This window comes from Callospermophilus lateralis, chromosome 1 (genome assembly GCF_048772815.1).
Source record: "Callospermophilus lateralis isolate mCalLat2 chromosome 1, mCalLat2.hap1, whole genome shotgun sequence".
NCBI lineage: Eukaryota > Metazoa > Chordata > Mammalia > Rodentia > Sciuridae > Callospermophilus > Callospermophilus lateralis.
This window is the reverse complement of record NC_135305.1, coordinates 214,078,526-214,213,967: the sequence shown is the minus strand read 5'-3', so window position 1 is coordinate 214,213,967 and position 135,442 is coordinate 214,078,526. Positions and strand designations below refer to the sequence as shown.

At 58.9% G+C, this 135,442-nt stretch overlaps 8 protein-coding genes across 12 annotated transcripts; 6 read left to right on the top strand and 2 right to left on the bottom strand.

Annotated features, from left to right (window-relative positions):
* The first annotated feature begins 9,881 nt into the window (after positions 1-9,881).
* Yju2b (YJU2 splicing factor homolog B) lies at positions 9,882-23,465 on the top strand. 2 transcript variants are annotated; one of them, XM_076847873.2, is made up of 11 exons: positions 9,882-9,966; positions 12,738-12,854; positions 14,079-14,132; positions 15,333-15,415; positions 16,213-16,268; positions 17,875-17,935; positions 18,842-18,984; positions 19,070-19,242; positions 21,458-21,596; positions 21,769-21,898; positions 22,876-23,465. In XM_076847873.2, exons 2-11 carry the CDS (start codon positions 12,852-12,854, stop codon positions 22,904-22,906), a joined length of 873 nt encoding a protein of 290 aa, XP_076703988.1. In that variant the 5' UTR covers positions 9,882-9,966; positions 12,738-12,851; the 3' UTR covers positions 22,907-23,465. The 2 variants fall into 2 exon arrangements, with proteins under 2 accessions (XP_076703988.1, XP_076703987.1); XM_076847872.2 differs by lacking the exon at positions 22,876-23,465 and having other exon boundaries at positions 21,769-22,445.
* Positions 23,466-23,692: 227 nt separating this feature from the next.
* Mri1 (methylthioribose-1-phosphate isomerase 1) lies at positions 23,693-29,843 on the top strand. Its single transcript, XM_076847882.2, has 6 exons — positions 23,693-24,013; positions 24,099-24,337; positions 25,097-25,272; positions 26,275-26,451; positions 26,535-26,759; positions 28,571-29,843. The coding sequence occupies exons 1-6, from the start codon at positions 23,882-23,884 to the stop codon at positions 28,696-28,698; spliced, it is 1,077 nt and encodes a 358-aa protein (XP_076703997.2). The 5' UTR covers positions 23,693-23,881; the 3' UTR covers positions 28,699-29,843.
* Positions 29,844-30,507: 664 nt separating this feature from the next.
* C1H19orf53 (chromosome 1 C19orf53 homolog) lies at positions 30,508-33,267 on the top strand. The gene is made up of 3 exons (XM_076848044.2): positions 30,508-30,635; positions 30,713-30,768; positions 32,919-33,267. Exons 1-3 carry the CDS (start codon positions 30,539-30,541, stop codon positions 33,057-33,059), a joined length of 294 nt encoding a protein of 97 aa, XP_076704159.2. The 5' UTR covers positions 30,508-30,538; the 3' UTR covers positions 33,060-33,267.
* A 6,893-nt stretch (positions 33,268-40,160) lies between these two features.
* Positions 40,161-60,191, top strand: Zswim4 (zinc finger SWIM-type containing 4). Its single transcript, XM_076847405.2, has 14 exons — positions 40,161-40,313; positions 42,856-43,057; positions 44,815-45,171; positions 46,766-46,914; positions 46,998-47,148; positions 48,464-48,631; positions 49,247-49,603; positions 50,395-50,532; positions 50,804-51,058; positions 51,521-51,656; positions 54,874-55,028; positions 56,202-56,365; positions 57,912-57,993; positions 58,361-60,191. Exons 1-14 carry the CDS (start codon positions 40,161-40,163, stop codon positions 59,218-59,220), a joined length of 3,327 nt encoding a protein of 1,108 aa, XP_076703520.2. The 3' UTR covers positions 59,221-60,191.
* Positions 60,192-87,355: 27,164 nt separating this feature from the next.
* Positions 87,356-90,122, top strand: Nanos3 (nanos C2HC-type zinc finger 3). Its single transcript, XM_076847949.2, has 2 exons — positions 87,356-87,824; positions 89,792-90,122. The coding sequence occupies exons 1-2, from the start codon at positions 87,356-87,358 to the stop codon at positions 89,857-89,859; spliced, it is 537 nt and encodes a 178-aa protein (XP_076704064.1). The 3' UTR covers positions 89,860-90,122.
* Positions 90,123-92,095: 1,973 nt separating this feature from the next.
* Positions 92,096-107,814, bottom strand: Brme1 (break repair meiotic recombinase recruitment factor 1). The gene is made up of 8 exons (XM_076857653.2): positions 107,784-107,814; positions 102,980-103,154; positions 100,510-100,591; positions 100,203-100,307; positions 96,532-97,797; positions 94,330-94,424; positions 92,537-92,629; positions 92,096-92,240 (listed from the first exon to the last, which is right to left on the bottom strand). The coding sequence occupies exons 1-8, from the start codon at positions 107,812-107,814 to the stop codon at positions 92,096-92,098; spliced, it is 1,992 nt and encodes a 663-aa protein (XP_076713768.2).
* Positions 107,815-108,804: 990 nt separating this feature from the next.
* Cc2d1a (coiled-coil and C2 domain containing 1A) lies at positions 108,805-124,109 on the top strand. Of its 4 annotated transcripts, none has more exons than XM_076847545.2 (29): positions 108,805-109,093; positions 110,369-110,504; positions 112,700-112,815; positions 112,892-112,957; positions 113,193-113,327; positions 113,404-113,638; positions 115,379-115,503; positions 115,767-115,839; positions 115,969-116,040; positions 116,132-116,262; positions 116,331-116,403; positions 116,993-117,126; positions 117,420-117,531; positions 117,603-117,775; positions 119,164-119,286; positions 119,375-119,433; positions 119,513-119,629; positions 121,266-121,339; positions 121,412-121,470; positions 121,560-121,611; positions 121,694-121,793; positions 121,875-121,965; positions 122,175-122,312; positions 122,395-122,456; positions 122,953-123,016; positions 123,101-123,227; positions 123,398-123,474; positions 123,570-123,617; positions 123,685-124,109. In XM_076847545.2, exons 1-29 carry the CDS (start codon positions 109,034-109,036, stop codon positions 123,703-123,705), a joined length of 2,853 nt encoding a protein of 950 aa, XP_076703660.2. In that variant the 5' UTR covers positions 108,805-109,033; the 3' UTR covers positions 123,706-124,109. The 4 variants fall into 4 exon arrangements, with proteins under 4 accessions (XP_076703660.2, XP_076703641.2, XP_076703651.2 ...); XM_076847526.2 differs by having other exon boundaries at positions 122,392-122,456; XM_076847536.2 differs by having other exon boundaries at positions 117,417-117,531.
* Positions 124,110-124,637: 528 nt separating this feature from the next.
* On the bottom strand, positions 124,638-134,234 carry Podnl1 (podocan like 1). Its single transcript, XM_076857645.2, has 10 exons — positions 134,166-134,234; positions 128,986-129,207; positions 128,290-128,383; positions 127,972-128,036; positions 127,748-127,857; positions 126,904-127,060; positions 126,572-126,687; positions 125,509-126,166; positions 124,891-125,039; positions 124,638-124,803 (listed from the first exon to the last, which is right to left on the bottom strand). Exons 1-10 carry the CDS (start codon positions 134,232-134,234, stop codon positions 124,638-124,640), a joined length of 1,806 nt encoding a protein of 601 aa, XP_076713760.2.
* Positions 134,235-135,442: the final 1,208 nt, after the last annotated feature.

Sequence of the window (135,442 nt, the reverse complement as noted above, 5' to 3'; positions counted from 1 at the left end):
CCTCCACATGTCTGTTCGGTCAGCCTCCCAGCCTGTCCCCTAAACACATCTTTCTGAGTCTGTTTTCCAGGCTGATACCATAGACAAACTCGTTATTATTCCTGATTTTAACAAGTAAATTATGGTGGTGTTGAACACAGCAGGCAGGGGCTGGTTTGTGGGAAATTATGGTGTTTAAGCCCAAGACACCCTGGTGTTTGTGTGAGGAAAAATAAAATTAAAAACTGGTCTTTTAAAATGCTCTGTGACGTTGTGCTTAAGTTATGGGAACATTGCACATGTTCACATCAGTTATTTTGACCTGGCTAATATTCATAACAAACAAACAAACACTGACCATCTCTGAATTCCGTTGGCACTCTCCTGCCTTTCCAGGTCCTCTGCAGTTGCCAGGTAACAGGTCTGAATATTTTGTGTGCAGGAACTTGACTGGGATCCTGCTCGTAGGAAAGGGTCTCCCCAGGACAACCCACGCTGAGCCCGCTGCAGTGTAAGCTCCAGAGAGGGACGCCTTCTCTGGTCACCACAGCATCTTTTCAGTGCTTAGTGACCAATTGATGAATGAACAAGGGGTGTCTGGGATATTTGAGTACATAATAAACCCAATCTAAATGTCTGCCTGACATTCAGGGCTGTATTCCAACTTCCTGGGAGGTATTTGTGTATTAGACATCTCCCCCGCCCCTTTTTTCTCCCCCTGGCTGGGCACCTTATGTCCTTTGCCCTCCAGTCGGGCGCTCAGTGTGAGCAGCACCTGCCGCAGAGCAGGAGCAGCCTTCATGGCCCTTCCTGGTGGCAGGTGGAGAAGAGATGTGCTGCGTGTTGGGGACTGTGTTTCTTTCCCAGGGGTCTCATGTCAGTCGGTGCCTGTGGCCCTTGGGCAGGAGCATGTACTGTAATGTCTTGACCCAACAAAAATGGCCTTGGGTGTTTGTTTTGCATTTGCTTCTATCTTGGTGCTGGGGATGGAACCCAGGCCTCAGGGATGCTGAGCTCACATGCTACCAGCTGAGCTCAGCCCAGGACCTTTGTTTTGGACTAAGCTCCTGCATCAGGCCCCAGCTGGTCAGAAGAGAATCCAAAATGGGGCCACCACCCCCTGGCAGAGTAGAGCTCAGAGGGGTTCATCTGTAGCTCACTTGCCTTGCCCAGCACCCATGAGGCCTTAGAAAAGTAGGGAGTCACTCATACTAAAGTCAAACCAAAATCGTCATGACTTTCTGGTCAATCAGGATCAGAGAAACTATAGCCAAATTTGAGCCAGTTTTAATTGGCCTGATTATGGAATTCACTCTGCCTTAATCCTTACCCACCCCCCAAAAAAGACTAACCTGATGTTGACCAGGTTTTTGCGGAATTAGGGATGGGATCCTGCTTCACACATGGAAGACGAGCAATCTCCACTGACCACATCTCCAGCCCTTTTACATTTTTATTTTGAGACAGAGTCTCCCTAAGTTGCCCAGACCATTATCAAATTTGCAATCCTCCTGCCTCAGCCTCCAGAGCCATTGGAATCGTAGGCGCACGCCGTCAGGCCCAGCTACCTGTTACTTTTGTCCTGATGTCCTCAGGTAGCGGTGATGGGCAGTGTGGTGCATGGCAAGGTCAGGGCGTGCTTTAAGTTACTGGAAGCTTGGCAGACGGGTAAATAACTTGTACAGATAAACCTGTAGGAAACAGGTCCACAGACCTTGAGAGTGAGCCAGTAGAAACGGAGGGCTACGGGACAGAAGGACTGACGGGACTAACCTGACAGGGCCCACAGAGGTCGCCAGGAGTTCAGAGGGAGGTTTCCTGAGCAGCACAGGCTCGCTAAGGCCAATTCTGACTGGCCCTGACCCCAGGACCCACCTTAGCAGGACTGACTTGTAAGTGAAGCCCCCTGAATAGCATGGCCACCATGACAGTTCCAGAAAGGACCAATTAGGGACAAAAACGCCACCACCTGAGATGAAGGAGGAGTTGACACTTGATTGACAAAGTGCAGAAGGTGGTCCCCAGGTCTCAAGGCAATAAATTTGGGAGCAACATGGTGTCCTCTGTCGTCTGCTCAGGAACAGAGGCGGCCCACTCTCTCCCTTGAGTGTGTTTACTGCCACTTTCTCTTCACTTAGGATAAAAGCCCCCCAGGTGCCTTTTAGTGTCTGACCTTGGATTTTTCTTTCCTGGGACACAGAACCTAGGTTTGGAGTCTCAAAAGCCCGCTGTCCGTGACATGGCCCCGCCTCCCAGGGAAACTGTGTTTACCATTTGTTTTCTTCAGCTCTTTTCTGCCTAAAACCCATCTCCGCTGCTTGACACATGGAAATGAATTCTATTTTATGGAATGAAATGTTGCCTAATTCTAGAATTGAAAATAAAGCCAGTTAAGATTGATAAACTAAATTGTCCTGATTTTGTTCTGGGACGGGCTTGTGTTCTAGGTGGGGGAGAAGTCTGTGGTCCCCAAACCTCCTGACTCCTGCCTGGTGCCCATCACCTTGTATCCTGGGGTTTGTAGTTTGTTTGAAACAAGCTCTCGCTAATTTGCCCAGGCTGCCCTCGAACTCATGGCTCCAGCAATCCGGCTTCCAGCCCCCAAGCAGCCGGCCCGGGCCTGCACTCCTGCTCTGCATGCTCTCCTAGCCTGGAAGGGGTCTCAGGTCAGCTGGCCCCCGAGAGCTGGAGCAGGGAGAAATCCGCCACCAGGATGTGCCCTGTGACTCTGAGTTTGAGGCTCATGATGTCCTTGCTGAGTGATGACGCAGTATCCTAAATTCTGACCATAAGTTTGCGGTAAAGCACTTCCTAACACAACCCCAGTGAGCAGACAGAGGCCCAGGTCTCCCAGCACCTGCGGGCAGCAGCCTTCATCAGGAGCCGACTTGTAGATGCTCCCAAGAGAAGGGTTTTTTCTTATCAGTCCCTTAGTCTGGCGCTCAGCAAACATGTTGTCGGCTACTGTCATTCAACAAGCAGGGCTGAGGAGTTGAGCCCTTCTGGCCCCAGAGCCTAAAATGTGTACTGTTTTTACCAACTCGGTGCGACCTTGTGATCTCAGAAGAACCAGATAAAGGTCCCCCTGCAACAGGAACAGGACTCCACGGGGACCAGGAGTGTGTCACTCAAACGAAGGGAACTAGTTTCATTCAGATGTTGGTGTTGGGGGTGGAGGAATGCTAATTGACTTGGGGTGCATCTCAGAAGGTGCTCTGCTTGTGCTGCTGAGTAGTCTACCCTGGGGGGCTGGGTGGTGAGCCCTTCGTCCTGCGCCAGGCAACATCTGGCATCTCCCACATTGATCCTGCCTAAGTGGCTCTGCAGCTGTCAGGGGGACACACAGGTGTGAGGTGGGGAAGAACTATCCTGCTGGGAACAGGCCCTGGGGATCTGTTTTTTATCTGTGTCTTTGTCGTTGGAGAGTCCTGGAGACGTCTCCCATTAAGAGTCTCCTTAATGATGCACCTGGCTCATCGTGCATGGGGGGGGGGCGGCTGTCTCACTATCCGTCCTTTTAGGGAATCCTCTCCCCCCCTGGCAGTGCCTACAGGAACCCACATCTGGTCTCCCTGCCCGTGACTGGTTGAGAGGCTGTTCCTGGCACCCTAGGCAGAGGCCTGGTCAGTACTGGTGGAAAGCAGGGAGGGAAACTTCAGCTGACCGGCCTGCTGGTCAGGCAGGCAGAGTGAGGTCCGCTCATCCCCAGGGCGCAGACCCAGCTGTAGGTCTAAACCGGAAGAGCGGGCAGGGCGGGAGGTCTGGGTAATTGAGCAGTCTGTCCTACTGGGGTCTGGGTGACCCTTCCTTCAGTTCTGGCTGCCGTGTTAGCTCAGGGAAGAAGAAGCGGAATGGCCGTGTCTCTGAAGTGACAGGCCCCCACTGAGGTCCTGTTCAGAGGCAGAGGCCACATCTGGCAGCTGACCCAGAGGCGCCTCACCTGTGGGAAGGCCTCCAGGCAGGTCCTTTGTCCCAGAGGTGGCAAAACGGGAAGGGGGTTGGTGTGAACCCAGATGGAAGTGACAGAAGGCGACAGATACCTTGGTACTTTTTCAAAGTGTGTTTTACACAGATTCTAAGCAGTGGTCCTTGGTGATCTTGGTGCTGTTTTCAATAAGGCACCAAAATCACCCATTTTACTCCATGCTCCACCAGAGACTGTAAAGCCCTAAGCTACCTCACCAAAATCTGGTTTTCTCCTATCTAGCCCGTCCCACGTCACGTGGTGGGCGTCAGTGTCTCTGTCTGTCTGTCTGTCTGTCTGTCTGTCTGTCTCTGTCTCTCTCTCTCTCTCTAATAAATCCTACCGCGTTTGGATTCTATTCTTCAACATTTGAGAGACAAGAGCCCAGCGGCCGAGTGCGGAATCCAGTTCCACCTCAGAGCTCCTGTTGGATCTCAGGAGTAGTCTTGTCCCCCGGCAGAGCCGCCTTGGCCTGTCGCTTAGGGTGTCCCCTCAGACCTGGGATCCTGCAAAGGGGCCGACTCAGTCCCAGGAGACAACTGCACCCTTTGATCCTGGAAGGTGTGGGACGGCGACTAGAGTCACCCAGGTGTCCCTGCAGGGTCCTGAGACGGGAGGCTGCCACCTGGGCTCAGTCTCGAGGGGAGACAAAATAAGTTAGGTGAATTCAGGGCTGAGGAACTTGGGGTCACTAGTTTTAGATGAACACTTCGTAAGTGCTCCACGTGCCTGCGTACAGACCCAGGCGGGACCCAAGTCAGCACTGAAATAGTAAAGGAAACAGACAGCGATGGAGCAGACACGCCAAGCTGTGCCCTGCTCTGGCGGTGGTCAGGCCAGACCTGGGTGTAAAATGAAGTGATAAGAACATCATCAGGAGAAGGCCATGCTGGGAGAGGGCTGTTCCCGGCCTGGCCAGCCCTTCCGCAGGAAATCTAATTAGCCCCTGGCCCCTACGTTGGGGATTGTGAATAACCGTCCAGAGACCCCGGCTCCCTTTGAAGTGTCTACACCCCCGGCTTCAGACAGGGTGGGGAGTCCTGAGGCCTGGGGTCGGTGGGTGGGGGGGGGGGAGACAGACTTTCCCTTGTCCTTCCTGCTTCTGTAAACAGCTTCCCACTAGAAACCCCCACGGCCTCTGTCATGGAGACTGGAAACAGCCTGTGAACAGGGGAGGAGGCTCCGCTTCGGGTCGTGTCTCCTCGGGACTTGGGGACTCGCCCTCCCCAGGTACCCTTTGTGCTCTCCTCTGCTTCCCGACACTCTTGGTCCCCAGAGGGCATCTGCCGCCGAGAGTCACTGCTTTCCACACTTCAGCCTTTCTAAGCCCCTGTGAAGACCCTTGTGCCTGTCACCCCGTTTCCTTGGGCTGGTAGGAAGGCATCAGAGGGTGGCACAGGCCTGCAGTCCCAGCAACTGGGGAGGCAGGGCAGAAGCCTCAGCAAAGCCGCAAGACCGTGTCTGAAAGTAAAAATCAAATGTAAAACGGCTGGGACGTGGCTCAGTGGTTAAGCACCCTGGTTCCAACCCTGGTACCAAAACAAAACACAAGAAAGGCCCCGAGGGTCACGAGATGTGCTCACGTTTGTGGGCGCTCAGTGGTGAACGCAGGGCCACCGCAGCAGAGCCACCAGAGGACAGGAGGGGCTGCCGCTCAGGTCCTGTCTTGGCGCTGGGAGCCCCCTTGGCCCCTCTTCCCAGCCCTGAGCAATGACGTCCTGGGTTATCACTTCAAAGGCTTTTTTTAGACAGTCGCCCCAAATGCCCTGAGTGTCTGTCTCCGTTCTTTGCTTTCTGAAATTTCAAGAACAGTGGGTTCCAAGAGATGGCCAAGTCCTCAACATCACACAGCAGGTCAACTGAAATCGACAGATAACGGCCAAGAGGAGCACCCAGCGCTCCCAGGGACCCAGCGCTCCGGGCCCCACAAGGCACCGCCATGGTGTGAATGCAATTCTGTTGGGGGACAGATAGATGAGGACGCTGGGACACGAGGTTAAGGGAGTAATTCTATAAAGTGGCTGCTGTGCTGATCCCACACACAATTTCTGTTCCAGAAGCAATCTATCTGCAGCCCTGCCTGGCTTCCGTGGACAGGCCACCTGGGCCTGCAGGGGAAATGCAGCCAAGGTAATGCGGAGGGGAGGGCCCAGGAGGCTATTGTGACGGGATCCTGAAATCCTCCCCACAAAACCTGGGAGGATGTGTGGTTAAGAATCCAGTTAGAGGGGCTGGGGATGTGGCTCAAGCGGTAGCGCGCTCGCCTGCCATGTGTGCGGCCCTGGTTCGATCCTCAGCACCACATACAAACAAAGATGTTGTGTCCGCCGAATACTAAAAAAAAATATAAATAAATATTTAAAAAATTCTCTCTCTCTCTTTCTCTTTAAAAAAAAAAAAAAAAAGAATCCAGTTAGAGGGCTGGGCTGGGGCTCAGGGGTACAGCGCTCACCTAGGACATGGGAGGCCCTGGGTTTGAGCCTCAGCACCACATAAATAAATAAATAAATAAAGGTATTGGGTCCAACTACAACTAAAAAAAAGAAAGAAATATTAAAAAAAAAAAAAAAAAGAATCCAATTAGAGGGCTGGGGCTGTAGCTCAGTGGCAGAGCACTTGCCCAGCATGTGTGAGGCACGGGGTTCAATCCTTAGCGTTGCATAAAACGAACAAATAAAGGCATTCTGTCCACCTACAACTACACAGAGAAAGAGAGAGAGAAAGAATCCAATTATAACGGGTCAGTATGGGCCAAGGTAACCTAGAATCGCCATGAGAGTAGGGACTTGAAAATCTAAGGTTGTCCTCTGTCAGCCAAAAGTCAAGAAGTGGATTGTTGAGAGCCACAGCCGAGTCCGGATGGCGCCTGGCATTTTGCCAGAAGGAGTGGTTGAGAGGTGACGCCAGCGAGCCATTAAGATGATGATAATTAAGTTAAGCTGTGTATAACTGCTGTGACTGGATGATGCTGGATTGAAACAGGCTGTGTATTCAGTTGTATATAGACCCCTGCTGTCCCGCAATAGGGCGCCCGCTACTTTTGAGTTCTCGCGGAGTTCCCCGTTGAGTTCCCATTGAGTTCTCCCGGAGCCGGTTGAGGGCAGAGAGAGTTCCCAGGGAGTGCGCGTGGAGTGCCGGTGGAGTTGGGGCAGTAAAGTAGTTCCTGTTTGAACCTACAAGTGCCTCCTGACGGCTTGGTTATTTTGTGCCCAGCCAGACTGCGGCAGTGGACGTGGGCAGGACTCTCTGGGACCCCCAATAAAACTGGGATGCAGGAGAGACAGACTCCCCCTCTCCTCTCTGAGAGGACACACCCCCTCCCTTCAGAGGGTCTCCTTTCCTTCCCCCTCCCCTCCAGAGGGTACTGGGGATTGAATTCGGGCCCCCGACCACAGAGCCCCATCCCCAGCCCTACTTTGCCTTTTATTTAGAGGCAGGGTCTCACTGAGTTGCTTAGGGCCTCGCTGTTGCTGAGGCTGGCTTTGAACTCGATCCTCCTGCCTCAGCCTCCCCAGCTGCTGGGATGACAGGCAGGTGCCACCACACCTGGCCCCCTTTCGTTTTTCTCTGTCCCTTCAATAAACTCCTTCCTGTTACTCTGAGTGACATGTCTGAAATCTGGCTTAGTCACAAGAATCAGGGTTGGAAGGGGGTCTTCACACTGCCTCAGTTTCTCAGAAGGCCCCAGCTCTGTAACAATTGTCCCCAACAAATTCATGGTGATGCCTGGTGCCCAGGGTGGCAGTGTTAAAATGCCCTGAGAACCTCCAGAGGCCTGTGGTTGGGGGGACCTTCAGGAGGCGGTGGACCCTTCTCCAAGGGCTGGGTGAGGTCTCCAGGTGGCGACCGAGGTCACTGGAAACAGCATGTCATTCCCTCGTGTCCCCCTTCCCCTCTTCCCAAGATGCTCTCAGTGATGGACTGTGGTCTCTCTTTTAGAAGAGACCTGACTAAGCCGAGTGCTATGGCTCATTCTGCAATCCCAGCAACTCAGGAGGCTGAGACAGGAGACCCCCAAGTTCAAGGCCAGCCTTTGCAATTTAGTGAGGCCAGTCTCAAAAAGACGGGCTGAGCTGGTGGTGCACGCCTGTCATCCCATCAGCTCAGGAGGATCCGGAGTTCAAAGCCAGGCTCAGCACTGGGATCTTTAGGAAGGCCTCGTCATGGGTCAGGATGACCTACTGGTTCCCTCACCTGCCTGTATAAGAGAGGAATTTTGAGGTTCCACATGACCCTGAAAACCAAGGCTTCGCACACCCTCCCCCCAAAACACTGCCCACAATGTCAAGTGAAATTTTGAACCTTTGTAGTCACTACCTCTTGGTTCAGGTAAAGGACAAGGGCTCAGTCAAAGTCCAGATGTGTCAAGTGAGATTCCTGGGGTCGGATGCAGTTCTACCTCAGGCTGGAGGACCCGTGAGCTCGCCACCATTCTGCCTGCCCTTCTTCAGCCTCACTCATCACCCAGCTCAGAGGTCACTTCCTGTAGGTGGACCTCACTCCTGCCTACACCCAAACCACCTCTGACTCATGTTAAGATTCCTCTGAGTTCCCGTGTCCCTTATGTTTAATTCCTACAGATTCAAAGTATAGCTCAGAGGACAAGAGCACAAGGTTCAGCACATATAACTCACCTCCATTCCTCGATAGCTGTGTAAACTTGAGCCAGTTGATTAACCTCTCTGAACCTATCTCCTAATCTATAAAATGGGAACAATAAAGAAGTTCCTCCTCCTAGGAGCATTGTTTGAGGTCAGTACCCAATGAGTGGTTGATGCCTATTGAGCAGCCCACGCCCAGTATGAAGCGCCATGATTACATGAGAATTTACCTGTGAGGGCTTTAGAACAGATAAAACCTGGCAGGAAAATAATATCATGGGTGATTAGCATTGTCATCACTTCTCACACTGCCTCTGATAAATTGTCAGTTATCTGCCTGATTGTGGAGAAAAAGGGTATGTCCTTTCCTCTCTCAATCCCTGAGGCTTGGCATACAGCAGATGCCTGCTAACATCCTTACACAAAATTATCAAGCACATGCTCGTGGGCCCTACACGCTACAAAAGTTCTCAAAAGCCTCTCTCCCCTTTGCAGAAAGCACTGCTCAGCTGGTCTGGAAGCTCTCAGGCAAGCTTCTGCCCACCTCCATAAAGGGGCAGATATTCAATACTTGAGGTTCTGTGGCCCACACACTCTCTGTTGCAACCATTTCATTCTGTCCTGGTAGCAGCCATAGGTAATAGGTCAGTGAGTAGGTGTGGTTGTACTCCATTAAAACTATTTACGGACGGTGGAATTTGAAATTACTGTTTTCACAAGAAATGAAACTTTTTTCCCCCCTCCTAATCACTTGAAAATGGAAAAACAAAAGCCGGGCGTGGTGGTGCTGTCCTGTAATCCCAGCGGCTCCAGAAGCTGAGGCAGGAGGACAGCAAGTTCAAATCCAGCCTCAGCAATTTAGCGAGGCCCTAAGCAGCTCAGCGAGACCCTGTCTCTCAATAAAACATACAAAAAGGCTGGGGATGTGGCTCAGTGGTTGAGAGCCCCTGGTTCAATTGCCGGTACCAAAAAAGAAAAAAAGAAAAGGAAAAACAATTCTTAGTTTACTAGCTGTTCAAACACAGGGACTGGGCAGGGGGTGTGGCCCAGCGGCGGCGGCTGGCTGGTTTGACTCGGGGACCTTGCTCTAGCGAGCCCACCGGGCTTCTCCAGCTTCAGCGAGCCAGACGGAGCTCCTGGTGGGCGGTGTCGGGAGGAGGGCCTCGGATTGGGCCTCGCGGAGTGGGCGGGGACGGGGGTGGGGCACCGTGACGTATGTGCGGTTGGGCGGGGCAGTCATGAATTGATCCACTCCCGGGGCTGAGAGGGCGAGTCCTATTCGGCAGCCAGCCAATCAGCGTGACGTGCCGCCTCGCCCCGCCTCACGCCGGCGTCCCCGTCACGCGGGAAGGGCGATCCGCTCCCTGGCGGGCCGGGCGCACTTCCGGGCACAGTCGCGGCGTGACGTCAGCAGGAGGGCAGGTAAACGCTGGTGTGCTGGTGAGTGGGTGGGCTGGCTGCGTGGAGCCGGAGGTCTAGCCACCGCCCACCTGCGGACGGTGCTTCGGGAAAAGTGGGGCTCTGAGGTGCCAGCCGCGTCGCCTGACCCGAGTTCACAGGGCTCCAGCGGCGCCCCCTACCCTGCCCTGGCCCCTACGGTGCCTCAAGGGCCGCTCCGTTTTCTCCCCTGGAAAATGAGACCAGCCAGCCCCTACCTTGCCAAGCCGTGGTGAAGTGGCGACGGTGGGTAGGAGAACTAAAACTGCCACCGTTGACCTCGACCTCGGGCGCTGCCCCGACGCTGCAGCCCACCTGGTCTTTAGGCAGCCTTAGCAGGTGGTTGCTTCCCCCGTTTTACAGGGGAGGAAAGTGAGGCTCACAGAGAATCCGCGGTTTACGTCAAGCATCTAGGACTCCGCAGATGCCAGATCCAAATTCACACTGTGACTCTGGGCAAATGGGGTCAGTACTCTTGACACTGAAGATCGGATTTCCATCCACCGTCCTGTGGCCTTGTCGGTGCCACTCACTCGGGGGGTAAAAACACTTGAAGACACACATCCAGCTCCTGTGAGCTGCGTGTTTAACACTGTGCAAGCACTTCCCGTGCATCACTTCATCCACAGCAACCCCCACAGTCATCCACTGTCCTCATCATCCACTCTTCAAAAGCCCAGGGAAACTCAGACACTGACCAAGGTCACCCAGCTGGTAAGGAGTGGAGCTGGGATTTAAACCCAGGGAGCTGTGACCCCACCCCCCCCCAAAATCCTGCATGGGCACTTAAGTTTATTTCATTGGTAAAAAGGACTTTTTAGGGTTGAACAGACCTTGGAAAAATCCCATTCAAAGGGACACACACGAAAATAGTTTCAAGGAAATGGCAGAACAGTTTACATCATGGGCATTGCATTGGGCAAACCCCTACCCCTACTCCCTTAGAATCTTTGCTGTCAGCTTCCGAGGCTGGGCAGCTTACTAGATCCCACCCTTCTCCATGTCCTCATTGGTCATCCAGAGATAATAGTAGCATAATGCAGACTAAACTTAGCTGTATCAGCTCCTCCTCCTCCTCCTCTTCCTTTTCCTCTTCCTCCTCTTCTTCCTCCTCCTCCTCAGACTCCACCCTGCCTGCCCCTCAGTGAACATCAAAGAACATGCGCCGTGTGGTGGTGCACACCTTTAATCTGAAGGCTGAGGCAGGATTCCAAGTTGGAGGCCAGCCTGGTCAACTGAGGGAGATCCTGTCTCAAAATTTAAAAAGGAATGGGGATGTAGCTCAGTGGTAAAACTCCTCTGGGTTCAAACTCCATTATCACCAAAATTAATTTTAAAAAAATCTTTAGAGAGCATATACATAAGTAGGCTAAATAGGTAGTTAGAGATCAGTCTTCGTGATTCTTGGGCAAGAGCTGATAAACTCGGCCCATTTGATTTTGTACAATATTCAAGTAAAGAATGGTTTTAAATTTTTAAATCATTGTGGGTTCAGATCCAAAGAATAATATTTTGTGACAGGTAGTAGCAATTTCAAATTCGAATTTTGAGTCCATAGATAAAAGTTTTTATTAGACTGTAGCCACGCCCATCATTTGCATATCTTTAGTTTGGCTCTGAGGAGAGCTTTGAGTTGTTGAGCACAGACATTCTGGGCCAAAAATCCAGAAACATTAACTATCTGGCCTTTATTTATTTATTTATTGGTAACAGGCATTGAACCCAGGGGTGCTTAACCACCGAGCCATATCCCCACCTTTTTTACTTTCATTTGACACAGGGTCTCACTAAGCTACTTAGGGCCTCGCTAAGTTACTGAAGCCTGCTTCGAATTTGCAATCCTCCTGCCTCAGCCTCTCGAGCTGCTGCCGGGATTAGAGGCTTGGGCCACCTCGCCCAGCTGTGAACTCTTAAATGTAAACTAGAACTTCCTTTTATTTGACCTAAAAGTCTTTCCCGTAAACCCTGGGGGGAGCCTGCCGCCTCCAGCCTGCACATTTAGTACCTGGGTCACCCCAGTGGACACTTCTGAAACCTCCATCAGTTGTTTCATTCAGTCTCCAGTCAGCATCCACTAGGGCCAGGCCCTGGGTGGGGCACGCATAGCACAGGCCACCTGACCAAGATGACAGCCTGTAAGGTGCATTGACAGTACGTGGCCTGTGGAAAAGCATTCAGGGCAGAGGAAAGAGAACAAAACCCACGTCTTCAGTGCTGAGGTGCAGCTCGGGTGGAGCGCTGGCCCAGCATGCACGAGGCCCAGGTCCCATCCCCAGAACTGCAGAACACAAAAAGGAGGGGCAGAGGAAGAGCGTGGCCAGTTGCATTGGGCCTCTGAAGACGGCCAGGAAGCCAGCGCTGGGACACAGGAGCCAGAGGGAGACAGACAGCTCCAAGAGGCAGGCAGGGCCCACAAATTGATTCTAAAGGAATGGGAATTGCTGGAGGGGCTTCCTTTGGAGAGTGTCACATCCACGCCTATTCCAGGAAGTCCCCGGGACCACCGTGGGGAGAGCCTTGTGAGGGTAATTGAGGGCAGAAATAGGACTCCCTGTGTTTTGGGAAAGAGTTGACGGGAGCTGGACCTTGTCAGGGTCCAGCGGGGATGAGAAGGGTGAGGTGTGAGGTGCAGGTGGCCACGTAGCGGGGACTCTCTCAGATCCCACAGGCACTGCCTTCAGAGGCTGCCTGCACGTGGCAGGAAGCTCCTGAGAGCCAGCACCACCGCCAGCCCACACCTCTTGGCCTTTTTTCAGGGAAGCCTGAGGTCCCTTTGCCAGGCCCTGCAGGAGGGCAGGACTGGTCCACGCAGTGACAGAGGAACTCCAGGTTGACCGCCTCGAGGGCAAGGACCCTAGGCAGCTCCCAAGATGGTGAGTAGATAGCCTGATGCTCCCTGTGGTTTGCTCTGGGTCTTTTGGGGTCCCCAGAGTGGCCCTGTCCTCATCCTCCACAAGCTCTAAGGTAGTAATTTTTTTCCATATTTTTAATCGGTGCATTTTAATTGTGCATACAGGTGGGATTGTTCGTAATTGGTGATTTCAAACTCCAGATTGTGGTCTTTTGGTGTGGTAGGCTTGAGCCTTCGTTATGCACTAAAATGGTCACCCAGGGACTTTCTTTGGGTGGTGCTGGGGATGGAACTCGGCTTCACATGTGCCAAGCAAGCACTCTGCCACTGAGCTACGTCCCTAACCTGGGCTACGTTTTTGAAATCTGTCATCTGTTGATGGACACTTGGGTCATTTCCGTCTGTCGGTTGTTGAGAGGTGTGTTCCTGGAATGTGTGTGTCCTGGGCTTTGTGTCTCCTTTCCTGGGAGCTGCTGAACGGCCCAGTGTCCAAGCACCATGCCCAAGTGGGTCCTGGTGTCCGTACTTTTGAAGCACCTCAGGTGGCCGTACAGTCAAATCGCACAGCCAGGTTTGAGAAGCCGCGCTCTGAGGGGTCTTTAGGTCCATTGGGCGGGTGATGCCAGCGTTTACAAGGACATGTGCCCATTCGTGATCCCTGATGAGACCTGGGCTAGCTGCATTACGTGTGTGTCTGCACAGTGGTGACGTTAAAAGCCGAAGCGCTCGGCTTACTGTGGTGAAGACACCAGAGGTCAACACGTGCCGAGTCTGCACACCTGCCCATGTTCCAGCCTAGCAGGGAGCGCACCCTCGGATCCTGGGGTGACTGGGGCCCTCAGCATCAGGAGATGGGCTCACAGGGAATATCGTGGCCTGTGGCAAGATTCACTTGCAAAATCTCCAGTGTGGTTTTTACTCTGAGCTTTTGCACTGTTGTAAAGTCAAAAATCACTAGTCCAGGGCCTGGGGCTGCAGCTCCATGGTCAAGCACTTGCTGTTGTGAGTGGGACCACTGTAAGCCAGTGGCCCTCTGCGTTTCTTACTGTTAGCCATGGTCCCCAAACAGTGAAGTGTGAGGCTCCGCACCTCTGGGACTCCCAGTGTGACAACAGAGGGCCTGTCACCAGGTAGCCACTGCTTGGTCAGACATTGGACCCAGTCCTGTAGGAGGTCCGGTCCCTGGAGGCGGCACGGGCAGGTCTCCTGCAGGCCCTCTCCAAATCACGGCTCTTCTGCTTTCCAGGGTGAAAGGAAAGGTGTCAACAAGTACTACCCTCCGGACTTCAACCCCGAGAAGGTAAGTGCGGGCTCCCTGCCTGCTCCACGTCCCTCAGCAGAGACTCACGCTGTGCCCGTGAACATGGGGCCAGGATGGGAGCCCCAAGGTCTGCTCTAGAGTCTTCTTCATCCCTGGTAACATGTGGCTGTCCTCAGTGACCTTGCCGTCTGTGCCCGAGTGGGGCTGAGCACACGGACTCTGGGTCAGGTCCAGTGCCCTCCCGGCCCTAGCTCCTGCACCTGGAACCTTTTCCTCCTTCTGACACGAATCTCCTGTATTGCTTGAGGCTCCTTGCAGAGGTCTTCCCTGATCACTGGCTCATTCTCCACCACGTCACCTGCTGCTTCTCTTTAATCTCCACCGCCATTTTAACTCCTGGCATATGATTCATTTGTTTGCATGTTATTCATCTCCCCAACTAGAACATCCTCTCCCCAGGACAGGGGTGTTCACCTGACTTGATGGCCACCTCCCCATGCAGAAGGCACTTAAGTTAGGCCCAAGGACCCCAGCACGCGCTCCCGGGCCCAGCACTCCTCCTTTCTGGAGTGGTGACTCTGAAGGAAAGTACAACCTGACCTCACGGAATCCTTGGGTGATTAATGAGGTCACTCACATAGAGTGCCTAGTGAGCATTTGGCACTGCGGTCCTTTCTCCCGACCCTCCCACCAGACCTGCAGGTGATAGTGAGCAGTAGCCCCGCTGATACACGGGGAAACTGAGGCCCAGAAGGGCAAACTGAGGTTCCTTGCCCACGTCACTCCCTCAGCTCAGAAACGGAGCAGGACTGTCGACCCTCCCAGCGGCCCTCCACCTGCAGGTTCCCTGTCCCTGGATTCAGCCAACCGCAGATTGAGAACCTCCAGGGGATTCCAGCGGCTTCTGTGCTGAGCATGCCCTGTGTTCGTTTCTAGTGCTGATTTAAGCGCAAGATATCAGCTACCCCAATTTATACCAGACTCAAACACACACAGATTGGGGTGTCCCTGGGGCCCGGGAGCCCACCCTGGGGATACGGAGGGACAGCTGAACTCCTGATTCCAGGTCCCCTGCTTCCCTGAGACCTCTGTGCCTCCCGTGTCATCTCTGACAACCCCACCCCACACACGGGGTAGGACAACAGGCCTCTGCCCCGCTGGCCTCTTGGCCCAGAGCTGTGGGCCGCAGAAGACCTGAGCTGCCCGCCCTGCAGTGCTGACCCTCGCTCTTGCCCACAGCATGGCTCCCTCAATCGATACCACAACAGCCACCCGCTTCGGGAGCGGGCCCGGAAGCTGTCGCAAGGCATCCTCGTCATCCGGTAAGACCCTGGCACCACCCTGGCCTCAGGCTCAGCACCTCTCATGGGCCCGGTGCTCTGGGGCCCTGATTCTGTGAGGCAGAAAGCCCCGTCCCGATCCGCTCTTGCCGCACGTCGGAATCAACACCGTCAGTGCCGGCCCGTCCGCAGGCCTCTGCTGGGCATGGAGGGCAGGCCCGGGCCCCCCTGTGTCTTGGGGAGTTCCTGGGCAGGACTGGCAGGTCCTGTACGGCTGGACTCTGCCTCCAGCACATGAGCCCGGCCTCCTCTGTCCTCCTGGTGCAGTGCGTGGACTTCAGAAGAGGAAGCAGACGCCCGCCAGGCCTCCAGAGGCCAAGGCCCACACTTGCCACGCTGTCCCTCCCTTGTGTCCCACTGACTGCCCAAAGCAGGCCTTCACTCCAGGGCTGCGGCCACAGACTCCCCTCTGGACAGGAGTCTAGAGCCACGGTGCAGAGACCTGCAGGACAGGGAGGCAGAGTGAAGCCAGGCCAGGTGCGGTGGCCACCCTGGTGGTCCCAGCTGCTCAGGAGGCTGGGGGAGGAGGATCACTTGAGCCCCAGGAGTTAAGGGCCAGCCTGAGCAGCAGAACAAGACCCTGCCCCACAAGCCAAAACCAGATCCCCCTGTGTGTGGCTGCATGGCCGCTGAGACTCCGCATCTTGTGCAGCCAGGGGAACGGGAAATTGGGCTCCATCTGTATACAACAAAATGCGTTCTGCTGGCGTGAATAACTAACGAGGATAAAAAATAACATCCAGGAGCAAAAAGCAAAAAGAAATTATTTGTTTCTGTAGATTCGAGATGCCGTATAACATCTGGTGCGACGGCTGCAAGAACCACATCGGCATGGGTAAGCAGCGGCCCTCCCCCCTGCCCTCCCCCCTCCCTCCCTGCCCTGTCTCCCTGCCTTTCCCCCACTCAGCCCTGCAGACAGGGAGCCACTTGCAAGCTGAGCACTGGGAGGCTCATCTCCCCTGGGAACTCCTAATCAGGAACCGGGGAACAGACACCAGGTTGCAAAGCCATTAAGTCTCTGGGCCCTTGGCTGAAATCCCGTCTCTGCCACTTCTTACCTGGCTGACCCTCAGCAGGAGACTAGCCTCTGTGCCTCAGTTTAGCTGTCTGTCAACAAGGGCCCACCTGGTGTGCTTCACACGGTGCTTGACACAGCACGTGGTCCGTGCGGAGGCCTGGTGCGGGCCAGCTTCCAGCACTCTCACTGCTGCCATTCTCCCTGGACCCTGGGGGTGCACAGGAGCAGGCGGGAGGGCTCAGCCCCTGTGAGGCCTTGGGCAGGGCCCTGGCTCTCCCCGCTCAGCAGGGAGCACAGATCAGATCTGACTCCACATGTCGGGGCTCTTTGAGTTCAATTGATTTGTTTGAGTGGCTCACAGAACACAGGAAATGTGACTCAAACGTGGAGCCTGGCAGGGTGGCCCACACCTGTAATCTCAGCTGCTCGGGAGGCTGAGGCAGGAGCATCACGAGTTGGAGGTCAGCCCGTGCAACTTAGTGAGACCCTGTCTCAGAATAAAAATGAAAGACTGGGGATGTAGCTCAGTGGGAAAGCACCCTCGGGTTCAGTCCCCAGCACAAAAACAATAATATACTCACGTGTTTATTAGTTCTGGGGGCGCTCAGGGGAGGACACACTCCCATGCTCACCTCGCACGTGTGAGGCCCTGGGTTTGACCCTAGCCGCCAGGGAAACAGAGCCGCGTGGGATGAGTGGGAAGGGGCATGAGCTTCCAGGGTGCCACCTCCAGGAAGCTCAGGCTTCCAAACCCTGACCCTTTGGTTCCTACAGAAACTCACTGCACGGCATGTTTGCTGACAGGCCTGCCATCCCGCTTCCTCCTGGCCTGTCTGTCCTCCTCCGGGTATAGGGCAGGACCCTTGGGGGTGGGGAGGGTCTCGTGACCTCCCGTTGGACAGGGCTAGGTAAGAGTTTCTTCAGGGCCAGCTCCAGGGCAGAAAGGTTGGGGAGGGGTAGAGGTTGAGTGACCCACGGCAGAGGGAGAGATTTTCATTTCTATGGGCCATGGGAGGAATTAGGAGCTGGGACCACAGAAGAAAACCAAGATGCCTGTGTCCTAATGTGTCCTAATGCTGTAGTGGGAAGCCCACATGCATCCTTCAGGGCATGGCCCAGGGGTGAGCGCCTGCGGCTCCGCCAGCCCTCTGCACGGCACCTGGCCGGAGTAGCTCCCCATGCAGGAGCCAGCAGCTGTGGTCAAGAGGGCCTGTGGCCAGTGGTGGAGCCCCACTCAAACCCGGGCCCTCTGGCTCCGGCCCACCTCTGTGGCTTGAGCACCTCTGGGTGCAGCCAGGACCCCCCCCCCCCTTTCCCACGTGGGTGTCTGTGCCCTCCCGAGGCCCCTCCAGTGCTGGGCCTGCCTGTCCCCATCCTGAGGAGACACGGGTCCCAGCCTGAGCCTCGTTCTCTGCCCTCCCAGGTGTGCGGTACAATGCAGAGAAAAAGAAAGTGGGCAACTACTACACGACCCCCATCTACAGGTAGGAGCGCCTAGCACCGAGAACAGTGTGGGTCAGGTTAGGGGACCACAAAGGGGGAGCTTTGCCCCCTCCTTGGGCCCTCTCTGTAGAGCTCCCAAAGGCCCCCCCCGGGTCCTCCAGGGCTCCCGCCCCCCCAGGTGTGCCTCGGTCACCACCCTCACAGAAGCCTTTGCTAAGTGGCACTCAGCTGCTGACAGTGTGCGGTTGTTGGACCCCTCTGTGACTTGTCCCCCTCTGGAGCATCAGCAGTGGCATATGCCTGTAATGCCAGCCACTCGGGCTGAAGGCAGGAGGATCACAAGTTCAAGGCCAGCTTCACTGGCACTGAGCAGCGTAGCGAGACCCCGTCTCAAAACCAACAGGCCTGGGTGGCTCAGGTGCAGTGCTTGTCCGCATGAGCAGGGAGGGCCTGCCTCTACCCCAGCACTGCCAGAAAAAGAGCAGGTTGGCTTGCTCTACTGCCCAGCAGCGTCCCCAGCAGCTGGCACCAAGCCTGGCACAGAGCAGCCTGTCTCAGGTTGTTGAATGAGCGAGCTCGTGCACGAGGGAGTGAAGGCAGAGAGACATCGATGAAGGAGTGAAGGAGCCGGCCCCTGCCCGGCCTGTGCTTTCCTCCTGTTGGCCTTCTGCGGTGCTGGGGATGGAACCCGGGCCCTGACGCTCACCAGGCCTGTGCTCTACCCCTGAGCTGCTCCTGGGACCCAAGGTGGCCTCTTTGTCAGAAGAGCACTAGGGGCAGGGCCACACCTAACCCTCGGCCCTCCTCCTAGACACAGCCCGAGTGCGTGGTCGGTGCCCAGTGAGTCCTTACTGACTATCGCAGGTAGATGGAAGGAAGCAAATGGGGGCCCTGGGCGTCCCTGGGTGTGCCCACAGCATCCGACTCCTGCCCGTGCCCTCACCCAGGTTCCGGATGAAATGCCACCTGTGCGTCAACTACATCGAGATGCAGACAGACCCCGCCAACTGTGACTATGTGATCGTGAGCGGCGCCCAGCGCAAGGAGGAACGCTGGGACATGGCAGACAACGAGCAGGTGCTGACCACAGGTGAGCGCCACCTGCCCGGCGCGTGCCCGGCTGCCTGGCCCTGGCCTTGAGCGGGGCCCAAGCCGCACTGTGGTGGTCCCTGCAGAGCACGAGAAGAAGCAGAGGCTGGAGGCGGACGCCATGTTCCGCCTGGAGCATGGGGAGGCGGACCGCAGCGCGCTCAAGAAGGCCCTACCCACGCTGAGCCACATCCAGGAGGCCCAGAGCGCGTGGAAGGATGACTTCGCCCTCAACAGCATGCTGCGCCGGAGGTTCCGGGTGAGCGGGCCCTGGTCAGGAGCACAGGGCAGGGGCTCCAGGGGGCCGACAGGGCAGGCGTGGAGCCCAAGAGCGTGGGTTGTGAGCCGGGATCAGCCAGCACCCCACCACACCCCAGGTCATTTCACCCCCAGAACCTCAATGTCCTCCTCTGACCTGTGGGTCACTCCCGTCCTGCTGGAACAGAAACACAGGCGGCGACATGGCCACAGCAGGCCTTGACTGCTCACAGTCCTGAGGCTGGCAAGCCCAGGACCAAGGCCCCGGGGTATGAGTGTCCAGGGAGGGCCATTCCTCATAGACAGCGCCTTCAGGCTGTGTCCTCCCATGACAGGGGACAAACAGGTTCCTCAGGCCCAATTTCCTGGGCATTGATCCAGTCACCTCCCCAATAACTAATCAGTTCCCCGGCAACCCCACTTGATGCTGTGACGTGACTGAGAATCTGGGAGGCGCCCGCCCTCGGATCCACGCCTCCCCCTGGGGGCCTCCCCCTCTGCCCCTCATTGGTGCCCCTGGGCCACGCAGCCTCCTCACCCCTCTTGGTCATTCCGAGCACTCCTCTGCCGTAGGCTCTGCATGAGCTGCTCCTTCTTCTCCCAGAAGAACCCACAGCGCTCCTGCGCACAGAGGTCTTCCCAGAGGTGACTTCCCAGGGAGACGTCCCCTGGCCCTCCTCGCATTCCCCACGGACCTCCCTGCCTCTGCCTCCCCGAGACCCCATGTCCTTATCTCTCCTACTGCTTTGCCCAGCTGACCCACTGCAATGTCAGCAAGGGCTCCTGTTTTTTGTTTCTTGGTTCCAGGGATTGAACTCGGGGGCACTCGACCACTGAGCCACCTCCCCAGCCCTATTTTGTATTTTATTTAGAGATGGGGTCTCACTGAGTTGCTTAGGGCCTTGCTTTGGCTGAGGCTGGCTTTGAACTTGTGATCCTTCTGCTTCAGGCTCCTGAACCAGCACAGCTGGGATTATAGGTGTGTGCCAGGCCACCACACCTGGCTCAGCGAGGGTTCTTGTCTACCCGTTGTTGGGTTCCCAGAACCTAACGAGGCCCTGCCAAGGTGGCATCCTGTGCACACAGTTGCACCTCGCCCCACGACAGGAACGCATTCTGAGCAGTGCTAATGGATTCTCTGTTGTGCGCACATCAGGCCTTTAGTAACACAGAGTTGATGGCTAGATGAGCCACACACAGGGCCTCTTGCCGCAGGAGGTGTGGCCAACCCAGTCCATGATGCACCAGGTGCCGAGGCTGCAGCGGGCACGGAGGCTGCATCAGAGTGAACTCATGATAGTAAATAGAACCAATTCACTCCAAGTGCAGCGCAGTGTGCACACCTGTAATCCCGTAATCCCAGCCACTCCGCAGCCCGAGGCAGGAGGATCCCAAGTCCAAGGCCAGCATGGACAACTTAGTGAGTCCTGTCTCAAAATAAAAAGGGCTGGGCCAGGCACAGTGGCACATGCCTGTAATCTGAGCGGCTTAAGAAGCTGAGGCAGGATCGTGAGTTAATATCCATCCTCAGCCACTTAGTGAGGCCTAAGCAACTCAGCGAGACCCTGTCTCCAAATAAAATACATTTTTTTAAAAGGGCTGGGGATGTGGCTCAGTGGTAGAGAACCCCCGGGTCCAATCCCAGTACTAAAACAACACCACCAATAAAAATTGTACTCTCTAAAATAACAAACTGCTGCTCGGGAGGCTGAGGCAGGAGGATCACTTGAGCCAGGGATGCAAGACCAGCTTGGGCAACCCCATCACAAAAGAGAAAGAGAAAGCACAGTGTAGTAAATACGCAAGTCAGTGACGGTCACTAGTCACCAGCACTGTGTGCTGCAGGTAGCCACACCCTGTGCTTCCCTCCAGCTGGATGATGTTTATTTACACCAGCGTCACCACCAGCACAGGAGGGGCATGGCCAGAGGAAGCCACAGTGGCTGCGCCACCAGGCAGCAGGTGTTTCCAGCCCCATCCATCTTACAGGGCCACAGCCGTCCCTGGGCAGCATGGCCATCTTGTCTAGATGGACAGTAGAGGGGCCCTGGTTTGTGTGTCGGTGACAGTGGCATCTCCCACATGGAGAGTGGCTCCTGTATCCAGGGTGCTTCGAGGCTCTTCCCTCGCACGGAGGGGGAGCCTGAGACCCAGTAGCTGGAGTGGGTCAGGGAGAGGCAGGGCGGTGACCTTGACCCCCTGCTGCTCCCTCACAGGAAAAGAAAAAAGCCATCCAGGAGGAGGAGGAGAGGGACCAGGCCCTGCAGGCCAAGGCCAGCCTGGCCATCCCCCTGGTGCCCGAGACCGAGGACGACCGCAGGCTGGCCTCCCTGCTCAGGTTCCACACCCTGGACTGTGAGTTGGGGGCTCCCGGGGGTGAGGCAGGCAGAGATGGGGGTGCCTGGCTGTGAGGGGTGTGGCGGGCAGAGAGGAGCTATTTAATTTCTGGTGCCAGGCCTCGCTCACACCTGCTCCTCCGCGCCCTACCCTGAGCCACACCTGTCCCTTCTTCCATCCCTCCCCCCAGCCTACGAGGACAAGCAGAAACTCAAGCGCACGGAGATCATCAGCCGCTCCTGGTTCCCCTCCGCCCCGGGCCCCGGCAGCGCCAGCAGCAAGGCCAGCAGCGTCCTGAAGAAGCTGGCCCAGGGCCGCAGGTACGCACCCAGCAGCTGCCCCATCACCGTGGAGGACCTGGGCATCGTGCGGCGGCCTCGAGACGTCCCCGGGAGCCCCCTGCCCACGGCCGAAAAGGCCAAGTCCAGGGAGCCGCAGGCACCTCAGGGCACCACCCAGGACAGACCCGCGTCCTCCCAGGACGGCTCTGAGGAGACAGAGAACCCCAAGACCTGCGGACAGTGGGGGCAGGAGGGGAACGGTCAGGACAAGTCCCGGCCCCCATCAGGCTCCTCCCAGGAGGCGCCGGACCCTCCAGGCACACAGCAGCCCGGCAGCCTGAGCTCCTCTCTGGTGGCCGACTACTCTGACTCCGAGAGTGAGTGACACGGACTGGACTCCTCCGGGGTCATTAGAGCACCCGAGGCCCCGCCCACGCTCCGGAGGCCCCCTCGCCACCCCTCCCCCCTTGCCACCCCTCCCCCCTTGCCCTCCTCAGCGATAGATTGCTATTTATTTGGTCCTGGTGAGGGCCTCGTGCCTTGTGGGACCCGCATCCCCACATTAAAGCCCTGTTCTCTGCCCGGCTTTGGGTCGCTGGACAGGCCCAGGGGCTGTCCGTCCTGCTCTGTCCACCTGGCTCCCCCGCGTGGTGAGGGTTTCCAGGTGATGGCACAGATGGGCTGGGGTCAGGCACCTTCCTGGAAAAGGCAGCACCAGCTGAGGGTGGAGGGTGGAGAGGGGTCCAAGCAGAGGAACGGCAAGATGGCCAGAGATGGGGCCCTGGGCACCCGGGATCCAGAGCAGGTGCGGGAGGGGCTGTTGGTCACCATCCCGCGGCGCAGGGGCACACGGAAGGGTCTTGAGGAAGGCCCCAGGGGTTGCTCTGAAGGAAAGGGGGCAGAAAGTGACCCAGAAAATGACATCTACAAAGGGCGTGTGGCCCGCCACCTCCCCTCAACCTGCAGAAAGACCATTTTATAAACACTGATTGAGCACCTAATGTTTACATCCACAGTCTTGCCACTGGAGACAGCGGTGAAATTTAAGGCCACACTGAAATCCAAGCCAAATTGGCATTTCCCCCACCCGCTTCAGGGAAGTGGCACCCTTGGCCACGCCCACTTCCCACTGTGTTGCCCAACGCTGGTGCCTGTCTCCGATGCCAGTCCAACAGTGGGGACTCGTTTGGAGAAAAAGGAGAAACAGGTTTTATATTTTGCTAGCAAAGAAGAAACACGGGCATCTCCAGTCCCAAAGGCTGTGATTCTGCCCACCAGCAGGGACAGGGGGCCTTTAATGAAGTGTGTCAAGGGTGACATTCTCTGTCTGGAGTGGTCATTCACCTGTTAATTTGGGAGAGTATTTCTGAGCTCTCCCAGGCCATCCCCGAGGTCTGGAGGACTTCGGTCCTGCGGGGCGTGAGCTCAGGGACAGAGACCTGTGGCCGGGATGGGAAGAAGGGTAGCCCTGCTTCCCCTGAGATAAGGGTGGAGAAACGTGTCCAGCTAAAATCTCAGTAGCCATGGGAGAGCAGCAAGAGCTATGCTTCAAGCATCAAGTGGACGCTGTTCCACTGGGATGGACAGGGCTTAGGGCAGCGTTGAAGAGCTTGCCCGTTCCTTGGAGTCCCCAGGTAGTGGCCTGGCCCTACACCCGGCCGCTTAGGATTCTGGGGTGATGATGCGACCCCCCACTCCAGCTCCTGTCAGCTGGACGCCACATGCTGGCCCTGTCGGGGGTGGGCTTGCCTGCGGAACCCAAGGGACTTCAGCGTGCGGACCTCCCGTCTGTGAAACCCAGAAGCTGCGCAGTGCGGTCAGAGGCCAGGGGCCAGGCGCTCCGCAGAGGCTGCGTTTTGCGGTTCCAAGGGGTCGGGTAACTGGCGAGGGGCCTGGGGTGGCTTCTGCCTCCACGGGTCGGGAGTCCCTCGGGTAGGGCTGGAACGCGCATGTGCAATCTTCCGGGAGGTCCCGCCCCGCCTGCGCGGTGGCTGCAGCAGCAGTGACGGTGGCGGCGCAGCCATGCCGCTGGAGGCCATCCGCTACTCGCGGGGCTCGCTGCAGATCCTCGACCAGCTGCTGCTGCCCCAGCAGAGCCGCTATGAGGCGGTGGGCTCGGTGACGCAGGCCTGGGAGGCCATCCGCGCCATGAAGGTGGGGCCGCGCAGGGACGGCGGGCCGGGGGCGGGGGAGCGCGCGCCCCTGCAGCCCCTGCAGCCCCTGCCGCCCTGTGTCACAGGTGCGGGGCGCCCCGGCCATCGCCCTGGTGGGCTGCCTCAGCCTCGCCGTGGAGCTCCAGGCTGGCGCCGGGGGGCCGGGTCTTGCCCCTCTGGTAGACTTCGTGCGCGACAGGCTGAGCTTCCTCGTGACCGCCCGGCCCACCGCTGTCAACATGGCCCGCGCTGCTCGCGACCTGGCGGACGCCGCAGCTCAGGAGGCAGAGCAAGAGGGCGCCACCGAGGAGGCGGTCCGGGAGAGGTAGGGAGCCCTGGGCTGGTCACCGCGGCAACAGACACTGTTGGCTTTGTGTATGTATTTTACAGATGGAAAAATAGAGGCACAGCATTCTTACGTCCCTTGTCCCGGGTCCCACAGGTGACACCACGGATCTGGGCCCCAGAGCTCTTGACCTCAACTATGCAAACCCCACCCCTCCCATGTCCAGCTCACCTGTGCCCATGTGCTCCCCTGGTTCCCTTGATTTTTTGCTCTTGAGGAACTTTGTTTCCGGTCTTCATCCCTTACCTGCCCTCTTCCTTTCTTCCTCTTCCTGGTGGCTCCAGCCACACCTCAGTGTTCATTGACTATGCCAGGCTCACTCCTGCCTCAGGGCCTTGGCACATGCACTTGCTACAGGCCACGTGATCCCGGAGCTTGGGGTTTCAGGTCTCTGCCTTCCCCAACCCCTCTTCATAATACAGCTGGCCCCCTGCTTTCTGTTGGGGATTCTGCTGCCTCCTCCTTCATTTTATCTGCTCATCACCTGCCCCCCCCAGCCCCAGTGTCAGCTCCACAGGGACAGATTTTCATCTTGTTTACTCCTTTGCCCCTTCCCTAGCATTGGCACACCAGAAATAGCGAGCACACATTGTGAGCATAATGGGTTTGTGCTGATGGCAGAATGTCCAGCTTCACAAGAGCAAGAGGCCTGAGCAGTAGGGCCCACACAGCAGCCCTGGGCAGAGGCGGGACCAGCCTGGACCTGGCAGCTGGCGCTAACCCTCCTTGTCGGCCCAGAGTCATCCGCTGCGCCGAGGACATGCTGGAGAAAGACCTCAGAGACAACCGGAGCATCGGGGACCTGGGAGCCCACCACATCCTGGAGCGGGCAGCCCCTGAGGGGGGCAAGGTGACGGTGCTGACCCACTGCAACACTGGTGCACTGGCCACTGCTGGCTACGGCACGGCCTTAGGTGAGTGGTGTCTTCAGGGACAGGAGAGAGTCTTTTTTTTTTTTGGATGGAAAAGAAACTCAACCACTTTATCCACCAAAAACAGTGAATGTAGGTGGTTGGCATCAGGTATAGCTAGATCCAGGGCTCAACCAATGATATAAGGATCCACCTGTCCTGTCCTTAGCTTTGCTCTCATTTATCTTCATGCTCTGGGGGTTGGCACGGGGGACTCCCAGGGCTCAGATCACAAGAAAAAGAGCCAAGAGTATCAAGATTTTCCTTGTATCTCAAGATTCCTGATAGATCACCTGCTCTTCCAGGCCCGATCACTTAATGGGCCTGGACTGAGGCTTATGCCTGGAGAGTGGGTAGATGTGGACTCCAAAAGGACAGGAGAAGGAACAGCCTCCCCGCAGGTGAGATCAGGGTGGCTGTGACTAGGAGGGGTGAGCAGTGACAAGGCAGCAGGTCCCCTTGACGCTCAGGATCCAGGAAGCTTCCTTGCTGTCTGGGCCCCTCCCTTAGTCCTGGAACTCGGGTCTCATAAAGGACTCCTGCCTTTGACTCATCCACTCAACCAGCTGTTTTTGTTTCCGGTGGCACTGGACCTCAGACATGCCAGATACATGCCCTCCCGCGGTGCCACATCCCCAGCCCTTGTTATTTTGAGGCAGGGTCTGCTAAGTGTCCAGGCTTGTCCTGAACTTGCAGTCTTCTTCCTCAGCCTCCCAAGCAGCTGGCATTGTGGGCGTGCACCACCATGGCACTCCAGTGCCATGCTGCAACCAGCATGCATTAAGCACCTGCTGTGTGCTGGGCACTGGAGTCCGCAGGGAATAAAGCAATCAAGGTCTCTGCCCTAGTGAGGCCCCAGGGAAGTGGGAGGGACCAACAGCGGGAAGGACAATAGGTGTTAGCAGGGACAGGACTGCACTTGGTGAGGTTTTGGGGATCCCCTCCTAGCCTAGGCACCTGCATCCCTCACCACTGGGCAACCCTGTCCTTCTGCTGCCCCCTCAGGTGTGATTCGCTCCCTGCACAACCTGGGCCGCCTGGAGCGCACCTTCTGCACAGAGACGCGGCCCTACAACCAGGGAGCCCGGTTGACGGCCTTTGAGCTGGTTTATGAGCACATCCCCGCCACCCTCATCACCGACAGCATGGCGGCCGCCGCCATGGCGCACCGGGGGGTGTCAGGTCAGCGGGCTGCGTGCGGGCAGGTGGTCAGGGCTCAGGGCAGCCAGGACCAGGTCATGTGACCCCCAGCCTCTCACTCCCAGCTGTTGTCGTGGGAGCCGACCGTGTGGTCGCCAACGGTGACACAGCCAACAAAGTGGGCACCTACCAGCTGGCCATTGCCGCCAAGCACCATGGCATCCCCTTCTACGTGGCCGCCCCCAGCTCCTCTTGCGACCTCCGCCTGCAGACGGGCCAGGAGATCCTTATCGAGGAGCGGCCAGGCCAGGAGCTGACCGACATCAACGGGGTCAGGATCGCAGCACCCGGTAAGCGGGGGGCTCAGACAGGAGACGCTGGCACCTGAGCACTTTTGGGGGGGTGGCATGTAGGGCATGGGCAGCCTGCTGGGGCGGCGGGGCACAGGCAGCTCCGTCAAGCCATTCCTTACAGCAGGGCACTCTAAGTCCAGGTGAGAATTTGCAGTGAGTAACATGGTGTCCTGTGTCCTCTGCATGACCTCCTCATCTGAGTGAGAAACAAGAATAGCCCGGCCAGCTGTCTCGGAGGACACTGAGCCAGGCTGAGGTGTGGCTGTGGTAGGGCCCTAGCCCAGCATGTGGGAGGCCCTGGGTTCCATCCCAGGGCTGCAAAGGAAAAAAAAAAAAGCTATCATTAAAACCTCTTCACAGAATCCAGGCTCGGTGGAGCACGCCTGTCACCCCAGTGGCTCAGGAGGCTGAGGCAGGAGGATCTCGAGTTCAAAGCCAGATTCAGCAATGAGGAGGCCCTAAGCAACTCAGTGAGACCCTGTCTCTAAATAACATACAAAATAGGGCTGGGGTGTGGCTCAGTGGTGGAGTGCCCCAGAGTTCAGTCCCCAGTAGAGAAGAGAAGAGAAAAGAACCTCTTCGTAAACTCAGGGACCTTCAGTCAATGAATCCACATGACCTTTAGAAGCATGCCTCAAGAAATATCAGCAGTTACAGTGATGATTACAAATAGAAAATGATTTTTTCTTTTTCTCTTTGGTGCTGGGATGGGACCCAGGGCCTTGTGCATGCCAGGCAGGTGCTCTACCTACACCCAAGCCCCAGGGTTTTTGTTGTTGTTATTTGTTTATTTGTTTTTCCATTGGCCTGGGAGTAGCTGAGTGGTACAGCACTTAGGTTTCAGCCCAAGTGCTAGAGAAAAGGAAAGAAAGAAAAAGACCTGAAGGAGGACAAACCAGGCAAGGCACCGAAGAAGGCAGGAAACAGTTTTATTTGGCTGCAGCCAGGTTCAGAGGGCACAGCTTTTGCTGTAATCAATCAATCCCCTGAACCCCGAGTTCAGGGAGTTTCAGAGTTTTATACCCAGCACGTAAGGGGAGGGGCTCAGAAGTTCACAGTCTGCAGAAGTTCACATAAAAGCAGCTTTTTCTGTCACTGTTCTGGTCAAATTAACCCTTCAAGGACAACACCTGAGAAGGGGAGAGCTTCTTCTCCCCTTTCTTCCCTCCCCCTGCCAGCTGTCACCATGGAGCCCATTTGTAACTTATCTTAAAAATGTAGACATCTCTGTGAAGCCCAGCTCAAGGCCAGAGGCCTTGTTTGCAGAGTTCTACAAAGTACTATGCTGGATGCATTTGTGAAAAACTAGTAAGGGGGTGTCCAGCACCTGGAGTGCTGGTATCTTCTCAGCCAGCGGCCAAGTAAAACAGGGCGAAACGAAAATAGGAAGTTTATCTCCATTGGACTCTTTCGCAGAGACTCTTTTGCTGACAGTCCTAAAATCAGCCATGGTGAAGAGCGCTTTTCTGTGGAGAAAAGGGGTGCCAGAACAGGGCCAGGTCCTGAGGTTCTTTCCCACCCTGGCTTGAGGAGCTGCGCTGCACCCTGCAGGGTCTGAGGTTCCTGATGAAGCCCCGCCACGGGCAGAGGTGGCGGAGGCGTGTGAGGCCGTGAAGCTGCCTCCCCGGGCTGGACGGTCTGAGAATGGAGGGGTCTGACCTTGTCACGGGTGCCCTGCCCCAGCCTTCCTGCGCTTCAGGAGCGAGGACTCAGATTCTCAAGAATCACCGTGATGGGCACAGGTGACAAGAGCCTGGGGACGTCCACAGCGCCACATCCTTCCTCCACACCTCCCTCTCTCCCTGCAGGAATTGAGGTTTGGAACCCTGCCTTTGACGTTACCCCCCATGACCTCATCACTGGCGGCATCGTCACCGAGCTGGGTGTCTTAACCCCGGCCGAGCTCCGGACCGCCCTGAGCACCACCGGCTCCTAGCGGAGGGACCCCAGACGGACCGGATGTAACCACCTCAGCCTTCTACCTTGCCCATGTCTCTCAGGTTTTATAATAAATTGACCGAGTGGCCTACCCTAAAACTGACCTTCCCCCAGTTCTCTCTAGAGCAGGGAGAAAGGACAGGGCCTTGCATGGCTCTTCAGAACCCAGCAGCAGGCTGGGGTGGTGGCTCAGTGGTAGAGCACCTGCCCAGCATGTGCGAGGCACTGGGTTCCATTCTCAGCACCGCATAAAAATAAATAAAATAACGGTCCATTGACAACTATAAAAGATATTTAAAAAAAGAACCCAGCAGCTGCAACTAAGCTGCCCAATTTCAAATCCCACCTCTTTCTCTTTCTCCATTGTGTTATCTTGGGCAAGTCGCTTTACCTCTCTGTGCCTTTCCTCAATTATGAGATGGGGCTGATACTAGTACCTCCCTTAAGTAAGTAGGGTAACACCTCAAGTGCAAATTTTAAAACGACTCCCCAAAACCTTACTAATCAAGAGAAATAATATTTTAATACAATTTTTTTTATTTTTCTTTTTTTTGGGGGGGGGATAGGTACCAGGGATTGAACTCTGAGCCACATCCCCAGCCCTTTTTTTTTTTTTTTTAGAGACAGGGTCGCACTGAGTTGCTTAGTACCTCACTCAAGTGGCTGAGGCTGGCTATGAACTGGTGATCCTCGTAGTCCTCCAAGCCACTGGGACTACAGGTGTGTACCACCACGCCCTGCCTAATGCAGTATTTTTTTTCTTTTAAAAGAATTAGGCAGCTGGGCACGGGGCCACACACCATAAGCCCAGCATCTTGGGAGGCTGAGGCAGGAGGATCCAGAGTTGAAAGCCAGCCTCAGCAATTTAGTGAGGCACTAAGCAACTCAGCGAGGAGACCCTGTATCTAAATAAAATATGAAAAAGGGCTAGAGGTGTTGCTCAGTGGTTGAGTGCCCTGGGTTCAATGCCCAGTAACAACAACAACAAAAAAAAGAATGTAAAAATAATTCCATGGTTCCAAGATTTTAAATAAAGAATTAAACCTTATATTTGCCATTTGAGTTTACTCTCCTCATGCCTGATACTAGCTATGGTTCCAATAAAACTTGATTTACAAAATCAGGCAGCCATTCTACTCGGTATAGTTGAATGTGGTGAATTTTATTTGTTTTTGTTTTGCGGGGGAACAGGGTGCTGGGATTGAACCCTCACACACAGCAGGCAAGTGTTCTAGCATAACCACATCCCCAGCCCCGACCTTACTGGGGATTGAGCAGGATCCAACCAGCCTTTTTTTTTTTCCCCCCTTTCAGTCAAGCTCTCCCTAAATTGCCCAGATGGACCTTCTCGAATTTTCGATCTTCTTACCTCAGGCTTCCAAGTGGGTGGGATGACTGGCGGGTACCACGCGCCTGGTTTAAGATGGTTTAAAACATTGAAAGTATTCGTGGGGGGCTGGGGTGTGACTCAGAGCTTGTGCTTAGCCTGCAAGAATCCCTGGGTTCTACCCCCAGCACTGCAAAGAAAAAATACATATATATATCGTGATCACTGAAGTTTTTGTCACCCCCTACATTTCCCAGGCCTGGCCTCACCCTAATCCGGGCTTCTATGTATAAAGAGCATAAGATGATGCGCCTTTTAGGAAGCACACACGCGCCCGTAACGTTGACCTTACACACTGGGACCTGTTCGCGAGTGGTATGATTGACAGCTCCGGGGGAGCCACGCTATATCCCGTGAGCCCTTGCGCCCTCTGGCCCCGCTGTATCCCAGGTGCCGAGCTCCTTCCGGGTACGACCGGCCGAGGCCTCGCCCCTTCCGGCGGTGCCCGATCATGGCGCAGGGGCAGCGCAAGTTTCAGGCGCAGAAGCCGGCGAAGAGTAAAACTGCAGCGGCGGCCTCGGAGCGGAACCGCGGGCCGCGGAAAGGAGGTGAGAAGTGGGGCCGGGAAGGGCGGGGAGAGCTGGGCTCAGGGCGCCCCGGCCTCATGCCACCGCGTCTTTCCCAGGTCGCGTTATCGCCCCCAAGAAGGCGCGCATCGTGCAGCAGCGGAAGCTTAAGAAGGTGAGTGGGGCCTGCGAGCGGCGCGGGGTGGAGCCGGCGGGCGACCAGAGGTGGCTCCCAGGGAGCGTCGAGGGCCCGGGAGAAGGCCCGGCCTCGGAGCCTCTGCGTCCTCTCTGGCGCGGGGAGTGAGAAACGCGCCTCGCGTTCTGCAGGCCTGGAAGCAGCGAGGCCTGGAACGAGGAGCCTTCCCAGCTCGCCAGCTGCGGGCTGCAAAACCCCGGCTTTGCCAGGAGGCAGCGCTGGGTGCAGATCTCGGCTCCGTCGACGAGCAGTAGCTCCTCGCTATTAGCCTTTTACCTGTGAGCCGCCCTAGTAAGGGCACCGCCTTCCCAGCGCTTCGAGGACGGAACGTGGAGGAGCAGAGAGCGCTGAGAGCCCTGCGGGGCGACAGGGGTGCACGGCCTCTCGGTTCGCGTTGTCTTTTTTCCCTGGTACCAGGAATTTAACTCAGGGGCGCTTAACCACGGAGCCACATCCCCAGCCCGTTTTAGTTTTTGAGACAGGGGCCTCACTAAGTTGCTGAGGCTGGCTTTGAACTTGCAACGTTCCTACCTCAGCCTCCGAACCGATGGGACTACAGGCCTGCCCCACCGCGCCCAGGCTTTTTGTGCTAGTCCTGAAGTGTAGCCGTTCTGTAGGTGGGTAGGGTTGAGCTGATGGAGAAGTTGGAAGGAGATTCAGGTGTGGTTTTGTCGGCAGCAGACGTGGATTTGAATTGTAGCCCACACTCAGTAGTCCCGTCACCTTGAGCAAATCATTTAGTCTCCCCAGAGTGTGATTCTTTAAAAACTGGGTACCTAACCCCCAACCCAAGCATAGTGGCTGGCCCCTTTAATCCTCGCTATTCTGGAGGCTGAGAGAGGAGGATGAAGGCCAGTCACAGTACCTTAGAGAAAGGCTGGGCTTGCCCTCTGTGGCAGAGTACTTGCCTAGCATTTAAGAAGCCCTGGGTTCCTTGACCAGCCCCACTGGGAAGAGAAAACCTGGGTAGCAGTGGTCTACGTATCTCTGTGGGGGGTGGGTAGGAGTCTCAAGTGCATCCCAGACTCCGTGTGTCCAAAGAGCTCCTGATACATCTTTCCCGTCCCCCCTCCTCCCCACCCATGGTCCTGGAGTCTTACCTCATGACATCCTTGAATTCCTGCTTCTCTCCATCCCTTTGGAATTGGTCTGGAATCCACCCACTTCCCATCCATGTCACCTCCCAACTGGACTTCGTGGTCACCCCCTGCCAGGTCTCCTGGCTTCCACCCTTTCCCCACAGCAGCCCTAGGGAGCCTGTCCCTGCTCTGCCCAGAACCCCCTTCTCACTCGGGAAAAGTCCAAGTCCTCACCTCAGCCAGAAGGGCCCTGCCCATCTCTCCTCCCCTCTTCCCCCTCCCTCCCTCTGGAGAGTCCCTTACTCATCCCTTAGTGACTCCTTGTCCACTTTGGAACTTCACTCTGGCTGCTTTCCCTGCCTGGACTCTTTCCCTGGGAATCTGCATGGCTCCCTTCCCTTCTGCAGGTGGCTTTAGTGACATCTTCCCTGATGGCAGCGTCACCTCCCCATCATCTCTGATTCTGCACAGCGGCACTTAGTAGCATTTAAAAGTCTAATGCACCATGTCACTGAGACTAATTTCTTCCACACATTTGCATTGAATGTTGGCTCCACGTGGGCAGGGATTTTTCCATATCTTGTTCACTCTCATGTCCCCTGTACCTGAGCACGCGATCGGCCACCCTGGTGGTGGTGGTCATGGTGTTGGAACTTGCGCAGGTAGGGAAGGTGCAGTTTGAGGGTGGTGATTCAGCCAGACTGGTTCGCGTCCCCATTCAGAGCCGCAGTCACCTTCAGCAGAGATGACATGGGATAGGAGGGTCATCTGAGGTCAGAGGCTTTGGGCACCCATGTGGCTTGGGGATCCTGGGCAAGGACCTCCTTGCTACCTAGCCTCAGTTTCCTCATCTATAAAGTGGACATGAACAGAGGTACAGACATGAGAAAGTTGTGCATTTAGGCCCCAAGGTGGGTGGGTGAGACTTGGGTCCAGACTCCCAGGCCGGCGCCAGGTGAGGGGAGACCTGCCGACCCAGCTCTGAGGGCTCTGGGCGGGAGAGCGGCAGCCCGGCTTCCCCACCTCGGGTTTCTCTGGTTGCCTCCTCAGGACCTGGAGGTTGGGATTCGGAAGAAGATCGAACACGACGTGGTGATGAAAGCGAGCTCCAGTCTGCCCAAGAGGCTGGCGCTGCTGCGGGCCCCAGCCAAGAAGAAAGGGGCCTCTGCCACCTCCCGGAAACCCTCCTGAGGCCCCAGCCCCACTGCACCCCGCAGGCGGCACGGCGGGCAGAGGATCCTGTCCCCAGCTCCCGGTGGCACAGACTTGAGGGGGGGCGCCATAGCATGCAGGTGGACCTCCTAGGGCACCAGAAAGGGGTGTGCTCAGCTGCCTCTGTCCCGGGCCAGGGCCCCGTCTCCACTGCTGTACCCCAGAACAATAAATCTGGCTTGGCCTACCTCCTGTCAGCCTCCTGCCAGCAGGTGGTGCCCACTGGGCTCCACTGAAGACCTGTCCTGCTCGTCCCAGATGATGGTGCTCTGCACATGGAGCTGGGAGGGCTCTTGTGCTTACTGAGACCCTAGGTGACTCTGGTCACTTCCTCTGTCTGCCCAGCCATTCCTCAGCCCTGGGGACACAGCCAACAAGGAGCCACCTTGTAAGGTCCCAATGCCAATTAGCCCTGCCCCCATAAAGCATTGCCTGTGGGCAGGCACTGTACGTCACCACAACTGGCGAGACGCCCGGGTTGGTCATGGCATTGACGTTCCAGCTTGAACCTGCAGCTGGCAGACGCCTGGCTGCCTGTCCCTGGCACTGTCACCAGACCACAGTCTCCCTGTTCATCCTGGGGCCCCTCCACTGCATTGGTGCTCAGGTCTGCTGGACTGGACTGCCTGTGGGTCCGCAGAGCACTGGTCTGCACTGCCCTTTTCTCCTGTGGCTGTGGTCTAGGTGACACTGACCTGTGGTCTTAGGGGAATGGGGCCTGTGGACACAGATGGCTGGGCCCCCGTGGCCCATCCTTTCCTGACCGCCTCATGCCTCCAAGGAGTTGGCGTCACCAGTGGATGTCCCTAAGGACTTAAGCATATGGATAGTGGCTCCCAAAAATCCACGTGTTTAGGTGTGGTCCCCAGGGTATTGCTATTGGGAAGTGCTGTGGACCTTAAATAGTAGAGACGGGCTGGGGCTCAGTAGTCCAGCGCTTGCCCAGCACCTGTGAGGCCCACATCCAAATGAATAAAGTGTGTTGTGTTCATCAACTAAAATTAAATTGGTTTTTAAAAAAGTAGGGGCTGGGGTTGTGGCTCAGTGGTAGAGCGCTCTGTGGCCTAGCACATTGTGAAGCCCTGGGTTTGGTCCTCAGCACCACATAAAGGAATTTAGAAAACAAGTAGAGCATGCTGGGAGGTCCTTGGGTCACTGGAGAGAGACATTCCTTCAGGAGCCTGTGGGACCCCAGCTTCCTGTCTCTGAGCAGTTGCTCTTACACATGTACCCTGTGTTCTCCCACTGCCATCTGGCACCCTCATCACAGGCCCAAAGCAGTGAGACCCCCTGGTCTTGGGCTGAAATGAAGCTTCATAAATAATAGTGTGGGGTGCTCACTAGCAGCGCAGCACTGGGTGTGATGTCCCCAATCCACCCCAGGCAGAGACTTGAGAAAACAGGTTCACGCAAATACCTGTGCACAGGTGATTCTAGTAGGATTGTTTACAACAGCCCAAAGGTGTGGAGGAGCAGAGGGGGGTCTGACCACACAGTGGAGTATTGTTTCCCCTTGAAGAATGACGAAGTGCTGCTGCAGACCAGGGCACAGTGACCAGTGAGAGGAGAGGTTGCAGAGTGTGGTTCTGTTGGTAGGAAACTTCCAGAACAGAAAAGTCTACAGGGACAGAAACATCGGGGGACAGGGAGTGACTTCTAGTGGGGGCAGGGTCTCCTTTTAGGGGATGGAAATGTTCTGGGACCAGGTAGAGGTCATTGTGCACATTGAGGTGATGAGTTTTAGCGGCGCACGCCTGTGATCCCAAGGTCTCCGGCGGCTGAGGCAGGAGGATGGCGAGTTCGAAGCCAGCCTCAGCCACTCAGTGAGGCAGGAAGCAATTCAGTGAGACCTTGTCTCCAAAGTTTTTTAAAGGGGAGCGGGCTGTGGCTGTGGCTGTGGCTCAGTGGTTCAGTGTCCCTGGGTTCAATCAATCCTTGGTACCAAAAAAAAGTGTATGTGAATTTTACATCAAAAAAGTGGGGGTAAGAAAATTTTCACAAACGAAAAAATCCTGGCTCAACATATTTTAAAATATTTGTTTAGCTGCAGGTGGACACAGTGCCTTTATATTTATGTGGTGCTGAGGAGCAAACCCAGCGCCTCCCATGTGCAAGGAAGGCTCTGCCCAGCCCCAGCCCCAGCCCCGACTCCACCTCTTCAAGAAGTGAAGTTGCGGCTGCGGCTGGCGCTCAGCAGAGGAGCGCCCACCTGGCACGCTTGGGGCACAGGGTTCGGTCCTCAGCACCTTATGCAAATAAATAAAATAAAGGAATCGCGTCCAGCTACAGCTAAAAAAATGTAAAAAAGAAAAGAAGAAAGAAATGAAGTTATGGCAGCAGCGCCTACTCGGACTGGGAGGCCCCAGTTGGAGTTTCCGGTCTCCCACCTTCTGCTTCTGCGGCAGGAGGCTGCTGGAGGAGAGCCGGGCACAGGGCCGGGGCCGGGGGTGGGGGTGGGGGTGGGGGCTGCTGAGCCTCCCGCAGGGGACCAGGGCCTCACCTGTGCCCGGCTCAGCAGCCAGTGACATCTGCCCTTGGCGGCGGGCTCTTGGACCACTCAGCATTCGTTCTGTGCCCGTCTCTGCCCTGGGCAGAGCTCAGAACTGACTCTACTGAGAACAGGACACAAGCCCCACCCCAGCCTGTGTCCCCTGGAGACCACCCTCCTCCCTGCCTTGGCCCCCGGCCTTTGCATCTGGAATTTCAGCCCCTGACTGCCCTTCCCAGATGTCCCCTGGAGCAGCCTGCCCCGTCCCCTGCCCTGGTAGGGGCCTTTCTGAGTTTCTGCTGCGGTCTGTTTTTGCTGCGTGTGCTGGGGTGGCACCCGGGGCCGCACACAGAGCACGCAGGTCCCCTGTCTCAGGCCCATGCGGTCTTGGTGGTGGCTGTTGGCTGCGGTGCCCAGAGCCCCGGGCACAGGTGTGCTGGGGCGGGCGCAGCCCTCCTTTCTGCGAGGACATCCCGGCTTCCAGGAGCCGGTCCTGCACGGCCGGTGGGGGACGGGTCCATGGGCGCGCCCTCTGCGCAGCCGTCGCGGGCACTGCGCCACTGGCCGTCTGAACCCCTCCAGGACTCCCGGCTGGAGCTGCGGAGCCACACGTCGTCCTTGTAACCACTGGGCTCCAGGCTTCGGGGCCTGGGACGCTGCAGGGCCACCTCCGACCCACGGGGAGCCGGTGGCCTGGGCGCCTGCGCTTCACACCCTGGACCCGCGAACGCCTGCGCCTCCGGCTCCGGCCCTTTGAAGCGCTGGGGCATCCGCCGGCTCCGCGGGAGTTAAATTAAAATTTAACACGTTCGCATCTTTCCGTGCCTTTGAGAGTCACCGTCTTTTGAAAACTATCTTTCCACCTTCCTGTCTGAAGAGGAAAGAGCCACCACAGGCTGGGCCCTGGTGCCATCTGGCACCTGCCTCCGCCACCAGGAGGCGCCTAGGCCGGGGGCCAGGGCCGCCCACAGGCTGGCGCGCGGGCGGGCCAGAGAGCCCTGAAAATTGGCTCCTTTTGTGCCTCCGCCGCCAGCCCCTTGGAGGAGGAAGGACCTCGGGGGCAAAAGAGCTTTCGGGAGCTACAGGTAGGGAGTCTGGAATGTGGACCCACCTGTTTGTCCCCCTTCGCCTGCCCCCCTGGCCCCAGCCTCATTTTCCCATCCTTTCCCTGGACCTCCCCCCACCAGGACTTCCACCTGCCCACAAGCCCCCCTTTAGCACCGGACCCCAGACTCCAAAACCCCACACCTCAAGTTCTACACCATATTTTGGCCACCCAGCTGTGTGAGCTTTAGCAAGTGTCTAACTCTCTGAGCCTCAGTTGTCTCATCTATTAAATGGAGAGCCCAACACCCTGCTCCTGTGTGGATTCAGGAGCCTGAAGGACTTGGGACTCGCTGATGTAACTGGGTGCAGTCCTTGGGTGCTGGAGGATGGGGCGAGGAGACTCAAGTTTGGCCAGGGCTGTCATTAAATGTGAGTTTTCAGATCCAATTTTTCTCACTCAGGCTCTTCCTGCACCTCCCCGGGCCTGGAATGCCTGTTTCCTGGCCAGGCCCTGATTCTCCAACGTGAACTTGTGTTTGGAGAGGAAGGAAAGGGACGCAGGCAGCTCTTGCTTGCCAGCCGGCCATCTCCACCAGGAAGCAAGTGACTGACCGGGCTGGTTTCCTGCTGCGTCAGCAGGGGTTCGGGTGCAGGGGGCTGGACTCTCAGAGAAGCGGGGTGGGGTGTCCTGAGCCAGAGGTCGGGGTCCCCTCCCTCATCCGAGCCTCCGGGAAGCCCCATTTCCATTCCGTGGGTCAGGTCGAGAGAGGACACGTGGGTTTGGGGTCAGGAGCTGCACATGCCTAGACAGTGAGCTCACGCCGAGGCAGGGATGAATGTGGCTTCCATTTCCCGAAGCCAGAGAAGCCAGAGATCACCAGCTGCCCGGAGACCGAGGGCTCCAGTGACTGGGACCCAGGCCTCACCAGTCCCTCACTTCTCCTCCCCTAAAGTTCTGCCTGGAAGGAGGCCAACTTGAAATAAGCCTAGAGACTTCATCCTGTGGACGCCCTACCTCCCAGGGCCCTTTTGGACATCCCACATTCTCCCAGGATTACTGTGTGACCTTGGGCAGTTTCCCAGCCCTCTCTGAGCATCTTTTCCCTCACCCATAGAATCAGGGGATGAGAGCCCAGTGTTCCTGTTTCCCAAACTCTGCTCAGGCGCTTCCCTCTCCTGCTGTGGGCCCAGGGCAAGTCATTCTGTCAGCTCCCTGTCCACCTTCCCTGTCCAGCCCAGGGTGGCAGTGAGCCTTTGAGATGGGCTGGCCCCCATGGGGGCTGTGCTGCCGATGTGAGTACAGACTGCATTTCAGAGTAGTGTGTCTCTGTGTCCCACACTTCTGGCATGTGAGACGGGGTGCCGTCAATATTCACCCCTATTAGAGGAGAGAGCACCCTCAGCCCATGATACCCGTTCTCTGTTCTGTTAGGACCAATCCGCTGGCCTAGGGTGCCCTCAGGACACCACTATGCCCCCTGGAGGGCAAGGACGGGCTGGCTGTCACACACGGGCTGGTGGGTGCTGGAAAGCCAGGCCGAGATTGTTTGGAGGGGATCTGCCAGGTCCCCTGCCTCCCACCCCTTACTCCCTCCCACGTGGCCCCAAATCCTTCCTAAGAAAGACTCGCCCCAGGTCGGGGGTGGGACTCACGCGTGCCAGGCCCTGGGTTCCATCCCAGCACACACCCACGCACACCCGCACACACCCGCACACACCCGCACACACCCGCACACCCACACCCCGCACACCGGCTCCTGCAACCTCCGACTCCACACAGCCCCACCTGGCTTCCACCTGGCTCGCCCTTCCTGCTGGGTGACCTCAGGCCCGCCAAGCCTCAGTTTCCTCCTCAGGGAGATGGGGATGCTGCCCACTGGCCGGTGCCCTTGGAAGCCCAAACTCCATCAGCCATCTCAACAGGGACAGCACCACACAAGTGGCCGCCTCTGTGGTCGACCCACGCGGGCCCTGGCTTCTCCCAGTAGAAACAGCGCAGCCAGGTTGCATGTCCTGACACCACGTGAAACTCAATGTTTAGCCACCATCTCAACATTTAACCAGTATTTTAATGTGTGTGTGTGTGTGTGTGTGTGTGTGTGCGCGCGCGCGCACCCTTTTAGGACTGGGGATGGAACCCAGGGCAAGTGCTCCACCACCGAGCACTTTGCACTAGCCCCACCTTGAAGTTTCAGAGACCTCTGGTGGCCACTGCCACCCCAGGCTGGCCAGAGGGAAGTGTCCATATGGAGGGGAGAGTCAGGCCTCTGAGGGTCGGCTTGAGGTCTTCCTGCTGGTTCTCGTTGGAGGAGCTGTAGGCTGAGCACCTACTGTATGCGTTCCAGGTGCTGCAGAGAGGCACTCCAGCCTCCTGGGGCTCACAGTCAGGAGCGGGACAGAAATTAGCCTCAGGAATAGATGACAGATCCACGATAATGGAGAGAAGAGTGAGGAAGGTTCTCTGAGATCATGGGCTGGGGATGGGAACGAACCACGGAAGATAAGGCCGGTTTCCAGGCCAGAGGTGGTGGCCTGAACAAGCTGAGTTGGAAAGTGATGGGAAGTGGTGGGATTTGACATGGATTACATGGAATGAAATTGCCACTTTTACAGGTCGAAAATGAGGAATTTCATATGATTCAACATATTATTTAGGAAGTAGAAAGGATTGGGGAGTATCCTAGCTTGAAGCTCAAGGAATGGTCTACAGACCTCCTAAGTGAGCCCGGTTTCAGGAGAGAGGGTCTGCAGCCCACATAAACTCTTCTAGGAAGGCTGCGACCCACAGCCCTCCTCCGGAAGCATCAAAACGACCCGGAGCCCAGAGAGGTTGAGTGATTTTCCTGGGGGTCACACAGCCCGGAGAGAAGAGAGGCTGAGCTGTTGCCCAGGATCCCACCGCTCCGTCTAGCTCCTGGCTGGCTTATGTTGATTGTCCCCATGCGGCGCCCGGAAGCGACCCTCAGTAAACAAAGCCGTGTGTGGGCGCAGCCCCAGCTGCCCCGGGCGCACTGTCCAGCCCGAGGGGGGCGGGGGAGGAATGTTGTGAATGAACCCAGGGCCCGCCCCGAAACTCCGCATAAGGCATGCGCCGCAGGGGTTCTCCAGATCTGATTGGCCTGCGGCGCCCCGTGATTGACAGCGCCCCTCGCTTTACTCTCTGATTGGGTGGATGCGAGAAAACAGGCATCTCAGCCAACGAATGAGCAGTGGAATATTGGAGATGGGTCTGGAAGTGCAGCCAATGATAGAAGAGGGCCGTGGAGGCCGAGGGGGGGTCCAATGGGGACAGGCGCCGGGGGCGGGACAACGGCGGTGGATAAAGCGGCGGCCGAAGCAGCTTCATTGTTGTGAAGAGTCTTAAAGGGGCCGCATCACCCGGCTGGCCCGGTGCGGGGCGGGGTGGGTGCAGCGGGGGTCCCGGGGCGGCCGAGAGCAGAGGAAGGACAGGAAAGCGAGTAGGGACCGCGGGCTCCGGCGAAGCGAAGTGAGCACCGGGCAGACCCCCCCCCCAAGCAGGCCCCGCCCCGGCCCCGGCCCGGCCGATGGACCCCCCCGCGGCCAAGCGGAGCCGGGGCTCCCCCGCGGGACCGGAGGAGCGAGATGCCGGGGCCGGGGCAGCGCGCGGCCGGGGCCGACCCGAGGCGCTATTGGACCTCAGCGCCAAGCGAGTAGCCGAGAGCTGGGCCTTCGAACAGGTGACCGAGGGGGGAGGGGTGCTGGGAGGGACGCACCCCCAGCCCTGTCCTCAACGCCCCGTCTTTTCACCCCTTGTCCTCCCAGAGACTCCGGACCTACCTCTGCTTCTGAGACCCCCTGAGATTGCACCCCCTAGAGCCCTAACACTGCCCGAAGCACTCCCGCATCCTCCGTGGCTGTGCTTCAGACCCTGGGACCACCCTCCTTCCCTTCGCCCCATCCCCACCCCTCGGCGCCCCAGATTCCCACGCGGGGCACTTCCTTCTCCTCTGTCCCTGACCCCCGGGTCCTCCCGTATCGCCAGGTGCCTGGTGTTCCCACTGCACCCTCATCTCCCAGTGAGGACGCCCCACTAAGATCGCACTCCTCTCTCAAACTCGTAGGAACAGCTCCCACTTTGGGACACTCCACATCCCCAGAAGCCACATTTCCCCATTCCTGCCCTCCATATCCCCAGGTGGAGGACTCCCCAGGTCTCCAGATCCCAGCTCAGGACACCCCCTTTCTGCCCTCCTATCCCAGCCCTCAGGTCTACAGAACCCACCCATCTTTGGGGCCCTCCTCCTCTCCAGATCCTCCCTCCGGAGGCTGCCCAGCCCCTGGCAGCAGGGGTTGCTCAGGGGGTCTTCCCTTCCCCCACATCTCACCTCCCCCCCCCACCAAGCTATCCCAGTGCTTCTGGGAGGGAGGAGCCCAGGCAGAGCCTAGGAGGTACCTGTACAGGTACACCTGGAACCCCACTTCTGTGGCTTCTTGGGGCTCCTTGAAGTCCTCTTTCTTGTCCTGGGTGTGGGCCCCAAGGAGCTGGAGATGTGTCTGAGCCTCACTAAGCAAGGGCAGCCCCCACAGACTCTGTCCTCTGACCCTGGGGGGCATCTCTGCTCCCAAGTCAGGACTGATGGGTTCGGCCCATTGTGGATGGAGTAGGCTCTGATTCACGGACCGGAAAATCCCTCCTTAGTCATCTGCCAACTGTCACTGGGCCAGTCACCGGCTCTCCCACTTCCCCCAGAAACCTACATAGGACAGGGGCTAAGGCCCCTTCATTGTGTGGGAGATGCACAGAATAATCCCCAAACCATCTCCAGGGCTCCCGTGTACCTGCCCTGGATAGGCCAGATGCTAGAGGAGTTCTTTCACCCTTTGAGGATTGTCATTCTCACTTTGAAGGAACTGGGGCACAGAGAGGTTGGGAAACTTGCCCAAGGTCACCCAGCCTGTGAATAGCAAACCCAGATTGGAGGGCAGGCTCAACCAGCTGGTTTCATTGCCTGGAGTCCACAGGGGTGGCCTGGGCACACCTCAATTCCTGGGGGCCCTTCCCAGGGGAGGGGCTCAAAGAGGAAGCTGAGGAATGGAGCCAGCTTGGGGACCCTGAACAAACGAAGTCGCTGTGCGCCTGAGCTTCAGCTTCCCCTGGCTGTAAGACGAGGTCCAGGCCCAGTGTGGGCCAGGTGGTTGTGAGGTTAGGGAAGTCAGTCCCCAGGACATTCCACACAGTGCACACTGAGAAAGTCACCCTTGATCGTCATTCTTATCACTTTTATGTCACTTCCTTCTGACCCCCCCCCCCTGCCCCAGTGCCTGGAAGTGGGAGAATCTTATGCCAGAATCCAGGGACCTGGAATCCTGGAGGGAATCTGTAGAAAGTTCTGGAATGCTGAGGATGAACCAGGCATCATTTAAGTGCTTTACATCCATCAGTGCTGGGTTGTGTTGTGGTGGCTGTGGTTTCTGTCTTGTTTTGTTTGTACTGGGGTGAAACCCAGAGGCGATTTACCCCTGAGCCACATTCCCAGCCTTATTTTTTTTTCTTTTTTGTGGTGCCTGGGGTCAAACCTAGGGCCTCACGCATGCTCCCCAACCCTTTTTATTTTTTTATTTTGAGACAAGGTAGCGCTAAGTTGCTTAGGGCCTCATTAAGTTGCTGAGACTGGCTTTGAACTTGCCTCAGCCTCTGGAGTTGCTGAGATTACAGGCATGTGCCACTATGCCTGGCTCCCAGCCTTTTTTATTTTTTTATTTTGAGACAGGGTGAGGCTGGCCTCAAACTTGGAGATCCTCCTGCCTCAGCCTCCTGAGTCACCAGGATTGCTTCTTGCTGTGAAGCTCAGTTTTTTGTTTGTGTTCTTTTTTTTAAAGATATGGGGTATCAGGCTGGGGATGTAGTTCAGTTGGTAGAGTGCTTGCCTGACATGCACAAGGCCCTGGGTTCTAATTCCCAGCACCACCAAAAAAAAAAAAAGAGAGAGAGAGAGAGAGAGAAACGGGGTCTCTCTGATGCCCAGGCTGTTCCTGAACCCCTGAGCTCAAGCAGTCCTCTCTCTTTAGCTTCTTGAGTCGCTGTGACAACAGGCAACCTGGCTCACTTGAGCATATATATTTCAGGAGATGGTTGCTGTTCACATCCTGCTTTATACTGGGGACGCTGAGGTTCAGAGAGGCTGATGGCTTGCCCAGGCCGAGTGCCTCTTGTAAACAGCAGAGGGTTGTCCAGCGGGGGTTCCAGCTCGGCTTCTAACCCACCAGCCCTTCCTGCAGGTGGAGGAGCGCTTCTCCCGGGTACCGGAGCCGGTCCAGAAGCGCATCGTCTTCTGGTCGTTTCCACGCAGCGAGCGGGAAATATGCATGTACTCCTCGCTGGGCTACCAGCCCCCAGAGGGCGAGCAGGACGCCCGGGTGCCCTTCACCCGCGGGCTGCACCTGCTGCAGAGCGGGGCTGTCGACCGGGTGCTGCAAGTGGGTGAGTGTCTGTCCCCAGCCCCCCAGGGAGGTCCAACACAGGCAGGGGCTCAGGGGGGCTGTGGTGGAAGCTTCCAGACCTCGGGTTTGGAGGCTCAAGTAAGGTCCGCGGAGAGACTGTCACCTCAGATATGGTCCTAGACCTTGGGCAGCAGGAAGTGGGGACAGGGAGGCCCAAGCAAGGTGCTGAGCGCAGAGACAACAGTTACCCCACATCCCGGGCAGAGGCCCCTGGCGGGGCCTGCAAGGGAACCAGCACAGCGGGTTGCGATGGTCTTAGACCTTGGGCCTCAGGCCCAGCTGGGCTTGGGCACAGGTTGTGAGCTACGGGTGGAAAGCAGACCTCGGGCGGCTGAATTGGGGACCAAGGGAAGAGGTTGGATCAGAGGAGCAACCAAACCATGGGTAAAAGAAGTTTCTAGACTGCAGACAGAGAGACCCAGCGATATGATGGCGAGTTCAGAGCCAGAGGTAGGAGCGATCCCAGACCTGGGACCAGGTGAGAGGCGGACCCAGACATGCAGAGCCAGGCGAGAGCTAGTCAGAGCTCAGGCAGAGACTGGGGCGGAGGCTGGGGTCAAGGTCAAGAGCCATCTGCAGCACAGCAGTGACCGCAGGTCACAAAAATGTGTTCTGTATTATATAAAGAACCAGGAGGAGGAATCGGAAGCTTGCAAGCACAGAAATGGTCAGTGTTAGAGGAGCAGGAAGGCCGATTCTCCTGACTGGGTCATCACACGTGTGGACGGGGCGGAGTTATCACCCACACCCTGTACATGTGTGGGATTGTTATGTGCCAATTAAAGAAATGATTAAAACCGAATTTAAAAGAGAAGGGTTTAGGGCCATCGTGGAGCGATGGTCTCAAACCTAAGGCAGTGGAGCCGAGGTAGGAATGTAGAGTAGAAGTTTAGGGTCAGATATGAGAGGCAGCCTGGGACCTCAGGCGGCGGGGCCCAGGTGAGGACGGAGGCCCGAGTCCGGAGCTGGAGGAGGAAGCTGACCCTAGACCTCAGGCAGTGGGGCCCCAGGTGAGGGTTGGGGAAGGTTATGAACTAGAAGGAGAGGAGGGGACTGCAGAGCTGGAGCTGGGCAAGATGGGGAGGAAAGGCATCAGACCTCAGGCAGCGGGGCCTGCGAGGGGACCAGCACAGCTGTGGCAGGCCATGGCTCCCTGCTGGAGGCAGGGACCCAGTCAGCCGTTGAGCCCCCCTTGCCTGGACAGTGCCCAGCTGTCCACAGGCTGCTGTCCTCCTCTGGTATGAGGAAGCCATGTCTCTGTGTGACGCGGGCTGGGCCCGGGCTGCCCAACCAGTCGGATGAGCCTGAGAGACACCTGGGCTGCCCAGGGGCCAGGGAGGGGCAGGGGGTACCTGGGTGATGTGGCCCCTGGCCTGCCACATCAGCCCCTCACTCTCAAGCGTCACCAGCCTTTAGCATCTTCCCAGGAAGTCCAAAAGCCCCAGCGGTATCCATGGTAACCCAAGGACTGACAGACCATCTTGAGCTTGGGGACTGTGGTACACTGTTTGTCACTGGAAGGAGAAGGAGGGTTCGCCCAGGACTGAGCTTTACACCAGTGTCCTGAACGTTTGTGGCATATTAGGTCACTTAATTTCTCTGTAACTCTAGGGGGCGTGGTTAGCATTCCAGGTGGACAGTCGGATCCGAGGCACCGGCAGGGCTCAGCTGGGCTGTGCAGGGGGACAGGCCACGGGGGTCTGGGTTGACACACCAGGCGGTGGCCTCTGCTTGTAGGATTCCACCTGAGCGGGAATGTCAGGGAGCCCGGAGCCCCCGGGGAGCCAGAGCACCTCTACCACGTCTCCATCAGCTTTGACCGCTGCAAGATCACGTCCGTGAGCTGCGGCTGTGACAACCGAGACCTCTTCTACTGCGCCCACGTGGTGGCCCTGTCCCTGTACCGCATCCGGCACGCGCGACAGGTGGAGCTGCGGCTGCCCATCTCCGAGACGCTGTCCCAGATGAACCGGGACCAGCTGCAGAAGTTCGTGCAGTACCTCATCAGCGCCCATCACACCGAAGTGCTGCCCACTGCCCAGCGCCTGGCCGACGAGATCCTGCTGCTGGGCTCCGAGATCAACCTGGTGCACGGTGAGGGCGCATGCGCGAGGGCGGCCGCTTAGCCCACGGCCATGGGGTCGCTCGGTACCAGGCGCCTTGGTGCCTGCCGTGGGGGGGCACACGGCTTTGCCTGCGCAGACCCAGGGCACGTCCCCAATGAGTGGCAGGTCCCGGTTATACTTTGGCCCTGGGGCAGATGAGTGGTCAGGAACCAGGACGTGGGCAGAGGGCGGGGGCCAGAGGGAAGAGCCCGCGTGCAAGGTCCTGCCCAGGGTGGAGACGGCTCAGAGTCCGGGGCGCAGGCCTGCGTGGGTGGGTGGAGGGCATGAGGGTGGGGGTCGTGGGAGGGGCCTGAGGGATACACACCTGAGGGGACCGCAAAGGCTTGCCACGGTGGCGGGAAGAGGGCAGCTGAATGAGCAGTGGGCGGGGCATCGGAGGGAGACTCTGGGCGGGGCTGGTGGGTGCAGAAAGCTGGGATCAGGGGGTGAACTGTGGTGTGGGAGAATAAATGGGGTGAGTGCATGGGTGGTGAAGGACGATGGCGGGTGAGTAGGCGCTGGTGGTGAGGAAATGGGTGGGAGGCTCTGGCAGTGGACAGTGGGGTTGGTAGAAAGTGGAAGGACCAGCGGAGGCCCAGCTTGGGTTGCGTCGTGGGTGCAGGGAGGGTCTGCAGTGTGGACGGACGTGTGGTGGCCATGGAGGGTGGGTTTGTGTGGGATGGATGGACAGGTGGAAGGTGTTTTGAGAGGGACTGTGAGCAGCTGGTGAACAAGGGAGGTGGCGGGGGCAGGGACTAGTTGGATGGCGGGTAGTGGGTGTGGGGGTTGATGGTGAGTGGGAGGGTGGGAATCCCGAGTGGCAGATGCACATGGGTTGAAAACCTGGGGCAGCCAGCGGCTGGAGTGATGGGATGGGTATGTAGGTGGAAGGGCCGTGGGAATTATGGGTTGGGTGGCCACGTGGTCATGTACAAGGGGTCAGGATATGTGGGCTGATGGGGGCCATGGTAAGATGGATAGAGACAGGCATAATGTGGCTTGGCAGATATGTGTTTCCAGTGGGATGGGTGGGTGGGTAGATGGATGAATGAATGGGTAGATGGGTGGGTGGGTGGAGGGGTGGATGGATGGATGGATAGGTAGACGGGTAGGTAGATGGGTGGATGGATAGATGGATGAATGGATGGGTAGATGGGTGGGTGGGTGGGTGGACCGATGGATAGTGGATGGGTTGATGGGTGGGTGGGTGGGTAAATAAATGAGTGGGTGCTATTCTGAGTGGGATAGGTGAGTAGATGAATGGGTAGGTGGATAGATAGCGTTTGGTAGATGAATGGATGAGATGGATGACTAAGTGGGTGAGTAAGTGGGTGGTATTTGGGGCAAGGTGGATGGATAAAGGGACTGGTGGGTGTATGGGTAGATGGATGGACAGATGGATTGGTGGGTGGATGGGTGGTGGGAGGGATGGACAGACAGGAGGGTGGGTGGTGCTAACTCTAGGAGAGATGGAACTTTGGGATAGACGGGGTGACTCAGAGGACTCGATGGGGAAGGGGGACAGACACCCTCTCTCCCACCCCAGCCTGGGCTTCCCTTCACCCACCCCTGCCTTCCTGCAGGTGCCCCCGACCCCACAGCAGGTGCAGGCATCGAGGATGCTAACTGCTGGCACCTGGATGAGGAGCAGATCCAGGAGCAGGTGAAGCAGCTGCTGTCCAACGGCGGCTACTACGGGGCCAGCCAGCAGCTGCGCTCCATGTTCAGCAAGGTGCCGCATGGGCACGGGGCACGGGGGCTCAGAGGCCCAGCCCTGGCACCCCACACCCTGCTCACTGCCCTGTCCCCGTGCAGGTGCGGGAGATGCTGCGGATGCGGGACTCCAACGGGGCGCGCATGCTCATCCTCATGACGGAGCAGTTCCTGCAAGACCCGCGCCTGGCCCTGTGGCGGCAGCAGGGCGCGGGCATGACGGACAAGTGCCGGCAGCTGTGGGACGAGCTGGGTAAGGCTCCCTGCCCAGGTCTTGCTCCCCCGACAGGAGCATGTCCTTGGATCCTCCTCCATTTATTGAGCACCTCCAACATGTGGGTGCTGTACAGGGTGCTGGTGCCTCAGCCGAGAACGAGACAGACGGGTCCTGCTCTCGGGCGCTGACATGGGACAGGAAAGGGACAATGAAATACCATACCATTGTCCCTCAGTAACCAAGGGGGAGGGGTTCCAGGACCCCCAGGGACACAAAAATCTGTATGTGAGTAAGTCCCTCATATAAAAAAGAAAAATGGGCTGGGGGTGTCACGCAGCGGGGGAACGTTGCCAATCTGTGCAGAGCCCTGAGTCCTATCCCCGCACCACAAAAGTAAAAGTAAAAGTAAAAATGGCCTACTATGTGCGTAGAACCTACTCACATCCTTCATATATTCACTTATTTATTTGGTGCTGGGATGAAACCCAGGACCTTGTGCATGTTCAGCACATGTCCTACCTGAGCTGTGCCCCAGCCCTTCCGTGTTCTTAAGTCACCAGGAGATCACTTACATCACCTAACACAGAGGGACGGCTACTGGAGGAGGGTTGCATTGTTTAAGGATTAATGTGAAGGGGACAAAGTCTGTACGTACGTGTTCAGTACAAATATAATTTTTTCCCCACAATATTTTCAACGCAAGATTGGTTGAATCCAGATAGATGACCGCTGGATTTGGAGGGCAGATGGTCAGCCTAGGAGGCTAGGGATCAAAGTCAGATAGCCAGTGATTTCCGCTTCTCCTGCAGCGCGACAATTGAATTCTGCACATTGTAGCAGAAAAGCAGCCACAGACGTGGGTCACTGAGTGGAGGTGCTAGTGTTCCAATAAAACCTTTTTTAATGGACACTTTATATATTTATTTGAACTTCACAACTCATAAAGTACCCTTCTTTTGTTTTTGTTATTTTTTTCTCCACCAATTAAAAATGTAAAAATAAGTCTCAGCCCGTCGGCTGCTCCGAGAAAAGAGATTGTGGGTTCCGTCCTCTCCATGTGCTGTCCTTCGCATTGGCTGACCCCCGTATTGGGTGGGGAAAACATGTGAGAGATAAAAAGGAAAACAAACAGAAACATTGAGGGGAGTCTGAATCCTGATTTCTAACTTAAAAGCAGTGTGACCCTGGATGAGTGTGCTTCCTCCCTGGCCTGATTTTTCTTACTCATTGATGAAGAGACTATTAGCCCCCACCTCAGAGGGTCCAGATTAGGAGTGAGCGGAGCTGCCCAGGACACAGGGGATGCTCTGTAGTGTCTGGTGGGAATGTGGCCTCCTCCGTGCCTTCTCAGGGGCCCTCTGGGTCTGTGTCATCCTGAGCCCCCACTGCAAACCAGAGGAGCGGGCGGGCTGGCTCCAGCTGCTTGGCACATGGGACAAGCTGGACGTGTGCCCACTGGAAGAGGGCAACTACTCCTTCAATGGCCCCAGCCTGCAGCCCACCATGGCTCCCAGCCCAGGTAGGAAAGGGTTCCAGCTTGCTGTCCCCCACAAACCCATCACCGCTGGCCATGTCCTGACTTTGTATCATGCAACTCTGTCTGAGGGGAGAGAGGGAGTTGGGGAGAGAAGGGAGCCCCAGCTGTTGCCTGTCCTCTCAACCAGGAGGGAGGAAGTGGTGAGGGCAGGTGCAGAGGCAGCCTGCGGGACAGTTAAATACAGTGTATCACCCTAAGCTGGTCTCCTAGCTCCACCTCCTGTTATCTGTGGAAACAGTACAGAGGGAAGAAAACAGGTGTCCGCAAACACAAGGGGGAGGTAAGATATTGAGAGAGGAAGGAAGAGAACAGAAAAGAATGGAGAGAGAGGAGGAAAGAGACAGACAGGAGGGGGAGAGAGAGGCGGGGGGGAGAGGAGAGGAGAAAGGGCAAGCCGGAGAGAGATGGTCACTGAACCGCTGTTCTGCTGTGACCTCCACCAGCAACCCCATGCACCTTCAAAGGTGCTTTGAGGACTGGGAGCAAGCCCGTGCCCATCCTCTGCCCAGGGTCTGACCCCATGGCGGCACCTGATGGGGGAAGGTGAGTGTGGCTAGGGCCCCCCTCACTGGACCACACTGGGTCCCTCTCCCACAGGCTCTGAGGAACAGGAAGAGGGGGAGGTGGCGGCCACAGGTTCCCGCCACACGGTATTTGGCCGCGCCCTGCAGGCTGGAGACCTGCACTGGGAAGACCCTCACCTGCAGCGGATCCTGGCGGGCGACTCCTACAGCCCCAGCCTCACAGGCACCATGGGCGGTGACAAGTCAGCCTTCGACCCTCAGGGCCGCCCACTCTGGCTGGGCGAGCCTTTTCCAACTGCTTGCGCCCGAGTGGACACCCTGCGTGCCCATGGGTATCCCCGCCAGGCCCTGCGGCTGGCCGGTGCCATAATCAACACGCTGCGGCTCCAGCGGCGGCATCAGCTTGAGAGCTACAAGCAGCAGAAAAAAGGTGGGGGCGAATACTCTCCTCATGTCCCTGGGGCGGGTGGCGCAGGCCTCTCATCCCAGCAGCTTGGGGAGGCTGAGGCAGGAGGATCGCCAGTTCAAAGTCAGCCTCAGCAACTTAGCAAGGCGCTGAGCCACTCAGCGAGACCCCGTTTCCAGATGAACTGTTGACAAGGGGCTGGGGAGGAGGCTCAGTGGTGAGCTCTTGCCTGGGGTGCTGTGGGGCCTGGACTCAGTCCCAGAACTGGGAAAAAAAAGAAAAGAAAAAACATTTGGGGACTGGATATGGAGGACAGGAGAAGCCATCCATTGAGTTCTGTGGGCTGGGAACAGGTCACTTAGTTACCAGGAAATTGAACAAAGTGTAATGAGGGATCTTCAGGGTGCTCTGGGCTTGAGAAGAGCTCTGACCAGTTTGAGGGCTCAGAGATGGCCCGGGACCCTTCCAGAAAGCTGAGAGAAGGGGAGGGAGGAGGTGCTGCGGGGAGCAACCCATGGGCAGGAGCCAGGCCAGGAGGTCCGGCGGGCACCCCACCCTAGAGAGAAGAAGAGAAGCGTCAAGTGGCCCCGGGGGTCCCAAAACCTATTTGGGCTTTTGAACATCAGAAAGGTGCGAAGGAGCTATTTTGGAAAGCTCCCAGTGTTGTCCCTGTACCCTGCTGGGTGGCCAAGGCAGAGCCCCAGGACAGAGCTAGCCTCTGGGTGGGCAAGTGGTGAGACTCTGGAGTCAGGAAAAGGAACCACCCAAGAGGCCCTGCGGAGGGGTGGGATCGAGCCCCCTCTTTCTGCCTGCAGAGTTGCTCCAGAAAGGCGCTACCTGCATCACCAACCCCGAAGGCTGGGTGGGCCACCCCCTGGACCCCATTGGCTGCCTCTGCAGGGCGCTCCTGGAGGCCTGTCGCCTGGAGGAGGAGACCCTCTCCCTTTACCCAGGTACCCACAGGGGGAAGCCCTGGAGGACCTGGGACACACCCTTGCTGTTAGCCACGCCCTGCTATTGGCCACGCCTCCTGGCGCTCTGGAAGCGGATGGGCCCGGCTTCTGAAATTGAGGCCACCCATAGACCTAGCGACCACCAGAAGGGGCCTTGTGGCGAGTGCTGGGAGACTGGGCTGCCCCCTGCTTCACCCATTGCTGTCGCGGTGCTTGGGCCCAGAGGTCCCAAGAAAGGGGGTCCATGGTCCTCCTGTCCCCTCTCCCTCAGACTCAGGACCCGAGAAGCGGAAGGTGGCCTACCAGCACGTGCCAGTGCCCGGGAGCCCTGGGGAGTCCTACCTGGCGCTGGCACTAGAGGTAGCACTGCTGGGGCTGGGGCAGCAGCGGGCCCTGCCCGAGGGGTTGTACGCCCAGGACAAGGTGGTGCGCAACGAGGAGCAGCTGCTGGCGCTGCTGGAGGAGGTGGATCTGGACGAGCGGCTGGTGCAGGTGCTGCGCAAGCAGGCAGGGCTGCTGCTGGAAGGTGAGGCCGCGCCCCTGCCCAGGCCCCGCCCCCTGCCCGCGCCCCGCCCCCGCCCTCCCTGTCGCTCAGACCTCGCAGGTCCTGTAGGGAGAGCCCCCTCCTCCTTGGCTCCGCCCATGGCCTGGTCCTATTGGCTTATTCGCTGTGTCTCTGCCCACACCAAGCTGGCCCCGCCCCCTCCAGGGCCTCTGTGCTGCTGAACCTTGCTGGTAGCTCTGCCCCTGGGACAGCTGCTCCTTCCTCTCCAGCCTCTGACCCATCCTGGACCCACCTAAGGGTGCCTAGGGACTCCTTTTTTTCTTTAGATTTCCGGAGGTTGGCTCAGTCTGGGTGGCGAGTGCCTGCCCGTGGGACCTCTCTGGCCCAGCCTATCCTCCATATCCATCCTGGAGCCTGGGGAGACGTGGGGTGGGGGTGGAGGAGAGCCCACACCGAGGGGCTGAACTCAGGCTGTCCCTATAGGAGGTCCCTTCAGTGGCTTTGGAGAAGTACTTTTCCGGGAAAGCGTGCCAATGCACACCTGTGCCCGCTACCTGTTCACTGCGCTGCTGCCCCATGACCCCGACCTGGCCTATCGCCTGGCACTGCGAGCCATGAGGTGAGGACAGGTAGCAGGGGACACTGCCTGGATTTGGTGTGGGAGCAGGAGGGGGACGGGAATGTCCACGTGGTACTGGATTCAGAAAGTACACAGAGCAGAGTCCTTTTTGAGGCGGGTTTGTCGTTGCCCACCTGAATCTCAGTCTCTCTCCACATGATGAACAATTTGGAGGCGGGTGTCTTTCCAGGACATTTGGAAAGAATAATATGTAAGCATCATGAGTTCAAGAACAGCCTTTTTAATTTTTCTTTTACTATATTTGGTTGATTGATTGCAGTCCTGGTGATGGAACCCAGGACCCCCTGCGTGCTGGGCAAGTGCTCCACCCGAACTGTTCATCCCCAACACGGAAAAATGCGCTACTGCGCTATTATAACGGGACTTCTCAAGGCTGCGTCAGCGGGCTGTAGTCCACGAACTTAATTTGATCTGCCACCTATTTTTGTGCAGCCCACGATGTTTCCATTTTGGGTGGTTGGGGGCACAACTCTGCTTTCCTAGCATGTGCCAGGCCCTGGGTTCCATCCTCAGCACTACCAAAAAAAAAAAAAAAAAAAAAAAGTAGTTTTTATTTTTAAATGATTGAAAAATATATGAAATTCAAATTTCCGTGCCCCAAAATGAAGTTTTTTTGGCACCTAGCCACATGCACTCATCTACTCCGCCGTTTCATAGGTGACTACTTTTGCAGGAGGCAGAGCAGAGCATGTCTTTGCAACAGGGACCAAACAGCTTACAAAGCCAAAAATACGGGCTGTGCAGCCTTTGTCTGATCCTTGGCCTAAGTCCATATAGCAACCTAGCTAAGTGAGCCTATTTACCCTCATTTACATACCAAAAAGACTTAAGGTGTCTTCCACTACCCAAGGTCACACAGCAAGGTCATTTATGTAATATTTGGAACCAGAATAGTTTTCACTGCTGTTAATTACATCTAGCAACTCTGAATAACTTTCATAACAGAAAACTACACGCACAAGCTGGGCTTATACATCTGTAATCCCAGCAACTTGGGAGGCTGAAGCAGGAGGATTGTAAATTAGAGGCCAGCCTCAGAAACTTAGTAAAGCTTTGTCTCAAATAAAAAAAAAAAAAAAAAAAAGTGCTGGGGAGGTAGTTCTGCTTAATGGTAAAATGCCCTTGGGTTCTGTCCCCAGTGCCAGAAGCAAAACAAAACACAAGACTTTAGAGTCCTCTCCACATCCATGGATTTGATCAAACGCAGATCAAAAATATTTGAAAGAAAGCTGTGCCTGTACTGACCGCGTACAGACTTTTTGTCTTCTGTTATTCCCTAAGCAGTGCAGTGTGACAGCCATGTACGCGGCATTCACGTTGCTGCAGGTGTCCTAAATCTAGATATGAAGACACAGGAGGATGGGCCTAGAGTCTTCAAAGGCTGCACCACGTAAATCTGAGCAGCCACAGGCTGGAGTCCACGGGGGTCCCAGAATCAGTCTCCCACGGAGTCAGCGTGACCGCACAGTGAGCCACTTAACAGGGCACTTTGTGGCCACCTTGAATCATTCAACAAGCAGGTTCCCCTTCTGTGGGCCCGCGTTGCTCTGGTGAATAGAACAGTACACAAAGGCACATCCCTGCCCTGGGGAGGGGACATTCTAGTGAGTGGCAGTAAATAAATGACTAGGTGAGCACTCTTGTCTGCCTCTCAATGCAGTGAGGACGGAAAACAAGGCGGGCAGAGTGCGTCACAGTTCCTTGGTGGGGGGTGGGGAAGTGCTCACTGAGCAATATTAGAGCAAAGGTCTGGAGGAGGCGAGGGAGGGGCCACTAGGCAGAGGGGACAGCCAGTGCAAAGGCCCTGAGGTGGGACTATACCTGGTGGGTTTGAGGGCAGCTAGAGCGGAGGCAGTGAAGGGAAAGAGGCCGTGGGGAGTGATGGGGAGCCGTGTCAGGAAAGCACTTTCCTCCCCCTGTTTTTTGGTACCAGAAATTGAACTCAGGGCCACTGGGCCACCTCCCCAGCCCTATTTTGTATTTTATTTAGAGACAGCACTGAGTTGCTTAGGGCCTTGCCATCGCTGAGGTTGGCCTTGAACTTGAGATCCTCCTGTCTCAGCCTCTTTAGTCCATTACAGGTGTGAGCCACCGCGCCTGGCTGTCTCCTCCCCTCTATATCAGCATGTGGCCTTGGGGATGAATGCAGCATTATTTTATTTAACTAACTTGCAAGTGATAGACATCTAGGCAGTTTCCTATCCCCTCTCTTGTTTTTTTATTTAAATGAATTATGATGATGGTGATGGTGATTGATTATTATTTGCAGGGCCGGGGACTGAACCCAGGGGGCTCTCTACCACGGCCCTTTTATTCTCATTTTTTGAGACAGAGTCTCACTTAGTTGTGAGTCTGGCCTCAAACTTGAGATCTTTCTGCCTCAGCCTCCAGAGTTTCTGGGTTAGAGGCATGTGCCGTGGTACCTGGCTCAATTTATTATTTTTCATTGTCAGTTTTATTTGTGTTTCTGTAGTAGGGGGATAATCTGATACATGCATACAACGTGCAACGGCCAAATCAGAGTAATTCGCACTTCGATGTCAAACCTTTTCCGTTCTATGCGTAGGGAACCTTGGACTCTTTAGATGTTTTGAAATACATCATAAATTGCTGTAGCCTATCATCACCCTCCTGTGCCGTAAGACACCGGAACCCATTCCTCCCATCTAGCCGCGTCTGGTACCCATCGTCCACCTCCCTCCATTCCTGTCCTCCCGCCCTCCCAGTCTTCTGGTGACCACTACTCTTCTCTCTTCTTCTATGAGATGAACATTTTTGGATTTCACATGAGTGACAACAGGCAGAACTGTCCTACAGGCTTGTTTCACTTAAAATATCCCCCAGTTCCATCCAGGTGGCTGCAAGTGGCAGGGTTTTAATTTCTTTAAATTTTTTTTTTATATTTTATTTTTTAGTTGTAGTTGGACACAATACCTTTATTTTATTTATTTATTTTTGAGGTTCGAACCCAGCGCCTTGCACGGGCTAGGCGAGTGCTCTACCGCTGAGCCACAACCCCAGCCCCTTTAATCCTTTTTATGACTGAATAATATTCCATTGTGTAGGCCAACAGTGCCACAGTGAGCACCCCACATGTGTCCTCTGTCTTCCTGGGTGTGCGGGGTGGCTGCGCTGGGCAGCCCCTCCCACAGGGTTGGCAGGGCCACCCGCCCCTCACCAGGCTTGCTTCCCCCAGGCTGCCCGTGCTGGAGACCGCGCTTCCAGCTGGAGAACCCCATCCGACCCCGCTGGACTCCGTCCCGAGCAGCCGCTTCCCCCGCTGGTTCATCCTGGGCCACCTGGAGACCCGCCAGTGTGAACTGGCCTCCGCCATGCTGACCGCAGCCAAGGGTGAGGACGGTGACCACCTCTGTCCATCGTCCTCTCCACTGTCACTCTGGCCTCTCCTCCCTCCTTTGATCCTTTTGCCAGATTGCGCCGATACTCCTTGAGCGCCTTCTCTGTGGACCAGGCAAACTGTCCCCAGCCCCCGACCCGTGGGGCGGGTGGACAGTAAGGAAAAGATCTGCCACGCAGGAAGTAAGAGAAGGATCTCGGGGTGGGCGGCCAAGCAGGGGTGGTGTTTGACTTGTGCTTTGGCAGCGCTGGGTTGGGAACCCAGAGCCTCACACAGGCCTGTCACGGGCTCGACCACTGAGCGGCGTCCCCAGCCCCAGCAGGTGGATGCTTAAGCAAAGATCTGCAGGTGAGGGCAGAGCTCTGCAGATATCTGGTCTCGGTCAGCCCGGACGGCCACAATCAAACACCATCGGCTGTCAGTGCCGTGGCACACGCCTGTAACCCCAGTGACACAGGAGGCTGAGGTCAGAGGACCCAAGTTTGAGGCCAGCCTGGGCAACGGAGCAAGACCCTGTCTCAAAATATTTTAAAAACCGGCTGAGGATGTCGCTCAGTGGATACTGTGTTTCAAGGTCAAGGTGTCTGTGAGGAGCTTCTGGGTGACAGCTCCCTTCTTGGCGTGCACATGGCCACCTTCTCCTTCAGTCTCCACGAGGCGGAGGCTGGGAGAGGGAGGGAGAGTTCTTCAGTGTCTCTTCTTATAGGGGCCTGATCCCCTCTGAGGGCCCCGCCTCAGACCTGGCTTAGCGCTCCACAGTCACCACCTCCAAAACCGTCGCGGTGGGGTGTGCGGCATATGAGTGGGGAGGCCAGGGGGCGAGGGGGACACAGTCCAGTTCATGGCATCTGGGAAGAGCACTCCACGCAGAGGGACAGCCAGTGCTCAGGGTCACACAGCCCAGGAGCAACAGGAGTGACAGGACAGACGTTTGATTCCTGACATTCTGGGTCCAGAATCCATGCCCTGCCCGACATGGCTTCCTCCTGCTAGGAGAGAAGGACCGAAAGGTGGCGTGGGGCCACCAGGGCTGGGAGTCTTCACAGGTGCCTTGCCTGGTCCCCCTCCTTGTGCTGCTAGTCCCCAGGCAGAGGACCCTGAAACGGGTCGCTCGGCTGCAGGCCGCTGGTGGGTCTAACAGTGCCCCCATGGCTCCCTCTGCCCAGGAGACCCCAAGTGGCTGCACGTTGTCCTGGGCTCCATCCAGCAGAACATTCACTCGCCCGCTCTGCTCTTCAAGCTGGCGCAGGACGCCTGTAAGACGGCCACCCCGGCCGGCTCGCCACCGGACAGCACGCTGCTCGGCATTGCGCTGGAACTGGGCCTGCAGGTGAGGGTCACTGAGCGGATGGGGACCGGGACGCCGCCAGAAGCCTCTGGGGACGAGGCCTGAATAGGAGCTACTCCTTTGGGGGCGAAGTCTGCGCGTGAACCTGCCCCTGTGGGCCGAGCCATAGACGCACCCATGAAGTGAAGGTCTGGGGTAACCGAGGGTGTCCTCGGGGGTGAAACTGAATGACGCTCCACCTTCTAAAGGACTCAAGGTTGGGGGTCACCTCAGAGGAGAGCCTGGGCCGGCCAGCTGTACATGGGCCTCCAGAGGGAGCAGAGCACGTAGGGTGTGGCTCCGGGGTGCAGAACCTGCCTGGAACGGGTGGCCCTGGGTCCCATTCCCAGCGGGAGGTGGGCTACTGTGCTGCTGGCTGAGGACCATTGGAAGGTGGGGCTGAAGCAGGAGGGGGGACAGAGCCTGCCAACAGGAGCTTCCCTGGGGGTGGGGCCTGGAGGAGAAGGCGGGGCTACTAGGAGGGCTGGGCCGTGGAGGAGGGCCCTGAAGGAGAGGGGCAGCCCCTCCGGGAGGCATTCTGCAAGCTGGGCCTGTAGAGGAGTGCGTAGTCCCCAAAGGTGGGGCAAGGAGTGGTCCTGCAAGTCGGATGCCAGCGGGTAGATGAGGGGTCACTTAAGAGGGTGTGGCCCAGGAACCTGGAGGGGTCGGGGCCTGAGGGGTGGGGCCTCGGGTGGCTGAAATTCAGTAAAAGCCCTGGGAACAGCTCCGTGTGGCTTGCAGGATGGGGTGGGACCTTCCCAGGGAGAACAGGTGAGCGGGGCACCTCCAGGAGGTGGGACTGGCTGTGGACAGCCCCGCGCAGCAGGGAGGAACCACTGTGTGGGCCGGGCAAGACCAGGCTGGCATGTCGCGGAGACCCAGGGGAAGGAGCTTGCCGAAGGCAGGGCTGGGGTTCAGGAACTGGGGTGGGACCCGAGAAGAGGGAAGCGCGTGAGGTGCTTACTGGGGTGGGATCTGTGGGCTTTTCGGTGCTTTGAGGTAATAGGGGGAAATCTGCGAGCTTGAAGCATGGAATTTTCCAGAGGGGACAGTTTGGTTCACTCCCTTGTAGGATCCCTGATGTAGGATCTGGGGTGGGTCCATAATAGTGATGTTAGGGAGCGCTTGGACCCACTAGGCACCGCAGGAAGCGTTGCCCACCACAGCTGAGGTTGATGCCTGCGGCCCCCTCCTCCTGCCCCGTGTCTATGACTGTGTGTCTGTCTGTCTGTCTGTCTGTCTCTCTCTCTCTCTCTCTCTCTCTCTCTCTCTGTCTCACTCTCTCACTCTTTCTCGGTGCTGGGGATGAAATCCCAAGCTTCTCTCGTGCTAGCCAAGCTTTCTACCAGTGAACTACATCCGCAGTCCCAAGATTCAATTTCTGTCCCCATTTTATCGGTGAGGAGACTGAGACCGACGAGTGCGGCTATTGGCCCTGGTGTTTTTGATCAGCTCTTAACCTCCAGGCCTCCTTGGGCCCGCGGGCGCCTCCTCCACCGGCCAGTCTGAGATGCTGAGGGGCCGCCTCTGTCCCCTTTCCACCCTGCAGGTGATGCGCATGACTCTGAACACCATGACCTGGCGGCGGAGGGAGATGGTTCGCTGGCTGGTCAGCTGCGCCACAGAGATTGGTGAGAGCCCCAGAGGACGCACCCTCACCTCCCTTTTCTGGTTCCGGAAGTGTCACTGAGCTGGGGAACATGAGAGAAAGGGGTTTTTCCCAGATTCCAGCCTGGGCCAGGCTGGGAGGGAACGTCGGGCTCTGGGGACGGAGGGGGACCAAGGGCGGTCCCTGTCCCAGGCCCCCACACATGCGTCTCGCCCTCAGTCCAGCTGCGCCTGCTCCCTGGGGAAGGTAAATAGTTTCAGTCCCGCGTGGTAAAGAAGTGGCGCCGGCCCCTCTGTGGCTGTGGCTGCTGCAGATTGAGGTGACGGCCGCGCCCTGGGCACCCTGGGCACCCCTTCACCCCGAGCTCTTTCCCCCTGACCTCCCCCCAGGCCCCCAGGCGCTGATGAACATCATGCAAAACTGGTACTCCTTATTTACCCCGGTGGAGGCGGCCACCATCGTGGCGGTGACCGGCACCACACATGCCACGCTCATGCGGCTGCAGCTGGACACGGCCCGGCGGGAGGAGCTCTGGGCCTGCGCGCGCACCCTGGCCCTGCAGTGCGCCATGAAGGACCCACAGAACTGCGCGCTGCCCGCCCTCACCCTGTGCGAGAAGAACCACGCGGCCTTCGAGGCGGCCTACCAGATCGTGCTGGACGCGGCGGCCGGCGGCCTGGGCCACGCGCACCTCTTCACGGTGGCCCGCTACATGGAGCACCGCGGCCTGCCACTGCGCGCCTACAAGCTGGCGACGCTGGCCCTGGCGCAGCTCAGCATCGCCTTCAACCAGGACAGCCACCCCGCCGTCAACGACGTGCTGTGGGCCTGCTCGCTCAGCCACTCGCTCGGCCGCCACGAGCTCTCCGCCATCGTCCCCCTCATCATCCGCAGCATTCACTGTGCCCCGATGCTCTCCGACATCCTGCGCCGCTGGACCCTCTCGGCGCCTGGCCTGGGTCCCCTCGGGGCCCGCCGGGCTGCCAAGCCCCTGGGCGCCGACCGGGCGCCACTGTGCCAGCTCCTGGACGCGGCCGTGGCCGCCTACATCACCACCAGCCACTCGCGCCTCACGCACATCAGCCCGCGGCATTACGGCGACTTCATTGAGTTCCTGGGCAAGGCCCGGGAGACCTTTCTGCTGGCGCCCGATGGGCACCTTCAGTTCGCCCAGTTCTTGGAGAACCTCAAACAGACCTACAAGGGCAAGAAGAAGCTCATGCTGTTGGTGCGTGAGCGGTTCGGCTGAGGGACGGTGCCCGGCATGGGACTCCATGGGGACCCCTGGGCCCTGCCTCCCTGGCGGGCCTGGGCACTGGAGGCCCAGGAGGGGTTCAGTATTAGCCAGGGAAGGAGCCCTGCTGGACACGGGCAGGAGGTGGCATCCCGCCTGCGTGCGTGCCTAGGAGTGTGTGAGCGTGTGTGAGGACCCGAGGAGCACAAGCCATACTGCCACCCAGAAGCCTGGAAGGGGTGTGTACTCGGCAGCTGGCATGACCCCACCGGGCCCCCCACAAGCAATAGACAAGCTCCCTCCTCCAAACTCAAAGCCCTGGTGTGGGCTCCAGGAGGGGCCGGAAGGCAGGCCTTCCCAACTGGCACTCGGGCCCACCAGGCTGGCCAGGGGACTTTATGAGGACACCTGAATCCCCTCCTGCGCACCTTCCTTCCCCTCCCCCACTGCTCAGGGGCCCCCCTCCCCTGTCCTGTGCCCCCCCCCCCCCGCCCTGCCAGGACCAACGCCCCACTTCCACTGAAGAATTTCAAGAGGTCTCAGGCCTCAGCCACATACCTCACCCCCTGTCCTCCTGTCTGGCCAGGACCCCATTCCCTTGGGCACCAGGGTCCCAGGGTGGGCTGGGTGGGGGCCATTGCTGCCCCTCCCTCCCCCCACTAGTCACTGGACACATGACTCAGGAACCAGGCGAGGCCCGTGTGCCCTCTCAACCTGGTGTTGGGGGAGAAAGGCAGGCAGCTTGGTGTCTTCAGCTGCTTGTCCCTCCCTGTCCCCTGTCCCCCGTCACCATTCAGCCTGTTCTGTCTTCATCTCTGTTAAGTCCCAGCTACTGTCTCTGGCCTCCCCTCCCCTCCCCTGCCTCAGCCCAGGGAGGAGCAGGGAGGACCACGCCCCCCCCCCACGCCCTCTTTTCCCCCTTCTTGTATAGTAAGGAAAAAGATCGTCATTTTGTAACTTTTTCTATTTATTGAACCGTATATTGTACTCCCTTTCTTTTTTGTTTTGTTTTTTTTCTAAAGATGGAACACAGTTTCTTTTTAATTTATTTTGAGACTGGGGGGTGCCTCTCCTGCATCCTGGGCCAGGGCCACCCCCTTCCCTTGACAAAAAAAAAAAAAAAATTCCAGCTTCATTTCTGAGCGTAGTTTGAAGCGAGGGGTGGAATGGGAGCGGCTGCTGGAACCGTCCAGAGGTAGTGAAGTGAGCAACGGCAAAGAGATGGAGTGTGTTCACCACTGGGTGCTTCTCAGCTGTCTTCTGCATGGCTCCACGGCCTTACAGATCGGTGGGATTCCCCATACCCATTCTACAGGCAAGAAAATTGAGGCTCCAACCTTTAAGGAAAAGGAACTAGCAGGCAACTGATCTTGATTTAGTACCTGTGTCTGCCCCAAATTGTACGACCCTTGCACCGCCGAGAATGGCCACTAGGGGGCGCCTTGGCTCCAGGCACCCGCGGTTGTGGGGTACGTGCACGGGAGGAGGCCATGGCAGGTACTTGGGTGCACCTTGATGGGAAAGGGCACCCTGCCCAAAGGAGGGAACCCTGAGCTAAGACTAGGCCTCGATGGGCAGAGTTCTGGACAGGTAAAGAGGTGGGTGTGGTTTTAGGAGTGTCGCCAGGGCATGCTGGGCCTGTATCACTTCAAATGAGGCTCCAAATAGAGCTAAGGGGTCTGGGGACGAGGGGAAACCATTGGTTGTGCTCCTTCCCTGGTTTCCCAAGGAGCGGCTCCTTCAAGGCCTTCCTGTCTTTAGAGACTGGCAGCCAAAGGGCCTGTCTGGGTCATTGTCAGGGCCAGGGCAAGCGAGGACAAGATTTCCCGGAGGGGCGAGCCGGCCACTAGAGGGCGCCGCGATCACACACAGACAAGGGCGTGACTCCGATGGGCGATTTGCTCGTGGCGCCGCCCTCCGCTCGAAGGAACCAATCGGGGGCGGCCCTGCCTCCTACCCCGCCTTGCGTGTTCCCGCAGGTATGTGCGGGCGGACCCAGGGCCGCCCACGTGCTCCTCAGCGCCGCCTGGTGGCTGGGGATGGTGGAGGTGATAAAATAGTCTTGAACCTGTGGCGCGCCTTCCTGTACCTCAGCTGCTGTCACCAAGAGAAGTTCCTCATGTACCTAGGGCGCCACTCGGGTTCCGCTCACGCAAATTCCCCATGGGCCTGGGGTCCTTCTCACGTCGCCCACCATCTCAAGTCAAAATTCCCTCTCTGCATGCTCTGGTGCCAGTACCCCAAGTATCTGTCCCGCCAAGCCTCAAATCTCAGCTGCCCCCCAAATGTCACTAGCTCTAGACTCTGACATCCCAGTTGTGTCCGCATCACCCCTAAGGCCCAGGGTCACCCCACCACCACAGCCTCGGGGCCAGTTCCATCCCGGGGGCCCTGGGCATCCTTCAGGTAACCTCAGTTAATGCTCCCTATGGGGGTTTCCCTGTCACCCCAAAAGTCAGTCACCCTGTTCAAGCTCAGGACACCCTCCATCCACATGAATAAATTCCAACCTTCTCGCACCTTCCTCAGAGCAGGTGGGGTCAGGAGCCCGGGTGCCAGGATTCAGGGGGATCAAAACCTGGATCTCCAAGGACCACACGGCAGACCTTCAGGAGAAGGCTAGTGACTTTATTTAATTAACTGCACAACACACCTCACAAACTCTCCCTCCCACCCCAGGCTTCCGCCTGCCCCTGGACTGGGAAAGAGGCCCTGGTCCAGGGCTGATGGCCTGGGGGCTCCCCTCAGCCTCTGGGTCCCACCCCAAGGGGCTCTCATCCCGGCCGATTTCAAGGCCACCGAGGAGGAGATCAGCCTGCTTGTGTCCTGTCTGGGCCCACCTGGACCTTGTTCCCTGTCCCTCGGTCCCAGTAGGCACAGGTGTCGCTGTTCATCCCCACAATTAGGAGCCTGCAGGCCCCAGGAGCAGGGCCAGGCTCACTCGGCCAGGCCAGGCCAGGCCAGGCCAGCTGGGTTCCGGAAGCTGGGAGTTGGCACTTAACGGTCAGGGGCCGAGCAGCTTCCTCTTGGGTAACTGCCTCATTGATGGGACAGGGGCAGGCTGAGGAGAGGAGGGGCTAGGGTGCCGGACCAGAGGGGACACAGCTGGCTTCCCTTTTTCGGGAAGGGCCACCCACCTATCTCCATGTCCACCGGGGACCACAGCCCAACCCACAGTGTGGCCATGGGAGGGTCCCCAAAGGGCAGACTAGGGAGAAGAGACCTGCAGCAGACAGGACAGCCAGCTCGGGCGGCCACCCCCTCCTTTCTACGTCCCCTCTCCAGACACACCTGGGTGTGGGGCTGGCCTCAGCTTTGGACGGCCGACCCAGCGGCACAGGGGCTGCAGACTCCGAGGGGGCTTGACCCCTGTTCCTGCTGAACTGAGCCAGTGTGCACGAACCAACTGTGTTTCAGCTCAGTAGGCACAGGGGGCGGAGCCCAGGGAGCGGGCAGCGGGCAGCGGGCAGCGGCGGCCCCGAGGAGGTGGGAGCCCGGGGGGCGGAACTTAGCCACTGTGAACACGACTTGGTGTGGATCCTGCTCACAAGCAGCTAAGCCCTGCTCCTCAGGCCAGCATAGGTGGGGCAGGCATCTGACACCCTGTCCCCGGTGACATCCTCAGCAGCAACGGTGGCCCCGGAGGCAGAGCTCAGGGTCGGTTGGAAATCCCTGGCAATGTGATTTGTGATTGGCAGCAAATCCCATCCCCAGGAACCCCAGCCGGCCGAGGCACAGGGGGAGGGGCACTGGGTGGGCCCAGAGGCTGGCACCTGGAGGCGAGAAAGAGCAAAGGAGGTAATGAGATTTGGGGACGCCACCCCTCCAGGTCCTCACTGGCCTCCTTCTGGGGCCCGCGGGGAAGCTGCTCCCCTGGCCGTAGCTGGACCCCCACTCCTGGTCCCAGCCCTAGAGGCAGAGATGCCCAGAGAGCCGCCTTGGGCCAAGGAGGCTGCAGGAACTCCCAGAGCCAGTTCCCAGCCTTCCCCCCACTCCTCCCCACACCCCACCCCCGTGCCTTGGGCAGGCCAAATGGGGCCATGGCAAGAGGAAGCCGAGGGGGGGCAGGCAGGCGGGTGAGGAAGTGATCTCACCCCAGCTGGCGCCACTTCCTAGAAGCCAGAGGGCCAGGAGGAAACCACCAGGCCTCCCCCCAGTGGTCCTGTCTCCTCTGTGGCTGTGGCCGGGCCTCAGCCAGAATCCCTTCAGGGCGGATATGGGCACAGAGGGCCCAGCTCCCCCGGAGCACTCATACGACCCCCCAGGACACAGGAACCAGGCTGACACCACTGGCTTTGCCACCCAAAAGCCCTAGTGATGTTCAAATCTCCTGTTCTGCATCTTTCCAAATGCCCCACGCCTCAGTTTCCCCATCCGCAAAATGGAGCCAAGAGCTCCTCGCACATAACCCCGCGAGAGTTGACCGAGGGATACGTCGCTTGGCGAGCGCCCCACATCAGGGCAGGCCACTGAATTTGTGGGGACCAGTGCAGAATGAAAATCTGGTTTCTTGTTTGCAAATTAAGAACTTCATGGGGCTTAGGGTGCCGCTTAATAGACAGCAGGTGCTGAGCTACACGAAGCCCCGCGTTCCGTCACCAGCACTGCCCAAAAGAAGGTTTTCAAGGCAGCTGTAACAGATGAGGTCCAGTTCAGCTCCTTCAAGGAGGGAGCCTTGAGACTCTACAGGTCACACAGCTGTGACAGATCCTCTTATGATAAGTGCCCAGTGGCTAGAAGACACCAATTCTAGAGTCTACCTACCACCTGAACCCCACCCTGACCCCTGCTCTGCAGCTTCCCAGCTGGGTGACCCTGGGCCAACCACTCAACCTCTCTGGGCCTCAGTTTCCCCATCTACAAAACAGCATCAACTACCCACTTCGTAAATGGTGTACCATGCGTCACACACAACAGCAGGACAGGGTGATGCCGTCCTCATCGGGCAGGACAATGGAAACAAGGAAGCACCATGCCGTAAAGACCCCAATGTCCAGATCTGGGGTCACCTACCACCAGGAGGCAGGCAGTGAGAGTGTCTCCCTTGACCCCCGCTCACGCCAACACCCCCCACACTGGCCCCAGCCCAGCCCTGTACCCTGAGGGTCTGGGGGCGCCAACTGGGAGCCGACTTGGTCCAGCACAGCGGCCAGCCTCCCAGGGCCGCCTCCGGAAGTGAGACAGCATATTCGTGTCCCAGGGACGAGAACGGGAAGGGCGGCCATTTGGCCAGGCTCGTTTCCTGTGGGGTTTCCCCTGCACAGAGCCCAGGGCCGGGGCCAAGGCCACTCCCATCCACAGGCACAAGAAGTCTGGGTCTCGCGTGGAGGGGGCACTGCCACGCAGGTGCCCGCCAACGGGGCCACTTCACAGTAACCATGTACCCCTGGGGTTCAGGGCGATGGTGCCCAGAGAGGGCCATGCCCTGGCAGCGGGAGCGTGGGGAAGAGGGTGGCCCCTGGGCTGGGCGGCACCGCGGTTCCCAGGCTTCCCAGGACACCCGCCGGCTGGCCCAGGTCTGTCTGCCCACATGGCCAGATGCTGCCCCAGGCCGCGTGGGTCGCCCCAGACACAGGGCACCCACTGCCCCTGGCCGGAGCTCCAAGGGTGCATCAGGAGTGGCTTCTGCCGGGGCGCCTGCACCGCGCCCCCAAGCCTGATCCCCAAATACTTTCCACCCTCCCAGAGCAGCTGGGATCGGAAAATACCAAGGCCCACAGGCCCCGCCCTGCCCGCCGCCGCCGCCGCCACCGCCCTCCCAGCCTGTCACCAGCGCTTTGCCTAATGGGCTAGACTCTCAACAGAAGCTCGCGGGCTGGCCCCGCGCCAGCCGCCAACCTGGGCCGCCCCGCCGGGTGCCGCCCGGCCACCGGCCCCCCACTGTCCCCGATCCCAGAGCACACACAAGAACAGCCCTCCCGGGTGACGTGGGGAAGCCCGTGGGGGCTGGCACCAGGACAGGGAAGCCAGGGTGCGCGCCAGTGGGTGGCCCCCGTGCCCACCCAGGGCCCAGGGGGGAGGCTCAGGAAGGGTGAGTGATGGGGGCTGAATCATTTGTTATAAATAGGGGAACACGGAAGCCGCCCCGCCCCCACCGCCCAGGGCTCCTCTCTCCGTCCTCCAGAGCCAAGCAGACCCCACTCACACCCACCCAGCCCTCCCCGGGGTGCCCACCAGCAGGCCCACCCCCACCTTCTCTGACAGGTCCGCTTCCAAGCCCTGGCCTGGATTTCGGGGACCACTGGCCTCGAGGACAGTCACTGGTGCCTTTTTCTTTCTTCTGGTGCTGGAGGTGGTGCCCGGGGCAGGGGCTCCTCCACGGAGCCACATCCCCAGCCCAAGTTGCTGGCTCTGACCGGCTCCGTCCTCCCCTGGGAACCCAAGGCTCCCCAGGGTGAGGGCGCCCACAGTCGGGGTGGCCATGTGGCCATGTGAGCCCAAGCTAGGGGAGGCCAGGGCATCTCGGAAGGCACTTCCTGGCTCCTTGCCACCATGCCCCAAGCCCGGGACCACCCAGCCCTGCTCTGCCCAGGGCCACAGCTCAGTGACCACACCCAGGGTGGCGCCAGCTCCAGCCCCCGGGGGCAAGGCGCCGCTGGAGTGTGACTCAGTCGTGCCCAGTGTGGCGGGGTCCTGGCCCAAGCACTCTCACACCCACGCCCAGGCCCTGCACTCCCATCCTGCCCAGGTGACCGGCCCTGAAGGCAGAGCCATCCCTAGGGACTCCAGGCACACCTCTGTGTCCGCATAGGACACCTGCAAGCAGGAGGGAAAGTGGCCAGAGTGCCTCCGAGGGATCTGAAGTCGAGGCCCGGGACAAGGACAAGAGGGGTTCCTTCCACTCGGTCTCTGAAGACTCCCCACTTACAGCCGCAAAACAGAGTGGGCAGAGCAGGTTCTGGGGTCACACAGTAAGTCTGAAGGGAGCAGCCCGACCTGGCGTAAGGCACATCCAGGGCACCCAAGAAGGCCTTGAAGGGGGTCATCTGAAGACCACCCGGGGCTCCCCGCAGCATTACACACTCCAGATGGAACCCCTCACCCCCCCAGCCTCCCAAGGTGAAGGGCAAACTCAGAGAAATGCCCCATGATGTATAAACACCACCTGGCCCACGGCAGTCAGGTCACCCCACTGTGCCCAGGGGCCTGCTGGCCTGTTCCCCGTGGAATGTGACGGGCGGGGGCCTGCCCTGCAGCTGAGGCTGCCTGGCATATCTGTCACCCACTTGCTTCAGGCAGGGGGTGTCATGCCGTGGGGTCCTAGGAGGACCCCTGGAGCGCCCGCCTCCCCTTTCTTCGACAAGCAGGAATCTGGGGAAGCCTGGGAAGCCGGGCCAGCACGGACAGGCCCGGCCTGGACACGCCCTGTCACGCATGTGTGCGCGTGCCATCCCCAGGCCAGGCCCACAGCTCCTTTAGGGCCCCTCTAGGCCCACAGACGAGGCTTGCTGGTTGGGGTCTTGAGGGAGCTCCCAGAGGACATCACACGAGGACAGAGGGCAGTGGGTGGCCCCCGGGATGCCAGGACAGAGCTTGCCCCAGGGCCAGGGCCTCCGCCTGAAGGCCGCCTGCGAACACATGTGCCCAGGCTGGCCAGGCGCGGTGCGTGGGCGAGCGGCAGGGTGTGTCTCACGTCAGCTCGCCCCTAAGCCCGGGCACCTGTCGGTGGGCCTCCAGCCTGGGCCAGCAGACAGGGCTGCCAGAGGACAGCCCTCATGCCAGGGGTCCTGTGCGCGCCTCCCCTGCACAGACCCCCTGTCACCAGCCAACAGCTGATTGGAGCTGGGGAGGGGGCAGGTGACATGGAACAAGGGCACCGCCAGGCATTCAAGAGGACACTGGATCTGGAGCCTAGCTGGGCAGGAAGGTCAGTTAGGGTTGGGGGCCTTGGTGGCAGTCAATCCAAGGCTGGAACCCTCTGGGGCTAGGAGAGGGATGTCAGGGTTCAGCCGGGCCCTTTCACCCTCCTGCAGCCCAAGGGCACAGGGACCCTGAGCTGCACAGGGCTGGGGAGCCAGCCCCGCAGCGTCCCCCAAACCTGTCCCTTCCCAGGCACCCTGAGCCAGCCCTTCCCTCCTGGGCCAGAGGGGACAGGGGGGCAGGAGACATCCCCGGAGCCCTGCGGCTCCTCCGGCCCTCCCCCGCGGTAGGCCTTCCTCCCCTGCCAGGGCGACATGTCAAAAACTTGAACTACTGTCCCCAGAGAACTCGGAGAGCCCCCTCCCAAGCCTCCCGCGCTGCGGGCCACCGGCACCCCGTGGGGGCGGGCCCGGCACAGCCGCCCCAGCCGGGCCCAAGTTCAAGGCGGGCGCACGCCCCCCGCCCGCCCCGCCGGTCGCCGGCCGCCTCCCTCCACGTCCCCGGGCCCGAGCGAGGGGCGGGCCGCCCCTCCCCCACCCGCAGGGGGCGCCCGGGGCTCGGCTGTCGCCAGACGCGCGGTCCCCGCGGCGCCCCCCGCGCGCCCGCCCCCTCCGCCCACGACGCCGGCGCCGAAAAGTTGCCGCCGCCGCGGCGCCGCGCCCGCCCTGGTGCGCGCTCGGTCCCCACTTACGGTCCCCACTTAGGGTCCCCACTTACCCGGGGAGAGGACCGGGCGCTCCCGGCTCCGGCCGCCGCCCCGGGCCGCGGGCCGAGACGCAGGCGCGCTCCACCCCACTCACTGGCCGCCCCGCGGCCCGAGCGCCTTTAAAACCTCCCCGTCTCCTCCCCCCACAGCCGGGCAGGGGGCGGGCGCGGGGCGGGGCGGGCGGCCGTCATGTGCCCCCGAGGCGGCCCGCCCCCACTTTCTCCCTCGGCCCCCCAACTCAGTCCGGTCCCCAACTCAGCCGCAACTTTTTCCCTCCTTGTCCCGAATCGACACGGGCCTGGGTATTCTGGGATCCTACCCAACAGGGATCCCCACTGCCACAGCACCTTCCCCAGCCTTAGGAAGTCCCTTCTTTTATCCCACCCAGCCCTCTCCTGCTGCCCTGCAAACGACTGACTCCCGGCCTGGTGGTCCCTGGGTCTGGGTCCCCTCCCTCATCCCAGGCTTCCCGGCACCCTTCCCCCACCCACCAGGAACCTCTGGGAAACTCCCCAGCCCCCCAGAGTACCCCAGGGAGAGAGGCCCAGGATTCCTCCCTCTTTCCCTGCCCGCTCTCTCTCTCCCTCATCCTCTGGCCTACCCTCCACCGTGAGGAACACGGCGGCATTGTTCCCCAGGACGGGGCCCTGCCTCAGGGCCTGGCCCAGTGCCCAGGTGGGGGGCCGGGAACAACACTCAGAGAGGAGGGGCAGGCGGGGTGCCCTCTGCAGCCAAGCCAGCCTCCTTGGGTACTCGGGCTGCCACTTTGCCCTCCCACTTTGCCCTCCACAGGACAGGACAAAGGATGAGAGACCCCTGCCATCCCCAGGAGCACCATCATGCCGCAGTGGGGGTCCGGAGCCTGGGGAGCCCTTCCCAGACCCGGTGGCCAGGTTCTGGGGGATTTCCCAACCCCTCCCCCCCACGTTTCCCAGGACAGAGCCGGCTCCCACCTCCTGGGTGGTAAGAGGCCGGTGGAGAGACAGGTTGGGTGCCTCGGAGAGCGCACCTCCCAGAACCTCTGCAGGGTCCCCCATTTTGTCCATCCAGCTCAGCCATCTCCTGCTTTGGGTCTCCTTGGGATGGGGAAAGGGGCGGAAGCCACACCTAGCTGCCACCCCAGGAGGCCCAGCCCAAGGGGCTCCCAGGGATTTCTTCCCTGTGGGGCCCAAGAGGCAGGCTGGCCCAGACAGCAGGATCTGGCAGGTTGGGGCAGGAGGGTGCAGAGCCATCCTGTGGGGCCCCAGGGGAGGATTTGGGGTGGCACAGAATTCCCCAACTCAGGGTGGGGCCGGAAGGTGGGGGCTGCGCCACGTGGCTTCCTGAGCAGTTCCAAAGGAGCTCTCCCAGGTGGGCCTGGGTCTCCCCGCGGACCATCACGTAGGCACCAGCATTCACGGGACACGGGACACTCAGGTTCCCGAGGTGGAGAGCCCTCTGTTATGACAGATGCCGTGCGCCGAGTCTCTGTAGCACCCCCAACCATGCCGTTCCTCCGGAATGTTCCACTCCCACCCAGAAGGAGCGTTGCTGTCCAGCCCCAGGCACGCCACCGTCTATGCCATCCCGAAACGCCTCCTCCGCGGCCCCTGGGGATACCTGTTCCCCAGGGTCACGGATCCAGTGTTGGTCATTCCCCGCATGTGGCATGTGGTGCCCAGCCACTGAGGAGCGGCCCTCAGCCCAGGCTTGGAGGGGCCTGCCTGGCCACCAGCCCTCCTCTGGGTCTCCTGACGTTGGCCTCCAGGTGCCCAAGCCCTAAGCCGGCTGATTCACCCAGGGACTGCAGCCGAGGGGCTCACCAAGCTGGCCCACTGAGGTTTTGTCATGACAGGTAGGCAGGAGGGACAGGGTGAGGTCACGTCAAGTGGTCAAGTGGCCTGCCCATTTGTTCCTTCCATAAACATTCATTGGGTAGCTGCTGTGTGCCAGGCACTATTCTGGGCACCGGGGACACAGGAGACGGGGACAAAAAACCAACTCTGCCCTGGTGGAGCCGACATCCATGGGGAGAAATGAACAAAATAAGCAGATAGAAGGGTATAAAGAACTTCTAGTGTGTTGAGTGGTACAGGCTAGAAGATCTAGAAGGGGGCTTGGGAGTGAAGGGTTAGGGGCTAGGTCCAGAAAGGCCTCTCTGAGGTGATATTTGTACAAGGACTCTAGTCTCTCTCCACACAGATAACTGGGATAAGAGAGTTCCAGGCAATGGGATCAGCAAGTGCAAAGGCCCTGAGGCATGCACATGCCCAGAGTATTCAAGAAACAGCAAGGAACTCAGTCTGGTGGAGTGGAAGAACAACACTTCAGATCCCTGCTCCCTGACTCTGTAGCTGCATATCTTCAGCCAAATTATCAAACCTATGTGAGCCTCTGTTTCTTAATCTGTAAAATGGGATGAGAAATGTACAGTTGGCAGCTGTCACGAGTCTCTGAAATGTGTAACTTCCTGGCCCAGGGTAGAAGTTGGACGTGCATGTACACATAGGTTACACCAGGTTCACCCAGGCCCGGGGTGGGGGCCGTATCAGGGACCCTGACAAGCCCAGGCGTCCCACAGGTCACCCTGGCTCACACGCAGGGCGCCTGCCGGGCCCCATGGCAACGCTGCATACAGAGACATCAAACAGGCCCTGCCGAGGAAGTCCCACGTCACTGTGGTTAAGGGTGGCTCCTCCCAGCTCAGCCCCTGGCTGGCGGCTGTACTTCTCCATGTCAGTCAGGGCCCCTGCCTCCGGTCGCCCAGGCGACTGGCGGTGTTATGGACCGTGCGAGGATCCCACCACCGAATCCCTACCCCCTCCCTGGGGCACAGCCACTCCCCACATCCGGGGAAGGACATTATGTGGGGGCCCCAGCTCACTGCCACCAACCCTTCCATTCAATAACTCCACGCCCGCGTCTGGAGCACAGGAAAGACTCTGCCCCTAACCTAGGGTTCAGAGGGGCAGAGAGGACTCGGGGGTCTGGGAGGACCCCAGTCAGGTGCCAGGAACCCCTTCTGCAGAGAAGAGTTCTAGAGTGGCTTAGGGCACCTTGGGGTGGGTCACACGAGGGACTAGCCCCCAGGCCTGGCCCAGCCCCCACCTGGGGCTGACTCAGACCCACCAGCCCCCCCCCATGACATCAAGGCCTGGCCTGCCACACTGGCCTGGCGCTTGGCCAGAGTTGGGGGGTTGCCCCCAGGAGTCATTTCAGGCAGCCCTCCCCGACGGCCGGCGAGCGCAGGGTTAAGGAGGAGCCCTTCTGGGGGTCTCCCCTCCTAATCCCATCCCCCTTTCCCGGGGATTTCGGGCCCCAGCCCCTCTGACGTCACTGGGGGTTGCTATGGTAACTGGCCGAAGTTCCCAAATAAAATTACCGCGGGCGGGTTAAGTTTCCTAGGAGGCAGCCGAGGGGTAAACAATGGCGGTGGCAGGCGAGGCCCGACCAGGGCCGTCTCCCCCTTTGGCCCCCAACTCTGCAGGGACCCGGGAGTCCCCAGAGCGCAGAGCAGGTCTCCCGTCCCCGCCCGGGAACCCTTGAGCACAAGGGGACTGGGCACACAGAAGGGGGACAGCCAGGCCACGACCAGTGGGGGCTGGGGGCGGTGGGGACCAGGAGGGGTGGCGGGGGCGGCGGGAACAAAGCGGGGACCCGAGGCCGGGGACCCCCTCCGCACGCCCCGCCCCCGCCCTGCCGGCCGCCGGTCCAGCTGTGGCTGCTCCAGCTGCCGGGCTCCACATCTGGCGGCCGCGCTCACTTCCTGTCGCCCCGCTGCCTGGAGGAGGTAAAAATAACCGGCCCCCTCCCCCTGCCGCCGGCGACGGAGCCTCCCGGCTGGAAGAGGGCGAGGCCGAGCCTCGGCCCCGGAGGGGAGGCCCCCGAGGCCGCCGCCCACGGCTCCGGGTCCCGGCAGGAGGGCGCACGGGGCCGCGCAGCACCAGGCTGCGCGAGGGGCCGCGGCGTCTGTCGCATCGGGAAGGCCGTAGTGTCGCAGCCCGACCCCGTGGAAGAGGGGTCGCTATGGACTGGGCTCTCACCAGGTCCATCGCCCGCTAATTATCTGGGCAGTTCAGGAAACCTGGCCAGGGCCACCTGCCAGGACCATGGGAAGGAGGCGCGCACCCCGCCGAGCGCTTTGCCCAATCAGGGTGCTGTGCCCGACGGCCAGGATGCTGGGACAGTCCCCCGGTGGGGCTACCAGATAAAACCTGGGACACCGGCTCAGTGTGATTCCATTTACACTCGGAACCATGGATTTTTCTAAGTAGACTTTAGATTCCTCAGGAACCCCGTGTCCTTTGTTCATTTGTTTCCTGCACCCAACTATGTGACTGACTGAGAGACTTATCCAATCTTTTGAGTAAAGTGCCTTTGTTCCCCCCACACACTGAGGATTGAACCCGGGTGTTTTACCCCTGAGCCACACCCCAGGTCCTCTAGCCGCTTGCTGGCTTTTTTTGTTTTTGTTGTTTTGAGACTGGGTCTGGCCACTTTGCCCAGACACATCTTGAACTTGCAATCCTCCTGCCTCAGCCTCCTGAGTGGCTGGGATTACAGGGTGAAGCTCGCTGGGGCCAGCTGATTTTTTTTTAATTGGTATGGGGGATGGAACCCAGGGTCTCTGGCATACTAAGCAGCCCTCTACCACTGAGCTACAACCCCAGCCTCTGAGTATTTCTTTTTTTTTTTTTTTAATATTTTTTGGTAGTTGTACATAACTTTATTTGTTTGTTTATTTATTTATTTATTTATTTATTTGTGGTGCTGAGGATTGAACCCAGAGCCTTGCATATGCAAGGCAAATGCTCTACCGCTGAGCCATCAGTCCCCCTCTGAATATTTCTTAAATGGTACAAAGGCAGAGACTTCTCAGGTAGCTGGTCGCTCCCCTACCAGAGGCCAGTTGAGTGGTGACTATTATGGGGTGCTGGGTAGCCCGGCTCCCAGGATGGCCTCTCCCTGCCCTAAGGTAGTGTGGCAGTCTGAAAGGGACCTGACCCAGTCTCTGGAAGGCAGGGCCTTCCTGTGCCGGTGTCCAGAGTCCCCAAGGAAGCCACCAGCACCCCCTCTCGACACACACACCCCTTTGCAGATCCCACCCAAGCTCTAGTGCGGACTTGGCCTCATCATACCTGGAAGAAGATTCCCACGGCTGTGACTGCCACCAAGAGAGGACATGCAGTCTACTGAGAGGGGCTGGGGGCCCAGATCACCCTGCCTGGGGCTCTGCGTTCTCTGGCAGGGGACAGTGACACTGGTTCTCCAGCTGAGCTGGTGAGCTCTCCTTTCTCTTTCTCACGATGCTGGGCCTGGGGACAGGGCCTGGTTGTGCTAGGATGGCTGAGGGGAGCCTGAGTTAGTGACTTGGGTGCCCACGTGTGTACCCACAGAGCTGGGAACCCGCGCTCCTTAAACGCTGTTTAGGGGTTGGATGGGACAACAAAATGTCTAAAGTCCGAGTCCAACCCGGGACTGCCATGGCACTCTGGACCAGCTCCCCAAATCTCTCTAGGAAGAGACCTTGACCCCTCTTCCACCTCTGACCCCGCCCATCGCCCCATGGCTACTACCCGGTGGGTCCCCACCCAGCACCCACCTCTGGGGAGCCCCGTCCCCAGGACACAGCTGCCTGTCCGCCCCACCTCCTGGCGCACCGGACCTCGGGCCCTAATCTGGGGATGTTCTCCAGGTCCCCGAGCCCCTGGCAGCTCCCACCCCGACCGGAGGCTCGAACCCCGGTCCGCACCGGCTGGCGGCGGCCGTTGCCAGGCAACGCGCTGTTTGTTGGCGCGGGGGGGGGGGGGGCGGGGCCGGCGCGCGCGGTGACTCACCGCGGCGTGATGCGAGCGGGCGCGGCGCCCGGCTGGCGGGTGGCCCGGCCCGGGCCGGCCTCGGTGGCGGCAGGAGGGGCCCGGCGGCGGGGGCGCCGGGACCCCGGGTGGTAGCCAGGGCCGGCGGGAGGAGGCGAGCAGGCCCGGGCTCTGGGTTCGAATCACGCCCAGCCTCTCGAGGTCGGCGGCCCAAGGGCCGGAGCCTCAGTTTGCCCATCAGTAAAATGGAGGCATCCTGGCAGCAGGCGGTGCCCCTTACTGGTGCCTCCACGAGGCGGCTGGGATCGCCACCTGATGATGCCCCTTTGGATCGCCTGTCTTGGCGCATCGACCGCGATCTCACGAAGCCTCGGCTAAGGGACTAGTTAGAGCACCCTGGGGCTCGGTGGGTGCAGGGGGGCTGGCACACCCCAGTACCCACGTCGGCCGCCCCAAGGGACAGGGTGCAAGAGCTTTCCTCCGCTGGCCATACCCAAGAGGGCAAGACGGCCAGGGTAAGGGGGGTGCCCCGAAGTGGGTGCGGGTCCCAGGCCCAGGTTAGGGTGGCATGAGCGGCTGCTGAGGCCCCCGACCCGAGGCTGGAGCTGGCAGCACCTGCTGCTGGGCGGGCGTGAGTCACCGCCCAGCAATGAGGGTGAGTCACTCAGGGCGGGGTCCCCCACAGCCCCCCCAGCCGCTCCCACAAAGGCTCTTTGAGAACAGCTCCCCACCCCCCAGGCCCAGCCCCCTGGCCCTCGCTGGGGTGGGCTGTGAGGGGAGGCCCTGCTGGGCTGCCCCTAGGAGCCTGGCCTGGGCCTGGGAGGCGCCAGCCTGCTTCCGCCACGTCTGTGAAAAGTCACCATCAATGGCCAGCCCTGCGTCCCCAGGGAGGGGGCTTCCAGGCTGCGTGACTCACTCGGGGGACAGTGGGGGGTCACGCGCACAGGGCCGGCGAGCACGGTGGGCAAACTGAGTCAGGCTGTCTGAAAGGACACACGGACACACGCGGCCAGGCGCTGGGATCAGGTCCTGGAGAAACCACGGCAAGATGCGTTGGCTTCCAAGTCCCGGAAACCGCAGGAAAAGGGGTGCGGAGGGCATCTCCTAGACTCCTGGACCCCCCTGGCCAGCCTCCTCTACCCTGAGACCTTCCCCCATCTCAGGTGTGGGAGGGACAGCAGCGCCAGGACCAAGAGGCCGCAGGGCCCCAAAACAAAAGGAAGGCTTGGCCATGAGAGTTAAATATTTTTAAATAAAAGGTTTATTGAGATACAATCCCCAAGTCGTGCAGTTGACTTATTAAATACATTGAATATTTTAAAAATGCCCATGGACTTGAGCAGCCATCACCACTATTTCATTCATTTTTTTGAGACACCTGGTCTCTGGATGGCCCAGGTTGTTCTCAAACTCCTGGGCTCTGGGGTAGATGGGATTCCAGGGGCCACCACCTGGCCCACAATCCATTCTAGAACGTTTCATCTCCCCAAAAAGAAGCCCCAAACCTATCAGTGGTCAGTCCCTGCTTCTCTCTCAGTGCAGGGACTCACCTGTCTCCGTGTATAAATGGAGTCATACCATGCGGCCTGGGACCGGCTTCTTTCCCTTTTCCTTCACCTGGGGACCAACACATGACATGGATAGGCCCCACTGTGTTACCGACCCATGGTGGAGTTGCCAACTGAGGACTGCGGGAAACAGTACTGCCCTGAGCATTGGCGTACAAGTTTCTATGAAGAAGATGAAATAATGTCTTAGTGCATTATTTTTACAAACTGAAATGAACGCAAAAATTCACAATGAGCCAGGCATGGGGGTGATTGCCTGTAATCCCAGCAGCTTGGGAGGCTGAGGCAGGAGGATCTCGAGTTCAAGGCCAGCCTCAGCAAATTTAGTGAGGCTCTGAGCAATTTAGTGAGACTCTGCCTCAAAATTGGAAAGGAAAAAAAAGGGGGGCGCGCTGGGGACGTGGCTCAGTCCTGGATAGAGCCGGGATAGGAAGAAGAGAGGTGTGTCATTCAAGGTCAGGATGGGGTCATGTTGAAGGTCTGCACTTTCCAGTGAGGTTGTCCCTGGTCACGTGTGGTGACTGAGCAGCTGAAACATTGCTCGTCTAAACTGAGATGTGTTGCAAGAATAAAAATCACACCAGTTTTGAAGATAGCACCAAAAAAATGAACTATGAGATAGCTCAGTTAATAATTGTTATCTTGATTACTTGTTGAAGCTATGCTGTTTTGGATATACTGGGTTAAATGAATTGTACTAAGATTTTCAGCTGGCAGCCAGGCACTGTTTGTAATCCCAGAAGTTTGAGAGGCTGAGGCAGGAGGATGGCAAGTTCAAGGCCAGCCTCAGCAATTTAGGGAGGCCCTAAGCAACTCAGCAAGACTCTGTCTTTAAATAAAATATTAAAAAGGGCTGGGGATATAGCTCAGTGGTGAAGTATCCCTGGGTTCATTTCCTGGTACCAAAAAAAATTTCTTCAAAAGATTTTTACTTGCGTCTTTTTTCTTTTTTTTTCTTAATGTGTTTGCTAAAAATTCTGCAAATTAAGCCAAGCACCTTGGCACACACCTGCAACGCAGGAGGCTGAGGCAGGAGGATCAAAAGTTTGAGGTCAGCCTTGGCAAGAGACCTCCCTGTCTTAAAAATAAAATGGAAAGGGCTGGGTGAGGCTCCCTGGTAGAGCACCCCAGTTCAGTCCTCAGCCCTGAGGAAAACCTGTGACTTCCAATGGCCCCTGTGTGGCTCCCCATGTCCTGGGTGCCATGATTGTTGCTTCTCTCCTGTTCACCCCTGAGGTGGCCCAGGATCACACCACGACGCCAACTGCCAAATCGAGTCGAGTTTTCGGTTGTCACTGTCCTGGACTTCAATGTAACAGCTGTCACCTTTACACACTTCCTCCTTGGCCTAGGGACACTGCATTCCTCTGAGTCCTCTTCTTCTCAGTCCTGTTGTGAGACACTTTCCAAGCTGTCCCCCCCCCCAAGTCTGGCTTTTGTTCTTGCTGTCATGCTGGGGACTCCAGTCCTGAGCTGTCCCTTCCCACCCTTCCCTGGCCCCGGCTCTAATCCAGGCCAAAGTCCTCTCCCCTGGACAGCCACATTCTCTTATCCCTCCTGCTACCCGTATCCCCCGTGCACATGCCCAGAACCTTCCAAGGACTCTGAGATACTTGAGTCGGGAGAAGTTCTGCCACCGTGTGACTTTGCGGGACCTCCAGGGTCCCAGCAGGACGCTGCGGCAGGACCCCCTGCCTGCGGGGGGAGCCCGGGGCCTTTCTGGCTTGTTGGTTGGCTCCGTGGTGAGCGCTCGCCTAGCACGTGTGAGGCCCTGGGCTGGGTTCTGAGCACCACAGAAAAATAAATGAATAAATAAGGAAAGGTCCACAGACGTCTAAAAAAAATTAGGAAAAAAGAGAGAGAGAGAGAGAGAGAGAGACTGGGTCTCATTGTGCTGCCCAGGTTTGCCTAGGACTTCTGGGCAGGCGATCCTCCCGCCTCAGCCTCCCGCTCAGGCCCATGCCACTGCGCCCAGCTCTCCCCGACTTCCCTCTTCTGCTGGGTGCCTCCAGTTCTCAGCCCTGGAAACTCGACAGTGTCTGCTGTAGCTGTGTGGCAGGTCTTGTGTGTCTTCTGTTCCCTGACTCACTGGGGACATGGCAATTACCAAGACATCCATTCAACAGACGTCACCAAGGTCCTGCTCAGGCGCCTGTTCCTGCCCTGGAAGGGCTGACATGTGCGTGGAGGAGACAGACAAGAAACAAGGCAGATGGGGAAACTGTGTTCAAAGGCGACAGGGCTGCGGGAGGAGAGAGCAGGAGAGAGCAAGGAGGAGGAGTTTCAGAGAGGCTCTGACTGAGGAGGTGATGGTGGAGACCTGGAGGAGGTGAAGAGGGACGTGGCAGGAACAGCCTGTGCGAAGGTCCTGAGCTGGACTGTCTGGGTGGAGTGGAGGCCTGGCCTGCGCGGAGCAGTGGGGGGAAGACGGCAGTGGAGAACGTGAGGGCGCAGGGCAGAGAGCAGGGCCTCCTGGGGGGGACAACTCTGGCTTCTGCTCTGACCGAGGCGGGAGCCATGGAGGTCTCCAACAGAGGCAGGACGGACCGCGCTTGGGTGTCCGCAGGTACCCTCTGGCGGCTGTGAGGGAAATAGACTGTTGGGGGCAGAAAGAGGGAGGTCAAGGCTGGCCTTGTCCAGAAGGGGCCCCTGGAGCTGGCAGGATTCTAGATGCTGTTACAGGGACAGGAGCGGGTCTTGTTAATGGATTGCATCTGGGAGAAAAGTTCTGGCTGAGCAGTGGGGGGGACGGAACCGCCAGTTCTGGAGACGTGGAAGATGGCGGAGGAGCTAGACTGTGGTTAAGGAAGCGAGCTCCAAGCCAGGGCCTGGTTCTGGCCCTAGAGTGTCCGCGCCCCGGATCCAGTGGGGTGTGGAGGAAGGCGCCCCCACTGTCTGGCTGCGCCCCCTCAAAGCTTCCTCTCGGCTGATTCCTAAGCGTGCAAGACACACATCTTGGGCACATCTTGGCCAGGCCCAGGAGCCCCGACGCAGCCACCCTCTCCCCAGTGACTGCAGCCCCAGGGACTTCGGGGCCGGGTCTCTGCGTGGATGGAGCGGAGGAAGGATGCCTGGTTCACACACCCACCAGGCCCACATCTAGGTCCCCCAGGAGACCCCCAAGGGGACAGGAGGTGGCAAGGGGCAGGAAATCTCTCAGGGAGAGGTGCTGTGAGTCACAGCCTGGGCTCCCCCTATGAGTCAGCACTGGCAGAGGCCCCGGCACAGGGTGGTGGGGGAGGGCAGTTCCCACGCCCAGAGGAACCAGGCGTCTTGGGCACCGGGGCTTCCCCCACTGGCCCTCCCGGCCTGTGCTGGGCCAGGGGATATTCAGAAAGTTCAGGAGGTGAGAAACGGAGGGTGGACAAGCCACCTGGCCAGGGCCCAGGAATGCAAACTGCTGGCGGGCCCCCGCAAATACGAGGCCCAAGGACAGGGGAGGGCACTGGTGGGGATGTCCATTCTGTGGGGCTTTATTTCAGAAACGCTCCTTCCTTCTGGAGCCTCTGCGTTTTGGCAATGGAGGTTCCATCCTGGGGAGGTCCAGGCAGCGTTCTCAGCTGCCGGAGGGGGTGGGGGGCTGGCAGGGGGCGAGAACTGAGGTCCAGCCTGGCCCCACAGCACCCAGGGCTCCGGAGTCTGCTGCCCCCTGCTGGCAGCTAGGGGAAATTCAGCAGGCAGGAGGGCCCGCCCATCCCTGAAGAGGTCAGCAAAGGCCTACAGAATCTCAGCACAGGGCTCACAGCTGGGCCTCCCTTGGCCAAGGGGCTGCCATCTCTGGGCCTCAGTGGTCTCTCTATAAAAAGGGCAGTATTCCTTTCACTGGCGAACTTGGGAAAAGTTGGAGATGATGTCTTCCCAGCACTGGGAAAGAGAGTCTCAAATAAAGTTGGGCAGCCCCCTGCCCAGATAGAGAATGGAGATGGAGCGCCAGCTCTGTTCATTTTCTCCCTTCCACGCGCCCCCTGACCCCAGGGAGTTGTCCTGGTGGGGGGCGGGCGTTAGGTATGGAATAGGGCCAGACTGAGGCAGGACTGTGGGGACGGTGTGGGGGGCTAAAGGAAAGGGAGGGGTAAGGCCAGGTAGACAGCGCCATGGCTCCAGGAGGATCCGCCCTCAGCCCAGAACCCACGAGGAAGCCCGTGTGGCCTCTTTCCACCAGCCATAGCCGTGGGCAGGGGCCTAGCGTGTGGGAGGAGTGGGGGGGCTGTGTGCAGGTACCTGGCAGGGGCCTCAGCGTGTGTCTGTTTCCCGCCCTGGAGACTGTAGCTGTGTGTGTCTCGGGGTGTGGAACGGTCTGAAGACACCTCAGGGAGATCCCAGGAGCCCCGGCCTGGGTGCAGCCTGGGTGCAGCCAGCACATCCACCTCCCCGATGCAGCTGGGGCACCCCGCCTTTGCCTGCTTCTCCCAGGTACACACGTTCCCATGTGCCCTGAATTTTGTCTGTGTCCATGTGGACCCCTATGACGCAGGGGACCTGCTGGGGGTCTTGTGGGTGCAGGTTGTATGAATTCCACTGTGCTTCTGCCTCTGGCCCATTGGACCCTGAGTGGCTGTGTGTCTATTTGTGTGGCTGTGAACCTTGTGTCTGTGTGCCTCCAAAACCGCATGCCTTGTGTGTCTGTGGAGGGGTTGTGGCTTTATGTGAACATCCGAGTCGGGGTGTTTTGGGTGTCAGATCTTCCCAAGGCTGTGCCCCTGTTGGGCGGGGGCTTCTGTGTATACGTTGTGTGGCTGTGTGTCTGTGGGGTCTGAGTCCCGAGTACCCGGGGGTATCCTATGCATATTCCGTTCTAAGAACATATCCTCCTGTCCCCCAAAGAGGGTTCTGTGTGTCTGGCATGGTCCGATGCTCCCGAGTGTCCCCATGTGTGTGGCCTGTACCCCGCGGGGCCTCTGCGTGTCCTGTCACCGCCCCCATGGGTGTCTGTGCCTTGAAGCCCCTGCACACCCTTGTCTGTGGCCCGCGTGCCTTTGTGCGCGTGTGCTCCCCCTGCGCCTCTGAGGTCTGTGTGCGTCTGGGTCCCTGCGGGTGCCCGCCTGCGCCCCCGTGTCCCCCGCGCGGGCCCCGGGAGTTGCGTCCTGGCGCTGCTTTGGCATCCCCGCGTGTGTCCCGGTGCTCCGGGCTGGAGGCCTCGGGCGCGCTCGGCCGCGGCTGGACCCACCGCCCGGCGCGGCGCGGGGAGGAGGGGGGTGGCGGCGGCGGGGAGCGCGGGCACGTCACCGAGACAGACAGGCGGGCGGGCGGCGGCGGCCGCGGGTTCGAGCCGGCGCCGAGCCCCGCCGCCCCCTCCCCCGCCCGCGGCCTGGGGAGCCCCCGCCCGGCCCGGAGCCGCCGAAATGCAATTTCCCGTGCAGCGCCTCGGCTCGGGGGGCTTTTCCGGGCGGGTTTTGGAAGGAAGAGGGGGCAATGCGGCGGCCGCCCGGAGGAGGTGAGCGCGGGCCGGGGGCCGGGGGCGCCGGGGCGCGCGAGCGGGGGGCGGCGGGCGGGCGCGGCGGCGGCCCCCAGCGCACCTGCTGGCGGCCCCGGGCGGGCGCCCGGCCTCGGCGGCCGGCCCTCCATTGTTACTGCGGCTGGGAAGGGGGCGGGGAGGCCCGCGCTGGCCTTGCGGGGAAGGGGCGCCCGGGAGCCGACCCTCCAAAGGGACGGGCCTCCGGGAGCCGGGCCGCCGGGGAGAGGACAGCGAGGCCCTCCCTGAGCGAGCTCGGAGACGGGGTCGCGGGGGCTTCGCCGGCGCCGGCGCCCCGCACCTGACCGCTGGAGGCCCGGCCGGCGGCGAGCTTTGTTCTTGGGGGCGCAGGGCGGGCGGAGCTCCGGAGACCCCGGGCTGCGAGAGGCCCGGCCGCGCCTCGGGAAGCCTCCCCGGCCAAGTTCACGGGCGCTCGGGCCTGCGCTGGCCGGGCGGGACCCAGCCGGCCGGAGCCCCTCTGGGGCCTGGCCGCGGCCGCACCGCCTGCTGGACCCCCCGCGTCCCCTGCCCGCCGCCCGCCGGCCTGTCATTAACGGCGGCGGCCGAAGGGTATTCTCGGGGGCAGATCTGCTGACAGGAACCCGCTCTCCAAAACTGGCCATAAAAAGGAAAAATGACCCCGAGTCACACTGCCGGGGAGCCCTTTTAAAGCGACAGGGTGCCTTTCACGGGGACCTCATCCTGGAGGGCATGCTGAGGGTGGGGGAAGGAGAAGATACCTCATTGGCTGATAGGGGCTAAGTCCCCCACCACCTCGCCCCGGCTCCCCCACTTCTTTCCCACCCATCCCCCACTACTCAGATACATTTGCTGCACCACAATCAGACTGCTTAAGTCCCTAGAGGAAGACCCCCAAAGCCACACACTATGCCCATTAGTACTCCTTCCACCCCAGATCATGCCGATGACACGCGTACACACGGCCACCCACAACAGCTGCCACGTGTGCATGAGGGTTGGGACAGGCTGATATGCATGAAAATACTGCCACACCAAAACCTGTGGCCATGGGCTTGAGATGTAGCACTGCAAAACACCAACCAACAAACCACACGTGCAGCCACCACCAGATGAGGTAGACAGACCCAGCCCTGCACATGACCCTGATGCACGGTTCTCTACTGCACACACAGACCCAGGCATACCCACGGTCACATGGTCACCTGCGTACTGTCGCCCAGAGTCACAGTGCCAACCACAGACTCATAAAGGCTCCAACAGTGGCACACTCAGACACCACTATGCACAAAACTTGGGACATGTCCACAGAAGTGTGATGCTCAAGGACACAGCTACCCTACAAGGCCTGCAGGGACACTGGCATCTGATAGCAGGTCACAGGAGTCTTGGCACACACATGAACAAAGCCCCCGGGGAACACAGCTGCACACACTGACACAGTTGTCCACAGTAAAACTGACCCTCTTAGATACCCACCATGACACTATACCCCAGGGTACCTACACCTATCGTCTCCAACCCCGACACTTGATCATGCACCTGGACACCTACAGTGGCGCTGGCACCAATGCAGAGTTAATGACACATGCACACTGGCCACAGATCCCCAGGGAATGACACAGACATGCAGAAATCCTAGATGTCCACCAATGCAATACTTGTTTATTGAACATCTACTATGTGCCAGGCAGTTTTAACACAGGCAGGGATGCAGCTGTGAATGAGAACAAAATCCCTGTCCTCCCAGAGGACTACACTGTAGTAGGAGAGGTAGGGTCGGAGGGAAGCCATGATTGCCTGACACACAGACTACAATGACACTGACAAATGCTAAGACACCCACATATACTGGCTCACACATCCACCTGTGATTACACACAATTAGCCTGACACACACCCACAGGAGCACTGACATCCACACACAAACAAGCCCACAGGAGTAGAGATGTACACACACACAACTGGCAGGGAGACAGCCACCCACTAGAGGACACGCCCACCTGGACTCAAGACACCCATGGAACCCCCAAAATAGCCCAGGAGAGTAGCTCAGGCTGGAAAGCCCCGTTAACAGGTGTGGAGACACACGCTCTCCTGTTCCTGCAGACAGAGCCCCAGCTGAGCCAGCCCCGGCTGACCCAGCACCACCAATAAAATGTCTAAATTTCTCATTCGCCCAGCTCCTCCGTCACCCCTAACCCCAGGTGGGGAGTGGGCTCCTGTCCTCCTCTAGCCCTGGCCTCCAACCCAGCAGGCCTGGGAAAAAGTGCCAGCTCCCACCCACCTGCCGCCCTTAGGCCTGAGAACAGAGGAGCCCCTGTCTGAAGACCCTGCAGCTGGAAAGGAAACCCAGGAGACAGCACGGGAGGACTTGGTGGGAACCCGAGAGGCCACGCAGGTGTCACCTCCGTGAGGAACCCCTGCGGGCCAGTCTAGTGGGCCTGGGCCACGGAGGTGACCTCATGGAGATCCCATGGGGCTCTGGCTCTTAGTGAATTTCCTATAATGGGCTCTTTGTCTTCAGGCTGCTGCACATACATACAGTGTGACACAGGCACACGGGGACACACCAGGAGCACATGCGAAGACACACACACACACACACACAGGCCACCAGACACCTCTGGGAGCTCCAAAGCCCTGACCTCTGACCCTCCTCCTCCTGTAACTTGATGGCAGAGCTGCGGCGCCGGTGGCTGGCCCATCTGGCTGTGCCCGGGTGGCTCACCTCCGACCCTGACCCCCAGACCCCCGCCAGCTGTTCTGCCTGCCCGAGTTCACGGTGGGGATGGGGATAGGGCCCAGTGTCAGTCTGGCAGTGGAGGACAACGCCTCCCACTCTCAGCCCCCTGCCCAGACAGGGCCTGGTTCCACCTCCCACCCTGAGGGACTTCAAAGGCAGACGGGGACAGACTGCAGCCTCGGAACATGTGGGAGGGAAAGTCAGCCCACCAGAGGGCCAGGCAGGGACAGCGAGCTCCGGAGGAGGGGACGGTGCCAGGGCAGCTCCACACCACACAGCCCAGATGTGGAGCCTACAGTCAGCCAGCCACCTGGTGCAGAGGGGACAGGGGAGAGGGTGGTCAGGGCCAGCAGCACCCAGGCTGACCCAGACATCCTTGGCAGGCGGACAGGCAGGGCAGGAGGCCTAGCTGCACACAGGCACAGGAAGGGTACAGTATGACCCAGACAGGAGACCCCAGCTGACAAAGAGACAGGCGACCCCAGGCAGAGAGACGCGGGCAGCGCGGCCACCTCTGGCAGACAAAGAGGCACAGTCGACGGCGCCCCTCCCCCGGCCTCCCCCGCCCAGGCCCCGCCCACCCGCCTTCCTGACTGCCCAGACCCGGGCCCCGCATCCTGCCCCGGCTTTAAGAGACCTTGCGGGGACCTCCCCACTTGGCAGGCCAAGGTCCAAGCCTTCTAAGGAAGCGATTAGGTCTCCAAGAAGGAAAAGGAGAGTCTTCAAGAGCCGCCCCACCGCGTGGCCAAGTACCTCTCTTGCCTGATGGCACCTCCCATGACTGAAGTTGGAGGGACCCCTGGAGTTGTTCTGCGCTCTCAGCCTCATCTTCCCCAGGGACAGCACGTCTCCCAGTAACGGGGTGACTGAGGGGCGGCACTGCCACCAGACTGTAGCCCTGTGCTTCCAACTCACCCTCCTGCCGTTCTAGGCACTCCCAGATCCGCGATCCTCAGGGGAGGCCAGCGTCCCCTCTGTCCCCTCCTTCTCCTCCGAGGGCAGCCACTCACTCGCCCCAGACCCCCGCCCGGCGCTGGAATGGGGCCTGCGTGCGCCTGGGCCGCGGGGGCAGGGCGCCTCGCCAGCTGCAGACGCGGGTGGGACCCAGATGCCCGTCGGGGCTGGGCGGGGGCTGAGTGCGGGGTGCCTTATGAGGGCGAGTTTGCCGGCGGACTCCAAGGGGGGTCCTACATAGGCCTGTTTGGGGGCACCCAGTGCGAGGGACCTTAGAGGAGACTGGGCTCCCTGGGAGTAGCTTTGGGGACTCCTAGGGCAAAGCGGCCTTTTGAGGAGGGCTCTGGACTCGCGGGCGTCGTGGGCGTGGAGTTAGGGGCTCCAGGGAATCGACACGGGAGGACTTGAGAGGGGTCCCCAGGAGAATGAGTGGGCGGGCTTTCTCCTTTTTCTCTTTGTACCGGAGATTGAATGGTGGGGCACATCCCCGCCCTTTTTCTGTATTTAGAGATGGGGCCTCACTAAGTTACTGAAACTGGCTTTGAACTTGCAATCCTCCTGCCTCGGCCTCCCTAGTCGCTGGGATTACAGGCGTGGGCCACAGCGCCACAGTGGGTGGGCGTGTGTGGGTCCTGGGGAGGGGTCTGGGGGTCGCGTTTGGGGCAGGGTTCTCTCAGCTGGTCCTGGAAAGGCTGGGCAGAGCTGCTTCTGCCCCCTCCCCAAGGCTCTTTGTGGGGTTACCCAAACACACACACTTGGGGTTCCTACTCTGCCTTGGGATTACTCCAGAAGGATCCTCTGGAACTCCTGGTCCCCCCAGTAAGGCAGCAGCCAGGAGGAAATCTGAATGCTCCTCCTCAGGTTGTCTGCAGGAGTCCCCCAAAAGTGTGGGGAGTGGGGGGTGGCAGCCACCTCTCTCCCTGGTCACTGCATGACTGGAGAGGTGCCCTGGTGGCCCGGGCCCCTGGAGGGAGGGATAAGGAGTCCTTTTAGCATGAGGAAGCAGGCAGGGGGCACAGCAGCCTGTTTTGGAGTCATCTTCTTTGGAAGGTTACTGGCCACCCCACAGCCCAGGGACCCACCTGGGCCCTGATTCCAGAAGGATCTGGTTTCGGATGCTCTGAGGCTGTGCAGGCGGAGCTGGGGGGTGCCCTCTCTGGTCCTCAGGCTTCTGCCCTGTCCCGGGACTCCCTAGCATCCCACCTCCTGGGAGCGCTGTGGCCTGGGAGGTGGGAGCGCTGCAACATGAACAGTGGTGCCCAGCAGGTGAAGCTGGGAAAGGACTACATTGTATTAAAAAGTCTTGTTTACCCCACTGCACAGGGACCCACAGAAGGCATTGTATTAAAACGGCTTGTTTATGTCTCCTCCGTATCCCTGTCCCCAGGGACCAGAACAGCCCGGCTGCCAGACTTCCCGGGGCCACTTGGAATCCCGACTACCTCTTTAAGTTCCTTAGTGCCCTTGGGCCTCAGTCCCCCCAACTGACAAACGGGGGTCACCTCTGCCTCTCAGGGCTGTCTGGCTCATCCCTACCCCCCCACACGAACACAGCCCCTCACCACTGGATTGCGTGACAAAGGCTACACACGCACTCTCTGTTATTATTGAAATATGTCCCCACCTGTCCCAGAGGCAAGAGCGGACAGTTGGCACCTAATAACTGTTTGCTGACTTAATGAGAGTCCAGGGGACCCCCACTTCCTTCCCCTCCCCCCATCACCCTACCTGACCTCCTGCCCCCAACCCCACTCCAGGTCCCTGAGAACTTGCCAAGGGTTTGGGGGAACATTCAACCTGTCGGTGAGTTTGGGCAGCTCAGGCAAACCATCGACCGTTGAGTGGACCCCGAGGCCTGGAACTGCCGTCCTCCTGTCATGACCCCCCACCTTCCAGATCAGATCCGGGGGAGCCCCCATCCAGTCTGATGACACAGACTTAGGCCACAGCGAAGGTCACAATCAACATTCATCGTTGTCGGTGGGTTGTGAGGACGAGACCAGACCCACCGGGGGATGAATGTCACTGTGGCTGGGCCATACACAGCCTAAGGGGGACGGGGAGGGGACAGGGCGCACTGCCTCCAAAATCCTTCAGCCCTCAGGGAGGGTCTGATCCTGAGGGACCCAGACTTGGGGAATAAGCCCTGGGAGCTCGGGCCCTGGGGCAGCGATGGCTGAGGCCGGCCACCGAAGCCCTTTCTGAAAGGGGCAGGTGGGTTCTGTTGCTGGGCGGGGCGCACACCTCCCAGGGGCTGGGTTCCGGGCGCTGGTCTGTGCCCTCCGAGCCCAGTGTCCTTCCTTAGACCCCTACTTTGTGGCGCCTGGCTCCTGGGAGTCTGCCAGCTGGTAACTCCTGAGCCCACCCACCCGCTGAGACCAGGCTGGCCTCTCCTTTGATGGGGAGGGGCGATCTGGAGCAGGCAAGTGGGGGGGGTCCCAGCATTAGCCCAGCCTGGCCCCTGCCCTCCCCACCCCAGAGTGCTGGGTCTCTGCTGCAGGCAGGGAGGGAGGAAGAGGCTCGGAGCCTTCATGAATAACCCCTCTGGGCAACGAGGAGGAGGGGTGCTCCAGACACAAAGGGTGTGACCCCCACCAGGGAGGCTGGAGCTTGGGGGTCAGGCCCTAGCTTCATTCCAGGAGTCGGTGGCCAGCCTCCTTCCAGAGAGCACACCCTGGCCACACCTGGCCCATTCCCCAGCCCCCGGGAAGGAAGAAAGAGAATTACTAAGTTACTGTTGCACGCGCTTCTGTCTGGGGACCAGTTCTCAGCCCACCTTCATCACCCACACCCGGGGCGGCCCCCTAGGGAGTGTGGGGGTGGCAGCCCTGGATCCAATGCCCCCTGCAGCCTGTGTCCAGCCCCCCCCATTCCCTTGGCAGGTACATTAAGGGGGGTGTTGACCATAGGGAACCTCCCCCAGCCTGCTCCTCCCCTTCACACTCCCTTGGAGGTAAAAGGACAGAACCCTGCTCAGACTCCTAGGCTCCAGAGAGGAGGGAGGGGCAGCGAGGAAGGGGCAGTGGGGAGAGCTCGGGGCCAGGCAGGGTTTTTTGGGTTTTTTCTTTGCCTGGTACACATTGCCCAGCTATGGGGACCTTCGACCTGTGGACCGATTACCTGGGTTTGGCACGTCTGGTTGGGGCTCTGCGTGGGGAAGAGGAGCCCAAGGCCAGGCTGGACCCCCAGCCAGAGCCAACACCAGGACCAGAGAGCCAGAAACCTAGCTCACCAGAATCCTCACCAGCTCCTGAACGCCTGTGCTCCTTCTGCAAACACAACGGCGAGTCCCGGGCCATCTACCAGTCTCACGTGCTGAAGGACGAGGCAGGCAGGGTGCTGTGCCCCATACTGCGTGACTACGTGTGTCCCCAGTGTGGTGCCACGCGGGAGCGCGCCCACACCCGACGCTTCTGTCCACTCACCGGCCAGGGCTACACCTCTGTCTACAGTTACACCACCCGAAACTCAGCGGGCAAGAGGCTGGCCCGGCCTGACAAGGCGAGAACGCAGGACGCTGGCCACCGCCGAGGAGGAGCAGCGGGCACAGCAGCAGCAGGTGGCTGGGGGCATGATGTGGAGGGGACAGGGTGGAGGGGAACCCATCGTAGGCTCATAGTTGAACCCAGTGGGGGATTATCCACAGCACCCACCACTGGTGGAGGGGACACCAGCTGTAGAGCTGAGGCGCAGCCTAGAAATGTTGCCAGAGTGGAGAAGTGGGAGCTGAGGTTTGCTGTGTGACCTTGGGCAAGTCACTCCCCTCTCTGGGCCCACCGGGGTAATAACATCCTTTCCCAGGCGTGGGGTGGTCTGGCAGGGAGGTAGTGGGACCCAGTGGTGGGATCTGCCAGCAGGTACAGCAGGGGCCCTAATTCCACTTAGTGGAATTCGTGGTTTTAGAAGCTGCTTGGTCCAGGAACTTCCTCGTTCGTTTATTCTCTGGCCAAATGGTGTGCTGGCCTGCTTGGTGCCAGGGGCCAGCAGTGAACAAGGTGGGTGGTAGGGTGGTGGTTAGAGCTGCATGCTGACTGTTGTGCGACCCAGCTGGGAGGGTCTGGAAGGGTCTGGAGGGCTTCCCGGGGGCAGTGCTTGGGCAGCCTGTTTCAGTTTGTTGGAAGGCTGGGAGGTGGCCTTGGGGCTCGGTCAGGGATTTGCTGAAGTTCAGGGTGTCTGAGGTGTGGCTGCATTGGTGGAGAGATGGCAGAGTGCACGGAGGGGCCCAGGGGTCTTTGGGAGTCAGGTTTGGGCTTGGGCACTGGGGAGCCACAGAAGGGGGAGGGCGGGTCTGAGTGGCGTGTGTTCGACTCCTGTCCATGTTGGTGCCCCCCAGCCCTTGGTGGGGGGGGCGGGAGGCAACAGGTGGGGCTTTGTTTTGGATTTGTAGGGTGCAGCTGAGCTGCAGAGAGCAGCTCCTGGAGCTGAAGCTTGCCACATGGGGTGTGGGGTCTCCCCATTTCTGTTCATCAAACGCAGACCCCATCCCTTAGGTCTGGGTGGGGCCCAAACCCCTGTATTTCTAACTACCGCCCGAGACCAAGGCTTTCTCGAATTGTGCAGACTGCAATGATAAAATGTCTCAGTTCCTGGGGGTTTAAAGAGAACTCCCTTCTAGCAGCTTGAAATGCCTTCAGGGAAGCCGGCTTGCAAAGGAGGGCAGGTGCAATGGCTTTGGGTACCACCTCCCCCATGGCTCCTCTAGGGTGGAGGCTGGAACTCCATGACCCTTCCCCTCCCTCCAGCTCTGCAGGGTGTGAAAGATTGCCTCCAGGAGTGGATCCTATGCCCTGGGATTTTTTGTTAGTTGAGTTTTTTTGTACCAACGATTGAACCTGGGGGTGCTTAACCACTGAGTCACATCCCCAGCCCTTTTTCGTATTTTATTTAGAGACAGGGTTTTGCTGAGTTGCTTAGGACCTCGCTAAATTGCCGAGGCTGCCTTTGAACTTGCGATCCTCCTGCCTCAACCTCCCGAGCTGCTGGGATTTCAGGCGCGCCCGGCTGTTGGTTGGTTTTTTGTTTGTTTTGTTTCTGCTGCTGGGGATGGAACCCCAGGCCTCCCACGTGCCCACGCCGGCCTGCGCCCCACCCCTGAGCCACATCCCCAGCCCTCCTCCTGGGGTGGGATGCGATCCCATGGCAGACTGCACTATGAGGGTGCATAGAAATGATAGTCTTGGATTCTTCCTTTTTTCTCCTTATATTTGAGGGGTAAAGGAAACCCGCCCCCGTCCCTGGGTGTGGAGGGTGAGCCCTGACCATCATACTGTCCGAAAAACTGTCCCAAGTTCCCCGGAGCCCGGCGGCCACGAGGTGGCAGCACGATCGCCGCAGCTGGAACTCCCGAGCTTTGGGTCGGGCTCTGGGACGCGGGCCGCCCTGGTCCAGGAATGTCACGGGGCTGCTGTCTCAGGAGCAGCCCCTAGGTGGCGCCGGAGCCCAGCAGCTCGCCGGGGTTACCTCGGGAAGACTGAATCATCCTCGCCCTTGACCTTCTCCCCCTCCCCCTCCGCTCTTAACCTCCAGGTCCCAAAGGAGCTGGGAAGTCTTCAGGATCTTCGCCTTCTGCTTGCTGTCCCTCCACTTCTGCCTAGGAGGCTGGCGCGGGGAGGACAGGGGTGCCGCCTTCTCCCGGGGATGGGGACGGAGGCTCCGTGGCAGCTGGACTCCAGGGAAGACCCTTTGAGGACCCCCGGCCCCCTCCCCAAACCTAGGCTTGAGGACTTGGGGGGCAGCGGAGGGAACTGTTAAAATGGCTGGTCCCCTGAGCTCCCTCCTCCCGCAGGGACCAGCGGCTCTCTGTTGCACTGTCCCGGGGCTGGGCAGTCAATAAATGTTTGCAAGGGGACGGACGTCAGCCACCCGTAGTCGCAGGAACTTTCTTGCTAAGATGATCCTGGACCCAGAGGGCTGGCGGCACCCGGTCCTCTCCAGGCTGCCTTATCAGCTCCAAGTGTCCCTGTGGCTCCCCACCACCCAACTGCTCTTTGGACTTTGGGTGGCCCTGGGGTGCTGGGGTGAGCTGCTTCAGGCTGAGAAGTGGGTGGGCGGCAGGGGCAGTTCTGGTCGCCCTCACCTGCTCCTTACCGGTGGAGGTCTTTTTGGTTTGGTCACACTCCCTAGCTACCCCTCCATGTTGACATGTGAAACGGGGGCTCCCCCTTCTAGTAGAGATGGAGGCTAGATTTAAGAGGGGAACTGAGACAATTAGGCCAGGCCTCCCCCCTTGCCCTCACTAAGGAGCCCCTCAGGGAATGTTGACATTGGTGCCCTCATGAGGAGCCATGGTGCCACCGTACTGGACAGCTCAGTGCCTAGGGACACGGAGCCAGCAGGGGCAGTATCTGGGAAGGGATCAGGCCAGTGGAGGTCTTGGCCCAGAGGGTGGGAGGGAGATCAGCTAGTCTCCTGGGGGCCACTCTTTGGGGGTCACCTATTGCCTCCTCCAGCTGCGTGGGCCCTGCCGGGCAGTGGCGAGGCAGTGTTAAAGTCCAGCTGACTGGCCCGGCCAGGGCTCCAGCCTCGGCTCAGTCTCCAGAGTTGGGGTGGGAGCAGGAATTGGATTGGAGGGCCTCCTCTGCCCTGGGCTTTGGAACTTGAACAGAGACCTAAGGCCACCCAGGAAGCGGCCTGGGTGCACTGGGGCTGGGTGCCAACTTGCAGGGGAGAGGAGGTGGTGGGAGGGAGGAGGAGCACAGAGGAGGGCTCCTTAGTGACCCTAGGGCCTGTGAGGGATTGGGGAGATAATACCCCACGGCTACAAGTAGACTGCTGGCCTCCCAAGCCTGAGCTGCTGAGTCCCAGGGCCTGGGCAGGTCGGGGGGGCCCTGGGGGGGCTCAGGAGTGAAGCTGCACATCTGGCAGGTGCAGAGCGCCCTCCTGCAGTGGGCCTCCATGGCCACCGTGGGGGGGCGGGCGGGGAGGGAGGCCTCCCTGGTCAAGGAGCCACAGGGAGAGGGGACTGGAGCCAGGTGCTCAGCGTGTCTGAGGGAGCCAGCCAGCCACCCACATGGCTTTCTGTAAACGGGATGATGGCCTCTTGAGGGCAGCCTGCAGCTGAGTTTGCATCAGCTTCCTGGCCAGGTTCTGGAAGCACATTGTCCCAGGCCGGGTGGGCAGGAACAACGGAGCCCCAGCCTCACCCCAGTGGGATGATCTGCCACCTGGAGGAGGTTTGCACAGGTGACGCTGAATGCGCACACAGCCAGTTCTCCCAGAGACTTGGACTCTGACCCGTGGAAGCCCACGGGGATCCCCTGACCTGTGTCCCACCAGCAGCGCCCCCACCTCCACTGGGAAGCAGGGGAGGGGGTGAGGGGCAGCAGTGCTAGAGGCTGGAGGGCGGATGTCAAGGGACCGGAAATGCCTCCCCCAGCGGCAGGTCAGGCAGGTCAGGAGGTCCATGAAAGGATCGTTTATTACTGGTCTTCCCAGAAGAAATAAAATGGAAATTGGGGGAAAGACTAAGATACAAACAACAAAGGGAGCCCTTCTCTCCTCCAGCAGGAAGCAAATTCTGAACTAGGGCAACCTTGGGGAAGGAGCTTGAATTTGCAAACCCAGATAAACATCGAGGCCCAGGGTCTGGGTCCTGCTCGGACGGCCACTTCCTGGAGCCCCTTCTGTCGGGCTTCTGGCTTCCTGGCTCGGGCTGCAGGGAGCTGCTGGGGTGCCTCAGGACCCCTTGGACGGAACCCTTGGACAATCTCACAAGGAAACAACATCAGGTGGCGGGTGGGGGGGCCTGCAGGTGGCCCACAGCAGACTGCTTGCAGCTCTCCAGCCAGTGACCAGGGTGCACAGGGAGCCTCTGGGCGCTCAGGCAGTGGCCTACAGGTCCCTCCAGGCTTGCTCCCCCCGGGAGAGGCTCCCCTTGGGTGGGTAGAGAGAGGGGGCCTTCCCTGGTGGCTTCGCCTTCCGCGAGTGGAGGCGCCTGAAGGCTTCCAGGTCTCGGTGGGCGCTCATGATCAGCCGGCTGCAGCAGAAACAGGTAAGCTGGGGCACTGGTGGTCACCTTGGGATGGGGTCCCTGCCCAGAGGCACACATGCAGATGGCCCCTCGTGGTGCACGTGCACTATGCTGACACTGGGACCAGCCTAAGCAGCAGAGGGACTACTGGCCCCTCCTCCTGAGGTCGGGGTTCCGGGGCCCAGATGGAGAGGGCCGGCCAGGCGAGCCAGGCGAGTGTCCCCTAGCCTTGCTGCCCGCCCGAGGCTCCTGCCTCAGTTCCTCCCTGCTCCTGGGTCTTCCCGCCCAGCTCCGAGCCTTACTTGAGGTTGGAGAGCTCTACCACCAGGCCCTGCACGGTTCCTGTGGCGTCCTCCATCCTGGGTGCCTCTGGGGCCTGGACTCCCGCGCTGGGCCTGTCAGGAAGGTGGAGAGAGGAACAGCCTGGAGGGGCGTGCTGGACCCCGCTGTCCTCACCCTGTCTGTCTGTCTGCTCGCAGGCAGAGCCTGGCGGCCATGGCCAGCTCCACCACCAGAAGCCCAGGCTGTGCCGGCCGCTCCTCCCCTGTCACCATCCCCTCGGATGGTGCCTAGGCAACTGCCACCGCCTCTCCTGGCCCCTGAGCTGGTCCTACAGCTCATCTATCTGCAGCTCAAGGGGGCTGTGGAGATGTCCCCCCCGCTGCCCGGCATGACCCCCACCTCCTAGACCCTGTTTCCTCCCGGGTCTCTGCTCCAGCCACGGGGACTACTGGCCACTGCCTGAGCACTCCTGGGACTCCCGGGCAGTCTCACTGAGTTGTCGCTACAGCTAACCGTGACCCCGTCCTGCAGCCTTTTTCTCCCCAGCCCTCTGCCATCTGCCTCTCTTGCTCTGTCCCCTCTCCAGGGCTCAGGGCAGTTCTGGAAGGGCCAGCCCTTGGGACACCCATGTCTGCAGGGGATGGACGCGCCACAGTACCCACCAGATGAGAGGCTTTGGCCTGTAGATGTGGCAGGACAAGAGGACCAGGCAGAGAAGTGGGGGTCTCCCTGGGTGGCTGGGGTGGCCTTGTTGGCCTCAGGTCAACTGCTCTCAGGCCTCAAGCCTCCACCCCCAGGCTTGGTCACACCTGCCCCAGTCACACCAAGGTGCCCTGCTGCCCTGGGTCTTAGCCTCTCTCAGGTCTCGTCAGGCTTGGGCCACCAACCAGACCCCAGGGCCCTCTCTGGGGGCTTCTGGACATCCCTGAGCGGGTGAGGCTGCTGGGAGATTCAGACATGAAATCTCCCTCCTCCTGCTCTCCCACCGGGGCCACTGTGACCAAACCACCTCCGGTCCACCCACAGGTGTCGTATGGGTGCTGTCAACAAGTGGCCCGAGAGGCACAGAGTCTACAGGGCACCCCACCCTGCTGCAGGAGGGAGAGGGAGAAGAGGAGGAAGAGGAGGAGGACAGGCGGGGGTGGGGTGGGGGGAGCAGAGGAGAGAGATGGAAGGAGGAGGATAGAAAAGGAAAAGGCGGCAGACAGGCAAGGCTCAGGGCTGCACCGGGACCCACGCTCACCAGAGAACCAGAAACTCGGCCATAAATAATTGACAGCTCTGCCCAGAGGCAGGTTCGAGTGCAGGGTAACAGGAGAGGACGGCCAGGCCGCAGGCAGGGTGGTGGGGGTGGGGACCCAGCACTCCGCTGGCTGGAGGGACTTGCACATGTGGTCTGCAGCATGGGGTGACACCAGGTACAGTCACTGGAGGGCCTGCCCAGTGCCAGGGCTGGGAACGGCCCCCAAGTCTCGGCTCACAGTCCCCAGCCTGCCCCAGTTCTCCCCACCATAAGGGACACGGAGAGCTCGTGCCCCTCTCCCGGGGGACCCATGTGGGTCAGAACAACCCACAGACCTGGAGGCCTGTGCAGGGGCCCAGGACCCTGGGGTCCCAGGGAGAGGGGCTGGATCAGATGCAGACTCCTGGCCACCGTTCGCCGCTCTGGGGGAGCAGGTGACATACGCAGATTGAAGGATGGGGCTCCCTTTTGGAGGGAGAGTGGGAGACCCAGCAAGGGCTGTCAGGGCCCTGTTTGTGGCCCTCCCTGGCCCAGCTGGACCCTGGGTCGTGCACACACCCCCATGCCTACCTCGGCTGGACCTGAGCCACCATGACAAGGTCTCCCCTGGCCCATGGGCTGGGGTCGGGCCAGCAGAGGCCTGACTCACTCCCTGCAGGAGAAACCTGGAAGGAGAGAGCAACATGTGAAGGACAGCCCGGCGTGGGGACAAGAGTCACACTGGGACCTAGGCTTGGCCTCAGCCTGCTGGGGTCACCACGGCTGGCTGGGCCTCCTGCAAAGGACAGGTGGCAGCAGGGGACGCAGCCAGCCCAGCCAGCCCAGCCTTCCTGTTCTGTTGGGTGTGGTGGCACTCCACTGAGGGCACCCCCGTCCCTGACAACTGCACACATCCTGTGTGTCCCGAGACTTTAAAGGCCACAAGTCATGCAGGAACACGGAGGCACCTCAGTGGCTGCAGGAGCCACATGCACCCTATTGAGACAAGATGTCACCACGTGTCTCCAGGGAAAAGTCCTCGGGAGTAGGGGGGAAAGCCAGGCAGCCCGGGAGGCCTAGGGATGGAAACGGCAATGGCAGTTTAATTTTTGTAGAAATGTCAACCACCTGGAGGTGACATGTTCCTCCAAGGAGAGGCAAAGCGGCTGAGGCTTGGAGTTTGAAACCTATGTCCCTGCTGGCAACCTCCACGAGTCCCCTCCTCTGACAAAGGGTGTGTGTCCACCCCGCAGCTCTCTCCAGGAGTCTTCGCTCTGTCCCCAGGTGCCCCTGCCCATGCCAGGAAGCACGGCCTCTGCCTTCCCGCCGCGGGCCATCCACGTCCCTCCCATGGGAACCTGCTTGGTGGCTGGGTCGCCCTGACTTGCTGGGGAACGCCCTGCGTCAAACCAAACATGCCCAGGCATCGGGCAGCCCTGTTGGGGCAGCACGTCCTCCTGGGCTGGCACTGCCGCCGAGTCTGACCACTCTGGCTGTCTGCCCGGTCCCCACAATCCTGCTGGGTTTTTTCCTCTTTTTTTCCCCGGGGCTGGGGACAGAACCCAGGGCACCGCACACATGCTCCACCACTGCACACCCACCGCAGCTCCTCCCCAGCCTGTGCTGTGCTCTGCCCGTGTCTCCTGAGAACCCTCCTTACGCGCCCAACAGCCCAGGACAGAAAGCTCGCCATGGGGGTGCCACCCGGAATCGGGCTGCTGTGTCCCGCGGGGCAGGGACCAGGCTGCTCGGTCGCCGCGGGCGACCCAGCACCGAGCAGGTGCTTCCTGACAGACACTGAAGGAAGCTTTGGAAACATCTCAATAGGAGTTGGGGTGCAACTCAGGCGGGGAGCCCTTCCTAGCGTGCCCGAGACCTGGGTCCCGTCCCTGCCACAGAGAAAGATAAAGAAGAAGCTCTTCTCGGGTCAGCCAAGAAGCACGCTGGCCCACGCTCCAGGACAAGTGCCGAGGCGCAGTGTTAGAATCAGGTAGACCCAGATGCCACCCCGGGCCCCTCTCCGCCAGGCTGTGTCACCTCCGGGAGGTGCTCAACCTCCTTGGCCTCTGTGCTGCACGAAGGGTGTGGGAAGAGAACTGCCCACCTCCCAGGGAGTGGCCATGGCTCTTGGCTGGGCTCAGGGGTGCCAGCAGCTGGGGATGCTGCCCTTCCCCCCAAGAGGGCAGGGCTGAGCAAGGCAGCCACCTGCCCAGGCAGGTGACCATAAATGGCTGGCACAGGATCAGCAGCCAGAGGAAGCACAGCCCTTCCCAAAACTCCAGCAGAAAAACACAGTAACTAGGTGCATTTTGAAAAGAATCCCATCCAGACCCTCAGGTGACCCTGGAAAGGGGCAAGGACTCTTCCAGTTCAGGAGTGAAGTCCCCTCCCCAGGGTCAGTTATGAGGTGGGCTAGGCCCTGGCATCCTCAGGTCACCCACCCTCTTGGTCCACTGCCCTCGGTGAGCTCCCTGGGAGCCGGGAGCCAGGGGCAGGTGCTGAAAGGTGGGGTGGGTGGGCACGAAGCTGCCAGGGCCTAGCCCACCTGGAGCTCCTGTTCAGGTGGGGGACCCCAGGCTGACAAAGTGCCTGTCTGTCACCATCCTGGGACCCCTCCCAGAACGGCAGTTCTGCCCATCTGGAAAACCGCAGGCACCACAGCCGCGACTCAGACACCCCCCCTCCCCATTCCTTTGCCAGGTCACGCGGAAGGCCACCCATGAGCCCTGTTGCCCCAGCCCCCTGCATGGCCCTTGCTCTGGAATGGTCTGTTGACAACAGGGAAGTCCTTACCTGCTCAGGTGGGGCTTCGAAGCCGGCGCCCTCCAGGGCCTCCTGTATCTGGCTGTCGGGCAGAAAGCCCAGCTCCAGGTCTGAGGAAGTGGGGGGGTGCTGGGGCTGGCCTGCTGCTTCTGCAGAGGGCTCCGGGCTGCCCAGGGGAGCTCCGGTCTCCGGGGGAGGATCATCCACTGTTTCTCTGAGCTCCAGCAGACCAGAGGCTTGGGGGGACAGACTGAGCTCCTTCAGAACTTGTTCACAGCCCTGGCTGCCTAACCCCACTTCCCGTCTGTCCACGGGCTCTGTGCACATCCGTCCTGGCCCCTCTTGGACAGGGCTGGGCCTCGGTACCTGACCCACATCTGGACCCATCTCCAGGGCTAGATGGCCAGAATCCTTAGCACCCACTGTGGGCGTTTGGTTCCCAGAAGCTGGAGCCAGGAATCCTAGAGGGCTTGATGGCATGTCACCCTGGGGATCACCCTCCAGCCCCAGGTCTCCTCTGCCTGCTGTGGTGCCTTCAGCAAGAGGCGCACAGTCCAGCTCGGCCGTACTGCAGCCTCTGCCAGGGGCCTGCCTGCTGGGGAAGGCCTGCCCGCCTGGCCTGGCCACCTCTGGGGTTCTCTGGTCCACCTCAGTGGGGTCCACGCTCAAGGAAGTGCATCCTGGGCTGCTGTGGCTCTGCCCTGCTTCCCGGCCTGACCCTCCAGGTATCTGCCTGGGGTCAGGGAGGTCCTGGCCCACGCTCCAGGTCTTCAGGTGTGGAGTCCCCGGGCTCAGCTCCTGAGCAAGGCCCACGGCAGGAGCGGGTGCTGCAGTGTGGGGGCGGCTGGCTCCCTCGTCTTTGGGCACCCGGGGCAGCTCAGCCCCTGACCCGCCCTGGGCCCCTCCCCCCTGGGGAGCTCCTCTGTCTGGCCCCTGCCCTCCAGCATCACTGCCTGGCAGGTGCCCTTTCTGGCCACGATCGCCTAGAACCCAAACCATGTCTGTCTCAGGCCTGCTGTTCCCCAGGTTTCCACCGGCCATCACGCTGTTGCTTTGCTCCAACAGGTGGTTCTGACTGGCTCTCTCTGGGTGGGAGGGCCCAGTCCCTACTTCTGGAGAGAACAGGGGCTGGGAATCCCCCCTGCCAGGCACAGGTGTCTGGCCACTCTGCTCAGAGCAGGGGCTGTCTGCCTGTGTCTGTTCTCCAGGTCCCCTGGCCTCCTGGAGAGCGAGCCCCAGAGACTCCTGCAGCAGCAGGCTCCCCGCCTGCTGGGCACTGGGCACTGGCAGTGTGTCCTGTGGGGAGAGAGAGAGTCAGCCACCGGGCCTTCGATCATCAAGCACTTTGAAGGTCTTTCTAGTTATTACCACCAGTCCAAGACTCGGACACTGTACCCACCACTGTGTACCACCCCGGGCACCAGTACCAGGGCAGGGCAGAACCTGGAGCTGGGGCCTGGAGAGGGAACCGAGCACAGCAGCCTCCCCTCCCACCAGCCCTTCTCCTGGCCTGTGCTGATGGGGAGATCAGGATGGAAACATCCAGGGGGCAGGGCCTGGGGGCAGAGCCTTTGCCTACCGTGCACGAGGCCCTGGGTTCCACCCCAGCACCACAAAAAATAAGCAATTTTAAAAGGACTGATTATATATTGAAATAACAGTATTTTGGACCTACCAGCTTAAATAAAATATATCATTAAAATACATAAATTCTGGTAAAACACATGTGACATTTCCCTGTTAGCCTTTACCACACACCTTCAATTCACAGTGCTGGGATGGAGCCAGTTTCCCCCACGGTAACATCTTACATCACTCAAGGACAACAGCACTGCGCAGGCACTGATGTGGAGAAGACCCCCGGCACCGTCTCCCCGGTGGTCTGGCTGGCATCTGTGTGTGTGGTCAGCTCTATACGGCGCTCTCACTCTTGGAGATCTGCGCGTCAACAGACTGAACGCGCCTCACATCATCGTGGGGACCCCTCTATACCAGCTGCTCCTCACAGCTGCGCCCCTCCCCCCCACTCTGCCATTCTCTCTGATCCCTGGCAACCACTAATCTGACCTCCATCCCTACAATCTCCTTTTTGCTGTTGTTGCTGGTCCTGGGCACTGGACGGAGGGCACTTTACCACTGAGCTACATCCCTGGTCCTTGTTATTTTTTATTGTTGTTGAGGGTTTTGCTCAGTTGCTGAGGCTGACTCTGAACTTGCGATCCTCTGCCCTCAGTCTCCCAAGTTGCTGGGACTGCAGGCATGTGCCACGGTGCCCAGCTAAAATCTTTTTAAAAATTTTTTTGCAGGGTTAGGGATAGAAACCAAGGTCCCTCATGTGCTAGGTAAGTGCTCTGCCACCAAGCCACAGCCCAGCCCCACCTCTGTAATTTTGTCATTTTAATAATGTCTACAAACGGATGCCTACCACATATAACCTTCTAAAGTCGGCTTTTCACACTCCGCCTGACACCCCAGAAGTCCATCCAAGTTGTTCAGTGTGTCACTATTTAGCTTGGTCCTCTTATTGCCAGTCATGGTCTAGGAAGGATCCCTCCACTGAAGATTATCTGGGGTGTCCCCAGTTTGGGCCAATGACAAACAGCTGCTGTGAGTGCCCACTATCCACTTTTTCAGGGGCATGTGTTCCCAGAGATATTGTCACACACAGAATTCATGACAGCAAGAACAACTGTAAGACCCCTGAGCAGCAGAGGGCTTTGGGGCAGCATGGGCTGCTCTTCTGGGTTTTTCTGTCCCACCCAACCTGGGGAAGAGGCTCTGGCCTCCACGCCCATGGTGCAGGCACTGCTGTCCTGCCTCCAGAAGGCCTCAGACCGCCAGCTGTGTCCGTCACACATCTGGGGCACGATACACTGAACGCGGGAGCAGAGAGGCGGACTAGTCACTGCCAACGATTTGATAGACCCAACCTGATCTTTTCTTAAAATTGGGAACAATCTCGCCACAAAGCCATGAAAAGATAATTTCGGCTTTACTATAAATTACTGCAAATTCTGAACCTGCTTGGAATGCCTGCCCATGCCTTGAACTCACCCATGCCTGGCTCTCTGACCAGATAGCAGCCCTCTCTGAAACCTTAGTGACGCCTCACAAATCTTGGTCTTCCCCTGCCAGACAACAACCCTCTCTGAGGTTCTAATGGTCCTCATAAATTCTGATGTTGGGGCCAGCAAAAAATGTAAACTACCATTAGTGTGATGCTCGTCAGAGTTCTGTTACCTGTAACCCCCCTTTATGTAACTTTCTGGGCTATAAAGCTGGGCTGTAGGAAAGCTGGGGTTGCTGTCTTGTTCCCGCCGTTTGGGGAGGGAGAGGCAGCCCGACTGGTGGAAATAATAAGCTTGCTTTAATTTGATTTTAATTGGAGTCAGTGGTCTTGTCTTGCGTCCTGGTTTAACTCGAATATCAAGGTTAAAGTGCGCCAAGAGGCTGCACGGGAAGCTGGGCGGTGGCACAGGCCTGTAATCCCGCTACTCAGGAAGCTAAGGCAGGAGGATGGCAAGTTCGAGGTCAGCCTGGGCAAACCCGTAAGACCCTGTCCCACGAGGAGGATGTAGCCCTGTGGTGGACTTTCTGAGCATGTGCAAGGCCCTGGGCTCAAGCCCTAGTTTGGCAAAACAACAACAGTAACAGAGGCCACCCGAGTGCGGAGCGCCGCCTAGTGATCTTTAGGGGCTTACCGAGCTCTCGGCCCCGTTCTCAGGGTCTTCTTCCCTTGTTTCTGCTTTTCTTGTCCCTGTTTTCCTGGGTTTTGCAAACTGGGGGACAAATCTTCCGACTGAGTTCTGTAAATCAGACACAGGCAGCAGCAATAAAGGAAAATGAGGTCTCAAAAGAAAAGCAACCCCAACCCGTTCCTTTCTTGCGGCTTCAAACGTGGCTCCCGCCCTCCTTCCCTCCAGCCCAGGGGGCCATGAGCAGCTGCTGACGCTGGCTAAGTGCTTAAGGAAGGTCTCGCACATACAGGAAACCATAAAAGAGGCTCACCTGGGAAGGAGGAAGGGGAATCGGCTCCTTTTCTGGCTGCCTGAGGAGCCTGGAGGCAGCTCCTGTTTCCTCATGTGGGGAGCTGAGCGGAGAAGGACAAAATGGAGGAGGACGTCCTTCTCCAGGACTGTCACTTCGCACAGTAAGACAAAGGACCCAGAAAAGTGGTGCCCAGAGCCTCCCAGAACAGAGGCCCGGGAGCACCTGCTTTCAAAGAGTGCAATGAAGCCGGGTGCAACGGCGCCTGCCTGCAAGCCCAGCTACTTGGGAGGCCCAGACAGGAGAATCCCGAGTTCAAAGCCAGCCTGGGCAACTTAGCAAGATCCTGTCTCAAAGAAAGAAAAATAATAATAATAAAGACCGGGATGGAGGAGGGAACAAATGGATATAGAAATATGGTCTATACACACAACAGAATATTATCCAGTCACAAAAAGGAGCAGCATGGACAGATTGGAAGACACCACGTTAAGTGGGATAAGGGAGGCACAGACAGTGCTGCAGGGCATCACACTGACAGCTGAGAACACTGGCCTCCTAAAGTGGAGAGTAGTAGGGTGGTCACCAGGACCTGGGAGGGATGGAGGGGAAGGTGGGCAGAGGAGGGCTAATGGGCACGGGGTACAGAAGGACAGAAGGAACCTGAGCCACCCCAGCCCCAGGGAGGAGTGGCTCTAGGGCTCTGTAGCACAGTGGGAGGTGGCTGAGGCCGACAGCCATCAGTTGTGTATTTCAACCCAGTGAGGACGGGATTCTGAATGTTCCTAACACAAAGAAATGACGTCTGGGTGATTCGCGAATGATGCTGATCTGAGGACACCGTACCACGGCCCGCAACACCACACTGTGCCTGATTATATAATTTAAAATTTCAGAAAATAGCTTTTAGGGTCTGCGGGGGGATGGAGCCCAGTGATACAATACTCGTCCAGCACATGTGAGGGTTTTATCCTCAGTACCACACAGAAGGAAGGAAGGACGGACGGGAGGGAGGACGGGAGGGAAAAAAGAAAAGAAATTTAAATTTGGGAGGTGTTCTGGCAAGATTTCTCTTCTCCACACAGTCTTTCTTTTTTCGTTAGGGGAGCCGGGGATTGAACCCAGGGCCTCCACGTGCCAGGCAAGCACTTTACCACTGAGCCCAGCCCGGCCTCGCGTAGCTACTTTAAGCTGTTTATTTCATGCAGTTCTATTCTGTGTATTTTCCAGTGCATGTGAAACCTTTTTAAAAATACATTAAAAAGGGCTGCAGTTGTATGTAGCTCAGTAGTAAATATATACATATATATCTTTAAAATATATACGCACATATTTAGCTGCCACAGCCTTGCTTCTCCTGACTGCAGTCTGCCCTTCCTGCGCTGCCGTCCTCCCAGGTACATGCTCTGGGGTCTCCAGTCAGGGATTCAGCCAGCATGGATTGAGAATATCAAGAAAAATCTGTGTTTACACTGAAGACGTACAAACATCTTCTTGTCATTAATCCCGAACAGCCACAGCACAGTCTAGCAACTGTTCACATAAAGCACTGTCTCAGGTATGAAGAGTCCCGTGGAGATGACTTAAAGTCTACGGGAGGATGTGCTGAGGTGCCATTTTACACAAGGGACTGGAGACTCGCTGATCTGGTATCTACCACGGCCCTGGAACCGATTCCCCGTGGATCCCACGTGACAACTGCTCGTGGATCAGTCCCATGGACAGACGAGGCTGTTCACGAGCTGTTTCTTGTCTTTTCTCTTCCCCCACCAGCTTCTGTCGTTGTTGAAAACATACAGGAACCAAAAATCCATAATGGTTACGAGCACAGGAACCAGCCCCAGCCCCAGCCAGACTCCCAGTCACCCGGCTCCAGCCCAGGGGCCGCGGGCCAGTCACACCGTGGGCTCTCAGGGACCTCACCCGGGAGCTGGGGACAATACCTCGCAGATGTATGAGCTGTGTGCAAAGCGCTTGTTAGCCACTGGCCGTTACTGTTTTACTAGTTAGCACAGCAGACCAAGGGCCACCCTTTTCTTTTTTTCTGTTTCATTTTTGTGATTCTGAGGATGCAACCCAAGGGCGTCCACCTCTGAACTACATCCCAGTCCTTCTTATTTTGGGACAGGGTCTCGCTACGCTGCCCTGGCTGGCCTTGAAACCATGACCCCCTGCCTCAGCCTCATGAAGCGGGGATCACAGGCGAGCACCCTGCACCCAGCTCCCAACCTTCTCAATCAGGGAGGAGGAACACAGAACAGGGATTTGACCTGAGGCAGAACACCACATTGCCCTCCATGACCTGCACAATTTAACCCTACCTGTCCCCACGGCGGAAACAGCAGCTCTCCTCACCAGTGAGGATAGCTCCAGGAGGGCTCACGGCATGGACAGGTCACCCTGGCCCACTCCCCTGTGCGTCCTTGTCCATGGGACTGCTCTGCGGTCCAGTGGCAGTGGGGAAGCCTGATGGCCTGTTCCAACCACCTACCTGGAGACAGCCCCTCCTGGCTCCTCCCCGGTCAACTCTGTAAAGGCCACAGGTCCTGAGCTGTCTTCTGACTCTTCAGGGTGGTGCAAATGGCCTGAGTCGGGACTCGCCGGGCCCCCCTTAGAATGCCCCAGCCTTGGGTTCTTTGGGGGTCTGGGAGGACGGACTCCTTCTCCTGGTTTAGAGACAGAGGGAGATGGAGGGGTGGGGATGTTGAAGCACGCACTGCCACAGCTGAAGAACCACCCGGCAGGGTCACTGCCACGCAGGGAGCCATCAGGCTTATCCTGAGGGCATGAAGCCCCTGCTCTGACGCTGCTACCCAGTGAGAGGAGATGCAACCTGTCCCCGAGACCCACTCCCATACACAGCCACGGGGCTTCTGACCAATGGCCTGGTCTGTCTCCAAATCACGTGGGACTACCTCACCAGACACCCCTCTCTCAGGGAAGAGGTGAGAGGCTATATGGCAGGTCCCACTGCAAAGGGGCTGTCCCTCACTTCTTAGAGCCTTCCCTGTCCAGCCCATGGCCCTCTCCTATTCGCTTGGTGGCTTTTCTGGAAGTATTTGAGGCTTGAGGTCATCTCCTGTCTCCCCCACTTCGACTGGGCTGCATGCGAGAAGAGGCCCTGTCTCACTCTTTTCCCAAGTGACTAGAGGATGTCTTGGACACTGTTGGTGCTCAATAAATGCATAGAAGATCAAATAAGTACATGTAGAAAACATCCATCACCAGTCGCAGATGAGACTAAGTCATGGACCACGTTTTCCTAGAGTCACCTGCAGAATATCTGTCCTAGGAAAAACAGGACTGAGGGGTAGAGGGTGCAGGAGGCCACCTCTTAGTCCCTTGTACCTCTGCATTCCTTTCCCCATCACTGAAGGCTACTGGGCTAGGTCCTTTTCTTGCTCTCGACAGTCTAAGAGTTCTTGTCAATACCAGTTAAAGAAACCCCCTTTACATAGAAACTGCCAATCACAGCTTACTGTGAGGCCTCCCCACTCCTAGGCCCATCCCAATCCCGTGTTCAACGAACAAGTGTAGATGCTATGGAATTGCACACCAGACGCTGTCCTAAGAACCTGTGTGTTGAGACTTCCATGTAGGGGCCTCCGTAACCCCAGGGATCACTGGTCTTACGATCTTACAGATGAGAAAGCCGAGGCCAAGGAACCAAGACTGGATGCAGTCCAGCTCCGCAGCCTGCACGCTGGAGGCCCGAGCACTTAGGGGGCACCATATGGACTGGGCTCTGACCCATCAGGGACAGCCAAGAGACAAAGCAAACCCAGGTGTCGCTTTCCTGAGTTCAATCAGATAGGTTCTCCACAAAATCAGCTCCACCCCCCGCACACATCTGGAAGAAGCCCATAAATGAGTCCCCCACCCGACGCCCACAGCTAGGGTCCTCACAGTCCCTCATCAGCTCTTTGTGCGCCCCTCAACCCCAGTCACTCTCCAGGAATTTTTTTCCCAGTGAGGGGATGGAACCCAGGGCCTTGCATGTGCTAGGCAAGCGCTCACCACTGGCCCCCCCAGCGCCCCCTGTGGTAACCTCTCCTCCCTGCTGCTGTGGTTCCTGAGCCCGTGGAGAACTCCATCCATCTGCTGTGTGTGACCAGCTCTCTCCATGAGAAGCATTTCCCTTTCTCCTGACTGGCCCCGGAGGGTCCCCAGGGCTGGAACGGATCTGTAGTACCCTCTGATCTCATTCTTGCCTCACCCGGCCCCCATCAGGTGCCCACCCCAGTGAACTATGAGCCACCAGGAAGCTTCCCATGAAACGTTTTTTATACAAACACGAACCCACCTGGGTCTGCCAGAGAAGGAAAGGGGGGAAAGAGAAGAAAGAAAGAAAGCAGCTTTGTTTATTTGGTTCCTTAAGACTGATTCCCAAACATTAGCTCGTTTGGCTGATTCAATGGACATTTGTACCAAATAAAAAGCAAAAACATCAACAGAAGAGCAGAGCCTCCCATTTCCTTCCTGTGGTCTGTCCCCATGGGACTAATTCAAGATAAAATAAGGCAGAACCTTGTGTTCACTACCAAAGACTGAAGACACCGGGATGGGGGAGGCCTCTTTCACGACCTGCCAGGATCTTCTTTTTCTGTGGACACACAGCAAGAGCCACCCAGGGCAGCCCAGAGGTCCGCGGAGCTGGGGAGTCCTCTGCCAAGACAGTCCCCAAATGACCCAGCTTTCCCTCCAAGGTCAGAGAAATCCCTGTGCCTCCAAGTAGCCTGTTGCTCATCTCCGCACGAAATATGTTCAATCTATCAACCATTTCCTTTTTGTCCCACATCTTAGGGGAAAAAATGAACAAATTCATTCAGTTCGCCACTTGCTACATAAGAAAATTAGTTCTAAGTTTTTGTTTTTTTTATGTGGTGCTGGGGAATGAACCCAGGGCCTCATGTGTGCTAGGCAAGCGCTCTACCACTAAGGCACGACCCTAGCCCGATTTCTAATTTTTTTTAATATATATATATATTTTTTTAGTTTTAGGTGAACACAATATCTTTATTTTGTTTCTATGTGGTGCTGAGAATCGAACCCAGTGCCTCACGCATGCTAGGCGAGCATACTACCATTTGAGCTACATCCCCAGTCCCCAATTTCTAAATTTTTAAGAAATTTATGTTACCTTAGACAGTGATAGGGACCTGAAGCCATCCAAGCAATATTGGGTGTTTCTTCTTCCAGTGAAGAAACTGTTTTGTTTTTTCAATGCTGGGGATGAACCTAGGGCCTTGTGCACACTGTGTAAGCGCTTCACCACTGAGTGACACCCCAACCCTCATGTGTGTGTATTAACAAGTAAAGGTAGACATGATACACTGAGAAGTGGAAAACAGCAGCTGCACATCAGTATGGGTGATGATTCTGTTTTTCAATAAAAGTATTCCATCTGTATATAGTCAGCCGTCCACATCTGTGACCAGTTCCTCATCCACAGATTCAACCAACCATGAATGGAAAACATTCAGGAAAAAAACGTCTGTGTCTTGAACATGTGCAGGCTTTTTTTTGCCTTGTCACAATTCTCTAAACAATGTGGCATAAAAACAATTCACATGTCCTTCACATCATGCTAGGTATTATAGGTCATCTAGAGATGACTTAAAGTCTACAGGAGGATGTGTAGGTTATATGCAAATTCTTTGCCTGTGTGTGTGCGCACGTGTGATGCTGGGAAGTGAACCCAGGAGCATTATGTATTTTAAGACAGAGTATTGCTAAGTTGCCAAGGTAGGCCTCGAACTTGTGATCCTCCACCCAGCCTCCCAAGTTGCTGGGAGGCTACAGGAATGCGCCACTGTGCCCAGTTACTTTGCCATTTTATATAACCCCTTTGCTGTGTGTTTGACTAGCTCTGGAGTCAATCTCTTTGTACAAGGAAAAAGTCTGGAAGAAGTAGTGCACTGAGGTGGCTTTCTTGTTTTTTACAGTTGGAACATCATCTATGTTTGTGCTATATGTTAATGTTGGGGAAACTGGGGAAAGGGCAGGCAGAACTCCCAAAGCTACTTTTGCAAACTTGTCGATAGGCTCCAAATTATTTCAAAATGAAAAGCATCTTAAAAGTAAGCAAGGGGGTTGGGGCTGTAGCTCAGTGGCAGAGTGCTTGCCTTGCACTTATGAGGTACTGGGTTCGATCCTCAGCATCACATAAAAATAAACAAATAAAATAAAGGCACGCTGTCCATCTACAACTACCAAAAAAAAAAAAAAAAAAAAAAAAGTAAGCAAGGACACCAGGCACAGAGATTCACCCCTATAATCCCAGCTACTCAGGAGGCTGAGGCAGGAGGATCCCAAGTTCAATGCCAGCCTAGGCAAGTTAGTAAGACCCTGCCTCAAAATTAAAAAAAAATAAAATAAAAAGGTCAAAGAATGTAGCTCAGAAGACGAGCACCCCTGAGTTGAATCCCTAGTTAAAAAGAAAAAAAAAAAAATCTACAAAAATAATCACTGACAGCACAAACGTGTGTATTCCTTCAAGTGTGACCTTTACAAATGCTAATTCGTGTGTGGGTTCTAAGGCAGGTTTCCCTTAATCTGGCACCATCAGTAAACATCTGTGCCTGGATCACTCTGCACTATAGGGGACTGTCCTGGGCATTACAGAACTGTAAACGGCAGCCCTTACTTCCACCCACTAGATGCCAGTATTATCTGCTCCACACAAACCAATTGTAAAAATTTTAAAAATGTCTCTTAACAATTGTCCCCCCCCCCCACCTTCCCAGAACCACTGCTCTAGGTGGTTCTGGTAGGTAGGTATGTTTATTATTCCCAATTTGGAGAAACTGAGTCACAGAGTAAATCAATCTCGATCGCAAAGTGATGGGAGTTGGGATGAACCCAGATTTTTGGCTCCAGAGTGAAACTCAGCCCCACTCCACATGGCCTAGAGCAAGCTCTCTTCAGGGGTTCCCCTGGGAGTGGCTGCACTGCTGCTCTGAAACCTGGGGTGGGGGGATCTCTAGGCAGGGGGACCCCAAGAGGCAGGTGGAAGTGCCAAAGAACTCCCACTCTTTATCTCATTCCCTTCTCCACAATTTCTGTTTTTTTAATTAGGCTGTATTAAATCACCTTTTAAGGAGCTTGGGACACTCACATTAGCATTTCTACAACAAATAAGTTCGGTGTTCGTCCTATAAGCAGACAGCAATCAAGAAGTGCCAACTTGGACTGGGGGTGAAGCTCAGTGGTGGAGCACTTCCCCAGAAGCAGCAGGTCCTGGGTTCAACCACAACCTCTGCCCCCCAAAGATCCAACTCCAGTGAACCAAATACCTGAGGTCCGAAGCTTCTTCCTCTTACTCATTTTACTTTTCCCTTGAGAAATCTGTGAACAAACGAAATCTCTCGTTGTTAACACAGTAGTCTCTGTCCCTGTCCCTATCCAGTGGTCCTGGCTGAGGGCAGAGCCTTCCCCCGCACCACCCAGGCCCATCTGGCTGCCCCCACAGGTCAGCTGAGTTCCAGCAGGACACAGGGTTACAGTCACCCTGGGCCACACTGGTTGGAAAGGGCATCCTCCAGGAAAGCCCTGCGGCCCCAGCTCTTGTCCCCACGTGGGAGCATGTTGGGAACTTGCTGGGAACCTTCTTCCTTGCCCCAGGCTGTGGCCCTTTGAGGCACACGGGGAGACCTTGGAGAAGCCACTGGAGGCCCACAAGGCCACATGGGAACTTCTGGGGCCCTGAGGGGATGCTGGGGCTTTGGAGGGGCAGCAGTGGACAGAGGCCAATTGCTTGCAGCCTTGGGGGCCAGGCAGGCCGAAACCGACCTGCCCCACCGATGTCGTCCAAGTCCCTGTGTGTAGCAGGAACGGCGTCTGCTTGGACCTGCTGGGGAATAGTCGCCTGGATTATTTGCGTTACGTAGATTTCTTTAGTTCTCCATCCCCCAAGCAAATGGCCACACTGGCCCTCAAGGCGACCTGGTGGCCTGGAGTCTGAAGCAGGGGAATCTGGACGCCGGAGGCCTGGGTCCTGGGCACAGTGGCCCCGGCTCCCCGAGACCAGCCCTACAATAACACTACTTCTGCCACCAAAAAGTGAGGTGCTCTGGCTGCAGGACTTTTAAGAATCACAGGGCCGCCTGCGCCCCTCAAGCCTGCGCGCGCCCTACCTTTTTTCCCGCGCCTCACGAGGCCCCGCCCCGCGCGTGCGCATTACCAGAACCCAACACCCGCGCATGCTCCGCCTCCTTTCCGAGCCGGGGAGGCGAGGTCCTCCGCTCTCAGCCAGGCGCATGCGCGCCCGCGCGCCCGCGCACTGCCTGCCGGGAATTGTAGTTTCGGTGAGGCGGGCCCGGCTAGTCCAGTGGCCGCGCTCCGGTGTCGCGGCCCCAGAAGGCCGAGGCGGAAGTGGGACGGCCACCCCGGGTAGCGAGGGCGCGGGGTTAGCGGGCGCGGAGTGCCGAGGAGGGGCTCGGGGCTCAGGAAGGGCGCGTGCGCGGCGACAGTCTCCGGGGGAGGAGGCAGGGCAAGGCTAGGCGCGGGTGGGGGGGGCTGGTGGTCGGGGCATCCAGTCTGGAAGATGCACAAGAGGAAGGGACCCCCGGGACCCCCAAGCCGAGGCGCCGCCGCTGCCCGCCAGGTGAGTCTGCGCCCCGTGGCCCGGCGGGGGAGCCCCTCCCCACCCGGTCACACGCTCAGGGGAGGGCCCCACCCCCCAGGGAAGCCCCATCTCCGCCTCCTAGGTGAGCCCGGGTCCCTGCCCCCAGGTAAGGCCTGAACCCCCGAAGTATGGCCTGCTGGCGTTGCACCCCCCCGTGGCTCTCCACCCCTTGTTCAGGGCCACCTGTTGCCGCAACAGCTCCAATCAGGGAGGGGCAGCAGTCAGACCGCCACATCAAACCCTTGCATCAGCCTGTTCAGGTCACGCTCTTTATTCCCATTGTAAGGGTGAGCACACTAAGGCCCAGAGAGGTGAAGACACCTACCCAAGGTCATAGGGATCAGCAGCCTGGCCAGCACCAGGTTCACATCCAGAGCTACATCCCTTATCCCACCCCTTATCCCATAGGACTGTGACTGGGCCCTTTCCTCCCTGCCCCAGACACCTGGAGGAGTTTGACTTATCTCAGCTTTGATGGGGGAGCCCAGGGCATGGCCAAGTGCTCAGCTATTAGAGTCCAACCTGAAGTTCCCTCCTGGCACCTACACAGCTTAACTTCACAGCTCTGAGTCATAGTTTTCTCATCTGTAAAATGGAGACCCAGAAGAGTCCCTGTTTCACAGGACAGTCCTGAAGATTCATTGGCATAGTTTATGGAAAGTGCTAGAACATAGCACTCAATAAATGTTATCACTATCATTCCTAGAAGATAGAACATATGTAATTTGCCAACATTTGGCTGATTTTGACCGATATCTAGGCAGTTTCATACCCCTAGTATCATGTCGTTCACCAGAATAGGAAGAGAGTTGTATGTGGCCAAGGCCCACTTTGAACTTCGACTGTGTTGCCAGAGCTTCTAATTGCTCTTGATGCCCCAACCTTCCTGCACAGCCCCCTCGGGGTTTGGAGGCTGCTGGAAGGAAAAGCCCAGGTGTGCAGAGTGGCTTTGCTTAGGGCAAGGTGTGCGGTCTGCTTCCCTTGGTGAACTTGAATAGCCGCACATCTCAGATGCAGGTTCGGAGGACAAAACTAGGTCTTTCCACCTGCCCTTTGCCTCATTTGATCTGTGCCAAAGGGCTAGGCCCATCTTGGGACACCTGTTACAGTCTGGACCTGCTGGCACTCCCCAGGGAATGGCTTGTCCAGGAAGACTTTGTTTTCTTCCTTCCCTGGGGACTCTGGGTTCATTCTGGCTGCCTCTGGCCAAGCAGGACAACCCAAGGACTGATTGGACCCTTGTTGTTCCCGCAGCTTGGCCTGCTGGTCGACCTCTCTCCAGATGGCTTAATGATCCCCGAGGATGGAGTGAACCATGAGGAACTAGAGGCTGAGTTCTTGGCCTTGGTGGGGGGTCAGCCCCCAGCCCTAGAGAAGCTCAGAGGCAAAGGTAAGATGCTTAACATACTTCTGAACATTTTTGGATCTCCTCCTGTGGGATGAGCTTGGAGCTGGGCACTGGGTAGACAGGGGAAGGAAAACAGGGAGTTCCCTCCTGGAGCGCACGGTCTGAGAGAGGAAGCAGTCAACTCTGGACACAGACTGAGGATGTGAATCCCAGCACTTACTCATCATGTCATCTGTGCCAGCCTTGGTTTTCCCATCTGTAAAATGGGAATAGTACTTGTTTACATTATAGGAGTCAATCTAGGGCTCCTAAGGCCCTTCCCAAGAGCTGACTGACACATAATACACCTGTATTATCATCAGTCCCAACCTCTAACTTTCTGTCCCATGATTCGGGTGGGGTGGGGGAAGCACAGAGCTGTGGAGAGATCTGTGAGTTGGGGTGGAATTCCTGCAGGAACCACTTACCAACAGCCAGGTGATGAGTTAGCCATGTTTCCAGGAGGGGTCACAGCAGGTGCAAAGGCCATGGGGTAGGTGGGGGGGGGGCAGAGGACTCTTCAGTGGTTCAGTAGAGTTGGAGCCTCCAGGCTAAAAAAGCCTTCAGACGTTTTAGCTGCTAGTCAGTCCTTGTTCCGTGTGGGTCTCATCTTTATGGATCTGCCTCCTCGATACAATGTATTTGATTTGGGGACCCTCAAGAGTGGTAAGAAAGTTGGAGCCCCTTACACAGAAGCTGGAGCAAAGCGGTGCTCAGCTTTCGTGTTTCGGCTCTTATGTCGTAAACGATGGTCCTTCCTGGTCTGTTCAGTGCCACGCTTTTCTCATTTTCCTGCTTTTTGTTGGTGAATTCACTGTTCAAAATGGTCCCAGGCCAAGCGCTGGTGTCAGGTCCCAGGAGTACAGAGGACTGTGGGGTGACTTGCAGCAATAAACCTCACTCAGGTGCAAGAGTTCACGTTCTGTTGGCCGCGTGTTCAGTGGTCACTAATCAGCACGGATATTCAGCAAGGTGTCTTCAAACAGAAGCACCCAAAGCAAAGTTGGGTATTGATCACGTAGTAAAAATGTTGTGCCAGGGGCTGGGGCTGGGGCTCAGTGGTCGAGGCCCTGGGTCCATCCTGAGCACCACATAAAAATAAGTAAATAAAATAAAGATGTTGTGTCCAACTACAACTAAAAAATAAATATTTGTTAAAATTAGGTTGTGCCCAGAAGGTCACAGGGACCAACCCCGCGTCTCATGTCCCACAGTGAGCTGACATCCACCAGCTCAGCCTCCTAGGCAGGTTTCCAGAGCAGAGCTCTTCTGAGTAATGGGCATAAGGTGAATAATAAGAGACCAGGGGTGCAGTGTCCCCCCGATTCATGGTTTTTCTTCTGTGGTTTCAGTTACCCACAGTCAATCACAGTTAACTGAAAATAATCAATGGAAGATTCCAGAAACAAACAATTCATAAGCCAAGTTGCCCGGTGTCCTAATTAGTGTGATGAAATCCCCCAGCATCCTGTCCAAGGTGTGAATCATCCCTTGGTCCAGGGTGTCCACACTGTGTGTGCTGCCCGCCCATTATCACTGAGCAGCCATCTGGATTGTCAGGTGCACTCTCGGCAGCACAGTGCTTGTGTCTGAGTGGCCCTCACTGCACTGGATGGCCCCAAAGCACAAGAGTACTGATACAAAGCAGGCATGAGGGCACAGACCATGGAAGGACAGAAGTTTTGGTGCTAACGTGGCAATGCTCAGGGCACATAGGAAAATACTTAGTAGGTAGAGGGTTTGGTATTATCCGTGGTTTCGGACGTCACAAGTGGCCTGGGAGTGTGTTCTCTGTGGATGAGGGGAGCCTGTGGTTCGTTCTAAGACCTTCGTTTACCTTTAGTCCCCACAATCTACCCGTGCAGAAGGAGCTGTTATCCCTGGGGAAACTCTAGCCCAGAGAGGTGAGGTGACTTGCCCAAGGTCACACAGGGAGAACGTTGCAGAGCTGGGATTTGAACTCAGGTAGCCTGGCCCCAGAACTGAGCTGGATAAAGAAGACATGAGTCCAGGGAGGTCGGTGTGGCAAGAGGGTGGCATGGTGTAGGGAGGGCTCAAGGACACTGGGGTGCCGTGAAGGGCAGGAAAGGCACCTGCTGCCCCGCTGCTGACCTCTGTGCCCTCAGGGCCTGGGTGTCTGGGATGGGAGGCTGGGGACCTTAGGGGACAAGGGTCTAGCGGAGGCCTCCTGCCACCAGGTCCCCTGCCCATGGAGGCCATTGAGAAGATGGCCAGGTTGTGTATGCGAGACCCAGACGAGGAGGAGGAGGAGGGGACGGACGACGATGACGTGGAGGCCGACGACGCGCTGCTGGTGAGCACCGAGCCCGGGGAGGCCTCTCCCTGGCCCCGTCCAGCGGCTGCGTGTCCACCCTGGCTCTCTCCCACAGGCGGAGCTAAACGAGGTCCTTGGGGAAGACGAGAAGGTTCTAGAGCCCCCGCCACCTGTGGCCCAGGTACAGCTCCCTCGAGCCCCCCCTCAGTCTGAGAGTCAGGGCTCACCAGTGGCCTCTTCAGGCACGTGACTTTACAGGTGACAGGAACCTCTGCGCCCAAGTTCTCCCTGTGGAGACCCTGGTCTCTGCCCTCCTGGGTGGGGGAGGCTGGCCGAGGGGACGTGTGTCAGTGCCAGGAAGGGTCGAGGGGAAGCCGAGGAGGGTCACCACCCAGACTGTGCCCGGCCCCCCGCAGCCGAAGCCCTCGGCCCCCCACCTGGGGCTGGAGGCCACCCTGCAGGAGCGCCTGGCCCTCTACCAGTCAGCCATCGAAAGCGCCAGGCAAGCTGGGGACAGCGCCAAGACGCGGCGCTACGACCGGGGGCTCAAGGTGAGTGGGCAGGCAGGTCTGGGACAAGCCCCAGCCCCAGGCTCCGGCCCCTGACCCTGCCTGTGCCTCACCCCAGACGCTGGAAAACCTGCTGGCCTCCGTCCAGAAGGGCAATGCCATCGATGAAGGGGACATCCCGCCACCTGTGGCTGTAGGAAAGGGCCCAGCAGCTACACCCAGCCACATGCCAGCACCTCCCCCGCTGGTCCCCACAAATCCACCCACCCCGGAGCCCAGGGTCACCCGGGAGAGCCCTCCTGCCTCCGCCCCAGCCTCAGCCCCAGGCTCGGCTAAGCCCCAGCTGCCCCCAGGTAGGCCGCGGGCAGGGCCAGGGAGCACCTGGTGGGGGGGCTGTGTGTAGGCCCCCTCCTATACGTAGAGTTCGTCCTTCCACACCGTGACTGTCATTCAGCCTTCAAAGGAAGGCGGTCCTGGTGTGGGCTGTGATGTGGTGCACTGTGAGGACAGTGTGCTGAGTGACCAGGTCAGTCACGGAGCAGGCACCCGGAGTCCATGCTTAGGAGGCCCCTGGCGGAGTCCTTGGGGTAGAGATGGGACGCGGAATGGTGGCTGCCAGACGGGTGCAGGGACACAGTGGTTAATGGGATCAGAGTTTCAGTTGGGAAGATGAGAAGGTTCTGGAGATGGGCGGCTGTGATGGTTGCACAGTGTGACCGCAGTCAACACCACTGACTTTTATACTTAAAAATGTTTTCAAGTGGGCCTGGTGACGCCGCCCGTAAGCCAGCTACTCAGGAGGCTGAGGCAGGAGGATTGCAAGTTTAAGGCCAGCCTTGGCAACTAGTGAGATCCTGTGTCCAAAAAAAAGGAGGGGGGGCTGGGGATGTGGCCCAGTGGTAGAGCGCCCTTGGGTTCCATCCCTAACACCACGCAGACACACACACAAGAGGTTAAAATGGAAGATGGCAAATTTTGTGTTATTTTAAGATTTATATATCTTCATGTTTTAAATTTTATTTTATTTCATTTATATATTTTCAAGGAAGGGACAGGTACCTGGCACTGAGCCCTGGGGCTGTACTACTGAGCTGCATCCCCAGCCTGTGTTTTTTATTTTTTAATTTTGAGACAGGTCTCACTAAGTTGCTTAGGGCCTTACTGAGGCTGGCTTTGGACTTTTGATCCTCCTGCCTCAGCCTCCCGAACTCCTGGGATTCTAGGTGTGCGCCACTGCTCCCAGTAAAATATTTTAAAATAGACAAAATAAGTGAATGTTGCTGAGTTTGAAATCACTAAGTTTGTCACATATATTAGATTTAAAAGAATGGTGTTGGGTCTGGGGATGTAGCTCAGTGATAGAGTGTGTGCTTAACATGTGTCAGGCCCTGGGTTCCATACCCAGAACCATTTCTAAATGTCAGTATTTGTAAGATGCTAGGTGTAAGAACCTTGTATACTTTTTTTAAAAAATATTTTTAGTTGTAGATAGGCACTTTATTTATTTCTATGTGGTGCTGAAGATCGAACCCAGTGCCTCACACATGCTAGGCAAGCGCTCTGCCGCTGACTACAGCCCCAGCCCCCCTTGTATACTTGTTAAACTTAAGATTAAAAAAAAAAAAATGAGCCAGGTGCGGTGGCCCACGCCTGTAATCCCAGAGGCTTGGGAGGCTGAGGTAGATCGTGAGTTCAAAGCCAGCCTCAGCAACTTAGCAAGGCCCTAAGCAATTCAGTGAGACCCTGTCTCCAAATAAAATACAAACAGGGCTGGGGGTGTGGCTCAGTGGCTGAGTGCCCCTGAGTTCAATCCCCAGTGCCAAAAAAAAAAAAAAAAGATCAAAAATGACAGATGTCAAAAATGTGAGCATTCATAAATCTTCTAGAATTCTCTTGGGGACAAAACTACAGTGGCTGTACAGCCTTCTGGGCCTGGGGTTGGTCCCACCGTGCTCTCTCCAGGACGCGTGCTCTTGGGGAGGCAGCGTCCCTCTCAGAGCCTCAGTTTAGGCAGCTGTAAAGTGGGCCCATGACCGTCGTAGCCGTGGGTGAGCCCAGGCCCGCGGCTTCTGGTACTCGGTTCTCTCCTTCAGGCCCCTGCAGCCCTGGCCCCCTGGCCCAGCTGCAGAGCCACCAGCGCGAGTACAAGCTGGCCGCCCTTCACGCCAAGCAGCAGGGAGACACAGCTGGCGCCACCAGATACTTCCGCGTGGCCAAGGTGCGTCCCACCTGACAGTGGGGGAGGGGAGGGCAGGGTGCTTCCTTGCGGAGTCAGGCGGCCCACGTTTGAGTCCTGCTTGGCCACTGGCCGGCCCTCGGGGCTGTCCCTGTGGAGCCTCAGGTTACCTGCTCGGTAAGGGCACGGGCACTGCAGGAGGATCCAAAGGACGGTGCGAGGAGGGGCTGGAGCCGGGACACCTCTGTTGTGTGGCAGGGGGCCCCACTGCAGCCTCTCCCCTGATCCCCGCTTCCTTCTCCCAGAGCTTCGATGCCGTGTTGGAGGCCCTGAGCCGAGGGGAGCCCGTGGACCTGTCCCGCCTGCCCCCTCCACCTGGTGAGGACCCACCGAGCCCACCCTCTGGGACAGCCTGATGCTGCTGCCTGTTACTCAGTCCCACCAGCCTGGGTGGGGGTCAGGGTTGTCAAGCAGGCCTCTTGTTGGACTGGACCTCTCTGTCCCCAGACCAGCTGCCCCCAGACCCACCGTCACCAACACCGCCGCCTCCAGCTCCTGCCACAGCACCCACCACGCCAGGTAGGCTGCAGGGGCCCTCGGGTGGGCAGGCCTGCGCAAGACCAGCTCCTGTTCCCTGGACCCTTAACCTGCCCTCCAATGTCCGGCCCAGAGGTTCCCCCGCCCCCGCGGACCCTCCTGGAGGCCCTGGAGCAGCGGATGGAGCGATACCATGTAGCCGCAGCCCAGGCCAAGGCCAAGGGTGACCAGCGGAAGGCCCGCATGCATGAGCGCATTGTCAAGGTGCGTGGGGGATGGTGGGCAGCCCCGGGGTCCTCGCTCGGGTGCCCTGACACCTGTGTGTCCCACAGCAATACCAAGACGCGATCCGAGCCCACAAGGCGGGCCGAGCCGTGGACGTGGCTGAGCTGCCGGTGCCCCCAGGTAGGCTCTGCCCGTCTCCTGGCTCAGGGAGCCGGCAGCCAGCCACACTTGGGGACCTCTGCAAGCCTGGTTCAGAGGGTGGGCCAGAGTCTGTCCTGATAGAAGCGTTTGCCAGGGAGATTGGCAAGCGCTGGAGTTGGGGGCGTCTGGACACCACCCCCTGCCCACTGCCGTGCCCCGCCCCCCACCTGCTTCCCAGTCTTTTGGCGCTGGCCGTCCGCTCACTTGGCTTTCCCCAGCCCCGAGGGCCAGGAACCTCTTCAGTTGACAGAGCTGCTGTGGGTCCCCCATGAGGGTGGCCATCTGTCCACATCTTAGGCCCCCCTTATCCTGGAGGCCTCCAGCCAGATCACCCCCAGTGTCCCGCACACCTCCTCACACAGGGGACACCCCAGGACCTGCTTCTTGGAGTCCCGTGGAGTCCTGGGGCCTGGGAAGGGAGGCCGCTGGGCCGAGGGCGGTGGGAATGGTGGTCCCGCACAGGCCCAGCAGCAGCTCCTTCCTTGGCTTCAGAGTAGACCACAGGCCCGGGCTCCTCAGGTGGGGACCCGTGTCCACCCCACTCACGGTGCCTCCGCCGGCCGGGCAGGCTTTCCTCCCATCCAGGGCCTGGAGGCGAGTGAGCCTGCCCAGCAGAGCCTGGTGGGGGTCCTGGAGACGGCCATGAAGCTGGCCAGCCAGGACGAAGGCCCAGAGGACGAGGAGGATGAGGCCCAGAGGAAGGTGAGAGGCAGGCCTGGCTGAGGCGGGGGGTGGCAGGGGGCAAGTCCTGGGAGTCCCAAGCGTGACCAGCCTCACGCCCCGCGCCCCCACTTCCTGGCTGTGGGCAGGGATTCTGCTCTGAGCCTCGGCCCCCTCAGCTGGACAGTGGGCATGGTCAGGACCCCTGCCTCCAGGGCTGCTGAGGACCACCAGGCGCCAGGTCGTGGGTGTTAAACACCAGGTCCTTGCTGGTGTCGGCCGACCTGGGAGTGGCTCTGACGGCCCTGGAAGCTCACTTCCTTCCCCCTCAGCAGCAAGACGGCTCCTCAACCCCGGCGGCCCAGCCCAAGGCCCCGCCCCCAAAGGCCCCCCAGTCAGGATCAGCGCCAACAGCCAAAGCAGCCCCCAAAGCCACGTCCAACAGAGGTGAGCGCCCCCCCTGCCCGGCTGCCTGCTCGTGGCCCTCCAGGCGGCCCACCGAGGTTCTCTGCCCACAGCCCAGCAGCAGCTGGCCTTCCTGGAGGGCCGCAAGAAGCAACTCCTGCAGGCCGCTCTGCGCGCCAAGCAGAAGAACGACGTGGAGGGTGCCAAGATGCACCTGCGCCAGGCCAAGGGGCTGGAGCCCATGCTGGAGGCCTCCCGCAACGGGCTGCCCGTGGACATCGCCAAGGTGAACCCTCCAGGCCCAGGGGAACCGCCCAGGTGTCCACTGGTCAGGCTGCAGCCCCTTGGCAGCTGTGGGATCTGGATGTATTAGTTAGGGTCAAGGCTAAGCTGCTGTAACAAATAGGCCACCCCAAGGTAGCAGCCAGGGCGAGGCAGACATGGTTTTTGCACAGAACCCTCAGCGCAGGTGGAGCCCTAAACAAGAGGGCCTCCAGGACCAGGCCTCCGTCCCTCTTGTTGCTCTGCCCCACGCTGGGGACACATGATCCAAGTGGCTCACTGCCCTCCAGCCTCCAGCCCTTGGGAAGCAGTGAGAGAAAAAGGCAGAGCAGTTTCCTATAAGGAAGTGACATCACCTTTGCTTGTCTCCCAGTGGCCAGGATTGTCCCATGGCCACACCTAGCTGCAAAGGAGCCTGGGACATGTAGTCTCCTGCTGAGTCACTCTGTGCCTGACTCCTGTACCAGGCAAGGGGGTCCCATGTGGTGGGGGGCAGTTAACGGACTCTGCCACCCCAGCAAGGACTGCTCGCTCTGCTCTGAGCATCATTTCCCTCCTTGTGGAAGCAGGGACAGTGACTCCTGCCTTCCGGTCAGCCAGGACTCCTTGGCCGTGAAACAGCAACCACAGTGGAAAATATTTACGGAGCTCATACCAGGTGTCCAGCCCTATGCTGGGCACAGGGACAGAGCTTTGAGCAGCCAGACAAAAGTCCCCACCTCGTGGAGCCGCTGTCCTAGTAGGGAGACCACAGGAGCACACAATAAGTACAGGCCCCCTACTGTGGCCCGAGGGACCCTGCATGATGTACTCTGTCACCTCCCTCCCCGTCTCTTCCACCTGCTGCTTTGCTCCTGTTCTCCAGCTGTCACTCACATTCAGGCACACTCCAGTCTCGGGGCCTTTGCACATGCTGTCCTCTCCCTGGAATGTGCCCCGCCCCACTCGGCTCCCTCCTGCCTCTTGAAGACTCTTGAAGTTGCCAGAAGGCTGCTCCCACCTCCCATCCAAAATCCCTCCCTTTAACCAGAACCCCTGCTCTTCCTCCCAATGTCATCCTTCCCGAAGCGTCTGCTCTCTGTTACTGCACCGCGAGGTTTGTGTTCCCCAGACAATGTCAGTCTCCTGCTGAGTCAGAGATTTGAGTCTCTCTTGTTCACTGCTGTGTCCTCAGCCCCAGAGCTGGGCCTGCACACAGTAGGGGCTCTGTAAAGATGGCTTGGATGACAGGGACAGCTTCATTGTGTCAGCGGAAGGGCCATGTGGCCAGTCCAGAGGGAGGGGGTGCAGCAGCAGGCAAGGGTGGCCTCCAGAGAGGAGTGAGTCCTGCAGAGCCCTCCATGGGCATGCTGTGGCCAGCACAGGCCTGTCCCCATGAGCCTCTCTCCCTAGGTGCCGCCGGCTCCTGTCAACAAGGACGACTTTGTCCTGGTCCAGCGGCCCGGCCCAGGCCTGTCTCAGGAGGCCGCCCGGCGCTATGGCGAGCTCACCAAGCTGATCAGGCAGCAGCACGAGGTGAGGCCCGCCTGGCCAGCCCACCCGGCCTGCAGACCCCCGCCCGGTCTGCGGCCCCCGCCCAGCCTCACTGCCTCTGCTCTCGTAGATGTGCCTGAACCACTCGAACCAGTTCACCCACCTGGGCAACATCGCTGAGGCCAGCAAGTAAGTGCGCGGCTCCTGCCAGGCCATCGAGCCCCGGCCCCGGGCTGAGACGGGGCCTGAGCAGGGCCTCTCGCCGCAGGTTTGAGAAACTGGCGGAGGGCTGCAAGCAGAGCATGGAGACTCTGAAGCAGGCCTTCGCCCGGGGCCTCCCAACGCCCGCCGCCCGATTCGAGCAGAGAACATTTAACATCATCAAGTAAGGCCCCTGTCCCCACCTGGGACACCCCTGGGGAGGAGCTTGCTCTCTGGAAGCTGGTTTAGGACTCAGCTCTGGAAGAGTTTGGCGGGGAGGGGAGAGCACAGGACATGCAAAGACCCTGGGGCAGGCACAAGGTTCCAGTGAAGGGCTGTGGGGGGTGACAGGCACTTTCGCTAACGCGATCGTCGTAAAGATGCACCTTGCCCCTGGGGGGCCGAGTGAGCTCACAAGAGACCGCACATGTTGTGCTTGGATGCTATTGGTTAAGTCCTCCTGCCCCTGAGGGACGGTGCCATTTCCCCACTGACTATATGAGGTTAGGCTTGGCCGCTGAGCCTCGGGGTTCCTGCCACACTGGGAGAGCCCACCCCTGTCTCCCTGTCACCTCACCTCTGCCTCTCACCTGCCCCCCTCCCGGAGCTCTGTGGCCATCTCCCTGGGTCCCTCCTCCACACCATGCCTGCGTCGGCCCAGGGCCTTCACACCAGCTGCTGCCTCTGCCCAGGCCCTCTTCCCCAGGCCTCGGGGTCACTCCTTCTTGATATCCAGTGTCCTTATACTGTCACCTCCCCTGGGAGCCCTCCTTGGTCACCCTGTATAGAGCAGCCCCTCCTGAGTGAGCTCTGCTCTGTCCCCTATTTGGAGTCTTGAATTCTTCTCTAGTTCTGTTATTGTGTTCACTGGGCATCTGTCCACTCAGTTAGTCAGACCCCCCCCCTGGATGGGGGTCTGTCTCGTTTACTTCTTTGCCCCTAGTACCTAGGGCACTACTTGACACATAGTAGGACTCAAGAAATAGTAAGTGCAGGGCTGGGGCTCAGTGGTAGAGTGCTTGCCTAGCACATGCAAAGTGCTGGGTTCGATTCTCAGCACCATGTAAAATTAAATAAATAAAATAAAGCTATTGTGTCCAACTACAACCAAGAAGAAAAATAATAATAAGTGAAGGAAAGGTCCCGTAGCACCTAGGGCATGGGTTAACATATAGTAGGTACTCAAAAATATTGTCACATGAAGAGAGGCCACCTAACAGCTAGGACACTGGTTAGCACACAGTAGGTACTCAAGAAATGTTAAAGGAAGGTCTCCCAGCAGCTAGCAACCGGACTGGCACATAGTCAGACTCAAGGAATATTAAGGGAAGTCTTGCAGCAGCTAAAGCATTAGCTACCGCATAGTAGGACTCAAGAAAATTAAGAGACATTTCCACAACAGTTAAGTCAGTGCTGGGGGTGTAGTAGGTGCTCAAGAAATGTTGTTTGATGAAAGAAGACCCAGCAGCAAGGGTGCTCAGTGGCACTCAGTAGGACTCAAGGAATATTAAGGGAACATCTCACCTCATGTAGGGGTGCCTACTAGGTGCTTAAGAGGATGTCCCCAACAGCAAGGACACTGGTGGGTGCATAGTGGGGAGTTCAAGAAATACTGCTAATAGAAGGGAAGGTTCCCCAACAGTAAGGGCACTGGCTGGCACATAGTAGGTACCAAATAAGTGCATGCAGACCAAAGAAAGACCCAGAAGTCAGGCAGTGGCAGAGCTGAAGGGAGAACTGGTCTGTGACTCTAGAGGTGGCCAGGGCGGGGTTTTCAGTGAGGGCCACCCCGGCTGAGGTGCCTGTTTCCCGCCCGGAAGGATCTTTTCCGACCTAAGCAGCAGCGACATGCTCCTCTTCATCGTGAAGGGCATCAACCTGCCCACGCCCCCAGGTGAGGGGTCGAGGCGGGGGCTGGGGGCAGGGACCGCCTCTCTGCCCCGCTGGAACCCTTGTTTGCCTGCAGGGCTGTCCCCCGGCGACCTGGACATCTTTGTGCGGTTCGACTTCCCCTATCCCAATGTGGTAGGTGGGCAGCCTCGGGGCGGGCCCCAGCCCCAGGGGAAGCCCAAGGCCGGCCCTGGGTGCTGACCACCTTCCCGCCCCCGACCCAGGAGGAAGCTCAGAAAGACAAGACCAGCGTGGTCAGGAACACCGACTCTCCCGGTGAGCCAGGGCGCCCCGCCCCGCTACCCAGGGGGCCCCTTGGTGTCTGGCCCCCAACCTCCTCCCCCTCCACCCCCCACAGAATTCAAGGAGCAGTTCAAGCTGGGCATCAACCGCGGCCACCGCGGCTTCCGCAGGGCCATCCAGACCAAAGGCATCAAGTTCGAAGTGGTGCACAAGGGGTGAGCTCCGGGCGCAGGGCTCAGGGCGGAGCGGGAGGGGGTGGCGCGGCCCTGAACCCACGGTCCTGCTCCCGCCCACAGGGGGCTGTTCAAGACCGACCGCGTGCTGGGGACAGCCCAGCTGAAGCTGGACGCCTTGGAGACGGCCTGCGAGGTCCGGGAAATCCTCGAGGTGAGGGGTGCCTTTTCTGAGACACCCAAAGTCCCTCCTCCCAGGCCTCCCCACTGCCCGGCCGCGTGCACCCAGGACCGCTGCCCCGTGGACAGCTGTTCCGCGTCCCCGGGCAGTGTCGTGGGAATCGCCCTGGTTCTCCCGGGTCCTGGCCCTGGTCCCCCAGACCTGCCTACTTCCCACTGCCAGTGTCCCCTCACTCCACCCAGGTCCTTGACGGTCGCCGGCCCACAGGGGGGCGGCTGGAGGTGATGGTCCGGATCCGGGAGCCACTGACCACTCAGCAGTTGGAGACGACGACTGAGAGGTGGCTGGTGATCGACCCCGTGCCAGCGGCTGTGCCCACAGTGAGACACTGCCCGCCGGCACCCAGGGAGGGGGCTTGGCTCAGGGGACTCAAGACTCACAGGACTCTGTCCCCTGCAGCAGGTCACTGGGCCTAAAGGGAGGGCACCGCCCATTCCTGCCCCCTCGAGGGAGCCAGGGAACAGGTAGGTGGCTTCATATCAGTCCCTCTGGATGGTCCCCATCAGGCACAGATTGGACCGTGTCCCTGTCCTGCTTCAACACCTTTCCTAGCACCCTTGTTCTGGAGGATCCAGTTTAAACCCCTCCCTTGATGTTTAAGACCTTCTGCCATCTGACCATTGCCGGAATATCCCGGCTTCTCTCTCCCACTCCCTCCTGTTGGAGGCCATGTCTGGTTCTCCCTGGCCTCTGAGCTCCTGTGTTCTCGTGCCCTTAGCACCGCCACCCCTGCCCGCCCTTGCCTCCTCATCTTCTGCCCAACTCTGCCTCCTCCTTTGGGTCCCAACTTGCCGCTGACTCCCGCAGGAACCCATCCTGACACAGTGGCCCGGGTGTGCAGCCATCTACCAGCCTGGCTGTGAGCCCGGCAGCACTGGGGTGGGCCTGGCGTGTGTCCCCAGTGCCTGGGGAACCCGTGGGGTGGGGTGGAGCGACCCCGCATTGCCTCCCTCCCCCCAGGTCGGCCCGGCCCCTGCACAGCCTCAGTGTGCTGGCCTTCGACCAGGAGCGATTGGAACGGAAGGTGGGTGCCGCCCCGTGGGGCTCGGGCTGGTCCCGGGGGCTGCAGGTCCAGGCTGGACGCTCAAGGCACCTTCTGGGCCCTCAGATCCTGGCCCTGAAGCAGGCGCGGCGGCCGGTGCCCCCCGAGGTGGCCCAGCAGTACCAGGACATCGTGCAGCGCAGCCAGTGGCAGAGGGCACAGCTGGAGCAGGGGGGTGCCAGCCTCCGGAGGGGTAGGGCTCCAGAGGGGACAGTGCGCAACAGGGGCTTGGGGACCGGCATCTGGAGGGACAGGGGCGTGGGGTACAGGGCATGGAGTGGGCACCCAGATGCCCCAAGGTTAGGGGCTTGGGGCAGACAGGTGGAGGGCCGGCCTGCACCCTGAGCCCCCCACGATCTGCAGAGTACGCGGCCCAGCTAGAGCGCCAGCTGCAGTTCTACACCGAGGCCGCCCGGCGCCTGGGCAACGATGGCAGCAGGGTGAGCTGGGCAGCCGGGTGAACTGGGCAGCGGGGTGGGCTGGGCGGGGGGAGCGCTGGGGGGGCAGGACTGCCCACTGACCGCCCATCCCCCAGGACGCCGCCAAGGAGGCACTGTACCGGCGGAACCTGGTCGAGAATGAGGTGAGTGCCCCGCGGGCCGGGTGGGCACCGGGTGCCATGGCGGCCCTGAACCCGGCCTCTCCCCCAGCTGCAGCGGCTCCGCAGGTGAGGGCCTGGCGCGCGGGCAGCCAGCCCTCGGCCCCTGCTGCTGGGAAGAGCTGACCCGGCCGCCAAGCAGACAATCAGCGGACAGTACATTCCGGACTCGTCCCCCGTCCAGGCCCCCAGCCCAGCTGGATGCCCCAGCAGGGCCATCGGGGACAGTGCCCCTCACCCAGGCCTGGCTGGTTGGGCCCCAGAAGAGTCCTGTTTGCACATCCCAAGGGAGGGCGGTGGGGACCCAGCCACGAGAGCCCTGCAAGCACTTTACTTCCTGTCCCCCAGCCTCAGCCCCTCAGCCCTCCCACTACACCCCAAAGAAGCCACCAAGGCCACGAGCCCTGCGGCCCCGGGGATTGCACCAGCCCAGGGCCCCAGGACCTAACGTGGAATAAACAGCCAGGGTCACACGGCTCAGCTCTCCTGTCTGTTTCTCACTCTGGCCCCAGAGCCAGGCCAGGTCTTCTGTAGCGGCACCCGACCCCCAGGAGGAATAGGCAGCCCCTGCAGGGTGCATGTGACCTCCACTTGATGCAGTGGGCCCTGAGGGTCCACGCATCTGCCTTCTGTTTCTGCAGCAGGTGGCCATGTGCACTTGGGGATAAGGCTGGGTTGTGCATTGGCTGCAGGGTGACCCACTGTGTCTCAGGACCTCAGAATCCACCCCTGCTGGTCACTGGCCAGGGGACCTGAACGATTGCCCGGGCAGGGCCGTGGCGGGAAGGCAGGGGAGCGCCCCAGAAGCGCGCCTGGCCCCGGGAGGGCTGGAAAGCTTCGGCTTTATTGTGCCACCTCCATCTGGGACAGGGCAGGGGTGGTCCTCACACTGGGAACCTGGAGGCCAGCGAGCTTCAGCCTGCGCTTCAGGCCCTGAGTCCCAGGCCGCAGGTGTCCGGTGTCTCTGTAGTCCACAACCAGGGCAGCCCCAGGGGCCAGGGCGGCTCAGCTAGTCCCTCTCAGCTCAGGCCCCCGCCGTGGCCGATGCGGTACTGTGGATGGCAGCCGGACCAGGACCTGCTCCAGGTTATCTGCCGTGTCCACCACGCGCAGGTGTGGGAGGCCCAGGAAGGCCTCGGCCGAGATGCTTGTCATGTGGAGCCTATTGGCCCTGCACAGAGAGGCAGCCATGAGGGCAGGGGCAGGGGAGGCCACTGTGGCCAGCAGGCTGCCGCCGCCCACCAGCCCCAACCTGCACCTGAGGAAGAGGGCACGCAGGCGGGGCGTGCCCAGGAAGGCCTCGGGGCCCACGGAGCCGATGCGGTTGCCCTGCAGGTGCAGCTCCTCCAGGGCCTCGGGCAGGTCGGGGGGCACGAAGGACAGCTCGTTGTGGCTCAGGTCCAACACCTGGAGGTGGGGAGAGAGCACTGTGGCCGGTCACCCTAACCTCCACTCCCGGGGGCTCCTCCTCCTCCCCCCACCCCCATGGTAGCCTGTCCCTTCACTCCATGAAGGTGACCTGAGTCCCTTCCAGGGCAGGCCCTGTTGTCATCCTGGGGGCACAGACAGTTGGGGTTCCCACTCCTGCAGCCAATGCCTGGTGGAGACGGGTGTCCCCATGCCCCTCATCACTGCCTAACACTTGGGACTCTGTTGACCTTTCTAACTAGGAGGGGGACAGGAGCCATGTCCCCTGCCCGTCTGCATCCCCAGTGGGAGGGGAGGGGCCTGGCAAGGACCAGACCTGGGTGGCACAGTGAGGTCCCGGGCTGGGCCTGTCTGGCCAGCCCAGGGTCCTTCTGTGGCACCGCAGAACCTTGGAATGGGGAGGCCCTGAGACAAGCTGGGGGCCCTTTGTGTAGCTGGACTCCCTGACCTGCAGGGCCTGCAGCTCGTGCCAAGTGCCGGGCCCAATGTCACCCACGCGGAGTCTGTTGTACGCCAGGCTGAGCTCCCGCAGCTGGTCAAGCCCGGCCAGGAGCTCAGGCTCCAGGGTCCGAAGCTGGTTGCGCTGCAGCCGCAGGGTGTGCAGGGCCACGGGCAGGCCCGCGGGCAGCCGGGTCAACTGGTTGCCTGCCAGGTCCAGGCTGCGCAGGGCACGCAGCCGGTGGAAGGCCCGGTGGTGCACATGGGCGCTGGCCAGGCGGTTGTAGGCCAGGTTGAGCTCAGTGAGGCCAGGCGTGGCGGCCAGGTCTCGGGCACCCAGCACGGCCACATGGTTGTGAGGCATCACCAAGGCCCGCAGGCGGCGGGGCAGTGCCATGGGCACGCGGTCCAGCCCGTTGCCGTACAGGTGCAGTGTGTGCAGGCCCCGCAGTGGCCGCAGCGCCCGGGCTGGAAGCCCCGAGGCCCCGAGCGGGTTGTGCTGCAGCAGCAGGTAGCGCAGGCCCTTGGCCCCCCGCAGCCGGGCCGCCTCCACCTGCCGGATGTGGTTTCGGCCCAGGTGCAGGACGACCAGGGTCCGGGGCAGGCCTGCGGGCACCGAGGCCAGCCGGTTGTGGGACAGGTCCAGGTACTCGAGGCTGTGCAGCTTGCTGGTGGGGGAGGGAGGTCAGCCGGCTCTGAGAGGCCCAGTCTCCCATCGGGGGACTGGGGGGTCCTGAGTCAGCTGAGCACAGACCTCAACTTGGGGGCCGGGTTGAGTGGGGGGGGGAGGCAAACGTGGGGCGCTCAGAGCTGTGCCAGCCTGAGTGTTAGCTGTGGGGGTGACCGGGCAGACTTCTGGGCCTGAGATGGAGCTGGGACATTAAATCATAAAGCCTCAGTGCCGAGGAGCAGGGGACAAGGACCCCTGCCAGGAGCTCCACTGAACCCGGTATACAGTAGGCACTCATCAAACGAGGCCTGGGGAAGCAGTCCTGCAGGGCGGGGGCTGAAGGCTGGAAGTGCTAGCCCCCACTGCAGCTGGAAGCTGCACCTCGAGGCTGCACCCTGCCCACCTGAAGGTCGCGGCATCCAGGCCGCTGTCCGTCAGCAGGTTGTGCTGTAGGTACAGCTCGCGGAGCTGGGTCTGGCGGCTCAGGGCTCCTCGGGGCACCTTGGAGATGAGGTTGTTCTGGGTGAGGGAGAGAATGGGACTCAGGATCTGGGACCCAAGGCTTAGGGGAGCCACGGAAGGCTCTTGAGGAAGGGAGGGCCAAGGACCTCGCCTTCCTGCCACTGGAATCCTGGGGGTCTATTGGGAGGGTGGAAAGCAAGGAGACAAGGACCCCCCCCCCCCCGCCCAGGAGAGTCGAGGGGGACGGTGGGCCACGAGGCGCAAGGGGGGCACCTGCAGGTGGAGTCGCTCCAGCGAGGCCGGCAGGCTGGGTGGCAGGTAGCTGAGCCGGTTGCTGGAGAGGCTGAGGGTGGCGATGGCGTCTGAGCCCCGGAAGGCATCAGGGGGCAGGCCCGCGTTGCTCAGCTGGTTGTTGTGGAGGTACACGGACCTGAGGGGAGCCAGGCTGCGGCCACCAGCCCGCCTCGCCACCCGCAGCCCCTGTGGCCTGCACCCCAGCTCAGGGCCGCTTACAGCACCGGGGAGTGTGAGTGTGTGTGTGTGTGTGTGTGTGTGTATGTGGGGGGAGTGGGAGTGTGAATGGGAGTATGTGTGTGTGTGTGTGTGTGTGAGTGTGAATGTGTGTGATTGTGTGTGGGCGTGTGGGAGTGGGAGTGTATGTGTGTGAATGTGTGTGTGTTTGAGTGTGAGTGTATTGTGTGTGTGAGTGTGGGTGTGGGGAGAGAGTGTGAGATCGTGATGTGAGTGTGTGGGTGTGAAAGTGGGAGTGAGTGGGAGTGTGGGAGTGGGAATGTGTCTGTGGGAGTGGGAGTATGTGTATGTGAGTGTGGGAGTGGGAGTGTGGGTGGGTGGGGGTGAGTGTAAGTGTGTGAGTGCCCTCGCGCCTTTCCCTTGCCCAGAGGCCTCCCCGCAGCTCGCAGGCCCTGGACCCCCGACCCCCATTGCAGAGACCTCCCCTGGGAACCGCCAGGGCAGATCACGCCCCTCAGCCCCTCCTAGAAAGCCACGCCCCAGCCCCTCCCAGACAAGCCACGCCCCAGCCCCTCCCAGACAAGCCACGCCCCAGCCCCTCCCAGACAAGCCACGCCCCCTCAGTCACTCCCAGGGCAAGGGCTACCTCAGTGCAGGCTTCTCCCCAAAGGTGAGCGGGAAGACCTCGGCCACTTGGTTGGCAGCCAGGTCGGCGACACGGAGGGAGCGGGGCAGGAACTGGGGGGCTGCCGAGAGCTGCAAGGGCACAGTTGCTGTCCTGGAGCCCCCCAGCCCGCTCTGCCACCCCTGGCTCCCAGGTGCTGTATGACCCCCCCCCCCAGACGACACCCTTGCTGGGCTGGCGCTCACCTTGTTGTGGGCCACGTAGATGTGCTGCAGCTGGGTGAGGGACTCGAAGGCTTCGTCAGGCAGGCCTGGGCGGGCGGGGGGCGGTGAGGGGACTCAGGCTGGGGGGGCAGGCTGGGGGCTGGAGACAGGCGGCTCCCCAGGCACCCGGTCCCCGCCCCCCGCCCCCACTCCGAAGCCGCAGCTGCCCCGGCCCCCAAGTTTCCACCCTGCTCAGCACAGGGCATTTCTGGGAAGTGCCGCAGAGCTGCCCACAGCCCTGGGGGCAGGCAGGGGAGGGGCAGCTGCGACTGTGGCCCCACATGCCCGGGAGGTGCTGACCCTCGGAGGAGATGAGGTTGTTGTGCAGGTTGAGGGTCCACAGGCCCCTGAGGCGGGACAGCTCGTTGTACGGCAGCTCCTGGAGCTGGTTATTCTGCAGGGGGGGCGTGGACACCGTGACCCCCACAGCCCTTTGCTCAGCCCTGACCCCAAGCCCCCATCAGCCCAAACAAGTCCAGACACCCCAGCACGGCACAGTCCACCCCAGTCACCCCATGGCCCTGACCACAAGCCACCTCCAAGGCCCCACTGCCCCACATTGACCACAGACAACCCAGTCCCCTCCAAGATGCAGACCCCCGAAACCTCCCAGAGGGGTGCCAGCCTGCCAGGTTGGAACCTGCACTCTGCCACCTCTCTGGACCTCAGTGTCCCTCTTTGGGGCACAAATACCCCATTTACACCAATTCTTCAAAATCCCACAGCTACCAAGACCTTGACCCCCAACTCCCACCACCCATAGTCAGCCCCACATAATCCCCCACCTCTGACCCGGGCACCCATAACCTCCACCTCCGAGCGCCCCCACCCCGACCTCCCTCACCTCCGTGCAGTTCCCCGCGGCTCAGCCTCTTCACTGCCCTGCCGGGTGTCACTCCTGCAGGTGGCCCCCACACCTCCGCCCGCGGCTTCCCTGTCCCCCAGCTTCTCTCCTCTCTGACCCCTGGGTCCCCACCTCTGCTCCCTGGACCCCACCTGCAGGGAGAGGTGCCGAGCGGCCCTGGTGATGTTGTCCGGGAACAGCCGCAGGTCTAGGCCAGCGCAGTCCACCGTGTCATCCCGGGGACAGGAGCAGCGCCAGGGGCAGGCCCGCGGCGGGGGCTGCGAGCTCTCCCCCGGGTGGGGAAAGGTGGGGTCCTCCATGCCGGGGGCGACCGGGGGTCCCGGCAGCAGCAGCAACAGCAGCAAACTCAGCCGCTGGGAGTGGAGGGAGGGGTCAGCGTGGCCCCAGGCCAGTGCGGGTCGCCATGGCGACGGGAGCATCCCCTCATGGGGAGGGACCACCACAGCCAGCGGGCAGAGTCTGGAGGCCAGGTCGGGCCCCCTCGGACCCCGCAGCACCTTACCATGGCAGCCCCCGCTCGGCCTTCTCGCCCACCCTGAGACCAGGGCTCCTGGTGCCACCGGCAGTCACCCCCTGGAACCTCTGCTGTGACCGCTCCGGTCCTCCATCTCCACACGGGCCACCCCACAGCCTTCTCCCAGGGGTGCAGGGCGGCTGGCCCAGCCCCGTCCCGCCCTGGGGAGGGAGGGAGGGCAGGCGGCCGGATGGGGTGGTGAGGACTGGCCAGCCCAGCCCTCGGCCCCCTCCGTCCCCCTCCGTCCCCCCTGCCCAGCCACCCAGCTCTGCTTCTGTAACCTCAGCCCGCCTGGGGCTGGGCCGGGAGGAGGAATGTTCGAGGAAACGCTGAGATCGCCCTGTCTGGTATTTGGGCCAACCACAGGGTTGGGGGGCGGGCGGCTTTGGGGAGGTACCCGAGAGTCCCCAAGGAGCCAGGCCAGCAGCCAGGGGTCAAGGGGGCCTGGACCAGGCCTGTCAGCCACACACCAGCCTGGGGACCCTGGGCGGGGTCTGCCACCACACCCCCCTCCCCCTCCCCTTCCCGCTGCCTTGCTGGCACCCCCTCCCCAGATGGCCACAGGGCGGGAGGGAAATTCCAAGGCAGAGGCAGCGGCGGGTCTGGGAGTGAGCCCGGCGGCCTGACCGGCTTCAGCCTGGACCCGCCGCCTCTCGGCCTCAGTGTCCCCCTCTGTAAGTGGGGCGACGGCTGTCCCACCTCCCAGGTGCGTGGCAGAGTTCAGCGAGGTCATCCTGGGTTCCCTTTCTGTCACTGTGACCAGATACCTGAGGCCATCAACGTAGGGGAGAAAAGATGGATTTGGCTCATGGCCTCAGAGTCCGTGGTCACCTCACTCCCTTGCTTTGGGCCTCAAGTGACGCAGACCATCATGCAGAAGGGACATGTCAGAGAAAACGGCTCACCTCATGGCAGCCAGGGAGCCGAGGGAGAGGAAGTGGCTGGGGACAGGAGAGTCACCAAGAAGCCCCCCCAAGGACCTTCCCTTCCTTTCGGTCCACCTCCTACATTGCCATCACCTCCCTGTCCAGGGTCCGACCCCCAACAGCTCCACTCACCAGCTGGGCCCGTCAGCTGCCCCCCCCCCCCCCCGGGAGTGGCGGAATGGTGGGCAGGCTGGGACCGGGCATGATGCAGGGGGGCCGCCCAGACGCAGAGCTGGAGACGGGGATTGGTGCATTGTCTCTGAGGAGGCACCTGGAGGGACGCAGGCGTGATCTGGGGCAGGGAGGGAGCCATCGATGAACAGGGTGTTGCCTGTAGGGCGGTCACCTTGCCTGGAACTTTCTAATTTTAACACTCAAAATCCTGTGGCCTTATCTTAACCCCAGGGAAGCAGCAACAAGAACCAAGCTGTTTGCGCTTCTGAAGTGGCTGGGGGCACTTGGGAAGGATGGAGGACCCAAACTGAACTAACTAATGCAAACAGAGCATTTATTGCCTCATGAATGGAAAGATTGGGGAATATGTCCTTCAGGCTCAGCTGGATCCAGGAGCTCCAACAACGTCCTCCAGGTGGATTCTGTCTCCGCCTCTCCACCAGCAGGCTCACCTGTGCGGCGTATTATCCCAGCAGCCAAATGTGCACAACCCCGGCTTCAGCAGAAGCCCCAAGCTGGAATCTCATTGGCCTAGCTTTGGGCACATGTCCACTGTCACCTCCCTATCGTCCCAAAGGATAGACTGTGTGGCCTGGCCAGGACTCTAACCCCTCCCCTGTAAATAATGCACCAGTGGCCTTATCTCGCTGCAAGGAGCTCCCCTCTCCCCCTGCCCTGCCCTGCACCGCCCTGCCCTGCCCAACAGGAAGTTCCACAGGGACGTTGGTGGAGTACAGTCAGCCACGTCACCTCACTGTCCAGCACACACCTGCATGATCAACGCTGGGGCTTATGAGGGAGCACACGTAGGGTCCGACTGCAGGTGTGGGACGGTTTGTCCGGGCTTGGTCCCCAGTCCAGGGAGGGCTGTGGGGTCAGGGAGAGGAGTGACAGTTGAGGGAACACCGTGGGCACTGGTGTCGCAATCTCATCTCAGGCTTGGTCGCAGGAGGTGGGAGGCACAGGCTGATGTGCCCACGGTGGATCCAACTCAAGAGAGAGGCTGAGGCCGGGCTCCCTCATCATCCTTCATCCGACGGATAAACCCTTTGAGACCTAGATCTAATTTACAAATTACTGCTGGTTCACTGGACACATGGCTTCTTGGGATAAAGGACATTTCCCAGCCTCCTTTATAGCTAAATGTCACCATACAACCAAGTTCTAGCTAACAGGGTAGAAGCATAAGTGATTTGAGGAAATAAGAGGGTGCCTTTCTACTTTCTGCTATTGGAATGTAAATGTAATGGCTGGAACTCAGCAGTCATTTTGACATCACACCACCTGGAGAATAGAGGCCTGGGATGGCGGGGCCCCAGAGTAGAAGCAGCCTGAGTCCCGCGTGCCACAGAAGGCCCGGACACCTCTGGACTAGTGCAACATCAGTTTATTAGTCACGTGTACTCAGAGGACCTTCCCCCACACACACACCATGAGGAAGCCACAGGAGCGCACCTGGGAGAGTGGGTAAGCAGGGCCTGTGGGGTCTGTAGTGACAAAGGCCAAGGTGAATCTGGTTCCTGCAGGAAGGGATCATCGACATGTTCAAATAATTTCACAGGTTGGAGAAAGTGGAACCTGTTGGGTTGAGGACGAGGTGGGAGGCCACTTGGTCCAGCGGAGAGGGGCAGGGGCCAGGATGGAGTCTTTCCTGCTGGGGGCCTCGGGGGGCTGGCATGGAGCTTCGGGCTGTTCATTAAGCCAGCCTTAGTCGTCGGAGTGAGGGAGACAGGGGCTCCGACCTGTTTCGGACGCTCTCTCTCCCGTCAGTCTCCGGAGCAGCCTGTTGGGCCGCTGTGGATTCAACCAAGCATCAGAAATCTCGGGCAGGAGACCGTGTCTGCACTGAGAGGGCGCAGACTTCCTCGTCACGTCTTGGGAAGGTGTGACGACTTCACACAGCATGGCGCGAGTCACCCACGGTTGGCTGAAACACGTCTATTTCTTTGCGGTGCCGGGGGGAACCCGGGGCCCTGCGCATCCTAGGCGAGCGCCCTGCCACGGAGCTGCACCCCGAGCCCTTCTTACTTCATTTTGAGACACGGTCTCGCTGACTTGCCCAGGCTGGCCTCACACTGTGATCCTCCTTCTGCCTCCTGTGTTGCTGGGGTCACAGGTGTGTGCCACTGGGCCCAGCTTGGTGGCTGCACTGGGGGGCGCTGGCCAGGGCCACGTCCCATACAGAGCACACGGCACACTGAACAGCTCACGCCGGGAGTCAGGGAGCACAGAGAGACAGGGTCCAGAAGCCCCTCCAGGCACGTGTCCCCCAGTGGCCTAAGACCCCCCACTAAGCCCTGCACCTGGAGACTCTGCTGCCTCCAATGATATAGCAGCTTGGGGACCAAACTGTGACGCGCGGACCTGTGGCCCACTGTGCTTTACGCCATGGTATGAGCCTCTAGGGTGCTGCCAGGGTCCCCATCTGGAGAGTTCCCCTAGAAGCTCATGTGCTGGAAGCGTCCTGGTCACTAGGTCTATGGACAGGAGCCACCTGGCCCGGCACAGGGCAGTTCCTGACCCCAGTGTTTTCAACTTGAGGTTGGCTGCACCTGGAGATGCGGCACCCTGGACCCAGCGGCTGCCTCCAGACGCGGGGACACAGAGATGGGGGCTTTGGCTCCCGAGGTTACAGAGGAGACCGAGAACCCTCGCGATCAATCGGCTGCCTGCAAACTGGGGATCAGGAAAGCCGGGGGTGCAGGTGAACGGGGGTCCCAGACCTGAGAGTGGGAGGGGGCAGGCAGTGAGAAGTGTCCCCTGTGGACTCGAAGGCACCAGAACCAAGAAGGCCGACCTCGCCCAGAGGTGCCTGCCCCAGCTCTGGCAGAGAGCGTGCATCTGGACTCCCTTGGCCCCGGGTCCATCCTGCACCGCAGCCCACCCAGCGATGCTTTGGGTCAGCTCCTCCGCCTGTGTTTCCCCACCTCTGCCGGGAACAGAGACGCTCAGTTTGGATTTAGGACACACCTGGTCAATCCAGGATAATCCCATCTCAAGATCTTTAACTTAATTACGTCTGCAAACACGTTTTTTTTCCAAATAAGGTCACATTCACAGGTTTCTGGGGGTGAGAATATCTACCTATCCTTTCTTCTTCTTCTTTTTTTTTTAATTTTTAAATATATATTTATTTTTTAGCTTTAGGTGGACACAATATCTTTATTTTATTTTTATGTGGTGCTGAGGATCGAACCCAGTGCCTCACGCATGCCAGGTGAGCGCGCTACTACTTGAGCCACAACCCCAGCCCCTCTTTTTTTTGAATCTTAAAATTTTGAGACAAGGTCTCAGTCAGTTGCTGAGGCTGGCCTCAGACTGGTCCTCCTCCTGCCTCAGCCTCCCAAGTGACCGAGATGACAGTTACACACCAGTACACCTGGTTTCTACCCTTTTGGTGGGCCACCTTTCAAATCCTGGACAGATGTGAGTAGAGGGAATCTTGGTACAGAGTGAAAGTGACAATATTCATCCTTTCCATACATTAAAATATATATATATAGAACACACACACACAAATGTAAGGCAGGTACGGTGGCCTGCACCTACAGTAGTCTCAGCTACTGGGGAGGCTGAGGCAGAAGGATTGGAAGATGGAGGCCCAAGGATTGGAAGATGGAGGCCAGCCTGGGCAACGTAGTGGGATCCTGTCTCCAAAAGCCAAAAATAAAAACAAAACAAAACAAAACAAACAAACCTCAAAGTACACGGGTAGACTCTCTGGGGGGAACGGCTGTTGGAGCCAGAAGTAGGTGGGGTTCCTCATGGTCTTTGTATATCTGTGGAATTAAAATAAACTTTATTGAAATATAACGACAAGCTGTGAGATGAAGTCTTTTTTTTTTTAGTTGTCAATGGACCTTTTAGTTGTTGATGGGCCTTTATGGCGTTCATTTATTTTTATGCTGTGCTGAGAATCGAACCCAGGGCTTCACACGTGCCAGACAGGTGCTCTGTCACTGAGGGTTGCCTGAAAGCTTGCAGTACCCCTTTGTCACCCCTCCCCGTGCCCTGAACCCCAGGCAACCTCGCGTCTCTTCCTGTCATTATAGATCACGTTGCATTTTCTAGACATTCACATAAATGGAATCACAGTGGTTTTCTGGTTTTACTTTTTATGCTGAGGATGAAACTCAGGGCCTCGTGGTGCCCGGGGAGCTCTCTACCACCGGGGGACACCCCCAGCCCGAGTGTGGGATTTCTGGTGTCTGGATTTTTCCACTGACGGGAGTGATTTTTTTGAGGCTCGCTGTGTTGCTCTGTGGGTGCCAAGATCATTCTTTCTTTTTTTTTTTTTTTTTTTAATTTTTTCTATTGTTCTAGTTAGTTGTACCTGACAGCAGAACACCTGGACGCAGCACAATTTCTCTTTCTTCTGGCTGCACACGATGTGGACCCCCGCCCCCGGCCACAGTTCCATAGGCTGGGGTCCTTCCTGCCCCAGTCCCCTCCCTTCACTCCCCCCAGCCTACAATGACTCTGGGCCTCTCCCGCGCCCCCTGCGCCCCCTGCGCCCCCTGCGCCGTGCATCAGCGTCCACACATCGGGGGAGACATTCGCTTTTGTTTTGGGGGGACTGGCTGATCCTCTTAGCATGATATTCTCCAGCTCCATCCATTGACTGGTTCATCTTTTTTTTTAGGATTCATTTTTTAGTTATCATTGGACGCAATAAACGCCTTTATTTTATTCACTCACTTTCCCGTGGTGCTGAGGATGGAAGCCAGGCCTTGCCCGTGCTGGGGGGCCTCTGTCGCCGAGCCCCCGCCCCAGCCCCGGGTGCATTGTTCTTTATTGTTCCGTTTCGGTGTGGGAAGGGACCGCCCGGTGTCCATCTCTTGCTGGTGGACTTCTAGGGCGTCTCCCACATTGGGTTATCACAGATACAGTGGCCGTGAGCGACTGTGTACAAATCTTTGAGTAAATATGATTTTTTTTTAGAAAAAATTCCTCTCCGGCTGGATCTGGTGGGGA

Excerpts from the sequence above, each read along its gene's own strand:
- Yju2b (XM_076847872.2), top strand. Across the intron at positions 17,936-18,841 it reads TACACGACCCCCATCTACAG|GTTCCGGATGAAATGCCACC; the intron begins GTAGGAGCGCCT and ends GCCCTCACCCAG. Across the intron at positions 19,243-21,457 it reads TGCTGCGCCGGAGGTTCCGG|GAAAAGAAAAAAGCCATCCA; the intron begins GTGAGCGGGCCC and ends GCTCCCTCACAG.
- Mri1 (XM_076847882.2), top strand. The coding sequence starts at position 23,882 with ATGCCGCTGGAGGCCATCCGCTACTCGCGGGGCTCGCTGCAGATCCTC. Across the intron at positions 24,338-25,096 it reads GAGGAGGCGGTCCGGGAGAG|AGTCATCCGCTGCGCCGAGG; the intron begins GTAGGGAGCCCT and ends TTGTCGGCCCAG. Across the intron at positions 26,452-26,534 it reads GGCGCACCGGGGGGTGTCAG|CTGTTGTCGTGGGAGCCGAC; the intron begins GTCAGCGGGCTG and ends TCTCACTCCCAG.
- C1H19orf53 (XM_076848044.2), top strand. The coding sequence starts at position 30,539 with ATGGCGCAGGGGCAGCGCAAGTTTCAGGCGCAGAAGCCGGCGAAGAGT. Across the intron at positions 30,636-30,712 it reads CCGCGGGCCGCGGAAAGGAG|GTCGCGTTATCGCCCCCAAG; the intron begins GTGAGAAGTGGG and ends CGTCTTTCCCAG. Across the intron at positions 30,769-32,918 it reads AGCAGCGGAAGCTTAAGAAG|GACCTGGAGGTTGGGATTCG; the intron begins GTGAGTGGGGCC and ends TTGCCTCCTCAG.
- Zswim4 (XM_076847405.2), top strand. The coding sequence starts at position 40,161 with ATGGACCCCCCCGCGGCCAAGCGGAGCCGGGGCTCCCCCGCGGGACCG. Across the intron at positions 49,604-50,394 it reads CTACAAGCAGCAGAAAAAAG|AGTTGCTCCAGAAAGGCGCT; the intron begins GTGGGGGCGAAT and ends TTCTGCCTGCAG. Across the intron at positions 51,657-54,873 it reads CTGGCACTGCGAGCCATGAG|GCTGCCCGTGCTGGAGACCG; the intron begins GTGAGGACAGGT and ends TGCTTCCCCCAG.
- Nanos3 (XM_076847949.2), top strand. The coding sequence starts at position 87,356 with ATGGGGACCTTCGACCTGTGGACCGATTACCTGGGTTTGGCACGTCTG. Across the intron at positions 87,825-89,791 it reads AGCGGGCACAGCAGCAGCAG|GTCCCAAAGGAGCTGGGAAG; the intron begins GTGGCTGGGGGC and ends CTTAACCTCCAG.
- Brme1 (XM_076857653.2), bottom strand. The coding sequence starts at position 107,814 with ATGAGTAAGAGGAAGAAGCTTCGGACCTCAG. Across the intron at positions 100,592-102,979 it reads CCAGGAGGGGCTGTCTCCAG|CTCCCCACATGAGGAAACAG; the intron begins GTAGGTGGTTGG and ends TTCTCCGCTCAG. Across the intron at positions 97,798-100,202 it reads AGAACGGGGCCGAGAGCTCG|GACACACTGCCAGTGCCCAG; the intron begins GTAAGCCCCTAA and ends CTCTCCCCACAG.
- Cc2d1a (XM_076847518.2), top strand. The coding sequence starts at position 109,034 with ATGCACAAGAGGAAGGGACCCCCGGGACCCCCAAGCCGAGGCGCCGCC. Across the intron at positions 117,532-117,602 it reads CAAAGCCACGTCCAACAGAG|CCCAGCAGCAGCTGGCCTTC; the intron begins GTGAGCGCCCCC and ends CTCTGCCCACAG. Across the intron at positions 121,471-121,559 it reads ACTTCCCCTATCCCAATGTG|GAGGAAGCTCAGAAAGACAA; the intron begins GTAGGTGGGCAG and ends CCCCCGACCCAG.
- Podnl1 (XM_076857645.2), bottom strand. The coding sequence starts at position 134,234 with ATGAGGAACCCCACCTACTTCTGGCTCCAACAGCCGTTCCCCCCAGAG. Across the intron at positions 128,384-128,985 it reads CTCGGCACCTCTCCCTGCAG|AATAACCAGCTCCAGGAGCT; the intron begins GTGGGGTCCAGG and ends CCCCCCCTGCAG. Across the intron at positions 126,167-126,571 it reads CTGGATGCCGCGACCTTCAG|CAAGCTGCACAGCCTCGAGT; the intron begins GTGGGCAGGGTG and ends CTCCCCCACCAG.